At 42.0% G+C, this 121,896-nt stretch overlaps 1 protein-coding gene across 1 annotated transcript; it reads right to left on the reverse strand.

Moving 5' to 3' along the window:
- Window positions 1-45,134: 45,134 nt before the first annotated feature.
- LOC126355273 (arylsulfatase B-like) lies at window positions 45,135-121,571 on the reverse strand. Its single transcript, XM_050005561.1, has 10 exons — window positions 121,485-121,571; window positions 111,013-111,126; window positions 98,124-98,283; window positions 95,053-95,276; window positions 89,297-89,317; window positions 80,979-81,228; window positions 69,978-70,135; window positions 67,802-67,937; window positions 55,942-56,100; window positions 45,135-45,598 (listed from the first exon to the last, which is right to left on the reverse strand). Exons 2-10 carry the CDS (start codon window positions 111,118-111,120, stop codon window positions 45,135-45,137), a joined length of 1,680 nt encoding a protein of 559 aa, XP_049861518.1. The 5' UTR covers window positions 111,121-111,126; window positions 121,485-121,571.
- Between the last annotated feature and the right edge of the window lie 325 nt (window positions 121,572-121,896).

Below are 121,896 nucleotides of genomic sequence, written 5' to 3' on the forward strand. Positions count from 1 at the left end.
GTGGTACAAATTAGCAACCTGGTTTCGTAATTTGTACCAGTTGGTGCATAAATTTTACCAACCTTGAATGCTATGACCTTGAGCTGAAAGAAATGCCCTACAAGATTTTTAACAATATGTTTGTGTCTTACATCACTATTTGCAAGCACTATAGTACTGTGAGTTGAAAAAAGTCATGGAATACCTCCTAAGATCGTAGTGGACGCCTTTTGGCCCTGCATAACCCAGAAAATCGACGTGACATTAAGAAGTAGTTGGAAGTCCCCTGCAGAAATAGTAGGCCCTACTGCCTGTAGAGCCGTCTATAGTAAGAGAAAGTGTTTCCGGTGCCGGATTTAGGGCTCAACTCATGTCTCGAGTATGTCACGCAAATTTTCTATGGGATCATGTCTGGCGATGTGGCTGACTCAAACATAAGCTTGAAAGGGCAGGATGTTATTCAAACGAAACGCTAACACGTGTGTGCCAAGGACACGGAGCATAGCTGTTTCGGAACATGAAGTCCATTAACGGTTGCAAATGGTCCCAAGTAGCAGAACATAACCATTTAGGATGATGAAAAGTAGACTAGCACTGGTGAAAAGGGCATTCCCGGCCAAGAGAAATCTACTAAAATCAAACACAGGCCTTCGTTTGAGGGAGAAATTTCTGAGAATGTACGTTTGGAGAACAGCACTGTATGGCAGTGAATAATGGACTGTGTAAATACCAGAAAAAATAGAATCAGAGTTTGAGATACGGTGTCACGGAAGAATGTTGGAAATTAGGTGTACTGTTAAGATAACGAACAATGAGGGTCTCCAGAGAATCGACAAGCAAAGGATTATATGTAAAACGCCAACAAGAAGAGCGGACAGTATGATAGGAAATCTGTTAAGACGTGAGGGAATATCTTCCATGACACGATAGGGAGGTGCAGAAGGTAGGAACAGTAGAGGAAGGCAGAGATCTGAATACATCCAGCAGATAATTGCTATTCTGAGATGAAGAAGTTGGCACAGGGGAGGATTTCTTACCGCGTGAAACAAGTTAGAAGATTCCTTTCCACACCCCTGACAGTTTCCACGAATCTACATTTTTGAGTCATCCATCTAATCGTTTCTACCATTCGATCATCCTCGTACAACTTGCAATACGATTCCTCTTCGTTACGAAAGAGATGCTGAGGTGGCTTACCCGCAGCCTCAAATACACTTGCTTGTAACAGGTGAAGCTGTGGTTCCAGATTCCTTCTCCTTTACTTTAGTTACGTTTTTATTATTATTTTCATTAATTTATCGTTGTAGGATACTTCTCTAATCCTCAGTTGGCAGGTTCCTTGTACAGGCCTTGGAGTTTAGCTGTTCGTTCCCTTGGATTCGATGACACTTTCTGGTCGGACATCCTTAGGCCACATGTTCCCGGACGTGGTTTCTTACGCACTGAAATTACAGGGCAATCAATTCCTTTCTGTAATGTCATACGGCTATTTCGTTACGCCTGACCTTAAACGGAACATCTTCTCTGTAGATGTAAGAGCAGACGCTTGTAAATCATTTTCAGCTTCATTGGAAAAAACCTCACTCCTGCCAAATGCTTTTTAATGTCCGTTTGCGGTTTTGGTTTTATTTTCAGCGTGTCCCTTGATTGTTAACTTAGGCACATTGTTTTTAGACGCAAATATTGATTTATTTCATGGTCCCCGTTTAGATATACTGTTAGTATTAAATACAGTTCATCTGCGCTCCACTTCCCATGACACCTTTCTTTTGCCATACTGTGATACAAATTAAGCATAAAGAACGCATTAGCAAATTCACCACGTCATTTATAATCATTGTGCTGCTCTGAAAATGCTAAACGCATATCTTAAAGTTCATTATACGAGCAAATGTCTTACATTGTACAGTATCTGAAATTTACGGTATCGGAAAGTTACAGCGGTAGATTATAGGCAACGTCACCAATTTCTCTTTGTCAGTTCGAAACAAGCTAACCACAACGAATATAGATTCTTCAGTGAGGTTATTCAACCATAAATAATGCATCATGTTATCATTTACCTTCTAAGAGCAATTCTCTTCGTAATGTACGCAACACGTTATATGAAAACTACAACAAAGTCAACGCTGTCTTCAGACGATCTGATCCTCGACACACCAAACTGACAGTATGGTGCCAGTGTGCACATTGTTCATGTGGACCTCAGTAAATGTCGTACAGTGCGACAGGTACAAATTTTATGATAGTAGTGTAAATTAAGAGGCGTTACAGTATAGACAACTTTCACCTACTTATCTCTTCCTGGCCACCAGTATACATCCGGCTGTACCTTATTTACGTCCACATTTAGTGAAACATTAGCAGAAAGTTTTTCATTAAATATATTTGATATCCGAACTTATTCGAGTCTATTGGTAATGAAGCATGGCCGCGGTGGTCTCGCTGTTCTAGGCGCGCAGTCCGGAACCGTGCGACTGCTACGGTTGCAGGTTCGAATCCTGCCTCGGGCATGGATGTGTGTGATGTCCTTAGGTTAGTTAGGTTTAAGTAGTTCTTAGTTCTAGGGGACTAATGACCACAGCAGTTGAGTCCCATAGTGCTCAGATCCATTTGAGCCAATGAAGAATGTTGGGAGTTGTTGTTGTTGTTGTGGTCTTCGGTCGAGAGATTGGTTTGAAGCTTCTTCATCTCAGTACCTACTGCAACCTATATCCTTCTGAATCTGTTTAATATATTCATCTCTTGGTCTCCCTCTACGATTTTTACCCTCCACGTTGCCCTCCAATACTAAATTGGTGATCCCTTCATACCTCAGAATGTGTCCTACCAAGCGGTCTCTTCTTCTAGTCAAGTTGTGCCACAAATTTCTCTTCTCCCCAATTCTGTTCAATACCTCCTCGTTAGTTATGTGGTCTACCCATCTAGTCTTCAGCTATCTTCTGTAGCACCACATTTCGAAAGCTTCTATTTTCTTCTTGTCTAAACTATTTATCGTCCACGTTTCACTTCCATACATGGCTACACTCCATACAAATACTTTCAGAAACAACTTTCTGACACTTAAATGTATACTCGATGTCAACAAATTTCTGTTCTTCAGAAACGCTTTCCTTGCCATTGCCAGTCCAGATTTTATATCCTCTCTACTTCGACCATCACCAGTTATTTTGCTCCGCAAATAGCAAAACTCATTTACTACTTCAAGCGTCTCATTTCCTATTCTAATTCCCTCGGCATCACCCGATTTAATTCGATTACAGTCCGTTATCCTCGTTTTGCTTTTGTTGATGTTCATCTTACATCCTCCTTTCAACTCACTGTCCATTCCGTTCAGCTGCTCTTCCAGGGCGTTGGCTGTCTCTGACAGAATTACAATGTCATCGGCGAACCTCCTAGATTTTATTTCTTCTCCATGGAGTTTAATTCCTACTCCGAATTTTTCTTTTGTTTCATTTACTGCTTGCATGTTGGAAATAAATCCACGAAAACATTATTTTTATTGGTCTTCACTGTAAGAGTCTACAATTAGAATGGTCTTCATGATTTTCTGTGATTCTTTCTAGCGAGTCACGATCACAAGGAATTATTCCCTTCTCTGTGGAACCTTTGTAGCAAAACGCAGCGTGGCCGGCAGGTAAAGATGTTCTCTGTGGGCATCTAAAGCCTCTTTAATACCCCGACTCATCCCTGTAATGACCTTGTCAATGGATCGGATCGTTCGTTCACAAGAAGCGTCCCTGAACGACTTGAATTAACACGGGAACCGCTAATACCTCCGAGGTTTTGTACCCAAAAGGAATTATAGCAGGAGGAAGAAAATTGCGTTCCTAGAGAGGAGAGATATAAGGCTTTGACTAAACGAATGTTCTCATTCACCAATTTGCTGGACGGCCGGCAGAGATCCATCAATACAGTATCTGGATTACTGCCGGCAGAACGTAATAGAGCTCTCCTTTGATTATTATACACAACGCGGTCTTTATATCATTGCAGATAACAATGTACTGAATGCTATCTTCAGTGAAAGAAGAAAAATGTCAATATTCGTTGAGTAGAATGAATAGCCTAATGAATATGGTGTATGGATGGAAATAAAACTGAAGAAATATGAAAGTTATGTGGAATAGTTGGAATAAGAATAGCGATAAACTTACCAACACAATCTGGGGACCACGAATCCAACCGAATGATGTATGCTATCTTGGAAGCAAAATAAGACATATCAAACTACGATGATGTAAAGGTCAGACTGGCACAGACAAAGATCTTACCAAAAGAAGGCTGCTATTATAAAATGTCGTTAATTTAAATAAGAAATTTCTGAGAATCTACGTTTGGTGCCAAATTTTGTATAGAACTGCTCCGTCGGCTGTGGGAAACTATGTAGGAAACGAATCGATACGTTTGAAATGTGGTGCTAGAGGATTATGTTGAAAAATAGAAGAGTTTCTCCGGAGAATCGGCGAGGAAACTACTATGTGGGAAACACTGATAAGAAGGAGAGAAAGATAGGAAATATGTAAATAAATCAGGGAACAACTTTCATGGCAGTAGAGGGGGCGGTAGAGGGTAAGAACGATAGGGAGAGACAGAGTTTTGAAATTATCCCACAAATGACTGAGAAGGTGTAGTGGTTCTCGGAGGTAAGGCGAAACAGTCCTGGCGAACCGCATTAATTGTATCAGAAAATTGATCTCACACTCTTTTTTGGTGCTACTTACGTACCACAAAACACGTAACTAATTTTTTCGGGATATCCACTCATCTTCAGGTACTTGGAGTATGAGATTTTACACCTAGATTGTCCCAAAGGTGTAGGTTCAAGATGACATACATCGTGTTGGATGAAAAAAACTGTATTAGCATGTAGTAGCATTTTTATTTTTCTTATTGCCTACCAGTTTCGGTACCAAGTATCATTGTCAAGCCATCTTATGATAAAAAAAAATCACAGTACAAGATTAAAAAACTCTTTAAGTAATATTTACAGAGTATTTTCATTCCAAGACAGAACACTCGTGGTACAGAGTGCAACCTTAAAATACAGGCACCCCTTACTGTTTCTGAGCAGTCCTCAAACTTCATTCCGAAGTAGATGCGCCATATACTAATAATGAAGGTCAGTTATAAGAGTTAAACAGATACGGATTGCGGCAGGAGGTGTTAAAGGTGTCCCCTATGCACTGCGTTTTCTATTTCTACTTGAAATCCTTAAAAAAGACCAACAATGTAAAAGATATCTAAAAATAGAAACATCATAGAATATAAAGTATTATAAGGTAAAGAGCAAAAAAAAAAAAAAAAAAAAAAAAACAGGGCTCCGCTGTAACAAAACGCTCAGTACAAAATACCAAATCAATGTTGATATGATTATATTTTCGTATTTCCAGCTACCACCCTCTTTTATTTGTTTTATGTTTAATTTGACATATAGCAACGCTTTTGGAGCATTTTCTGCCCATAGTCAGGCGTTTATGTATGTGCAAATTTGTTACTTAAAAATAAATGATTAAGAACTAGATTAACGTATAACTTTGTATTTACCGTTCGCTGCTAGAGGGGTTGTTGTGGAGAGGAGTAGTGGTTGGCCAAAAATACACTACCGGCCATTAAAATTGCTACATCACGAAGGTGACGTGTTGTTGTTATTGGGTCTTCAGTCCTGAGACTGGTTTGATGCAGCTCTCATGCTAAAGACGTGGAATTTAACCGACAGGAAGAAGGTGCTGTGATATGCAAATTATTACCTTTTCAGAGCATTCACACAAGTTTGTGGCCGCTGACGACACCAACAACGTGCTGAGATGAGGAAAGGTTCCAACCGATTTCTCATACACAAACAGCAGTTAACCGGCGTTTCCTGGTGAAACTTTGTTGTGATGCCTCGTGTAAGGAGGAAAAATGCGCGCCATCACGTATCCGACTTAGAAAAAGGTCGGATTGTTGCCAATCGCGATTGCGGTTTATCGTATCGCGATATTGCTGCTCGCGTTGGACGAGATCCAATGACTGTTAGCAGAATTTGGAATCGGCGGGTTCAGGAGGGTAATACGAACGCCCAACGGCCTATTATCACTAGCTGTCGAGATGACAGGCATCTTATCCGCATGGCTGTAACGGATCGTGCAGCCACATCTCTATTCCTGAGTCAACAGATGGGGACGTTTGCAAGGCAACAACCATCTACACGAACAGTTCGACGGCGTTTGCAGCGGCATGGACTATCAGCTCGGAAACGAGGGATGCGGTTATCCTTAAGGCTGCATCACACACAGGGGAGCCTGCGATGGTGTACTCAATGACGAAACAGGGTGCATGCATAGCAAAACGCAATTTTTTCGGTTGAATCCAGGTTCTGTTTACAGCATCCTGATGGTCGCATTCGTATTTGGCGACATCGCGGTGAACGCACATTGGAAGTGTGTATTCGTCATCGCCATACTGGCGTATCACCCAGCGTGATGATATGGGGTGCCATTGGTTACACGTCTCGGTCACCTCTTGTTCACATTGACCGCACTTTGAACAGTGGCCGTTACATTTCAGATTTCTTACGACCCGTGGCTCTACCCTTCATTCGATGAATGCGAAACCCTACATTTCAGCAGGATGTTGCACGACCGCATGTTGCAGGTGCTGTACAGGCCTTTCTGGATACAGAATATGTTTGGTTGCTGTCCTGGCCAGCACATTCTCCAGATCTCTCACCAACTGAAAACGTCTGGTCAATGGTGGCCGCGCAACTGGATCCTCACAATACGCCAGTCACTACTCTTGATGAACTGTGGTATCGTGTTGAAGCTGGATGGGCAGCTGTACCTGTACACGCCATCCAAGCTCTGTTTAACTCAATGCCCACGCTTATCAACGCCGTTATTACGTCCAGAGATGGTTTTTCTGGCTACTGATTTCTCAGGATCTATGCACCAAAATTGCATGAAAATATAACCACATGTCAGTTCTAGTATAATATATTTATCCAATGAATACCAGTTTATCATCTTCATTTCTTCTTTGTGTAGCAATTTTAATAGCCAGTAGTGTAGATGACCAGTGGTGGCGTCCGCTAGTGTGGAACTGTGTCTCGTTGTTCATTATGGCTCATACCACAATCTACACTCCTGGAAATTGAAATAAGAACACCGTGAATTCATTGTCCCAGGAAGTGGAAACTTTATTGACACATTCCTGGGGTCAGATACATCACATGATCACACTGATAGAACCACAGGCACATAGACACAGGCAACAGAGCATGCACAATGTCGGCACTAGTACAGTGTATACCCATCTTTCGCAGCAATGCAGGCTGCTATTCTCCCATGGAGACGATCGTAGAGATGCTGGATGTAGTCCTGTGGAACGGCTTGCCATGCCATTTCCACCTGGCGCCTCAGTTGGACCAGCGTTCGTGCTGGACGTGCAGACAGCGTGAGACGACGCTTCATCCAGAGATCTTGCTGGCCAGGGTAGTTGACTTACACCTTCTAGAGCACGTTGGGTGGCACGGGATTCATGCGGACGTGCATTGTCCTGTTGGAACAGCAAGTTCCCTTGCCGGTCTAGGAATGGTAGAACGATGGGTTCGATGACGGTTTGGATGTACCGTGCACTATTCAGTGTCCCCTCGACGATCACCAGAGGTGTACGGCCAGTGTAGGAGATCGCTCCCCACACCATGATGCCGGGTGTTGGCCCTGTGTGCCTCGGTCGTATGCAGTCCTGATTGTGGCGCTCACCTGCACGGCACCAAACACGCATACGACCATCATTGGCACCAAGGCAGAAGCGACTCTCATCGCTGAAGACGTCACATCTCCATTCGTCCCTCCATTCACGCCTGTCGCGACACCACTCGAGGCGGACTGCACGATGTTGGGGCGTGAGCGGAAGACGGCCTAACGGTGTGCGGGACTGTAGCCCAGCTTCATGGAGACGGTTGCGAATGGTCCTCGCCGATACCCCAGGAGCAACAGTGTCCGTAATTTGCTTGGAGGTGGCGGTGCGGTCCCCTAAGGCACTGCATAGGATCCTACGGTCTTGGCGTGCATCCGTGGGTCGCTGCGGTCCGGTCCCAGGTCGACGGGCACGTGCACCTTCCGCCGACCACTGGCGACAACATCGATGTACTGTGGAGACCTCACGCCCCACGTGTTGAGCAATTAGGCGGTAGGTCCACCCGGCCTCCCGCATGCCCACTATACGCCCTCGCTCAAAGTCCGTCAACTGCACATACGGTTCACGTCCACGCTGTCGTGGCATGCTACCAGTGTTAAAGACTGCGATGGAGCTCCATATGCCACGGCAAACTGGCTCACACTGACGGCGGTGGTGCACAAATGCTGCGCAGCTAGCGCCATTCGTCGGTCAACACCGCGGTTCCTGGTGTGTCCGCTGTGCCATGCGTGTGATCATTGCTTGTACAGCCCTCTCGAAGTGTCCGGAGCAAGTATGGCGGGTCTGACACACCGGTGTCAATATGTTCTTTTTTCCATTTCCAGGAGTGTATGTGCGATGCACACAGTTCTGCAGCAGTTATTATGCTACGAATTTAGTGTGGTGCACTTTCTATATGGCAGTTATTACGGTTTTTGCGTATCAAAGCTTCGTTTTTCATCCTTGGAACAATGGCGGAGCTGTTGAGTAACATTATACTAGCTACTGTTAATATTTTGTCACTCTTCTTTGACTTACTCCACTGCACAAATCTTTTCTACATATATGTTAACACCGTACACTTAAAACATTGTGGCAGTCGTGAGTGATTACCGGTTATCGGATTTTACTGCGATATCACGGTACTGACAGGCTGGTCGTCGTTTGTTTGCATAGACACATCTTAAATCTATTGCATTATAACTGGATTAACAACACTGAAAAATTTTGAGTTTTTAAAATCAATTTCTGACCATCCAGCGAACCCAGCAACGCCTCTAGCAGCAAACAGTATGTTGATCTGGTTTAAAAAATGGTTCAAATGGCTCTGAGCACAATGGGACTAAACAGCTGTGGTCATCAGTCCCCTAGAACTTAGAACTACTTAAACCTAAGTAACCTAAGGACATCACACACATCCATGCCCGAGGCAGGATTCGAACCTGCGACCGTAGCAAACTCGCGGTTCTGGACTGGGCGCCTAGAACCGCTCGGCCACCACGTACGGCGATCTGGTTTAACACAATTTATTGTTAAGTAACAACTATTTGTATGCGCAAACGCCTAAAGATGGACAGAACATGTTCGTTACTGGTAGCAGCAAACGCAAATAAATGATTACTCCATTCAGTCACGATTCCCAAACGTAGCCGGTAAGGCCACAATTAATCAGGTTGATATGTTTCCATTCACCGTTTGTATGTGGTATATACTACTATGAAAGGGCTATCTGATCGCGAATCTTCTAATTACGAGTGCGTTAATTATAATAACAGTGTTATATGTTAAAAACGAAAATCATTTGGACAGCAACGACATTCAGTGGTCAGAGCGGGTATTACAACAGTTTGGTAGGTATCACTCTGCAACTGTCAGTAAACAATTTTTGCCGTATTTTCAGTTTCCTGTGCAACCCAGAAGAGCCCACGTGTTCGATGGAATTCTCATCGGCGCCGCATCGTGCTACGTTCAGTCTGTCAGCTCATTATTGCTTCCATTTGAGACGGTCTATAATCGATCCCAGAAGCTGTTTTGCTTCTCTCGCGGGTTGTTTCGTTCACCGCTAGGTGGCGGAGGTTTGAGCGCCGAAAGCACGAAGTAGACGGTGCGGTGCTCAAGCGTGCCCTAATGATTGTAGCAGACAGAAATCGAGGTGGAGCAATGTGTATTGATGCATTGTAACGACAACTGGGTTGGTAATACGATTTCTGGAATGATTACCAGCGGATGTGTACTTTCCTCAGGAGCAAGTGTTATTTACCCATCTTACATGAGCTTCTATTGGGATACGTCGTCCAAATTTGCATCGAGTTGAGCCGACCGTTGTACCTGCACTGGGCGATGGCGCAGTGCTTGCTCCCAAAATGTGGCGTACTGTGGAAACCACAAACCTTTCCTTAGCTTCGCTCGAAGAAGGTATTTTGCCTGGTGGGAAGATGTAGTATGAGGATCACTATAGGAAAACTTCACTATGAAATTATAACGAGATTATATGTACCACACTGTCAGCATACTGTTAATGTTACTGCAGGCGGCAGCTATCGGCATAATGTAGTGCCTAGATGCTTGTTGTGCCGTCTCTCTTAAGAGCCGGTTGAACAGTCTTGTAATTAATGATACTCGCAGATACAGCTGTTCAGTTAATCTAATGACTTTGTAATAAAGTTTTGTGAATTTAAAATTTTGTTGCCTCTGTGACACGTCTCCATTACTCCCAAGTTTGAATGTAACCTGCGGTTCCTCTTGTGTTCATTATTACCCTTATGCTGTGTTTTGCTTGTTTGAAGTATAATGCTCAATTGACAGGGATACACAGCTTACTTTCAAGGAAGTCTTAAAAATTATTCAATTGGAGGGGGGGGGGGAAGTTCGCAATTTTTAAACATTTCTAGGAATTTCTTTTCCCTAAACTCTTTTTCTCCACTCAATAACTTGTGCGCCCTTCGTTCCATGTGACTAGACTTTCACTTCTTCTGAGATGTTATCCTGCTGAAACTGAGGTTGGGAATGAGCACTTCCTTTAATTGTTTACAAAATGAATATAAGAATGTCGATTGCCACAGTCTCTTTTATCTGTAGTTTGTTGTAGTTGTTAGTAATCCTCCCGCCAGATTTTTATCTTTCAGTGTCTGTTGCCCCTAAGCTTCTTACTCTGCACATTCTTTCCTCCCTCTCCCCTTCCCTTCCTTCCTGCTCAAGACATAATGTACAGAATATTTGATATTCAAATGTATATAACTTGTTGTAGCATATGCCACCGTCTACTGTGTTTCAAATGACTAACTTAATGATTGACTTTAAGGTGAAAGGTGTCCGATTACCAGCATGGTTTAAATTCATTTCACTTATTGTTTTAGGTTGCAGATGGACAGGGGATCTACGGACGTACAGTCATACAGCGCATCAGGATTTGGACGTAGGTACTGGATTTGAACGCCACAAGATGATATCGTTCATATGAAGACACGCACGTATGAGCTAGCGCTGTGGTTTTCTCCGTATTGTAAAGCTTATCAATGCAGCCTCTGACGAATGCACATTTCATGTGAACTGTGACTATCAGGGTTGTGACAGGGCTGTGAAATAGGACACGACATTGAGGAACTGCGATGTGGTGCCACCTAGAAAACCATTGTGCACATGGAGATTGTTGGATTAAACATGAGACCGGAAATACGACCAGAGCTCGTCAACTGATAGTTGGAGAGTAGTAAGCGGCCACACTGTGTCGTTATTCCCTATGGAAGTTGGACGTCATATCTTAATGAACAATTTCGGTTTTGAGCACATACTGCAACTGCACTGCATATTTTACATATGTGTGATGGCTGCCCTGTTGGCCATGACCGACAGAACAGACATCAGACTGATTTTTGATACAATTGCAGTAAATACCACATTTCCAAGAAGAGACCAAGTGCATCTGCAATTGAGCGTCGAAATAGTTCGATTGTGAAAGTTGAAAATTTGTGGCTGACTGGAACTCTAACCTAGATCTCAAGTTCAAGGTTAGCGGTTGCCATAACCGCCTGTGCCATATGAACATGCTTCTGTCCGACCCAAATTCTTACCTTTACACTCGCTGGTGGCGCTCACTAATCGTTCACCTACTTGCTTCCAGTGGGTCCCGTATTTCAGCAAGATGCTCTGACCCCCTTGTGCATCTGTACTGGAGTTATAGCGGCTATGTATACAATGGAGTGATAAAAGTTATTGCAGTTTCGCAGTTCATGGTCTAGTGGTTGCCGGCACGGTAGCTCAGCGTGTTCGGTCAGAGAGCTGGATGCTCTCTGTAATAAAAATAAATAAATAAAATGAGTAAAAGAATCGACAACGAACTTCAATGTCATGTGACGACAGCTATGAGCAAATGCAACGAACCATAACGAACTATATCGACAACCACGTGGGGGGGGGGGGGGGGAGGGGCCGGTTCGATTCCCGGCAGGAGACTGGGTGTTGTGTCTCCTTCATAATCATCTAGCGGCACGGTAGCTCAGCGTGTTCTGTCAGAGGATTTAGCTACCCCCTGCAATAAAAAAAACTGAGTGAACGGATAAATAAACAACCTGAACGGATGTCATCAGACGTCCGCCACAAGCAAATTCAGATAACAATATTGAACAAAATGAGAGTAAAAAAAAATGTGGTTAGTGTTGCTGCCTCGAAATCACGGGGTCCTGTGTTCGATACCTGGCCTGGGCGGGGATTTTCTCCACACGGGGACTGGGTGTTAGTGGTGTCCGCATCGTTTAATCATCATCTGTGAAAGTGAAGAGTTTGGACAGTGTAAAGATTGGGAAATTCTACGGGGGCTGATAGACGCGCAGTTGAGCGCTCCACAAACCAAATAAGCTGATGACTTGGATGTTGAGCGCCCATAAGCCCCAACACGCACACAAACAAAATATCATCACCTTATTTATCAACAGTCATTGGATACCACGTAATATCGTGTTGGATCTCGTTTTGCACAGAGTATTACAGCAAGTGTTCATGGTATGAACTCAACAAATCAGTGGTAGTCCCCAGCATTAATACTGAGCCACGCTGGCTCTATAGCTACCCATAACTGCCAAAAAGTTGCTGGTGCCCGATTTAGTGCACGAACAGATCTCTCGATGGAATTCACGTTGGGTGATCTGGGTCGGAAATCATTCGCTCAAATTGTCGAAAATGTTTTTCAAAACGTTCGTCCAGAATTGCGACAAGGTGACATGGCCAGTTGTCATCCATAAAAATTCAGTGATTCCTTCGTTGTTTGAGAACATGAAGTACTTCAATAGCTGCAGCCAAACATAGCCATTTCTAGCCAAAGATAGGTTCAATTGGACTAGGGAACTCAGTCCATTCCACGTAAACACAGGTACCCATCATTATCGAACCACAACCAGCCAGCAAAGTACCTTGTTGACGATGTGAGTCCATGGCTTCGTGGGATCTGGGCCACACTAGAACTCTACCATCAGCGGGATTAGCCGAGCGGTCTCAGGCGCTGCAGTCATGGTCTGTGCGGCTGGCCCCGCTAGAGGCTCGAGACTCCCTCGGACTTGGGTGTGTGCATGTTTGTCCTTAGGACAATTTAGGTTAAGTAGTGTGTAAGGTTAGGGACTGATGAACTTAGCAGTTAAGTCCCATAAAGTTTCACGCACATTTGAATTTGAATTCGAGCTGTTACCAAGTGAAATCGGGATTAATCAGACCAGTCTATTGTTTTACAGTCGTCTAGGGTCTAGGCTACTCATATAACTTCTGGCTGTAGTTTACATCTACTTACAGCATATCACTGACTTTTGCTTTCAGTATACGCTACCTCTACATGGGAATGGAGCTTGACTACTGCACAGTAGGGATAAGGGCATACCTATATTTTCATGCTGCGCTGTATACCGTGCGTTTCCTATCACAGAGGAAAAATATTTCGTAATCTGAGTTACAGAATTTTTTACACTATGGACCGTGATATTTTTTATTATAGAATGACATGATGATGATACTTGGCACCAAAACCGGTATCAAGGAGGCCAAACAAAAGTCAGCGTAAGGAGTAAAGGAAATATTTTTTTTCTTATCGTGTTGGTCTCTGTTGTAACCCCCACATGTCAGGAATATGATACATAGTATCCTTAACAAAGTATATTGAGATTACCTGCTAATGACTGGAAATAAATATTCAGCTTCTTATTCACATCCGTTGCCATATTATTATGCATATTCAACTCCTTATTCACATCCAAAACTTCTAACTTGTAGCAAAAGCTTAAGGTCATAGCAACTGTCGGCCGACTTTCTCAGTTCTTGCCGTATGAAGACGTACAAGATTTTACAGTACCCTTCCAAACAATTCTGGCGCCTCTTGTACATTTATCTGGGATACTACCGGTCAGTTCATCTTAAGACATTAGTGGGGTTCAATGTAACTACATAGCATGTGAGATATGGCGACCATGTTTGCCGTGGGGCAGCACCTGTGCTTCCACCCTTAAGACGTAGGTCTATGTTGATGTTATCCACGTAGCATCATGCATTATCTTGTTGAAACCACATACTCATTCGGAAGTTTCTGCAACTGTTGATTGCGTCTCGACTGAAGATCAGACCACGCACAGCACTAAACAGCACGACCAAAATCTTATGAAATTTTGTCGCAATTGTAATTATTTTGGACATCAGCTGTATAGGCGTGGTAAACATACCTATTGATGACACATTAAAATTATGCAGCACCAGGACTCTAAACGGGATTTCCTGTTTATCGCAAGGGGTTGCCTTCAACATTTTGGCTATGTGTGCATGCTTTCAGGAACGATTCAAACCTACATACTCCACAGTTTCCACGTCCCCATTGCTTGCAGCTTACCAGGATTCCCGCAAGAAGATCAATGAGACGAAAATAGTGAACGTTAATGTTATCATCATTTTGCCAATAACTTGTAATTCTTATTGTTATTAGAACGTTTGTCCTTTCAGACATCCATGCATGACTGACATTGTAACAACAAATAAGGTGTGGTCGAGTGGTTCTAGGCGCTTCAGTCTACAACTTCGCTGCTGCTGCGGTCGCAGGTTCGAGTCCTGCCTCGAGCATGAATGTGTGTGATGTCCTTAGGTTTAGGTAGTTCTAAGTCTAGGGGACTGATGACCTCAGATGTTAAGTCCCATAGTCCTTAGAGCCAATTTTTAACAAATAAGATCTTAGTAATTGAGGTTGTACAGTTCATTTCATGATTTCAGACTTGGCAATTGGGGCACTTGGAAAAGACCATCACGATAGTAGGAGTCCTGACTTGTGAATGAGACGATGTGTAAGAAAACCTTAAATGTTGATGTACTGCACTGTATAATTCATTACCACTGCTGTGGGTACGAATTGGATTGCTCAAGTTTTCTATGCTAAGAATATACTTTCTGTACAGTTTGTACGCTCCATGCTGCAGTATTTGATAATAACCTTTGGCTACAGATTTGACAGGTTATTGTTTATTACTATTCTTCCATACAATCCTACAATTTTTAGTGAACATTTTTTAGTCAAGAATCCTTACATGTAACACGTGATTTCTCGTAATTGTTTTGCTTAACATTATGCCTGCTCTAAAAGCTATTCTCTATACAGACGTTCGGGTATTTTGGTGCGTTACAGAATAAATTCTGGTTACCAATACCTTGTAAGGAGTGACGCCTCACCTTTGAGGGTCATTCATAAACTGTAAGCAGTGGCAATCTCCATTGTGCACCAACCACACTTAGCCATGTATGATTTAGCCAGACAGTGTTATAAGGCACCACAGTCGGCGTGACACAGAACATCAAACAACACGATATTTCAAGCAAGACCTTACCTGATTTTAGTTCACTCCTCCTACAGTAGATATTTGTGAACTTACGTAAAATGTTAAATGTATGGCACATGACATGGTTTTTCATTGTATGGGTGTTAAGAGGCACTCGCACAGAAGCCTGTTACGGTTATACCTCATACTCTGTGACCTGCTGAACAAGACTGTAAGGAAAATGAAAACCTGTTATTGGATTACAAAATCGATAGCTCTATTACTATTAGTCTGATCCTATATTTATCTTCGTCGCTTCGAATATACGAATACACTGAAGATTAAGAAAGAATGTCACTGAGACCCATAGTGAATGGGATTAACCCTCCAACGTGTTTGTCAGTTATAAAGGAAACTTAATCATCTTTTCAGAAAAATTGACACTGTTGTGAAATATTGATAACATTTTATGGAAATGCAACACACCTTGAAGGTATCCGCAACTAATGTATTAGTGAACTATCATGCCAATAACGTGTATTATAGAGATTACTGGCGATAAAATTGCCCCAAATATGTCTGACCTGCTGCAATCACACTTGTCGTAGAGCTACTTTAAATACAACGGAGAATTTATCAAACATTGTGACAGGGCTGGTACGAGTTCACCTTTGTCTCCAGTTGTAGCTGAGTCATACATCATCTCTCCGAAAACCTGCTTTACCATGAAGATGGAGAATTAAGTCTGGCTCCCATTCTGAGATGTGTACATCTACAAAAAATGCGACATCACTCTAGAGGCAGCGCCTCCGTGAAGCCCATGATCATAAACAGGTATTTAGATGTTGTTTCGAACCACCGCCCAGTCAAAAGCAAGCCCCTTCTAATATTCTGTGTATTCCGCATGGGTGACAGTAAGAGCTTGCGATCAGACCTAGATTCCCTTCCAAAAACATTCGCCATTGGCTACGACGTTACAACCAGTAGGTCCTTCAAACAAAGCGGTAGTAATAATTGCGCAAACGAGAAGAATTAGGAACCTCCTGCACATTCTGTAAGTCTACCATATGACACTATAGTAACCAACGTCAGTACCGGAAATCTGAATAATGCTTTAACGACCACATTTTGTTGTGAACACAATATAAAAAACATCTTCCGACCCCTAACGGACGTGCAGGTCCTCCTCCACACTGCGGGAGTGCAGAAAGGGAATTGCGCATAATAAACAGTAACCCAGTGATGTTGTTAGAGTTTGAGTGTTTGTCGAATTGCAAGTCGAAAAATAAGAACAACATTTGACAGTCAATGTGAAATTCCAACTTCCAAGAAGACCCCTCGAGTAATACACAGAGTGTATTGAAAGATATACAAGAAGCTGCTAGACAAACATGACATGAGAAACGTCTGGGGTACAAGGTGAGTACCTTAGCAATTGGAGTAATGATCAGATATATGCATGACTTCCCAAACATTGTGGACCTTGTAGTATAACGACGTAAGTTTTGTATAAATGATTTTCTTTTGACATATGACCATGTGCAGACTTCATCAGCTACAAAACACTTCAAAATTATTTAAATTCTTTTTAAAATTGTCTCTGAATGGTTCTTGAACGAAACTGTAATTAAAACATCATCATTTGAGTCGTACGCTCAGAATTACGTCACTCAGTCCTATTGGTTTGCGCAAACTTTTTTTCAATTTATATGTCGTTTGTTCCTTCTCAGAAATTATATTAATGCAAGTTATCTCCTTTAATAAATATTAGAACCACACTGAATAAACTTTCAAGAGTCAAACTCGCGATGAACGTTGTCAAAAATTAATAATCTTCTCAAATAAATTAGTAATACCTCTTCCTTAACATAATTCTTCATAATTAAATTCTCAGAACACGTATTTTAACTTTTGTAGTATGCACTAGTTTATTATCTTCCTATATACTACGTATAGACGTGAACTTGAGCCTTGACGAGTAGGACTGAACATTTACAACATGAGTAAACTTTCTATGACGTCATTGTTGTAGAAACATTACAAATTCTCATTTTTTCAGTTTTTAGATGCACGACGCAACAACTCGGTTTCAGGATCTTCTGTTGCTCTTTGGCTGTCGACCCGCGACGTATAGTGGCCAGCAATTTTCTCTGTGGTCCCGGCAGCGAAGATGCTGTCTCCGTTCGTTGCGCCGCCCTCTCCGTACATGAAACATAAAAATAAATACAAAACTTCAGATAATTCACAACAATTACAAATATTACAAAATACATAAACAAAACACTAAATTAAACTTATATTCACCTGAAAACTGGGCTGACACTGGTGGATGGGTGACGCTTCAATTTCACGTACCACTACAACCTGTAGAAAGCGTGCGTAAAGGTTATGTGGAGCAAGTGAGACCAATAGAACTTGAAATCCCAAGAAAAAGCTATATGGATACGCCTCCGTCCTCTTACGAGCATTAATAAATGTTAACCATTATTTCTAGAGTCCGGCCTACTTTCCCCACGCCACAAGGGCTGATCATGGATCCATCTCGACACTCACACAAAATTCCTATCCCAGTGCGAAAGTACGTACAAGATTTCTTTCTTGGGTGCTACAGTAGCGCAGATCCAGTCATTATCATATTTTCATTCACTAAGCCCGGTATTTTGCCTCCTTGTGCTGATCGGTATTCAGAAACCAGTTAACACGAAACGGTAAAAGACACATTCCCAAAGAGCGAATGCAGTTAGCAAACGCAAACAAATTATCGTGAGAAGAAATTGAAGTATATTTTACATTTTTAAACTACCGGCAACTGGATAGATCACAATTATTATTTTCCTTGTATATAAGTCACAGTGCACAGCCTGATTCCCAGTCTTAATCACACTTATTCATTTACAATATGAACGATTTATGGTTCAGATACACGGTGCATTCATTCCCTTATTCGCTCAGACAACAAAGCAAATGAAAATTATACGTTCCAGTAGAAATATTAACAGCAACCTGGTATTGAAATTATTATGTAAACTTTTAATGTTTTCATCAAAATGTTGATTACTCCATTATTGAAATACTAGACATTTACCTAACATCGTTCACTGACTCGTACACATAACATATTAATATGCCAGGAAGTTATTTCTCGAAGAAAGTCGTAAGTTCTGCGTTGTTGGTTATTTTTAATATATCAAAAGCTACTTTAGATAAACAGCCATAATTTATACTATTTTTAACTACTTTCTTTAAAAAAAGTTTCACAGCGATTGGATTATTAGAAAAATCTTTAACGATTCATAGCAACGTATGTAATATTTCCAGAATGAGATTTTCACTCTGCAGCGGAGTGTGCGCTGATATGAAACTTCCGTGCAGATTAAAACTGTGTGCCCAACCGAGACTCGAACTCGGGACGTTGGCCTTTCGCGGGCAAGTGCTCTACCATCTGAGCTACCGAAGCACGCCTCACACGCGGTACTCACAGCCTTACTTCTCCCAGTATCTCGTCTCCTACCTTCCAAACTTTACAGAAGCTCTCCTGCGAACCTTGCAGAACTAGCACTCCTGAAAGAAAGGACATTGTGGAGACATGGCTTAGCCACAGCCTGAGGGATGTTTCCAGAATGGGATTTTCACTCAACAGCGGAGTGTGCGCCGATATGAAACTTCCTGCCAGATTAAAACTGTGTGCCCGACCGAGACTCGAACTCGGGACCTTTGCCTTTCGCGGACAAGTGCTCTACCATCTGTAATATTTGATCATTGTTCCCTTGATATGCATACCTTGTAGACTTGCTTACTCAAGTGCGAACATAAGGGTGTTTTCTTAGATAAAAGTCATTGGATATAGTAAAAAAGCTTCTGTGAGATTCACTATGGGCAACACTATTGCCTCACTTCAGCGCCTGATGGGCAGCAAGTGTTATCATCGGCAGTGTGCTGAGACAGCGGTGTCCAGCAGGTGGCAGTGATGCTACCAATGCAAGTAGCCTTGTCAGCTTGATGACTTACGGCCGGTTCAGGCTATGGTTCGAAACCGCCGGCACTCTGAGACTGTGGCAGGAGTGCCGAGCGATGGCAGCTTGTGGGCGACTGGGCAGATCCAATTAATTGACTGGGACTATCATGGCTATCTGAGAGCTCGCACATCAGCAGCTGCGCGCAGTTAGTGAAGTCACTCGATGACGCCGGCGCGAGGACTGCTCCTGTCAAATTCACGGCGCCGGAGGATTGATGACACTGGCTGAGCTGCAAGCATTTGTGCATCCTGTGGCAGGGTGCGTTGTGACAGCAGGTGGGCTCCCGTCACGTACCCAGCTGCGGAAAAGCCGCGTTGTGAATCAATATTTTGGGAACACATTGTACCATCGACAGTAGAACACCACACTGCCGGATGCTAGAGAGCCCACCTGCAGAGCTATTTCAGTGCTTGGCCCGCATATCACATGGCTGGTTGTGATGGCCTGCCTCGGACTCAGTCCACAACAGACGGTGTGCAGACCACATGCCCCTCCATATCCGTATCCAGTGACGCCTGTGGGCTGAGAAAGATTCGGCGGCCGGTCGGTATCGTTGGGCGTACATGGCCTGATCGGGCGGAGTTTAGTTTTATCGGAAATGTGTGTAGAGCGTAGACCAAGAAGGAAAAGCAGTGGAAAAAATGCTAACCACTATCCAAGTCTAACATTTAAGTTGAATACATCTGTACAGAAACAACACAACGCTTCTATACAGATTGGAAGTAAGGATAAACGAACTGTACTAGAGTAACCACAACAAATTAGTCATAAGTGTTCAACTGGACATTTGCTGCAACTTTCCATGTGACCTGTCATAGAACCTGTATACTTTAAAAGAGAGGTTACAACTTGATAATGCAACAACGTCATGTAAAGGAAAGATGATTTCTATGAACATTTAGCAGCTATCTCAATGAAAGAATAGGAAACACCTGTAAGAAAAATAGAACATATGTTCTCCTTCTTTAATGACTGAACGGTTATTACCTTCCTGCAGAGATTTTGGACGTTCAACGGTTCTAAATCCTTGATTACAGAAATTGTTTGTTAGGTCAAGAACGATTCATCCGTTGGATTTCTACCCAATAATGTTTCCCATATGTTTCCTCTTCTTCTAATTACAGTTTCCCCGTTGTTACCTTATGTGTGCTAATATGATGTGTCAATCGGGATCCTGTGCTAAATTTCATCTCTGTTGCGTAATTTCTTCATTCTCGTACGTTGAAAAGTGCCCTGATTTCACTTTCGTACATGAGAAAATCTATATCTAGAAATTTGCGTAATTTCACTGTATTTTGTTTTCTGGCATTTTCTCTTAATAGCTCTATAAATACCACCCGCTGAATCATGCGTAATATATATTTTAGATGCTCAATGCTTGTCACATTATCGTATTACTTACTCTGTATCTTTGATGTGAGTGAATATTTTCCTCTGAAAATCACGACTTTAAATTTTAAAATTACTACTTTTGAACTGTAGTGTTGTGTTGTTTTGTGTGAAAATTAGGAAGGTTTTCTGCGAAGATTACTTGGTCTTCACTGGACAAGTTATTATGCAAACTATTACGTCGCTGTAGACGCAAAATAACGCATACTTTTCTAACCGTTATATCAATATTTTTCATAGCAGATCATATCAGTATATATTGTTCTTCTTTCAAATTTTTTTCATCGTTACTGTTAGGTGTTTGGTCATCTTTTCCTTTCATTTTACTTCCTAGCGTGTCTGTGCACTGTCGAAGTCGCCTGCAGCTGCTTTTACCTCGCTTCTCCGCAAGCCACTGTAGGGTGCGTAGCGGAGCGTACCCTGTACCACTACATGCCAATTCCTTTCCTTTTCCACTCACAAATGTAGTGAGGGAAGAACATATGTCAGTATGCATCCGCATGAGTCCAAATTTCTTGTATGTTATCTTCGTGGTCCTTACGTGAAATGTCTATTAGCGACAGTAAGAATCATTCTGCAGTCAGTTTCAAATGGCAGTCTACATATTTTCTCAATCGTGTCGTTCTAAAATTACGTTGTCTTCTCTCCACGGAATCCTATTTGAGTTCTAAAAACATCTCCGTAACACATGTTGTTCGAACCTACCGATAACACTATGCACTCATTCATAAAAGAAATGAGCGAAACTGCGCCTCCAGAAGCTCTTTCACGTGAATTCAGTTCGGTTCCCATCGGCAAGTAAATAAATAATGACCTCAGTTTACAAGAGCCTTCAGTTATGAGCTTATAGCCGCGAACGCTCGAAGTTTTTGCGACTGTTCATGAATAATGAGAGAGAAAGTCCCGAGTGACTTATTCACGCGTATTACACTCCCAAGCAGCTCTGTAGGTGCCGCTCCTTCAGGTGCAGAAGTACCACAAGTTCATGGTAAATAAGAGGCAACAGGAATACTACTTAACTCTTCACAATAATCTAATCTCGTACACGATAACCCATCGAGGTCATTTGATATTACACGTGAGTTCATTCGTCGGACCTAACAAGCGTTTAGCGACATTTCCTGCTCTCATTATCATTAGCTCACGGCCACGTCTTTGTCCCCAACAGGTTTCTCTGTCTCTCCTTTTAACTGCTAACATACTTATCACTCTGTAATTAATGAGACGACAATGCGATAAGTTTAAACAGAACTTGTTGAGAAATTCGGTGGAAACTTTCGACAATGACTAATTCAAATAGGGGAAGGAAGTACAATAAATCATATGTTGAAAGTTTTATGAGGTGTCGTAACTGAAGGCAGCAGGAGGGGAAACTAGGTAAACGGACGAGGTTCATCATAAATCCTTGAAAACATATAGGTATTAAGTTTATTGATGAAATCAGAGAATATAAGAGGCTGAGATGTAGCAATCAGAAGGCGTTACAATCACTTGAAAGATTAATTTTATCGTACCATGTGGATACAGCCGGAGGAAAAATACCAACGTGTAGATATATGCATAACTATTGGGAAAAATATGAATCGTAGACAGGAAAAGCGTAGAACTCTTTTGAGAAAGAGAAGCTGTTGCGAAAACATGAAGAACTCGATGACAAGTTAGTACCAAACAAAGAGAAAAGGATAGGTAGTGGACGGATTTGTGAAGGGTCAAAGAATCTAACCAGACGATAATTTCATCACATTTTATAGATTATCTTCACCAATTAATGACTGTCTTATAATAACCTCCAACACTGAAGTTTAACCATTGCAGCCGAGTTAAGTTTCGGACTGTTTTTTTCTCCCGGAGGCATGTAGTAATCACACAGTAACTGTATAACAATTCAGAGAGAATCTGGATTTTTCCCGCTGTTCTCCAGATTTTATGTTGTCGTTGATTACAGAACACAGAGCTGAAATAATATGATTACGTAACGTCACATTCTTCATAGGGGGCTTATGTAATTTATTTTCATCTTATCAGGTCTTTATAAAGTAAGACAGTCAACTCAGTCAATTAGGAACAAGCTCCAAAACATCAAGATATCACAGATCACAGTAAGTGACACTTCAGTTAAATTCAGGTAGCTTATCGCGGCGACGCAGACGCGTCGACAGCATTCTGTGATAAATGGTATCTACAGGCACTTGAGATGGAGAGATTTTAGCCATACAGGAGGTAATAAGTACTTACATAACCGACCTTATTCTGGTGTACTGTGAAACATTGCCTGTCACACATTTTCTAACATCAGAATCAGTGTCACACGTAACGAACGAATGGTCAAGTGAGCTATCCCAACAAACCATAGGGACGGATTCGACGATACACCTGTTTCTGGTCCTCACTACTCTTACCTACAAGTATTTCATATTAACCAATAATTTGAGTGCGGTTAAACAATATTCGAATATATCTATCTCCCCTACGAAGGGCTGTGATGTTATTCTGTTCAAAACTGCGCTATTTTTGTAGCACCAACTATAGACTCCAGCTGTACATCTGATCTGTTTTTCCTGGCTTCATCAGTCTGAACATTCAGGTAATAAAAACTGTGTACATTACGATAGACACTTTCGATTAGAAGACAAACTTGCTTCCGGAATGAATTTTCACTCCGCCAGGGAAGCTACAGCGTTGTTTAGAATTAACCCATCTGCTTCACACAAGCTTTACCCTATCAGGTCAGATCATGTAATTTGAGCTTTTGGTTTAGAAATTTTGTCAATTATTATCAATATTTATTGAAAGTCAGAACGATTTCGTAAAGGCAGTGATAGAGAGTGTTATGTGGTGAAGTAACTTCCTTGAGCTAGTTCCACCAAACCTAGTACGAGCGTACTTATTGCTGCCTTTTTTTTAACTATCTTTAAAAAGCATTTTAAGCCATAGAGACGAAGATCAGTCGAAGCAAAAGGTCCAATTACGTTATTTCGGATACTTACTATCAGCTAAAACATGATGTTTTAATCACTAGTAATTAAGAATCCACCGAAATACATCGATAACTTTAAAACCACATTGACTTGGAAAATCTGAAGACGGAATCGCCTCGAATGGGGACAAGGCGAACAATATCCGCCACGCTGGCGAAGACTAATATCTGCTGGCAGCTTGAATAGTATACAACATCTTGCAACCCGAACCAACAAAAGTAGTGAGCCTTATGGCCTAGAAATCGATAGTAGTAAAAAAAAAAAGGTTATCGGCAGAAAAGACCTACCAGACTGCCATTTGAACAAGTAAGCAAAGGGAAATATATGGGAAATAATAGTAGCATGCAATAGGTTTACTCGTAAGTAATTAAAGACCGTATTCAGGAATCCAGAGACCTCTTTTATATTGTGTCTGACGCGCTCAAGATCTACAACCAGTCGATCGAAACAAAGTGAAAACTTTAACTCTCTTATATATTTCCAACCCTTTACTATGGAGCTGAGACGTGGTCGTTGATCAATACAGAGAGCAAATGTCGTCAGGCATTTGAAATTTGGCTGTACAGGACAATGCTAAGACTGGAATGGACAAATAAAGCTACTGACATCGACATTCTCCCCTAAATGAAGAATAAAAAAGAAAAGACAGAAACCTAGAAAACTGCAATATCTCGACTATGTATAACGGAAACGGTGTAAACTGCTGCAGAATATTCTTCAAGAAAATATACTTGGTAAAGGAGGACGAGGAAAAAGAGTACCATCACTTACGTCACAAACAAGCAAGGGAGTTTTTAGTATAAGCAAGTGTGATATAGCTATTGTAAGGTGTCTGTTGAGCGTATAGGAACACCCCTGAGACTCTAAATGAGACTGCACCTAGTGATGTGTACAATGAACAGATCGCTCCTCATGAACCATGTGAAATGAACAAGCAAATTCACGAAATAGAGAATTAATTAAATATGTCCATCAAAATAGAGGTGGCCCAATTAAACATGTAATATGTGGGTACCATGGATATAATGTTAAGACTTTCCATCAAGCTACTACATGAAACTAAAGGTCACTGTAACAAACTGATATGTTGCTAGATGCATTAGTGTGATTCTACCTGATGAATAAACAATACAGGGTACAAGTGTGAGGGTATAAAGATATTTATGAAAGGCCTTGGCACACGTGGATGAATTTGAAATAGGAATAATACAAAACCTGATGATTGTTGAATAAGCTGATAGGTTAAAGAAAAGACCGAGAAAGGTAAGTGCAAGTACCACATCCCTCACCAAAGTGCATACTGATTTCAACTAGCTGGCTTATGGATTAATTCAGAAGAACGAAGCTTTGTGGTCCCCTCGATACGACATGCGCAAATACGGTCGATTGTAACCTCTCTGGTGATATGCAGGTCCATAGGATGCCTGCACTAGTAGCTGAGAATTCTTAGTCCAGCTTCGGTGATGAGATCTAAAGCGAAGACATCCCCCTTTACAGTACTGAAGAGTCCTCCTTCTGTAGTCCCAAGACGAAGTCTTCTTCCCGTGGAGATCTGAGATGAAGTCTGTACTCTATCGTGTCCTGAGACCAAGTGCCTTGTTTCTCTCCTGCACAAAATCCAACCGATTCCGCCAGCACCGGAGTATCGGGAGGCCATAGAAGTATACTATTCCTGTTTTGACCAATGAAAATCTGATAACAACTGGAATAATTTTCCTTCTGCTAACAAAACTGCTGCGATTAACCAATACTCTCTGTTGAGTAGGGCAGAAGACAGAAATTCCTCTCACTGTGTGTGCTGGGCGCTCTAGGTCTGCCACTCCCGTGATGACCACATGGGGATTTGAATCTGACTGTGTTGAGTTCGCAACACATACATCAGTGGAAACCTGGCCTTTAGCAGGTGCATTTTTATGGGCTGCACACCGTTCCCCTCTGAGCTAATATTCATTCTCACAGCTGGTCATCCACCAGAAACACACTGTAAGGTTCTGTCACTGCATAGAAATAAAAAGAAACAGAAGTACTTAGTTTTGCAGTAATTGGTACTAGATTAAATTGTGAACATACTGTTATGTAGTATTAATGATTGAAATTAAATCCATTGGGTTTCTTCACCTGAGTAATGGTTTATTAAAAAGGTCAGGGATCAATTTTGGAAAAGTTGTTCCATAACTCTATGATGGTCGCCATTGAAGAAGATGATGAAAAAGAAGAATTCAAATGGAACTATTTCCTACATTTAATAAAATCGTTCTGTACAAATTTTATTTTGGGATGTTTATAGTCTTTTATATTTATTTATTTATTTTCTGCATTGTTAGGTCCTCTGTACCTACCTCTCTCTGCTTCTGTCAGCATATAATAAAGGCATCTGAAAAGAACTGGCAATCTTTTACAGTACACAATATTTACTTTGATGCCCTGCATCTCTTTTAAGTATCGACGTGTGCTCTGGTAGACGATATAACAAGGGCGTCACAAGCCACCATAACAACACAGGCTACTGAGACTAAGGTGAGAGAAATGGAGGCAGAGTGTCATAGTAACGGAGGAGTGTTGCGGTGACTGGTGGACCTTTTGCCTGACTGCAAGTGTGTCACGTCATTTGCCACTACCCTTTCGCTTCAATAAATGCCATGGAGCAAGCGCTGATGACAGGCACAACAGGCACATTGGAGCGATTCAGATATATATTTTGGTGGTGCGGGAAGTCGACAGTAAGCAACCATTTCGAAAAGTTATAATAGTCGAGGGGCATGAAAGTGAAACAGTGGCTGGGAAGGGAATGAGACAGGGATGTAGCCTATTCCCGATGTTATTCAGCAAGCAGTAAAGGAAACAAAAGAGAAATTCGGAGTAGGATTTAAAATCCATGGAGAAGAAATAAAAAGTTTGAGGTTCGCCGATGACATTGTAATTCTGTCAGAGACAGCAAAGGACCTGGAAGAACAGCTGAACGGACGGGACAGTGTCTTGAAAGGAGGATATAAGATGAACATCAACAAAAACAAAACGAGGATAATGGATTGAAGTCGAATTAAATCGGGTGATGCTGCGGGAATTAGATTAGGAAATGAGACTCTTAAAGTAGTGAATGAGTATTGCTATTTGGGGAACAAAATAACTGATGTTGGTCGAAGTAGAGAGGATATAAAATGTAGACTGACAATGGCAAGGAAAGAATAACTGGAGAAGAGAAATTTTTTAACATCGAGTGTAGATTTAACTGTCAGGAAGTCATTTCTGAAAGTATTTGTATGTAGCATAGCGTGAAACGTGGATGATAAATAGTTTAGACATAGTTTAGTTCATGGAGCACGGGCAACATATGAGTGGCCATGTAAGTGGTCCTGACAACCAGTATACCAGTTACTTCGGAATATGGCCGGGCATCTCGGACATATTGTGAGTCGTGGTCACCTTCGTCCTCAGACGGCAAAGACTACCAAACCCACCAATTAGTCCCTCAGCCGTTAGGTGTAAAACTCAAAAGGACACGGGGTAAGTAAGGCTAGCAACCAGATCCCTGGTACTTTAAATATGATGCTGGCAACAATCAGAGCAATATGCCTCGGACCTTTGGAGGTGACGGAGTCGCACCTCTAATTGACAAACCAGGTACTCCTAAGATATGACTCGACACACGAACAGTAACGAGATGGGGAGCTATTAATATCAGTGGGGGCTACTCTGGGAAGAAGGTAGAGCTGGCAGAGGCTGCAAGTAAGTTGGGCTGGACGTTTTAGCTGTCAGTGACATTCGGGTAAGGGGTGAGAAAGAAGAGGAAGTGGGAGAATACAAAATCTACCTGTCAGGAGTCTAAGCAGGAATAGCACAATGGGATGTAGGGCTTTACATCAGGAAAGAAATGAAACCCAGCGTAGTTGCAGTAAGGTATGTAATCGAACGACTGATGTGGATAGATTTGATAGTGTCTAGCAAGACAATTAGGATTGTGCCAGTCTATTCGCATTGTGAAGGAGAGGTCAATATAAGATGGATAGTTTTATGACGCACTCAGTGATGTGGTTGTTAGAGTAAAGGACAAGGACAGTGTTCTGCTCATGGGTGATTTTAATGCCAGGATTGGAAATCGAACAGAAGGGTATGAAAAAGTTATGGGTAAATTTGGAGAGGATATGGAGGCCAACAGGAACGGGAGACAGCTCTTGGATTTCTGTGCCAGTATGGGATTAGTAAACACAATCTCCTCTTTTAAACATAAGAACATTCATCGGTATACTTGGGAAGGCAGGGGAGCCAGTTCTGTCATTGACTATATAATAACAGATCAGGAATTCAGGAAGACTGTGAGGGACACACGTGTATTCAAGGGATTCTTTGATGACACTGATCACTATTTAATCTGCAGTGAAATTGGTACTGTGAGACGGAAAGTGTGGGAGGTCAGGTCCGTATATAGGAGGATAAGGGTGGAGAAACTTCAGCATAAGGAAATCAGGCACAAGTACATAACAGTGAGATCAGAAAGGTACCGGTTAGAAGAATGTAGTGAATTACAGTCATTCGAAAAGGAATGGGCAAGATACAGGGACATAGTACCAGAAGTGTCTAAAGAATGTCTCGGAACAGTTGTGTAAAGGTAGGATGAAGCAATCAGCTTGGTGGAATGAAATAGTCAAGACAGCCTGTGAAAGGAAAAAGAAGGCGTATCAAAAATGGCTATGTACCAGAACTCAGGTAGACGGAGAAAGTTATGTTGAAGAAAGAAACAAAGCCAAACAGATAATTGCAGCATCCAAGAAGAAATCTTGGGAAGACTTTGGAAACAGGTTGAGATTTTAGGTCAAGCTGCTGGAAAACCATTCTGGAGCGTAATTAGCAATCTTCGAAAGGGAGGTAAGAAGGAAATGACAAGTATTTTGGACAGGTCAGGAAAACTGCTGATGAATCCTGTTGATGCCTTGGCCAGATGGAGGGATTTCGATGTACAGTGGTATTGGAATGATGATGGAAATAGGATCACATTTGAGGAAGTGGAGAAAATGGTCAATAGATTAAAGTGAAATAATGTGGCTAGGGTGGATGAAATTAAGTCTGAACTCATCAAATACAGTGGAATGTCAGGTCTTAAATGTTTACACAGGATAATTGAAATGGCGTGGGCGTTGGGACGGGATCCATCAGACTGGACGAAAGCAGTAATGACACCAATCTTTAAACATGGAAACAGAAAAGATTGTAACAACTACAGAGGTATCTCTTTAATCAGCGTTGTGGGTAAAATCTTCTCAGGTATTGTTGAAAGGAAACTGTGAGTATTAGTTGAGGACAAATTGGATGAAAATCATTGTGGTGTTAGGCCTCTTAGAGGTGGAACAGGGAATTGTATCTATGCTTTATAGATCTAGAAAAGGCATATGACTGGGTTCCTAGGAGGAAGTTATTGTCTGTTCTACGAGATTGTGGAATAGGAGGTAAAGTTTTGCAAGCAATTAAAGATTTTTACATGGATAGTCAGGCAGCAGTTAGAGTTGATGGTAGATTGAGTTGACGGTTCAGAGTAGTTTCAGGAGTAAGACGAGGCAGCAACCTGTCTCCACTGTTGTTCATATTATTTATGGATCATATATTGAAAACAATAGACTAGCTGGGTAAGATTAAGATATGTGAACACAAAATAAGCAGTCTCACATATGCGGATGGCTTAGCTGTGGTGGCAGATTCTTCGAAAGTTTGCAAAGTAATATTTCAGAGCTAGATCAGAAATATAAGGGGAAAGAGATATAAACGGATTGAGTGCCAAATAGGAGGAAGAGAGTTAGAACAGGTGGACGGTTTCAAGTACTTAGGATGCATATTCTCACAGGATTGCAACATAGTGAAAAAATTGGAAGCGAGGTGCAGCAAAGCTAATGCAGTGAGCGCTCAGCTACGATATACTCTCTTCTGCAAGACTTAGTTATCGGTGCGCCGTTCAATCTTTCGACCAACTTAGTTGTATGGGAGCAAAAGCTGGGTGGATTCAGGTTACCTTATCAATAAGGTTGAGGTTACGGATATGAAAGTAGCTACGATGATTGCAGGTTCTAGTAGATGTGAACAATGGCAGGAGGGTGTCCACAATGAGGAAATCAAAGAAATACTGGGAATGAACTCTATAGATGTAGCAGTCAGGTCGAACAGGCTTAGATGGTGGGGTCATGTTACACGCATGGGAGAAGTAAGGTTACCCAAGAGACTCATGGGTTTAGCAGTAGACGGTAGGAGGAGTCGGGGTAGATCAAGGATAAGGTACCTGGATTCGGTTAAGAATGATTTTGAAGTTATAAACCTAACATCCGAAGAGGCACCAATGTTAGCACTGAATGGGGGATCATGGAGGAATTTTATAAGGGGGGTCTCTGCTCCAGACTGAACGCTGGAAGGCATAATCAGTCTGAAATGGTGATGATCATGAAGAGAATAGAATCTTCCGAAATGTGGTGCTACGTAAGAATACTGAAAATTAGATGGGTAGATCACACAAGTAGCGAGGAGGTATTGAATGTTATTGGAGAGAAGAGAAATTTGTGGCACAACTTGACTAAAAGAAGGGATCGGCTGGTAGAGCATATTCTGTGGCATAAAGGGATCACCAATTTAACATTGGAGGCAGCGTGGAGGGTAAAAGTCTTAGAGCGAGACCAAGAGATTGAATACAATAAACAGATTGAGTCGGACGTAGGTTGCAGTAGGTACTGGGAGATGAAGAAGCTTGTACAGAATAATAGGTTGCAGTAGGTACTGGGAGATGAAGAAGGTTGTACAGAATAGAGTAGCATGGAGAGCTACATTTAACCAGTTTCTGGATTGAAGACCACAACAACGACATTTTTTGCTGTTGCAACGTCAACATCGTCTGGAATATCAAAAATTATCCAGGTACTTGTTGCTTGATATTCTTATGAAATGGTTCCTGTCTTCGCATTTACAACCGTTTTAACTTTTCTGGAAACACTTTCAATGAGGTGTCTGAATGTTTGTGAAGGGAAGGCAGCCCATTCTTCCTCAAGATGCGAAACTAGAAGTGTAGTGGTGGTCTGGAGCGAATTAGACGTTCTACCTCATCCCAAACGTGTTCCGTTGGGTGATGGTCTTGTCTGTGGAAGGGCTAGAGCCCTTGAGGAATATCTTTGTCCACAGCCCATGCCTCACAGATGCTGCTTGTTGAGATGGTGCCTGTCTTTCGGATGTAAACAATTATCGCCTCAGTAAGTGGCCTCACCCTAACCACAGAAAACACCTCCATATCTTCACCGCACTTCACTGTTGCCACTACACATGACAGGTAACGTCCTCCAGGTATTAAACAGAGCCAAACCTTTCCACTGCAGTTGCCATAGGGGAAACCACGATATATATTTTTGAAACCACTCATTTCCAGTCATCCACTGTCCGTGGTTCCGTTCTTTACACCACCTTCAGCTATACTTCGTTCCGACTGCAGAAATATGTGGCTTATGAGGATCTAATCGACCACTGTACTGATTCTTTTTAACTCCCTGCACGCAGTCATCGTGTTAGCTGGAGTGTAGTGGTAGTGTTTGAGAACCCATAAGTAATTCCTTCCGCTAACTTCATGCGATTTTTTCAACCATCCTGAATATGGCGTGGTATCATTAGGGCTAAGGCAACTTCGATATTGTTTTCGTGTAATCTGCCTCCAAATCTGCAATACGTGGCACAGCCAGGGGGACGTCTCCACCATCGTGGTTTCGGTGGAGCTGCCCAGTAAGTGACCAGAAGCGGAACATTGACATAAAAGGTGCACTGATATCTGGAATAAACAGCCTTGTTCACTAAGTCTGCATTCAGACCACTGTGTAGTGGGCCTGGTCGGCTCATTCCAGCAGCAGCCAGTCTCGTGCCCAGTGGCAGCGGGTCGCACGCCATTCAGAGCAGCCACCATCGCACAATGAGACTGGGGCGCCCACACACTGCAAGCTTTGGTCGCCAAGACTCAGCCAATGATTTCGGAGTTTGTTACCAGTGCAAGATTCCTGCCCATCTCCATGTGACGCTAATTCTGGGTATTTGGCCCATACTGTAGGCACCAGGTGGCAGTCACCTGGCCAGCTACTGGCCCACATTTCTGTGGGGTGGTGCTATGCTAGTCTCCCCATATCGACGCAGTGCTGTTTTACAAGAAAATTGTAAAATACTGATTTGAACAGCTGCTTTCCTCTGAGCCTTCATCAACCAGGAACTCTCAGCCATTCTACATCCTGCTCCTCCTAGAATCTGTCATAATTCGGAGTCAGAACTGGTGGCGTCGTCTATAGTAGGCAGCAGAGGGTGCTTCGTCCATGCAGCGCGTTGTCTCGATCGCAACTTGCAGTGCCAACACAATGCGGTAAGTGCGTGGCAGGCTTCGAGTCAAAGGAGAGAGTATCATTGTCACTTGAGTGTTACTTTGTTTATGACAGACGAACTGGGTTTTACTTCTGCGTTTCATGGCAACGTAAAGAAGTAGTATTAGGAACCTGTTCGATGTTCGCAGTGTAACCTGCTTTGGGCATTCTGTGCCATGTGCTGAATCAGTATGTGCAACTTGTTTTATGTGCAACCATTTAGGTCATCCTGCAAATCAGTGTAGAAATCTAGATAATTATGATCAGATGTAAATTCGCTATTCATTTTATTAGTTGAGTCATATTTATATTTTGTATGAATGAAGAGGAGACCTGTTGCAATGGTAGAGTTAGAGACTCGGGGAGGCAGTTCAAGTGTTTGTTATTGAAGCAGCACAACGGAGAGCAGATAGTACGGATTTGCAGAACACGTTTGCGGATGAGAAAGAGGAAACATCGCTGCTCCAGGCATCAAACCTTGTATTAGATCCATCTGCCACAAGCCTAGTCAGTCCCTCTTCTGGAAGGTCCTCTGAGTATGTCACGGTGTTCGTGGAGGAACTGAGGACGTCGGTGATTTTTATTGTTTGGTAGGATAGCCAAATGTTGTAGATAGGAAACTAATGTCTGTATCAGAGGCACCCGTGTCCAACTGAAATTTCACAGGTTTTCCTCCGATATGCAAATGAACAAAAAGTTTGTTGGAGTGGTATAACATTGAAGAAACTATTTGTTTGCTAGTGTTGCTAATGCCTTCAGCAGGCCTTGAATACGTTTCACTTTTTTCACGGGTATTGCAAACATATGGATTGTATGTGACCTTTCTTGCCACAAGCATAAAACTGTGCCTTTCTGGGCCGGCAGTCTTGGCGTTTGTGTCATGAATATCACCGAGGGCATGACTTAATTCTGTTAGCCTGTTTAGATAACAGTTTTTGAGGCGTGGTGCTTCCATATCGTTGCTACCTACTGGGCTGGTCGTGAGGAAAGGACAACTTTGGGCGCTGATGACCACGCTGGTTAGCGCCCGTAAACCTCAAACACACACACACACACACACGGGACAACTTAACCTGTCATATTGGTGACGGATGAAATTTATCGGCAGCTACGGCACCTGAATCATACTGATCAGGAACTTGCGCTACGTATTGAAATGGTTGATCTGGCTATTTCAAAATCTGGTCTCTAATTTTGTCAACAGTTACATTGTACACGATCGCATCAAGCAACATAACATCTGAATGTAAAGCACCACAAGCACATTTGAATTAGCATTTCCTCGTCATACCCTGCTAATCTGTTATCCACTTGCGATACGTTTGTTATTAACTTTTATTGCAACGAAAGAATTGGTACCTAGCTGTCAGCACATTCAATTGTTGGTCATAACATTTAGTTAGAGAATCAACGACCTCATCATAAGAAACTTTACTTGGATTGGTGTTACGGAATAATTTCTGAATGAGGCGAGAAACTGCACTTCCTATCGTTGACAAAAAGTAACGTCGTTTCACGGTAACTGACACGTTGTGAGCAATGACGTGGCCTTCATACTGTTGCAACCACTTATGCCATTCCTCATCTTTTTCGTTAAACTAGCGAAAAGACGGTGTGGCACTCGGGACTACAGTTGTTGTATTTTACACTGCGTTCGTCGCATGATTGGTTAGTAGCTGTTGTACCATGTTAGAAGAGTGGCAATATGCTGCGTCTGAAATTGAAACATCTGTATGAGGCGCACTGCATCCATCGCTTGCAGCTGTAATGGCTGAGCAGGAGGTGGGAAAGGTGGCTTGCTCATTTTGCAGTATTCAAATGCAATAAACAGACTACGCACGCAATAAAAATAAGCACACAAGGAAATAAAATTTCTGCGACCACCGCTTGAAAACACTATAAGAGACACTGTTAAAACATTAAACACACCCCTGCAAAGAAAAGACAAGGGAGAATTTAGGTGCCAGCAAAACACGAAAGCCCACAACAACAGAAAACTGTGGCAGCTAGGCTCTGGGTCTCAGCTGTGGTATTCGTCCAACTCGCCGCCAAATATGTAGTGTCTTGGAAGCCCGCATTTTCGGTTCGCTAGACAAACAATTAAATAGCTGTATTAATGAGTTTCAGTACAATATGAAATTTACAATACTTATGCAATTATACAGATATGTTTTAAGCAAAATGCGACATAGGAAATACTCGATCTTCTTGAGTACAGACAATACAAGTCTGTGCTACTTAGAGAGTACAAGCGAAGTGTCAAGCATTGGCGCTGATATCGAAGTCACTGATGTTAAAGTTGCTGTTGAATTGGGCCGTCAGCAGTTGGTTGCAGCGCTTATGTCCTCTTCACATAGGGACCACCGCTGTAGCGTTGTCGTCCTGGAGGGAGGTGTGGGCAGTGTGTAAATGGTTGATATCTTCCTCTCTGCTTTGTCGTTCCCGACTGACGTGCCGGCGCTCAACTTTATTCTTAAACAGTTGTGTAATCTCATCAGAAGGAAATTAGCACCAACTTAACTTTTTACTAAAGATCTTCTTCTAAACGAAAAATTCAAGTACTGAGAGCATGTGCGATGCAATCCTGAATCAAGGGCAACACAAATATGACAAACATACCGTACCATGAAAGTATGTAAGAATTGTAATATAGAGGCAAATTAATGTGATGGTCATTGGTAATTCCAGATAGACTGTGTGAATTAATAACTTTGTGAAGTTCAAGTGTAGCAGTGAAAAACTTCGTCGTGGTGGGGCTGAATAAGAATTGAATCGCTCTATTCTGCATCCACACCAGATCTGATCAACACAAAAGGTATAATGTTAGAAATCCGAAATCCCCTGAACACTTTGATTGGGAAACGCTATTTTGATTTTAACATGCCTAGAAAAGAGTTGTAGTCATAGCACCACTTGCTGTGAATCAAATGAAAATGTGAATAAAGACATGATATTCTGCGTATAAAATATGGATATGTAAGGCGCTGGAAAACGATACAACTTTCATTCAGGGGTAGGAACGCCTCGCCCTCTCGACAGTAAGAACTGCCTGGACTGCTCTTGGAGTTACAACTCCGATAGGGCCAAGTTCCCAACTGTCCAAGCACTATGGGACTTAACATATAAGATCATCAGTCCCATAGACTTAGAACTACTTAAACCTAACTAACCTAAGGACATCACACATATCCATGCCCGAGGCAGTATTCGAACCTGCGACCGTAGCAGCAGTGCGGCAGGACTGATGTGCCTACAATCGCTTGGCCACAGCGGCCGACTGCTGTCAAGGATCATACCACAACAACTATCATCTGTACTCCTCGTTGTCCTGCTGCCACCGTCACTGCATGGAGCACGTCTTCTCACTCAAGCCCCTACACCTGTCTGTCCTTACCTACAGCTTCCTCTCCAACCACAGCACTAACCCATGTATGTCTGCCCTCAGCTGCCCCTATATATTCCCTTTCAGCCACGACTCATCAGCCACCACATCCACCACTGGCACACCGCATAAGAGGCCACTGAGTTACTTGAGATCTCAAGCATCGCCTAATCAGTCCTCCTGTAGCCACCAATGCATACTGTGCTGAAGGACGTGGGACACTTAAAGGTGGCCCCTAACACTGACACCCCCCCCCCCCCCCATCCCACAACTGCTCTAAAAAATCCACCGAAATTAAAAAACACCGATATCCGCCCTACTCCCACACAAAAAATAAACTAATAACTGATCCTAACAACACCCAGCATATGGACAAAAGTCCTGCCCCTTCCTCCAACATCCTTCGCTACCATCTACACCTTTGTCTTCCCCAAACTAGATCCGAAAAGCCTCAAATCCAAATCCCACATCCTTGAAATCAATAAATATTTACCAAGCTTCCACATACAATAAATCATCCGTAAAAGAGACTCTGCATCACCCCAGAGTATACGGTGGAACTCTCTCCAAATTTCCTTGCGTTACTTTCAGTCCAAAAGAATCCCTAACACACCTTACCATAGTACCATATGGCACACAACAATAATCTTCCACTGTCCTCCCACCCATGAGATCATAGTTGCTGAAGTAGAATATGAAGTGTTCTCCAACCTGGATTTAGAATTTCGAAAAGTACACTGCAAAGCCTCACATTTCCTTAAACAGTGCCCTACCCTAGCTTCTCCTCCTACTTGCAACACCTGCAATGACTCCCACAACACCTGCTCCACGAAATGCAAAGCCAAGACATAACATACTGAATCAAAACTCACTGGCCCAGTCAGTCCCATAAATACACCTATTCGTCTCTAAAATTCCCTCTGTCTAACTCCTCCTACAGAGGACATCATCAAATTCATGACAATTGTCCTCCAAACCATGAACACATTCCAAGACCCAGACACCCTTAAACAAACTTCGCTTGCTCATCGCTCCATTTTCCATTTCAGTACCCAAGCCATTTACTTCCACAAACATGTCCACTTCCTCTTCATCTGCCTCAACACCCTAGTGTACCGTCAATCCAGTCCTAGCCCAAACACATTACAATTCATTTCACTGTCATGGCGTAACAGTGCAACAAAACCTTGTACCACAATAGCCGCTTCATACGCTCCAATAAACATCTTCTAGTGCATACCGTGTCGCAACATGACATCAATATCCTTATTATTAATGAAATGTTCCTCTAACCGTATCACACCACCCGATCCTCTCCTTATTCCCTCACCACACTGATAAATTCTTCACCTGGCCAAAGGTGGAGTCGTAATTCGCCAACATAACAATATCCATTTTCGACCACAACCCTTTTACAAGACTCCCAACAAGAAATTTATCCTTATCCTCTTTTTCCGCACTTTATCTGTTACCATCTAAATATAACCTAATCACCCCATCCCCTATGAGTTCCTCAACCACATAGACTACACATTTTCCAGCTGTATTATTGCACTGACTTCAACATACATAGTAGATCCCCTCCAAAACTGCAGTGGTGTTGTCACTGTGCAAGCTGCCTGCAAGGGAAAGGCTATAACCGTCTATGGCATTCCAGTGTCCTTTTCAAACTCCAGAAATATGCACTTCCATTTAACTATATCTGTCTTATTACATCCTTCCTATCTGATCACCCACACCTTGTCACTGTTAACAATACCAGTTCACGAACCTTCCATCCCACTATAAATGTGTCCAAAGGCTCCAACCTCCCGCCCTTTCTTTATCTCCTCTACGCGGCTGACATGCCCAAACCTCCCGACCAGTCCACCTCCTGCAGTATGCTGGTGACACCGCCCATATGGGGTGTGGGAGATGAAATAACTATAGAGAAAAACAAAGATACAAATTCCCCTAACCTAACAAACATCACTGTTCCCAGTCATATGAAAACTGACGGCCGGAGTGGCCGTGCGGTTCTAGGCCCTACAGTCTGGAGCCGAGCGACCGCTACGGACGCAGGTTCGAATCCTGCCTCGGGCATGGATGTGTGTGATGTCCTTAGGTTAGTTAGGTTTAATTAGTTCTAAGTTCTAGGCGACTGATGACCTCAGAAGTTAAGTCGCATAGTGCTCAGAGCCATTTGAACCATATGAAAACTGTTGCAGTGCTTGCAGTTTGCTGCAGTCTCTCCACCATCTACATCTACATCCATACTCCGCAAGCCACCTGACGGTGTGTGGCGGAGGGTACCCTGAGTACCTCTATCGGTTCTTCCTTCTATTCCAGTCTCGTATTGTTCGTGGAAAGAAGGATTGTCGATATGATTCTGTGTGGGCTCTAATCTCTCTGATTTTATCCTCATGGTCTCTTCGGGAGATATACGTAGCAAGGAGCAGTATTGAAGCAGTGGGCGAACAAGCGTACTGTAACCTACTTCCTTTGTTTTCGGATTGCATTTCCTTAGGATTCTTCCAATGAATCTCAATCTGGCATCTGCTTTACCGACGATCAATTTTATGTGATCATTCCATTTTAAATCACTCCTAATGCCTACTCCCAGATAATTTATGGAATTAATTGCTTCCAGTTTCTGACCAGCTACTTTGTAGCTAAATGATAAGGGATCTATCTTTCTATGTATTCGCAGCACATTACACTTGTCTACATTGAGATTCAATTGCCATTCCCTGCGCCATACGTCAATTCGCTGCAGCTCCTTCTGCATTTCAGTACAATTTTCATTGTTACAACATCTCGATACACCACAGCATCATCCGCAAAAAGCCTCAGTGAACTTCCGATGTCATCAACCAGGTCATTTATGTATGTTGTGAATAGCATCGGTCCTATGACACTCCCCTGCTGCACACCTGAAATCACTCTTACTTCGGAAGACTTTTCTCCATTGAGAATGACATGCTGCGTCTGTTATCTAGGAACTCCTCAGTCCAATCACACGATAGTCCATATGCTCTTACTTTGTTCATTAAACGACTGTGGAGAACTGTGCCGAACGCCTAGCGGAAGTCGAGAAACACGGCATCTACCTGTGAACCCGTGTCTATGGCCCTCTGGGTCTCGTGGACGAATAGCGCGAGCTGGGTTTCACACGACCGTCTTTTACGAAACCCATGCTGATTCCTCCAGAAAAGTCATTATATTCGAACATAATACGTGTTACAAAATTCCACAACTGATCGACGTTAGAGACATAGGTCTATAGTTCTGCACATCTGTTCGACGTCCCTTCTTGAAAACGGGGATGACCTGTGTCCTTTTCCAATCATTTGGAACGCTACACTCTTCTAGAGACCTACGGTACACCACTGCAAGAAGGGAGGCAAGTTACTTCGCGTACTCTGTGTAAAATCGAACTAGTATCCCATGAGGTCCAGCGGCCTTTCCTCTTTTGAGCGATTTTAATTGTTTCTCTATCCCTCTGTCGATATCTGCCATTTTGTCATCTGTGCTACAATCTAGAGAAGGAAGAACAGTGCAGTCTTCCTCTGTGAAACAGCTTTGGAAACAGACATTTAGTATTTCGGCCGTTAGTCTTTCGTCCTCTGTTTCAGTACCATTTTGGTCACAGAGTGCCTGTACATTTTGTTTTGATCCACCTACCGCTTTGACATCAGACCAAAATTTCTTACGATTTTCTGCCAAGTCAGTACATAGAATTTTACTTTCGAATTCATTGAACGCCTCTCGCATAGCCCTTCTCACTCTACATTTCTCTTCCCGTAATTTTTTTTGTCTGCAAGGCTTTGGCTATAATTATGTTTGCTGTGAAGTTCCCTTTGCTTCCGAAGCAGTTTTCTAACTCGGTTGTTATACCACGGTGACTCTTTTCCATCTCTTACGATCTTGCTTGGCACATACTCATCTAACGTATATTGTACGATGATTTTGAACTTTCTCCACTGATCCTCAACACTATCTGTCCTTGAGACAAAACGTTTGTGTGAGCCGTCAGGTACTCTGTAATCTGCTTATTGTCACTTTTGCTAAACAGAAAAATCTTCCTACCTTTTTTAATATTTCTAGTTACGGCTGAAATCATCGATACAGTAACCACTTTATGATCGCTGATTCCCGGTTCTTCATTAACTGTTTCAAATAGTTCGGGTCTGTTTGTCACCAGAAGGTCTAATATGTTATCGTCACGAGTCGGTTCTCTGTTTAATTGCTCAAGGTAGCTTTCAGATAAAGCACTTAAAAAAATTTCACTGGATTCTTTGTCTCTGGTACCCGTTATGAACGTTTGACTCTCCCAGTCTGTATCCGGCAAATTAAAATCTCCACCCAGAACTATAACATGGTGGGGAAATCTACTCAAATTTTCCAAATTATTCATCAGGTGCTCAGCCACAAAAGCTGCTAATTTTGTGTCAGAATGAAACACCAACAAGTAGTTGCCACAAAATAGAGAGACGTTTTAGTACAAAATCATCAAGCAAATACTATTCAGGAAAAGTAGAACCTGAAAAGAGCTTAACGCTTCTCCGATCTACACAGAATCGTGACAAGTGGACGCGGCTGTGTGCTCTGTAATGTTGATATTCTCACGTAAAAAATTTAATACTTTTTGAAAATTTTAAAAGCTTAGTAATTTAGCAAACTGATGTATATCTCAGGGTTGTTATGCCTTCTAGACTTGATTGTTATAAAGATGTTCACCTGAAAATGTGGCTTTCAGTGTCACAAAACCTGTAGTTATCCAATAACAAAGAATTAAATACGGCTGAGGCAGTTATTAAGACCCAAGATGGCTTCTCTTAATTGTGGTTGCCCTAACTACAAGGTAGTCTGCAGTTTCCTATGAAGATTAACCCTATGAATAGCAACATGTTTTCCATAATGGGCATTATCAAAAGGGGAGGGAATGGAAGGGTGGGGGGTAATTGGTGCAGGAGTAGTTTGTGCCCACAACTAAAAACAAAGATAAAAAACAAAGTTCATTAATTCTCATCAACTTTTATTAATAACATGTTTTTGAGGAGCTACTGATCTATAAGTTATGTTTACAACCTGAAAGTATCCTTTAGAACAATTTTAGCTAAACCAACGCATTTTGTGAATTGTTTACATCGTTGGGAGAACTGCTTCGTGACCACCACAAAAAACTGAAGAACGGCAGCTTCTATTGACTGTGTTTGGTTAATGGTATATAGATGTGAAAGACAGGTCCTGAACCAGAAAATGTGTATATGACATTTGTCTTGAAAAGTCAAGTTCACTACTAAGATCTAAATAATTAGGTTAAGTTTAACTTTAAAATTTAAAACAAACTTGGAATCTAATACAAGAAATCACTAACAACAATAAATATCCTTAAAAATTTTAACATTAATCACATGACTAGATTACAATGTTTTTGAAGGGGTTGTATAAATATCCCCCAGCACTGCATTGATACTAAAATGGTTAAAACATGCAATTGTAAAACATTTAAAACAGGTGACAAGAAAACCCAAAAATAATGTTTTTCTTGATGCAGTAATTTTCTAACAGTCGTATGTGTTATAGAAATTTATTTAATGAACTTCTTATGTGCAACCAGTTTTGGCATGACATTGATGCCATCTTCAGGCCCCGAAACGTCATAGTCGTAAAATCGCAATACAAGGAAGGAGCCATATACTTAGATCCGTGAATCAAATCGCTATCCAACAGCTCTTGGTGGCCAGAGGACACAGACTGGTGCGGTTTGTAAACATCGATGAAGATGGCATCAATGTAATGCTGAAACTGGTAGCATATAACAAGTTCATATAATAAATTTCTACAATACATACGGCTGCTAGTAAATTATTGCATCAACAAATACATGTCAGCCGTTGTCCCACAGTCCATAATGGACAACAAAGATTAAAGAATGCTGCTGTCCAGTCTGCTTAGTGACATCTGTTTGTAAAATATCATAAAGGTCTTCTTACATTTAAGTACATACAATTTAGTTATCGTATCACACTTTCGATTCCATAAGGATTGCTGAACTGAGAATGCCGTTTACACATTCACTCACCAAATATTACAAGCCTTAAAAAATAAAATATCAGCAGTTCGAATTTTTTGTGGTGTTTGATTGTGTAGCTCCTGTTATACTCCCAGAAAAATTCAAGTCTTAGGGATCTAAAAGCTATGTAAGAAATTGTTTTGAATCATTCAGAACAATGAGAATGAAAAGGGAGTCTCACAGGGTTCAATTCCTTCTATATGAGAATGAGCTTCTGTTTAAGATTCAGCATTTAGAATGGTACATTTGCATGCGATACTACTGTTATAATGCATACATAGAAAGCCACAAAAGAGATACTTAACAATTATGAATTATTAAGTGATTCTCTGTAAATGGACTAAAATCTTGGGAAAACACGCTATATTCAGTTGTGTTCAACAATTACAGTTATACCAACGGTTGATGTAGCACACAGACAGGAGACAGTAAATGTGGTAGAATACTCCCAATTTTTGGTTGTACATTTTCATGAGAACTTGAACTAGAAGATGTCTCTTGTGTATCTTCTCAAACAACAGAATAACTGAGTACAGGAAATGTTGCATGCACAACTTACATAAGCATTCATAGCTACATATTGTCGGCCACAGTTCACACTGTTTGGCAGGACTAAGGAATGGCCTCATGTTTGTTTGAATTGAAGTTCACATGTTCTTCTAAACTTCTGGATCGTAAATTGACAGAAGAGGCGTTTCCTGCATGCTGGGTTTGATAGTTCTTCCCATTTAATGTGCTGATCGAATATTTTGCTGTGGTCTTTTACAGTTTCTTTGTTTTTTTAAATAGATTAATGGGATGCCATTAGGTAGTGCAGTAAAAGATGGGAAATCTGACACATTATAGATAGGTCAATGATAAGACACATCTGTATTTTGGTCGCTGTTGGTATTTAATCTTTACTCAGAATATATCTTCAAAGAATCCTTTGAAACAGTATGGGTAGGTATCGTGAATGGATAGAGATTCAACAATATCCGCTATGCTGATATTTCCTGGCAGCTTAAATAGTCTACATCTTTTATCCAAACTCAATGAAAATAATTAGCGTTATGACCTAGAAACCAACGTGAGTAATGCAAATTTTTTTATTATCAGAGTGAAATACCAAACTGTTAACAAAATTCTTCATTCGTGTCGCCATATTCACTGTAGCTACTTTAACATTCATGAGGGTATCTATGTTCCATTGTTACAACCAAGCAATATTAGGAACGACATGACCATCGTAAGAATCGGTGGTAACAGACACCCCCTCCCTTTCTAAGAAAATTTCCATACACACAAAACATTAACATAAAATAAGCAGTTTCTCAGTAGGCAAACAAATACTGATAACCAGACACCATACAAAATGATTGAAAAACCACAGACAAGAGCCTTTTCCATTCTTCACCCTCTCCCACCCATTCTCTCTCTCCCCCCTCCCTCCCCCCCCCCCCCAGTTTCATTTCACGTCTTGCTCCTCGCCTTTTTCTCCAGCACACTGTCCATCACACTACTATCGACTTTTGTCATTATGTGTCTATCTCCCACACCTGTTCACTACAAAAACCCACTCCATTACTATCCCATCATTATTCTTACGCATGATTTAAGTATACAGCAACATAATGAAATAGAATAATAAATATATAATTTACTACAAAAATTGTATACGTCAAAGACAAACTAGTGGCAATGTTGACAACATTACAAAGCGCAATACATGCTTAGAAATATACCGATACAGAGTAAAGAATGGTGTACGAAAAAGTGTGCTATGTAAAACGCAAAAATGCATAGTTCTGCAAAGCAGACGGAAAATCAGACTGCAAGTATCAGTGTTCAATGAAAGAAGAAACGGAAGACCTTCCATTCGAAGGCTTTGCCTGATGTAGGCGAGATAACAAGCAGAAATTATCGTAAGTGAAAACCAAGAAATTGTTAATGAACTGTTTTTCGATCTTAAAAACAAGTGAAATTGAAAATATTTCTAATTACAGGCCACTGCTTATGCTTTACCTCAATACAGTGAAACTCGTGTGATGAGAAAAAAAGGCATTTCCTTGTAGTCATAATGACGGAATAAAGACGCTCTCAGAAATTTTTATCCAAATATTCATGGTAGACTAACTGAACAAGTAAGCAAACGCACATATCGAGGAACTGACGTTGACAGTCAATGAGATAACCCGCAAGAAAATAAAGTTTGTACCGTGAAAGCGAGAACCATATTTTTCAAAATGTGTTCAGCAACCATTATCTCTGAATCGATACAGAATTAAGATTGCCACCTTGCAACATTTTTCTCACCCTTTTGTAACGAGCCGACAACTGGACCTTCACCGAGACAACGGACAAACCGCTTGACGCATTTGAGATGCACAGGAGAGCTGTAGAGGAGGATGCTGAGAGTATCACGGACTAATAAAATTCTTAATAATGACGTTCTCGACAAAATGGAAAGAGAAAATGTAGTCGTGGCCACGGTAAATGCAGAAAACTGCCGTATCTGAACTATGTAATGGGAAATGGAAACACTTATAAACCACTGCAGAACATTCTTCAAGGAAAAATGCTCGCTGAAAGACGACGAGAAAACAAAAGAACTAGGCTCGGGAACTTTAGCACATAGACTTGACACCCGAGCGAGAAACATTTTGAAATAAGCAAAAATGGTGTAGATATGATGTTAACCAAAATCCGAAACGGAAAGGCACTAGAAGAAGTAGAAGAGAAGGAAAGGCGGTTTCACGGAAATGAGGGTAGGTCAACTTTCGATGCGATACGAGGACAACCTGTGACCTTTTAGGGTATTGTTTAAGATACAGGTTCTGTGCCCATAATGGTGACGAATAAAGGTATCTTAAGCAATATTACAGGATAACATCTTTAGCGGAAACGTAGCGACTTTGAATCGAATATACAGAGTGTCCCAGAAGGAATGGTCAGTATTCAAAAAGTCTAGTAAGCACGGGCTTTATAATCAATACATTAAGAGCTATGAGCTCTTCTTCATATTTTATAATGTGCACTAATGTCTTCTACTGCATGCTCCTTGCTTTCTATATTCTGGGAGGAGCTAGCAACCAAACAAAGAAAAATTGTTTAATAGATATAGGCTTTAAAATGTATACGTCAAGAGTTACGGGCACCTGTTTAGTACAAAATACGTGTTTCAAAATAGTGAATATGAACAAGCCCTCATAGCTGTTACTGTATTTATTTCCGGAAGTTTTTCTTGTTCTAATCCATACTACACCCCCTCAAAATATGAAAACCGTAGAGCTTATGATAGAACAGGCCTGTTTCACAATATCAAGTATGAATGTATAGAGCTCTTAAGATATGCATTTTAGTGCCCATGTTTACTAGACTTTTTTGCTTCGAATGATCGTTCCTGCCATTTCCTTGAATATTCGCCATTCCTCCTAGGACGCCCTGTATGGATACTGAAGTTGGTGACATTACGCAAAACATCGTATAAATATTTGAAATAGGAAGAGCACCACCTTACAGTCTGAAAGTAAGTACAGTAATTGCTGAAGTTATCCCGTGCCCGTCAGACGACATTGCAAGCCTCGTCCGTCTGGTCGACGAGGCAGTCTGTCCAGGGCACCCAGGTGCCGTTCCAGCGCCTGGGGTCAGCCAGGTCGGGCTCCGTCTCGCCCTCCTGCTGGGGCTCCAGCGGTTGCGACAGAGCCTCCAGGCGGTGCAGCAGCGTGGCGAGGACGTCTTCAGGAGGTACACCGTCGCCGGATTCGCAGGGGTCCTCCAGGATGTTGAAGACGCAGAAGTCGGTGTTGTTCTGGAGGGAGCACAGCGGCTCCAAGGGACGGTCTGGACAGGAGACGGTTGCCTCCGCGCGCAGCCTCAGCACCTCCTCGGCTGGAGTGCGGCTGCCGAGCGCGCTGGATAGGGCGTGGCCAGCCGGGCTGGACAACACCTGCTCGGCGTCGTAAGGGGGCGTGTACGCCGCATCTTCCGAGCCGCTCGCTCCTTCGTACACCTCTGCCCTCTGCGTTCCTGTTAGGCAGGCAGATATTTAAATGTGGGCATCAGTTCTTCTTATCAAAACTAAATCCTGTTATCGGCAACTACTCACTGGGAATAAAGCAATCCTTCAGCATACGACTACAAAGAACCGCCTATGATTAATACGATGTAATAAAGGAACACCTGCAAGAACGTGCTGGAACTGAAAAGTATGTATTTCAAGAATGTTGTTGGTCTTCGTCCCTACTATACGAGTATGACAAAAAAAGGAAAATTAGTTGCAAACTACTGTGTGTACAGACTTAATTCAACAAGTAAACGTCACTACAGATATTGACATTTAGGTTATGACATGACCGATATGCCTGGCATCATTGGCGATGATGTGGTGCAGATGAATAGCGAAATTCTGCATGACCCGCTGAAGTGTCGAAGCATCGATACCGTCGATGACTTCCTGAATGTCAGTTTTCAGCTCAGCTGTGGTTTTGGGGTGTCTACTGTGGCGGAATGGTTCTAGGCGCTTCAGTCCGGAACCGCGCTGCTTCTACGGTCGCAGGTTCGAATCTTTTCTCGGATGTCCTTAGGTTAGTTAGTGGTTGTATGTCTAGGGGACTGATGACCTCAAATGTTAAGTCCCATAGTGCTTGGAAGCATTTGAATTTTCTGGTTATTGCTGTATAACTTGTTTTCATTATAACCCCACAAAAAGGAGGCGTTTGTATTCGGATCCGGAGAATATGGCGGCCACCCCAGGACCATGCCAGTGGTTATCCAAAGTGTTCCTCCAGGACATCAAACACTCCCCTGGTTCGATGAGGTCTAGCCTCGTATTGCATGAACCACGTCTTAGCGAAATCATGGTCACTTTGGATAATAGGGATGAAATCATCTACCAAACCCTTCACGTAGCATTCGATAGCGTTCCATCAAGGAATATCGCACCGATCATTCCGTGACTGGACATTGCACACCACACAGTCACCCATTGAGGATGAAGAGACATCTCGACCGCGAAATGCGGATTCCCAGTCACCGAAATGCACCAGCTTTGCTTACTGACGAAGCTGTCACGTTCAAATGGCTTATCAATGATAAGATTCGCTGATGACGTTAGTATTCGTAGGGCAAGAGTGGAAGAACTGCGGGAGCTGTGGAATTGAATTTAAAGTTTAATGAGAATACATCATGGTCTGAGAGTAAATCCAAGGATGACAAACGTAATGAGGACCATCAGGAAAATAGGACAAAGTAGAATGATAGTAAGAGAAGAAATTCCGCAATGTTGAGGCAAAACTATACATGACGGACAGAGCAGGGAGGACAATAAAAGGTACTAGCGGTGGTAGAGATGGCTTTCTTTGTGGAAATCAGATTACTAGTATCAAATATCAGCATTAATTTAAGGAAGAAATTTCGGAAAATGTCCGTTTGCAGCACAGGAAAAGAGTAGAATCCTAGCGTCTGATATGTAGTGCTATAGAAAGAAGGTGAAAATTTTATGGACGAATAAGAGATGATAAGCTTCTCTGTAGAGTCGGCGAGGAAAGGAATATATGCAGAACATTGAGCAGAAGGTACATAATGATAAGACGTGGTGAAATATTAGTGATGTAGGGCAAGACAGATATTGGAATATATCCAACAAATAATTTAGGACGCTGGACGCTTGTGCTACTCTCAGATGCAGAGGTTGATACAGGGAGAAAATTTTGGCGAATTGCCTCAAACCAATCAGGCGATGAAGACACAAAAACTAAGAAAAGAAAACACCTCCCCAATTCCATTTCCTGGAAGATCCACACTTCTCATTATCTGTTATAGGTGTTAAGCCCGGCGCGAGAATGGGGAACTTAAATTTTTAAACGAATCTAAGGAAACCCTTATTAGTTGTAACTGTAACTTCTTGATAATTCTGTGGGAACCTTGGTCCACCATTACGTTATAACTTCCAGATTTAGAATTAGAAAAAAACATTTAGTGTTTCTCAGTTGTTTAATTTTTAAAACAGTAGCAAATCTACTAGGAATGTACTGACGTACAACATACCACCTCTTGAAAGAATAAAAGAGATCACTGAGGAAACAGCCTCACTAAATGACACTGATGTAAACAAAGTTCATTCACTAAAGGATGCAGAGGGGATATATAGTGGTATAGACACCAATACGAAAACCATCGCGACCAAGAAAACTTAACTAAGATAAATATCAGTCTAGAGAAAAGAGACAGTATGTGCTGCAGGGCTCGAAATGATTTCTGTGTTCGTTTCGTGGTCTTCAATGGGTCCTTTTATGTCGTGAAGAGAGGGGTAGCTGTTAGTCTCAATGCACCAACTGTAGCTCACCCTGTCTACTGGATATCGCAGTCATTATTCAAATAATGGGTCTCCCTTTTCCAAGACTAGAGAAACTCAATCTAAGAGATGGAAAAGGCAGAGGATACGTCTAAGAGTAATGGAGATGAAACTATTACCTTAGCCATGTATAAACTTAAAGTGGACACACACAGCACGTACGGAAGCGAGCCAGAATGCCCTTTCCGAAAACAGGTTACAAAGAGAGACGGAGAGAGATAGAGATAGAGAGAGAGAGAGAGAGAGAGAGAGAGAGAGAGAGAGAGATAGAGAGAGAGAATGTGTAATAAAATTAGTCCAGGAAATAAGATTGGAGATTCATAGGACTCACGAGATGACGATCTTGGTACGAAACACGGACCTGTCAACTGCGTCATTGAAAACCTCACTAATTTGATCGATTAATTTGAGTGTCAAAACTAATTTTCACCAGCCAAGGAACTGTACTGATGGCTTCCCTACATGGCAGACCATCGGATGGAAAGGGCTAAATGTTTTTTTCCGATCACCGCTATATTAATATTAAAATGGATCAACGTGTCCGGTAACCTGTAGGTCAAAGTCCCTCTTATCTGGAGTCAGATAAACTGTTAGAGCTTCCTCCCCAAGTGAGGTACGTTGGCATCGGCCCTTCCGTGGGTACTGTGCAGTGGTACCTCAAGTAGCAAACGCCCGGATGCCCCGTCTTTTTACCTCAGCCGTGTGAAGTCACTTGAAGTATCGGGCACTTCTCTCTGTCAATAGTCACAGCGTCTAAATTACCGCCATTGTAGAACGCGGTTATCTCTCCACCACCCTGTAAGCAGTAATATGTATCCAGCAGCTAGCAGTCACTTAACATGATAGGCGACTGGGCAATTGTAGCACTACGGTAGCTGCTACCGTGCCCGCAGTACTGAAGGCAAGGCTAGTATCTGGCACCACGGGAATGTCTGCCGTAAAGCTGTAAACTTCATCGTGCCGCCTCTGTACTGCGATTCCCATGGATTTGTATTTCTCATTTTCAAGGCTCAACTCTTGTCATTATAGGTAATGGTTATCGATTTCACTGAACTTTTGATGTGTTTCCCACGGGCACTGCCTTATCTACGGCAGGAGGGAGTTAACAAAATCATGGGTAAATGCTAGCAGACAAGAAAAGTTATGAGACAATGTTCTCTTGACTACACAATACACATTCATATCTAACTTTATTGATGAAATTATGCTTACTGCGTCTCTCCTCTCTGCCTTTTTATTTATTATATCATCGACTAGATAAGCATCCTCCGTATGTAGGAGATGAAAGGTGTCGGCGCATTCATGGGACAGCAGATCAACATGAACATGACTCTCTCGCCATCTGATCGAGAACAGACTGTAATGCTTTTATATCACGCCTGGATAGGCGGCGTGTGGTTCTGCTCCAGAGGACTGCTTCTGTAATATAGGCGGTGAGTGAAGGAAGCGAGTAGGAGCAGGAGAGGTAAAGCACTTTGGTACTGCATGTAAAAATGTCTCTGAGCAGTATGGGACTTAACATCTGAGGTCATCAGTCTCCTAGAACTTAGAACTACTTAAACCTAGCTAAAGACGTCACACACATCCATGCCCGAGGCAGGATTCGAACCTGACACCGTAGCGGTCGCGCGGTTCCAGACTGAAGCGCCTAGAACCGCTCGGCCACCGCGGCCGGCTAGTGCATGTAACTTTAGCACTTTTTATAGATTCAAGAACACAAGTAAATATCAAATGCATTCATAGCTTCGGCTAGCATGAGCACGCTGGTGTGAAGCCGTAGTCAATGTCTAATCCTGTGAAGTTAGGATGACTGTTCTGCATAATCTCAAAGCTATGAAATACTCGTTGCTGTTCAAACCTTAACTGTACGTAACTAACACACAGTCTCATTAGCAAGCTAGCCCACTCGGTGGCAGATGCGATATTTCCAGGCCGTCTGCTCTCGATGAAAGAGGCCCAGGTGAACGTTTCCTTGATGCAGTGTGACAGCACATGACAGAGTATGACTGACTTCTGCAGCTACCGCTGTTAGCGATCTCTACAGTGACGGTGTGACAGGTCTGGCCGCATTCAGTGTCATCCGAGGTTCACATTGCTGTCAGGCGCAATGCTTGATGTTCTGCCTGCATGCATTAGCGCATGAAGTCGTGCCTGCTACTGGAGGTAAGGCCTACCATCAGTCGCCGGAGCCTGAAACGTCACTGGATAATATCTCTAGACGTGGGTTTGTATCCCAATTTTGTTCTTCAAGACACCTTCCACATCTATTCAAACTTTGTTGAAACACTAATTTGTGTGTGTGTGTGTGTGTGTGTGTGTGTGTGTGTGTGTGTATGTGCGTATGTGTGTGTGTTTGTATGCGTGTGTGGTACCATGTGTGGGTGTGTGTGGGGATGTGAGGGTGTGTACTGGGGGAGCTAGTTTGTCCTAACTTTTGTGTGTATAAATTATTGTTTCACTATGATACAGTGATGGTTGCTCTAGGGTGAATACATTGCACACATTATGTGGTACTACGCTTGTAGTGTCCAAATGGGTCGTTATTTATCTAGTACGTGTTTTCTTAGTTCAAAAAATGTTTGTTTGCTAATGTTTGGTAATTTATAATGTCTTCTTTACTATTACTGTTTTTGGATTTAGAAGTTTTCATGTACGGCTAGGAAATGCTTCTTCTTCGTGAATGTTTCTTTTGAGGTACGGTGGTAGTTTTCTTGTCGGAGGGGTTCCGCAAATGTTAAATGACTTTTTCTGTATTTTCATGCTCTTTTATGATTTTTACACCTTCTTTCAAGTGTTCTGTTAGTCTAGTCTAAGTATGGAGTATCACAACCCTTACACAGTAGATTCTAGATCTTTGATATATGTCAGAATCATCCTCCTTCTTTAAACGTTTCTGTATTGAGCTATTATTGTATCCTGAGTATGACAAGATCCTGAACGTGGCCTGTCTACGGCAGTTTACTGTTTGTCTGGAGACCTAGAAATTTTAGATGTTAAATTTCACTAATCACATGGAAATTCTGTGAAATTATATATATTACGTGGCGTGTTGATTCTTTACTATTCTGTCATATTGTATCAGTGTTTCTTTGGCATCATCCGTGGCTGTCGTTGGTAAAGTTCTCCTCCCATCAGCCGCAGACGACCCAATGGCGCAGTCGGATCTCCAGCAGCCGCTGAAGGTTGAGCCCGGTCTCCCATTGGCCGCAGATGCACCATATGTCCAGTCGTGTCTCAGGTCGCCATCGGTGTTTGGATCTGGCCATGAAGACCCTCCCACCATGGCCCGCCGCATGAAGGCAGTGCCTCCTCTCTTCAGATGCAGCGTCGCCTGACTAAACCATCTCTTATTAAGGATGGATTGGTATACATTCCAGGGAGTCATCTATGCTACAACCAACCGTACAGACATGGACAGTGGGTTGCTGCACCTAAGAGCCATTGGCAACACTTCATCTGAATATCATAGACAAGCAGACTGAATGTAACATAAATACCCCAGGTTTCTTTTGATGGATGTTCACGACACCATCATTGCATCGGCTGGTGGTGTGTTTGTCACGACATGCAGCGCTGTGATCGCCGACAAATCATCCATGGTATTACGTGACAGCTGTAACAAACACCATATTCTAATCAACAGGCTAACAGCGAGTGTTTCCGGCATGGTGCTCGCTGAAATCTGCCACAAAGCTGTCCTCTAGCTCGCCACTGACCGTCCTGGCTCTTACCTTGCTGGACGTTCACTATGACTGTCCAAGACTTGTGTCCCACTGGACTCCACGTCTGACCGTTCATAGCTCCTGTCTCACTGGACGCTCTCTGTGATGGTCGAGGACTGTCGTCTCGCTGTTCACTACCACCATATGTCAAGGATCGCCCTCACGGTGGACTTTCACTGACACTCGTCCACGAGTGACCTACAGTTCTCAGACCATCACGACCGCTGGTGATATACATCTCTGTTATTGTATTTCTGTTCCTTATGGAGTCCTCTCCAGTTCATTATCTTTTGCACTAGAACATCGCGTCAATACACTGTGTTAAAGTGCGAGGCCTAGAAAGGTACAGTATTACTGCGCAATATTTATGCATGGAACGTGTGTGAGTTAGAACTCGGTCTTCTTAGCGAATATGTTGACAATCGAAGTTGTAGAACTCGCACGTACAGTATTGACACTGTATTCGCTATGTGCTGCGAAACGAAAAGCAACAGGAACTCGCGATGGCGAAAAATTGTCTTCGAATGCGTTCTAAACACATGATCGAATGAGATATTGATATGTGGAAGGATTTTTTGATTGTAGGGCGCAGAAGGCATTTTTCTTAATTCTCGCTTCGCTCACTCATCCGTTATGAGAAAACTGAAGTTTACTGATGTCTATTGTAGGAAATTTAATGTGTTTCCATGTGGTATAGGGTTTTTAGAGGATACCATGCATATTCTTAGATTTTTAGGGGGTGGAACTGTTTTTCTTGTTTTTTTCCTTGATGTTTAAGCAGAAGAACCTAAAATCTATCCTTCTCAGCGCAGTCTAGTGTCGACATTATTCACCAGAAAATCAAACCTGAATAGCGAAATTTACATGAAATTTTGTCTACTTTGCATAGAGTAGTTACCTTCGAAAAAGCCATAGCCTCCGGTATATAGGCGAGAAACTGAAAGAACTGCAAAATTTTGACGTTTTTTGCGTTTTTCGTCTAGCTCCCACAAAGCAGCAGACACGAAACTCGTATTCAGCACCTCAAGAAATCCACAGGAGCCCTCACAAGAAAACTTGCGTAATTTTGTCACGGAAAAATCACCCTGAGATGACGACGAGGCTATTGGACACCTTGTACATTATATGTTGTACAACAGTAATTATAAGACATAGAAACTAGGCGACTGGTTCAGTAATGACTATTTCTTGTGAATGCTACGAAAGAAGTTGCAATTCAGTCTTTACTTCCAGGGATTTGTGCAAAGAGGTAAAATATTCCGGAGGTAAAATAGTCCCCCATTCGGATCTGCGGGCGGGGACTACTCAGGAGGATGTCATTATCAGAAGAAAGAAAACTGGCGTTCTACGGATCGGAGCGTGGAATGTCAGATCCCTTAATCGGGCAGGTAGGTTAGAAAATTTAAAAAGGGAAATGGATAGATTAAAGTTAGATATAATGAGAATTAGTGAAGTTCGGTGGCAGGAGGAACAAGACTTCCGGTCAGGTGACTACAGGGTAATAAACACAAAGTCAAATAGGGCTAATGCAGGAGTAGGTTTAATAATGAATAGGAAAATAGGAATGCGGGTAAGCTACTACAAACAGCACAGTGAACGCATTATTGTGGCCAAGATAGATACGAAGCCCACACCTACTACAGTAGTACAAGTTTATATGCCAACTAGCTCTGCAGATGAGGAAGAAATTGAAGAAATGTATGATCAAATAAAAGAAATTATTCAGATAGTGAAGGGAGACGAAAATTTAAGAGTCATGGGTGACTGGAATTCGGTAGTAGGAAAAGGGAGAGAAGGAAATGTAGTAGGTGAATATGGACTGGGGCAAAGAAATGAAAGAGGAAGCCGCCTGGTAGAATTTTGCACAGAGCACAACTTAATCATAGGTAACACTTGGTTCAAGAATCATAAAAGAAGGCTGTATACATGGAAGAAGCCTGGAGATACTGACAGGTATCAGATAGATTATATAATGATAAGACAGAGATTTAGGAACCAGGTTTTAAATTGTAAGACATTGTCAGCAACAGATGTGGACGCTGACCACAATGTATTGGTTATGAGGTGTAAATTAAAACAGAAGAAACCGCAAAAAGGTGGGAATTTAATGAGATGGGACCTGGATAAACTGACTAAACCAGAGGTTGTAAGGAGTTTCAGGGAGAGCATAAGGGAACAATTGACGAGAATGGGGGAAAGAAATACAGTAGAAGAAGAATGGGTAGCTTTGAGGGATAAAGTAGTGAAGGCAGCAGAGGATCAAGTAGGTAAAAAGACGAGGGCTAGTAGAAATACTTGGGTAACTGAAGAAATATTAAATTTAATTGATAGACGCAGAAAATATAAAAATGCATTAAACGAAGCAGGCAAAAAAGAAATACAGACGTCTCAAAAATGAGATCGACAGGAAGTGGAAAATGGCTAAGCAGGGATGGCTAGAGGACAAATGTAAGGATATAGAGGCTTATCTAACTAGGGGTAAGATAGATACTGCCTACAGGAAAATTAAAGAGACCTTTGGAGATAAGAGAATCACTTGTATGAACATCAAGAGCTCAGATGGAAACCCAGTTCTAAGCAAAGAAGGGAAAGCAGAAAGGTGGAAGGAGTATTTAGAGGGTCTATACAAGGGCGATGTACTTGAGGACAATAGTATGGAAATGGAAGAGGATGTAGATGAAGACGAAATGGGAGACACAATACTGCGTGAAGAGTTTGACAGAGCACTGAAAGACCTGAGTCGAAACAAGGACCCCGGAGTAGACAACATTCCATTGGAACTACTGACGGCCTTGGGAGAGACAGTCCTGACAAAACTCTACCATCTGGTGAGCAAGATGTAGGAGACAGGCGAAATACCCTCAGACTTCAAGAAGAATATAATAATTCCAATCCCAAAGAAAGGAGGTGTTGACAGATGTAAAAATTACCGAACTATCAGTTTAATAAGTCACGGTTGCAAAATACTAACACGAATTCTTTACAGGCGAATGGTAAAACTAGTAGAAGCCGACCTCGGGGAAGATCAGTTTGGATTCCGTAGAAATCTTGGAACAGGTGAGGCAATACTGACCTTACGACTTATCTTAGAAGCTAAATTAAGGAAGGGCAAACCTACGTTTCTAGCATTTGTAGACTTAGGGAAAGCTTTTGACAATGTTGACTGGAATACTCTATTGCAAATTCTGAAGGTGGCCGGGGTAAAATATAGGGAGCGAAAGGCTATTTACAATTTGTACAGAAACCAGATGGCAGTTATAACAGTCGAGGGACATGAAAGGGAAGCAGTGGTTGGGAAGGGAGTGAGACAGGTTTGTAGTCTATCCCAGATGTTATTCAATCTGTATATTGAGCAAGCAGTAAAGGAAACAAAAGAAAATTCGGAGTAGGTATTAAAATCCATGGAGAAGAAATAAAAATTTTGCGGTTCGCCGATGACATCGTAATTCTGACAGAGAGAGCAAAGGACTTGGAAGAGCAGTGGAACGAAATGGATAGTGTCTTGAAAGAAGGATATAAGATGAACATCAACAAAAGCAAAACGAGAATAATGGAATGTAGTCGAATTAAGTCGGGTGATGCTGAGGGAATTAGATTAGGATATGAGACACTTAAAGAAGTAAAGGAGTTTTGCTATTTGGGGAGCAAAATAACTGATGACGGTCGAAGTAGAGAGGATATAAAATGTAGACTGGCAATGGCAAGGAAAGCGTTTCTGAAGAAGAGAGATTTTTTAACATCGAGTATAGATTTAAATGTCAGGAAGTCATTTCTGAAAGTATTTGTATGGAGTGTAGCCATGTATGGAAGTGAAACATGGACGAGAAATAGTTAGGACAAGAAGAGAATAGAAGCTTTCGAAATGTGGTGCTACAGAAGAACGCTGAAGATCAAATGGGTAGAACACATAACTAATGAGGAAGTATTGAATAGGATTGGGGAGAAGAGAAGTTTGTGGCACAACTTTACCAGAAGAAGGGATCGGTTGGTAGGACATGTTCTGAGGCATCAAGGGATCACAAATTTAGTATTGGTGGGCAGCGTAAAGGGTAAAAATCGTAGAGGGAGACCAAGACATGACTACACTAAGCAGATTCAGAAGGATGTGGGTTGCAGTGGCTTCTGGGAGATGAAGAAGCATGCACAGGATAGAGTAGCATGTAGAGCTGCATCAAACCAGTCTCTGGACTGAAGACCACAACAACAAGAACAACAACAACAACAACGTGCAAAGAGACGACCATTTCGTCTGCCTGCCTATAACGCCCCACCGTGTCTGTGTGTCTCGCCTTTACCTCTGATGAGCTTCCAATGTCCGACCCGCACGGCTGCGTTGCCGGCCTTTTCGTCGATGTTGACGAGCAGCTCGGTCCGCGGGTGTGGTTCATCGGCCACTAGCTCTGGCCACACGTTGACGCCGTCCAGGTCATCTGGGAGGGAAGATGCGTTTCCTCCTGGAAATAAAAGGAAATTGCAGTATTCGTCGTCCCACACGTTGTAACATTTTATAGCATATCGTCAGGGCGTATATATTGTGAAAATAAATTAGAATGAAGGTGCTTTCCCCCAAATTATAAAGATTACAATGTGTTCCCGAAAGATAGTCCGTGTGTAGATGGTGTTTTGACATACAACAGATCAACACCATACATTCCTGCTTTGGTTTTTCCATCTTTGTGAGTTGAATTTGCCTTTTAAAACCCCGCATCTACAAATTACACTGTTACAGATGCACGACATACGACATACGATTCTTCTGCTTCAGCAACGTGGTGGAGTTTCGCCACTATGCCATCATTTTACTTTAGGCCTAAGTCACATAGACTGACATACCAACGCTTTCAGGGGAGACAGATAACGCGTTCCAGCAATACGTATGCTCAGGCACAACTGACACCAATGGGTAGGAATGCGTCAGTCTAGTCGAGATTGAAACAGTGCAATGAAAAGCTAAATTAAAAAACGTATCAGAACACGACAATTACGGCAAAGTAAAATCTTGGTAATTAATAATAAACATATTCAAATGATAAGCTGACCTTCCCAGAAGCCATTGTCATACTATTATTTCGCCTTTCTAAAGATATTGTTAAAACGATAACATTAGGAACGTAGTATGATGAATGAGAGTAATGTAACGAACGTGCCGTTAATAGAATAGAGGTGATCTAGCAGGAAGCCTCAAGACTGTTCGCAGACGATATGGTTGTCTATAAGAAAGCACTTACGTTAGAAGGCAGTATCAATCTGCAGAGCAATCTACACAGGATTAATTAATAGTGTGAGCTCTGGCAGTTCACCCTGAATGTAAACAAATGTAACACATTGTGCATACATAGGAAAAGAAATCCACTATTGTACAATTACACAATTGACGATAAAACGCTGGAAACAATATCAACCGTAAAATATCTAGGAGTAGCTTTCCAGAGCGACCTTAAGTGGAATGATCACGTAAAACAAACAGTTGGAAAAGCAGCTTCATTGGAAGAATCTGAAGGGTATGAGGGGTAGGACGTTAAAAATAAAAAAAATCGATTTTTCAAAAATATGACTATGCAGCAGTAGGTTTAATAATGAATAAACAATAGGAATGCTGGTAGGCTACTACGAACAGCATATTGACTGCTCAACTGTAGCCAAGATGGACACCAAGGCCTCTCCTACCGCAGCAGTACAAGTTTATATGCCTACAAGCTCCGCAGACAATGAAGATATTGAAGAAACCTACGATGTGTTAAAAGAAATTATTCAGATAGTTAAGGCAGGCGGTCATGAGGGACCGGAATCCGATAGTAGGAAAACGAAGAGAAGGATGAGTAGTAGGTGAATAAGGACTGAGGCTAAGGAATAAAAGAGGAAGCCGCCTGGTAGAATTCTGCGCAGAGCATTACTTAATCACAGCTAACACTTGATTTAAGTATCATGAATGAAGGTTGTACCCGTGAAAGAAGCTTGGACACATTGGAATATTTCAGGTACATTATTTAATGGTAAGACAGAGATTTAGGAACCAAGTTTCAAATTGTTAGACTTTCCAGTCTTGTGGACTCTGACCATAATTTATTGGTTACCAACTGTAAATTAAAACTGAAGAAACAGCAAAAAGGTAGGAATTTAACGAGATGGGACATGGATGACCTGAAAGAACCAGAGGTTGTAGAGAGTTTCAGAGAGGGCATTAGGGAACGATTAACAGGAACAGGCGAAAGAAATACAGTAGAAGAAGAATGCGTAGCTTTGAGATATGGAATAGTGAAGCCAGGAGAGGATTGGGTAAGTAAAAAGGCGAGGACTAGTAGGAATCCTTGGGTAAAAGATGAGATATTGACTTTAATTGATGAAAGGAGAAAATATAAAAATACATTTAATAAAGCAACCGAAAAGGAGAAAAAAGCGTCTCAAAAATGAGATCGACAGGAAGTGCGAAATGACTAAGCAGAGAGGGCTGGAGGACAAATGCAAGGCTGTAGCGGCACATTTTACTAGGGGTACGATAGATAAAACCTAGAGGAAAATTAAAGAAACCCTTGGAGAAAAGAGAACGACGTGTATGAATATCAAGAGCTCAGATGGAAAATCATTCCTAAACAAAGAAGGGAAGGAGTGTATAGAAGGAGTGTATAGAGGGGCTATGTATCTGAGGACAGTATTACGAAACTGGAAGAGGACGTAGATGAAGGTGAGGTGGGAGATACGATACTGCGTGAAGAATTTGATAGAGCACTGAAGGACCTAAATCAAAAAAAGTTCCCGAGAGTAGACAACATACCATCAGAAATTCTGATAGCCTTGCGAGAGCCAGCCATGACAAAACTCTTCCATCTCGAGAGCAAGATGTACGAGACAGGCGAAATACCCTCAGACTCCAAGAAGAACATAATAATACCAATTCCAAAGAAAGCAGGTGTTGAAACAGGTGTGAAAATTACCAAAGTCACAGTTGCAAAATACTAACACATATTCTGCGTGCAAGGGACGCAGTGGTTGAGAAGGGAGTAAGGGTTGCAGCCTATACTGTATGTTGTTCAATCTGTATATTGGGCAAGCAGTAAAGGAAACTAAAGAAAAATTTGAAGTAGGAACTAAAACCCATGGAGAAGAAATAAAAAGCCTTGAGGTTTACCGACGACATTGTAATTCTGTCAGAAAAGGACCTGGAAGAGCAGTTAAAGGGAATGGACAGTTTCTTGAAAGGAGGATATAAGATGAACATCAACAAGAGCTAAACGATTGTAACGGAATGTAGTAGAATTAAATCAGGTGACGCTGAGGGATTTAGATTAGAAAATCAGAGACTTTAAGTAGTAGATGAGTTTTACTATTTGGAGAGCAAAATAACTGATGATAGTCGAAGTAGTGAGGATATAAAATAAAGACTTGCTATGCAAGGAAAGCGTTTCTGAAGAAGAGAAATTTGTTAACATCGTGTACAGATGCAACTCTCAGGAATCCTTTTCTGAAAGCATGTATATGGAGTGTAGCCATATATAGAAATGAAACATGGATGATAAATAATTTAGACAAGAAGAGAGTAGAAGTTTTCGAAATGTGGTGCTACAGAAGTATGCTGAAAATTAGATGGGTAGGTAGCGTTACTAATGAGGAGGTACTGAATAGAATTGGGGGGAAGAGGTATTTGTGGAACAACCTGACCAAAAGAAGGGATCGATTGGTAATACAGATTTTGGGGCATCAAGGGATCACCAGCTTAGTACTGGAGGGAAGCGGGGAGGGTAAAAATCGTACAGAGAGACCAAGAGATGAATACACTAAGCTGATTCATCTGGATGCAGCAGTTACTCAAGAGATGAAGAGGCTTACACAGGATAGGGTAGCATGGAGAGCTGCATCAAACCTGTCTCTGGACTGAACAACAACAACGTGCCTGTTTTGTAGCACACATCTTCCTGAATAGTTTGATGGATAAAACACTTATATTTGAGAGATTATAAGCTACATTATTTGGTATTACGTGTACGAAGATGCTCTTGATGGTGATGAAAAGCTTTTCTTGAAGTAGAAAACTGGGCTCCATGTGGAGCTAAGACTATTGTGCAAAAATTAGAATGTGTGGGAGACGTACAGAAAAGACCTGGTGCCAGACCTAGAAGGCTGAGACAAGATTTGTCACGAGATAAATTGTGTGATGGGAAGGGAATAAAAGGGACAGGGTGACTGACGTATGCAGAAATTGACAGGCAACAGACATATTATGGTTTGGTAATAAGGGGATTTAAACAATATGAAGCAAGCAGTTTAGTCCTTATACTTCCACAAAATGTCCTAAGACAGTAACCCTAACCCCAACTTGTGCCCAAAGGGAAGTGAATCATGATGTGGCTATTAAATGCCAATTGCTGGTAGTGAAGAACATCATCGCAGATATTCTCTACCAACTGCTGTAATGGAAGCCATCAAACCTGTATTAAGGGACCTCGTGTATGAAAACTTATTGAAGAAATGTCTTCATGGTGGTACCCAAAACCCAAATGAAAGTATGAACCCGAGTGTATGGGAAAGATTGACAAAAACCATTTTTGTTGGAAGAAATGCAGTTGCTATTGGTGTTTATGATGCATTTAGGTGTTTTAATGATGGCGCGAAAAGCAGGAAATATATTTTAGAGTGAACTGCATGAAAGCTTTGTATCCGATCGACAGAGAGCGTGTAGTGAAAGCAGACAAATCACTTTCGGAGGTGAATAAATGAAGAAGAGTGCATCACAGAAATGTGAAAAGGAAGGAAACATATTTAGAAAATGAAAAAGCACCTTCTAATTGTGCTAGACAATCCCAAAAGAATGCCAAATACTTACTGTATGCGCTTAGGCACATCTAACACCCAAAATAAATATCCTATTAGTTTCAAACTTGGCATGCTTATTAAACACAAACCCCTTAATGCAAAACCCTATAAAACTGTGGTAGAAACTTAGATAATTAACTAAAAAACTTGACTTTTTTGTAAACATGTAGTTTAAAATGTAACATTTCATTCATTTTTTCATAAACTAAGTAAATTCTAGAGTTTAATACACCTGTAAGAAATGTTTGTATGATGTGCAAAATTCGTCGAAGGATCTCTCTTAGTTATGGAGAAAAGTGTACCTATATCAACAAATGCAATCAATAGTAAGTGGAAAAAATGATGAAATTTCACATGCAAAAACAATTTATTTTGTTATGTTTTTCCACTTCAACTGCTACGAGTGTGAATTCTGAATCCTACCGGATCATGTTGACGAGGTATTATGAATTTATTTGCGAAAGTATAGACAGTGGAAATTAAAATTTCCTGTTGTGCCTCTCCTGCTCCAAGTCGACCCGTGTGACTTCCTACCCACCCTTAAGGAAACGTAACTCATCCACAAAGGGAGCGGCCCACAAGTCGTTTATTCCACCGATTCTTGAATATTGTTCATCCGTTTGGGATCCTTACTCAGTAGCACTGATATAAGAGATAGAGAAAATCCAACGAAGAGTGGCACATTTCGTCACAGGATCATTCAGTTGGCCAGAGGGTGTTACCGAGATGTAGACGTTACAAGGGAGGCACTGTGCACCGGGAAGAGGTTTACTACGGAAATTTCGAGAGGGCACTTCCTCCTACATCATTTTACCATTTTAAAATCACTGTAACGGAACTCATTCATTAAACAGTAACCGACTGGTTAGAAACTCTTGCTACATGCAACTGCGTTTCTTCCGAAACCGACGAAAATAATGAAAATAAGACGTACAGAACGCAGAAATTCACGACCTGTATTTGCGTCCTTCACGATTTTCATATTTTGGGAATTGGGCTGTGGTAAAAGGCCAATTTCTCTGCCTAACGTCTCGTTTCCCAGTGTTGGAGACGTCATCAGAGACCATAACATCTTAGAAAGCAGTTACAATTTCAAACAAGACCAGGCAGCCGAAGCGTCTATATGTATCAACGCAAGCGTCACTTCGTGTCTCCTAAAATTGTAGAGTCGCCTCGACATATTTTACGGAGCTTGTAATGCGGAAGAGATGGCGCTGTATACTTGATTTAATTCTAAGGCACGCAGCTTGTCTAATTTTAATCCTCCTCCTTCCCTATTAAAGTTATTCGTAGTGCTCAGAGCCATTTGAACCATCTTCGAACGGTTCCCCGGTGTCCGACCGTTATCTGCTACACCCGATTTATCCCTTTTGTGCAGGCAATATGCTGTCGTATGCACGTACGAACGACAAAAACGACACCCTTCTCAAGGAACACAAGAGAAATTGTCGTCTGGAAAACAGTGAAAATCGGCAGTAGCATTGGCACCAGGGAACCGCCTAATTTATTTCTGCGATGCTATTGTTCCGGCGAGATCTAATCATTATTACGTCAGGATGTGCAGAGAGGCCACAGCAATTGAAAAGCACAAGAACAGCTCTAAGAGAAAAGAAAAACTAAACTAGGGTTGTGGACTTTAGTGCTATATCAACAAACGCCGCCAAATCTTCCCCACTATAAGCTACATAACATATGTCGGCGTGACTCTGCGATATACACACGGATCCGATGACGACACGAACCGATCATTGCATTGAAACCTGTAAATAATTCTGGTTGTTGAGTTATTCGACACTGAGGATGGAATCATTATAGGAAGCCGAAACATTAGGCAGTCAAGCATGCCTCGTGCCACGGCACCGTGCACAACAAACAAAATTAACCAAGACGTACTATCATACCCAAAAGCAACCAAACGACCTGAATTTCTTTTCACTTGACTTGCATTCAGCGCCCATAAAGTAACTGTTTTGCGAGTCCTCTAATCTCTTTGGAGCACAGTCGTTCGACTAGAACACTGCTCTTTAAGGTAATCAGTCGAGATGTAAGTCAACATCACAATATTGCAAATAATATGAAATGCTTTATTAGAGATGAGACAGCCCATAACGTTCGTAGACTTAATCTTATTACTGTAAGTCACGTTTCAAAATCACTGCAACACTCATTATATTTTTGAGTTAACCAACTCCGTCACGTAAGTGCTTCCAGCAACCTTTACGGAAAATTAAATATATGGACAAGAGATTTCGAGTAAGTATCTGGACTTCTAAAATTCTATGAAATTTCGAAGTGTTTTTACTCTTTAAAAGGTTTCCCAACACCTGTGAAATGTCGTTCCTGATACGAGTCGATAGTCATAAACTGGATTTTGAAGTAAGCAGTTAAAAGAAACGAGATTAACAGCGGCAAGTGCTCTAAGTAAACCACAAAATTAATATGGTATCACGAGAAATTTCTCTGTAGTAATGACTGAGCAATTATTTATGCATATTTTAGAACTTTCAACGACATGGCGGACCATTTTGTTCTGTATCTGTATTGAAACCAAGCACCTACAGCCACGGAAACTACGTAAAAGCTTTCGTACCTGACCGAGTTTCGATTACAGTAACATTCGTCATCGGTGACCGGGGGTAACGTTTTCACCAATATCAGTTAAAAAATCTGAACTTCAAAACTTCGTGCACTGCCTCGAATCACGTCAACACCCTTATTTCCTCGTTAACTAACTGCCAGAAACATTTGATATAATTTAATGAAGCAGAATTTGCACACACTCAAAACGATATGCCATGATGTAAATATTTGTGACGCAGACTCAAACCTAGCACGTAATCCGTTCGTTAACTGAGTAAAATTACATTCTGGGAATTCTGTCCTTACTCTGAAGAGACATAGAGAAATACGAATATTCTGTATGGTGATCATCCAATTATTCCAATTATTACAGTTCCTTTATTCGAAAAATTGTGCAAACAAGAGACAGAGAAGTACCTATAAAGTAACACATATTAGTCAGTGAAATTGGGCATACCCCATCAGTGATCTGATTATTATGGGAAACTCCTCTCTGGCTTAGCCAATACTCCAGTACAAACTTGAGGGTTTCATAGTAATCTGTTACTTAGATTCTTTGCTTTCTTTATCAAGTACAATAGAGGAGCAGAAAACGTCTGACTTAAAATACACTGTTCCAGTGGGAGAAGAGCCCTGTGGCTGCAGGTTTAGTTACAATCAGTTACTGCAGAATCAATAATGCGTTCATTCTCTCAATAGTGTAGTACATACTAAGGCAGAGAGAAGCGATTTAATTATATATTTTATGTTTAGCTTAACATATTGCAACGCATTTCAGACATGTTTTGCTCATTACCAAGGGCTTATGCATACAAAAAACTTTTATCTAAATTATCTTAATTTTGCTTAACATATAACTGCTGGAGTGGCTGTTGGAATATTTTGGGAGAGGGTGTTAGCGGCTGGCCAGGAATCATCGTTCAGTTGTGTCCTCTACTGACGTAGAGCTTTGTGTCGTAGTGACTGACATCAGAGCCTGTATCAGAAACCTATAGTTTTGCGGCCTTAATTGTGGTGCGGTACCGGTACTGTGTGATACACTTTAATATGGGTAACAATCAAGCGTTGATTTATAGCAGCGCTCTGGCATGAAAATTAATGCAACAGCAAGTTTTGAAATTAATTTTTACTCAACCTATTTCCTGTACATGACGTTAATTGGATTCTTGACGGATGCATTACTTCTATAATATGTTGCACATAAAAAGAGACTGGCGACAAGCGCAGCGGTAAACACTGCACGTTGTATTTATTGTGGTTTACTTTCGTACAGTCTTGAAACTGAAAATAAGTACATAAATAAATAAATCTTCCTGACAAAGAATCCAATACCCACTAGACAAATAAATAAAGCACTTCTTGGAAAAGATTTTTTTTATTGTTCTTTTCTTCCCTATTGTGGCTTCTGCCGAAACGTGAGCTCTCCTGAGGCACAATGACTTGTCAAAAACACAGATTTTTGTACTAAATTAATTAAAATGATGCACACTTCGTAGCAGCTCCCTTAACTGAAATATGCACACCAAAAATTACCCCTCCTTTACGGTAAAATGTGAAGTAAAAATTTTGAACCAAAGCTTTGTATTTCGGTATCTTTTTCAGATTATGGTAGTCATACATCATGTAATGTATACACTCGTCTACATTAGCATTTTTGGTCGAAGTTTCAAAATATACAAAGTGGCTTTGTGCACGAGCGATTGTCACGTGAGATGCCTCACACGTACCGTCGTCATCAGTACCTCGAAATTTAGTCACACTTGCGCTAGTAGCTGTTAGCTTCTCACACTATCCGGCACACGCTACAATCAAAACAAGTAGATCTGGTAAAACATTACAGAATACTTACTGTGGCTCTTCCAATGCGCTGATGTTGCTCATAACTCCTCTCATGCAATTCAAAGTCAGATTGACGCTCTTTATTTCCGTTAAAGACGCAATACGCCGCTTTTTCATGGGAAATGTGTGACATCACAGAGCACATCATACCGTTTCGCAAGTCTACTTTGCGTGACTGGTAGAACGGCACATTGGTTAAGGTGACCAGTTTCTAGTCTGCAGTTAAAGGGATTGGATTCGTATTACTCGACTTCACGTCTACATCACCAGTATTGCACCACTTTTTCTCTTTATGTGTCATGATTTCTGCGTAGTATTTGCTTTGTGATTTCATCGTTATTGGTGTCTTGTTTGCATGTATATAAAAACAAAGCACTCCGTCTTCAGGCCACGAGTGGCCTACCGGGACCATCCGACCGCCGTGTCATCCGCAGAGTAAGATACAGATAGGAAGGGCGTGGGGTCAGCGCACCGCTCTCCCGGTCGTTATGATGGTATTCTTGACCGAACCCGCTAATATTCGGTCGAGTAGCTCCTCAATTGGCATCACGAGGCTGAGTGCACCCCGAAAATGGCAACAGCGCATGGCGGCCCGGATGGTCACCCATCCAAGTGCCGACCACGCCCGACAGCGCTTAAACTTCGATGATCTTATGGGAACCGGTGTAACCAATGCGGCAAGGCCGTTGCCTTTTGCATGTATATAAAGAGATCACACATTAATATGATGCTTTTTTCTTGAAGCAAAAAAGTAATACTTTATCTTTGATGCCTTCATCAGCATTGAAGTCATGCTCCTGTGGAAAACAAATTTTATGTTTGCCTGAGCTCTTTTTGATCAGTGGTGGTAAAATAATCTAACATCAAGAGCCTATCGAACGACTGAAAAGACTGAAACAGGCAGCCTATTTTTTGTGTATAACCTGCTCCTCTTTTTCATTCTGACAACAACAAAACTCAGTGCCTTGTCCAGTCCCTGTCGTCCCCTACAACTGCATTAACCCGTCGCGGAACAGAATGAATCTGTTATTCTGTGACAATTCTCCCCTTGGGTTATGAACAGCTTTGGACAGCGATGGTTTGGTTGTCGGAGCTGGTCTTCCACACCTCATAATTTTCTCCATCTCTGCCCACACGTGGTGGGTGCCATGGGAGGCCAGTCCAACATCTCAACGTCTCCGTTTATTTGAAACCAGTGTTTCACACAGTTCTCTTTGTGGACAGTAGAACGGTCATTTCTAGAATTATTCAACCTACTGAAAATCTCTGACGTTCAGAAGCAAGCATTACGTTCTCCATTATTATGCAGAAGTAATAAATACGAAACGGACGGCCCAGTTGCCGCAGAACGCCGCAACCATTTACTAATATTCATCCCCAAACTATGATAGCAGTTCAGCCACACCTTTGACTCTGATGGACATATTCGCTACCTAATCTCGCTCCACTTGCTCGTAATATCTGGAGCGAAGAATTTGGTCCAATAGAAAACATTTCCTCTTCTGTAAATATAGCTTGACTCCCGTACAAAAGCGGATCCCTTCTTTACGCCAGTGCGAAATATAATCTGGCAGCCTTATGTTGTTCCTTCAACGTTTGCTTAACCGCTGATTTTCGTCCATACCTTCTTTTCCCGTTGAGACGACGAAGAAGGTATGATCTGCTCACCTTTAGCTGGAGTATCTTTCCAATTTCTGTCAAGTCCTGAAATGGTTTTCATAACTGCACTAAACTATACTATTGCCTTGGTCACTGGTGGTAGTCCGTGGACGTCCAGGGCGAAGAAGACGGTTGACATGATCTTCCTCCGTCTTCCTCTTCACCCAGAGATGTATAGTAAGTTTGATGTATCCTGGGGCACGGCGCTGATACAGTATCCATCTTCATAAAATGCAGGAATACGACCTTTATCATATTCCTTGAGCTGTGACATTTTGAATGTGAGATCCTACTGTCAAGGCAGAAGCAAACGAAGTACAATATGATGTGCAGAGCACATCCTTCTCCTCTGGAGTCAAATTCTTTCCCGATTAGACGGTTAGGAAAAATATTTAACAAATTAGTTACCTCTGGGTATTTTGTCTCTAAATATCACACGTAGTAATAATATTGAGGCCCTTAGATTCACTTTGTGATGCTGGGCATCCATCTCCTGCCATAATATTAAGTCACCTGTGTTAATCCACACATCACACCACAGAAGTCTGTAAGAGCTCTTCATGCCATTGGTAGAACATCGGGGTGGGGAAAGGGAAGAGTTTTTTACTTCTGTGCTATCGAAGTGGAATTCTGCAGCTTCTACAAAATCTAGCTCGTTTTAAACAAAGAATTTTTAGTTTAGGAGGGTAACGTTAACTGTGACGTCCGAAGTACTTGCAGTGTCGTAAACATTTGTGTGAATGGCATCCAGTACTTGTTGGAGGAAGCAAGGACAAGCCGTCTCTCGCGGTTTCCCTATTGTGAACAGATCTGGGCTGGTGGATGAACTCAACCTTTGGGGTGTTAATCATTTTGCATTTTTAGCAGTACCACACTCTTAGATTTTAAGCTCGTTTTAAACCAGTGATTTCCACAGCTACAGAAACCCAGGACCACAGGATTTATTTCCTAGTAATAGACGGAACGTCATCGAGTAAAACAGAAGTAATATCCGGTGTTCCCCAAGGAAGTGTTATAGGCTCTCTATTGTTCCTGGTCTACATTAACCACATAGGAGACAATCTGAGTAGCCGTCTTAGATTGTTTTGAGATAATACTGTCATTTACCGTCTTGTTAAGTCATCGGATGATCAAAAATACTTGCAAAATGATTGAGATAAGATATCTGTATGGTACCGGCTGCCCAGCCATCGACTTTTTATTCTTCCCTCGGTCTTTATCTTCACTCGCAATGTTGGTTCCCCACACTCGCTGGTAGCTGTCACGTACCTGCCGCGGCGAACAGCGTGGGCAGCCAGTCGGTGACGTGCATCAGCTGGTTGGACACCCTGGGCGTGTTCTGCAGCAGCGGACTCCACACGGCGGCCACGCCCCGCACGCCACCCTCCCAGAGGGTGCCCTTCATCTGGAACACATAATCTCCTCCGTACTGGCGTCTGAGAGCTGGATCCGACACTGACGGAAGTAGCGTCATCGATGTACCTTGAATCTCAAATTATTACTGGCACTACAGAGAGCTGTCAGCTAGTTTCACAGCACTGTCTGAGTGGTGAAAAAGACGATTAATATCACTTCCTTTTACAACAGGAGGATCGTCTCAAGGTACTGAACCCCCTTCTAAAGGACTGTATAAATAGGAAAAGGTCACCATGTTGGTAAATTTGCCCTTCATATTATCTCACTCGCCTACCTCATACTATTTGACTCAAACTTTCGGTTTATCTAGCTGGTTTTGATTTCCAGTGGTGGTTCCAAATCTATGTATCACCCTGTATAATTTATAGCATGTACAATATTATCTTAGAAAGATGATTCTCAATTTTCAACAGCTTCCCAAAGCTTCTTAGTTAAAAATGATACAGAATTGTTCAGACTATTGTATAAGTTCGCTAATCCATGAAGGCATCATACTATTCGTACCTAAGCTATAGATTTAACAAAACGTGTGCTGTGCGTTCGACATTTGTGCTACGTTAAAAGGAGGCCCGAAATGTTCCTTTCTGTAATTTTAGATTTAGGTTGGCTAAAATTCCGTGTCTAACGTACACTATAATGGAAAGCAATGCGAAGAGAGAATTTTATCCATTTAAGTTTTTCTGCCAGCGAGACGCGCTGCTTATCGTAGGCCATGTTCTTCGTGTTGTCTATATGTCAAATGTTGTAAGTGAAATACGTCTTAAATATCTTTTGTTCTCTCTGCCTAACTTGCCAGTAACGTAACATTAACGATTTCAGATTTGGGCACACGAATATTTCTTCATCCTAATTATACAGGGTGTCCCATTTATCTTGACAACCATAAATAACTGTTTGCTTACGTGGTATCAACGCAATGGATGTTCAGGACACAATACCTTGCTTGCACATCGTGTTCTGACCTGAAGGTATCCTGCCAGATGGATTGGTCAAGATGGAACAGTTACTTGGCCTGCTAGGTGTCCTGATTTAAAAGCTCTTGACGTTTTTCTTTGGGAATGCATTAAAGACGAAGTCTATTTCGATATTCCAACAGCTCCATAGGGCATGCTGGAACGTATCGTGCTTGCTTGTAATTCTCTTCAGCAGGCAACACTGGAAGCAGCGGTAGGACTTTTTTAATGGCACTCTGTATTTTTTATCCGGTAACTCATTTCCTCTCCTAAAGACCTGTTCAAAAATGTATCACAGTGTACCATTCACTGAAACACAACGTTATTAATTACATAACACAACACTGAGCCTGCGATCACAACCTCGTCCACTTGCTGGGGTTGTCAAATGAAAACCAAGTAAAAAATAACACAAAAATTAACTTCGGCTCTACTGTACGATTGCCCAGGAGTAGAATATTCAAATGTGCTCAAAGTGGTGACCTTGGACACCAATACACTGGTGCACTCATTGAATAAAGGAATTACTTACTGAGTGCACGATGTGCAGGCAAGGTAATGTGTGCTGAACATCCATCGTGTTAATACCACGTAAGCTTTCTGGTTCTTAGCGGCACTTGATCCAGAAGAGGGGGAAAAATTCATCTGAGGAAGTTGGCATATGCTGTGCCGCTTAGACTACCACTGATGAAATAAGGGCCAATAATTGTAGTACCAAGAATCCCACACGTGACATTAACTCTCCACTGACGCTGATGTGCCACCCGTCTATGCCATCGTCGCTGGACCAATAATGCATGTTCCTTGTATTTAACTGTCCTCTGTTTGAGAAGGAACATTCATGGGTAAATAGGACAATAGAGAGGAAGTTCGAGTTGGCTAGGATTTGCTTCTGTGCCCACTGACAGAACTGTACAAGATTCTGGAAATCATTCCGACGCAATTCTTAATATGGGTGTACATGGTAAGGATGGAATCGATGACGTGTAAGAATTCCATGCAGACTGGTTTCACTCCCAATAAAGGAGGAACAAGATGGCATATCGTTGCTACAATGCAAAGTCTGACTTACTCACCCCTCTGAGAGGGTAGTTGGAACCCCAGTTCGGAAGGATTCCGCTTGTAGGAGCGCCGTTGTCGGCCGCGAACACTATGATGGAGTTGTTCAGCATGTCACGTTTTTCCAGGGCGGCCACAACTCGTCCCACAGATTCATCCATCTTCGAGACGACGGCTGTCAGAAGAAAAATTGTGCACTGTCTAGTTTCGAACTGCAGCTCATACACTGATAACAAGATACGTGTATGTGTTGGAATCAAGAAATTATTTTCTCTTTTAAGCCATAGAACACAGTTCTAATATCTTTTTATTATAGATTAACGTCATTCCATTTTCCATTTTTGTAAGGATAAGGTATCTGATAGACCAAATTCGACGATCGATTGACGAACAAAATTTTTAATCGAACTGCATTTTAAAGAAGAAAATATTGTCCAAAGGTTCTACACCACAACTAACCCTAGGCAAGTAGGATATGATGAAGGCTTATATTCAAAAGTGAGGCCAAGAAGAGAACGTCTAAAACTGAATAATAATGATTTTAACATATGGGTATTTTATCAGCTCTCACGATACTTTCTCTGTACTAGCCTGTGTTTATGTACAGTCAATATTTATTCCAAGACATCCTAGTGTAAAATTTAAGATACTATGGAATCGTAGGCACGGCAGATTCATGTTTTTATCATATCTTAACGACTATAAGCACAGTGTATCAGATCTATGTCTTCCACATACCAATAAGTACTCAGAATCTCAGCCACAAGATGCTATTTTAGTTCACTTATTGCTTTTTGCAGCAGATGTAAGTATAGAAATATAAAGAAATATTAGTTACCTCACTTACAAACAATTGGTGAAATATTCGAAAACATCATCAAGTTGTTCACCAATTTACCATTGAATGTTGGAAAGCCACAATACATGCAGTTAGTGTTTCCCATGCAACACCACACTGTATGTACAGCGCTAACTAAATACAAAAATACAAGAAGTAGAAACTGTTTATGTTTTCTGACAACACTCTGATCACAACCTTAAATGGGGAACTTACTGCATAGCATTAATAAAAAAAATTGTTCAAATAGCTCTGAGCACTATGCGACTAAACTTTTGAGGTCATCAGTCGCCTAGAACGTAGAACTAATTAAACCTAAATAACCTAAGGACATCACACACATCCATGCACGAGGCAGGATTCGAACCTGCAACCGTAGGGGTCGCTCGGCTCCAGACTGTAGCGCCTAGAACCGCACGGCCACTACGGCCGGCCCTAGCATTAATAAAGCAACGCAGTCAACTATACTTTCAGAGTGCGTGACTGCTACTATGGGTGGTTTAAACTTAAGAAACAAGTTCATTTTACAAGTTTACGTTCACTAATGAGGTATGAAATACATGTCCGCAATGAGTTTTATTAACCAAGACAGAAACTTACAGAGAATCGAACCAGATTCGGGACTGGATGCAGTACTTCGTTGCAAATAGAACTCAACATTCCGTTCTTAGCGGAAGAAACGTGCTAGGTGTAAAGATAACTTCTCGAGTAATCCCAGGCTATGGTAAGGGAATTTTTTAAAATGTTTGTATAGTGTTTCGAAAGTGTCACCTTCCTTGAAGTTGGAATTCTGGGGAGAATAGTTTTAGTAGATTAAGGTAAATTTTATGGAAGCGTAGGTAGGAACTAGGGCTCGCGGTCCTTGTGCCTTGCTGAGGTGGTGGTTGCAACAGTTTGGTAGTCACTGGGTGCCTCCGAATCTCACGCGGTATCTTTCTGCGATGCAACCGTAGAGGGACTACCGAGCCATTGTGGTTGAGGTGGTGAGTTGTATGGCGTGGCGCATCAAATTTTACTAATAATTTCCACTTCGTCTCCATGATTTATTCTCCGATCATCGGCAGTTGAGCTTCAACATGTAAGTCCAATCTGGGCCCATTGAGGAGCAAACAAGACAAAACATAAACACTGATTTTGAATTAGCTGTAGGGGCCTCACATTTGAGATGCTGGTAATACCAAACATTGGCAACCGTACAACATTGCAGGCAGTATCATAACTTTCTAAGGCTAGAGTTTTGTCGAGACATTCATTTGCCCACTGGCCAGAATAGGATACAGTTAGTGCAATATATGAACAACACTCTTGACCTGGATATGTGGTTTAAAGAGTAACTTACGATCGAGTACTTTACTCTGGTGGACGATGAGAATTCATTGTTCTGGAGTAGAAGTCTGTTCCGCAAGTTAGTAGGCCTTCGGATAATGAAGAGGACTGCCATGGTGTTGTCAGCAGAAATGTGGTTCGCTGTGTCCCATTGTTCCGTTAGCACTAGTTGTCGCTGCAGTCGACCGACTGCTGCAGTAATTCGTCTGCTGCTAGTTAACAGAGCGGTGTCGTATGCAAACTGGGCCAAGGTGATGTGAGGTAGCACAAGTAAATCATGAAGTTTTTAGAGCAGCTTATTCCTCCCGTCAGTTTGTGTTGTAACAATTTTCAATGTCCAGAAACACGGCAGCCGTAGAGCTGGAGACGCTGATTTTGTGTGCTATGTATTCCGCGACTTGTAAGAGCAGGAGTTCCGCCGTCAGGGAAGGTTGAAAACCAAACAGATCCGTTCTGATAACATCATGGTCCATGACGATAGGTTGTAAGCATACCCAGACGAGTCTTTAAAATTTTTTTGATAATGTCGGTAAGAGGCTAATCGGCCGCGTAACTGGCGGTTTAGCTTGGGTCTTTCACGATTATAGGCAGCGGAAGTACACGGGCCACCTTCCAAGAGTCCAGTCAGTAGTCAATTCTCATACAACAGTTATAGAGCCTAGTGATCAGCACAAGCGGTTTCCGTGGGATGTGCGTGAGTGTAATTCCGCCTGGCCCACAAGCGGAATGAGATCCCAAGTGTCTGATGATCTTAAAGGCTTCTGCAGGCATTGTAATATCCGCGTCAATACGCTGGTCCGCTTCCCTGATGTCTTGAGCTCTCTGACTAAACTGTTCAGGATCCGCACCGATTCTCGCCTAGTCCGTCTTGAGCTTCAAAGACGGAAGCAAAAACGTCTACTTTTACTAACAGACAAAGGCTCTTGGACCTTGAGAGCTCTCGAAGGTGGTTTAGGGTTTCACCTAGCTCCAAAGATAGTGCGTCTGAAGCTCAAGGACAGCTATGTTACCTTCCAATAGTTTGCCTATCTGTGCAGTTCCCTTGAAACACTTCGTATTTCTCTGGTCTGCCTCATTTCGAATCGTTGCCAGCATCTCCTCTCTCTATTCATGAGGGTTCTATTAGCAACAGTGGCTAATAGGTGTAGTGGCATGGTGTTTATCGTTCCGCTGTGAGAGAGGTGAATTGGGAAGCGCAACCAATTTTCCTTGAGAGAGTAGAGATGACATGATCTTTCTGTTCAGTTGTAGATATGGGGTTACATTTTTAATTATCTATTTTGTTTAACCTGATCTTTTAGCACCATCTGACATTCTCTTAGATCGGACAAGATCATCGTACTTTTTCTTACATCATATTATTCTAAAAAAATAAGAACTTCAATATGACAAATACGGTGATTCGAGTGTCTAAAATGGCGATGTGAGTAAATAACCGTCACTGTGAACTAATAAAGTTAAATAGCAGTACTTGTACTACTGTAGCTGCGGTCACTAATAGAGATAATCTAAAAAGTAATAATAATGTTAATAGTGATGACAGTAATAATAATTATGACAGTGGCAGATATAAAAAGAATTAGTTGGTGTACAAGACAAATGTTTTGTGAAGTAGAGAGATGTAAGTTGATTGTACCAGCTAAGAGTAATGGGAAAAGAGGAGGATCTGGTTGGGAAGAAGGGTGAGAAAGGGTTACGAGTGCATACAGGGACAATGGTAATCGTTACTTTCCTTTGGTAGATACGTCACCCATTGTCTTGTGAGGCTGGAGATGGTATTCAGTTCTATAATATGCGGTGGAGAGTCGGGTTCCTGCTGCTGAGAAGGACTTCAAGAAAGTGATCAGCGATGGAGTAGAACAGAGAGGATTTTGCTCTGATGGGAACGAGTGTTCTGATACGTTGTTAAGGTAAGAACATTAAAGTCGATGAGTGTTATGAGAGACAGTGCTCATTAACAACACAGTAGAGAAGGTAGACGGTACGGAAATCTCTGCGCTTGTCTACTCGCAGTCAGAAAAGCTGTGAACATGACGGTGAAATGCACTCATGTTCAGGGAAAAAAAATCGGAATACTTTGAACGACTAGAGATAGGATGGTCATATTCACAGAATATGTTCATTAGCATATTCTGCAGAAATGATTAGCATTTCAACCAAGTCGACCCATGGGTTCAAGGTCAACATATCGTGGCGCAAAGTTCAAATGGCTCTGAGCACTATGGGACTTAACTTCTGAGGTCATCAGTGTATAGAACAACTACTTAAACATAATTAGCCTAAGGACATCACACACACCCATGCCCGAGCAGAATTCGAACCTGTGACCGTAGCGGTCGCCCGGTTCCCGACTGTACCGCCTAGAACCGCTCGGCCACCCCGGCCGGCTATAGTGGCGCAACATCACCCACCGGTATGTACTTGGCCATAAGCTCAGGATCCTCGCAGACGTATGTGCGAACCATAATGCCAAACCAGTCAGTCTAAAAGAGGGCGCGTTATTGGCCCGAGAGAATGTGATGAATGCATCCGGGAAATCTACATCTACTTGGATACTCTGCACATCACACTTAAATGCCTGGCTGAGGGTTTATCAAGTCACCATCACAATAATTTTCTATTATTTCATTCTCGAACAGCACCCGGAAAATCTGACACCTATACCTTCCCGTGTTAACTCTGATTTCCCTTATTTTATTATGACGATCGTTCCTCCCTTCGTAAGTCGTCGTCAATAAAATATTTTCGCATTCGAGGAAGAAGTTGGTAATTGAAATTTCGTGAGAGAATTCCGCCGCAATGAGAGAGGCATTTATTTTAATGGTGTCCATCCCAAAACCAATATCATGTCAGTGACACTATCTGCAATATTTCGCGATAATGCAAAACGCGCTGCTCTTCTTTAAACGTACTCGATGTACTCCGTTAATCCTAAATGATAAGGACTCCAGACCGCGTAGCAGTACTCCACAAGAGGACGGTCAAGTTTAGTGTAGGCAGTCTCTTTAGTAGATCTTTTACATTTTCTGTTCTGCAAATAAAACGCAGTCCTTACTTTTTCCTTCCCCGCAACATTTTCTGTGAGTCCTTTCAAATTTAAGCAGTTCGTAATTGCAATTTCTAGGTATTTAGTTGAATTTACGGCCTTTAGATTAGACTGATTTATCGTGTACCCGAAGTGTAGCGGATTCTTTTTAGCACTCATGTGGTTAACATCTTGCAATCCGTAGACTCTTTCTGCACAACATGCAGACACCATTTTTCAGGAAGACAAAGCGCGACCACATGTTGCTTCACGAACACGTGTCTTTTTGATGTCCTATGATGTCAGGGTTTGTCCTGGCCCGACAGATCGCCAGACTTGTCGTCTATGGGGAAACAGTTACAAAATTGTAATGGTACGTGTTAATTCCAAGACTACGTAACTTATTCCACAACCTAACAAAGGACTTTAAATCTCAAGTGGATAATGTGGTATGCTTTAAAACTGAATTAAAGAAAAAGTCAACGGAAGAATGCTCCTATGGAAGCACAAAAGGCGAATACGCTCCTGTTTATTAAACGACTCTGACTGAAAAATGGGGTACCAGCTGCGTTATTCTACTTTCCTCAGAACAGTAAAAAAAATTCCTAAAATTCTGGCATCCGTTCTTGTTCACCATCCTTTTAACATGCAGCTCAACTCTCACTCTCACAAGTACACACCCACTCACCCACTAGGACCAGTCAATCGATGTAAGTCGTTCGTACCCAACCACTTCCACTTGCCCATCTCACTCACTCATTCAGCCCAACTCATTGTCATTATCTTTTTGTGTCTCTCTAACTGTCATCGCCTTCTTCCTCACTGTCACAGTCTCGTTCGTTCTGTCCTCCATCTATTATCTCCTCTCACTGTCACTATCTCCCTCCTGATCTCTCTCACTGCTGCTCTCTCGTTCATTCCATCCCTTTGCGCTGTTTCTTCTCACTATCACTATCTCTTTCTTCTTCGATGTCATTCTCACAGACTCTCTCTCACTATCTGCCTCTCACCTACTTACTTTCTCTTTCTCTTTATTCCTCTCCCACTTTCATTGTACCCTCCACGCTTTTCCTATCACTGCTCTGTCACTGTCAACTATGTTCCACTGTCACTGTGTCTGTCTTCCTACCAAACTGCCATTGCCACCTTCATCCTGTCTATACTACAGTCACTGTCTACTATCTTCCACTACTTATTACTTTTCCACTTCTTTCTCAGTGCCGCTGTTATCTTCCTCTCACCACAAAGAGTCTGGCAAACATTCGCATGCCAAAGCTGTTGGGGAAAATATTAAAGGTGCTGATAAAGTAGAATGAGGCAGATGGTCGCCCACTACTGAACCACACTATTAATAAACAGGAGGATATTCGCCTGCTTTGTGCTGCGATATTAGCATTTCCCCCCTGGTTCCCATCTTCTTTGTAACACAGCAGTGCATGTCACTCATATGAAAAGAACTTTGTGGGTCAGTGAAATTTTGATACATTACTTATGGGAAACTGAAATAACGCAAAACTATATAATTTCACACCTCAGACCAGATGTTACGGGCAAAAATATTTTGCATGTACATCGGTACTACAACGGCATGGGGTTCCCAGAATGGATGATAACAGAGACAGAGTGTTTCTCCGTGCTACGTCACTTTATTAGCTGTGCTTTCGCCTCACACCACATTTGCCGAATGCATTTTAGACTTACAATTAGGATCACTTTAAGCTTCTGTATCTTTTGAACGGATAACGATGCCAAGAAAATTTTCAACGTTGTTTGAAATCTAGATCGTAGAAATAAACCGTAAAAAGTTCAGCCATCTCAGTTCATGGCCATCTTAGAAGCTCCGTGTCAGGTTTTGTATCTACAATCATGTTTTTCAGATTTTCTTAGGAACAACCATGAACTAAATAATGCCTCCACAAGCCCCTTGAGACGTACAGTAGACCACATCCAATGCAAAAAGAACCAACCGATATGCTCCATTTCCCTAATCTGGAAGACGTATGTGGCATTCGAATTTTGATCCTGTAGTCTAGAATAGACGATCGTTCTGTTGCATATACAAACGCTCCTTTGCCGAAGGGCTATACAAAACACTTGATCTCACGTTTCTATCACGAAGAGAACGAACGATTTGAACTCCTGAAATATTCTGTTCTTATGCACGGCGTATTGGAACATGTTAGGTGGTGACGGTGTCGCATAAGTACGAAATTTTTGTATGATAACTTCTGCTAATTTGATGAGTATATTCCCAGTAATCCTTAAAGGTATTGTTTTAGGGTATTTTATAAGAAATATTAGCATTATAATACAACAGTCGTCCGTAATGACAAGGATATTTCATAGCACTGCACTTAAAGTAAATTAACGATGACTCACTGCAGGGTCCCTGAGGATATGCTTAATTGAAAGTAATTTAATGAAGACTGGCCCATCTAAGGACTACAGAATAACACATCATTAAAAGAAACGTTACTGTATTGTGTAACAGACAATATTACGCCATCAGATTCATAGGAAGTGTAAATCTCGTATTACATCAAAATAATTGAACATTTGATTGAATCGGTATGTTATATATATTCTTTCCAAGATATTCCTACAGTTGACTATTAACTTGTTATATTTACATCTCGATCATCTCATTTCGGCAGTTTTTGGCACAGTCAAGAGATCTTGCAATAATGCATTCCCTTTTTTCATATTAAATAATAAAACTTTATTTTTTACATTTGTGTTTGTAGTTGTTTGTTCTACACTGTAAGTCACGCTATGTTATGCAACATCATGAGTGTGTCTATATCAAAACAAGTTTTGCAGCACTTCGGTGCCGATAGTAACGGAACCTGTACATAAAATTCGAATAGAGATAAATATAAACATCATTTCCCCCCTTTTTTTTCTCATAAAAACCACACATTGCAAGCTGTACCGCCATACAGCGAGACCTTAAGAGGTGGTGTTTCAGATTTCTGTACACACCGGTACCTCTAATACACAGTAGCATGTCCTCTGTCATTGATGCATGCCTGTATTCGTCGTGGCATACTATCCACACCTTTGTCAAAGCACTGTCGGTCCAGATTTCCTATTCCTCAACGGCGATCCCTCAGAGTGGTTGGTGGATCCATAAACAACCCTTTTGAATCTATCCCAGGCAGTTTCGATAGGGTTCATATCTGGAGAACATGCTGGCCACTCTAGCGATTTCGTTATCCTGAAGGAAGCCACTCACAAGATATGCACGATGGCGGCGCGAATTTTCGTGCGTGAAGACGAATGCGTCGCCAGTATGCTGACGATGGTTGCACTATCGGTCAGATGATGGCATTCACGTATTGTACAGCCGTTACGGCACCTTTCATGACCACCAGTGACCTACGTCGGCCCCAAAAAATGCCACCCCAAACCAAGAGGGAACCTCCAATTTGCTACACTCGCTGGACAGTGTGTCTAAGGCGTTCAACCTGACCGGGTTGCCTCCAAACACGTCTGTGACGATTGTCCGGTTGAGGGCATATGCGACACTCATCGGTGAAGAGAGCGTGATGTCAATTCTGAGCGGTCCATTCGGCATGTTGTTGGGCTCATCTGAGCCGTTATGCGCCTTTTCTGCTACACCAGCTCTTTGCACGACCATCGATTACCCGGCTGTACTACGATCTTTGCCCCTGTTGCGATCTGGCGGCAGGTATCTGCGGTCGGAGAGTGGGTCGTCGGACTCGCTACGAGGCGCTTTTACGTGCTTGAGGGGACGAAGGAACAAAACACCCGGGCTTGGCCAGCAGTGGCCGTTCTACCTTGCAGGACGGTCGCGGGTTTGTGTTGGGTTGGGTTGTTTGGAGGAATAGACCAAACATCGAGGTTATCTGTCTCATCGGGTGAGGGAAGAAGGGGGAAGGAAGTCGGCCGTGCCCTTTCAGAGGAGCCATCCCGGCATTTGCCTGGAGCGATTTAGGGAAATCACGGAAAACCTAATTCAGGATGGCCAGACGCGGGATTGAATCGTCGTCCTCCCGAATGTGGGTCCAGTGTGGGAGTTTGTGGTGCACCCGCCTGATGACAACTCCTGGCGCTGGTATCTGTTTTCTCGGATAAGACATTTTCCTCCAAACCATCTGGAACATCGGAGGTGTAAGGGGTTTTGGTGCCTTCGTTTCGTGGAACCATTTGCGTTGTAGCGACAGTCACTTGTTGGTTTGTTGGTTGCCTTAATGTGTGTTGTTGAAGTATGAGCAGCCGGCAAAGCGTGTGATCGCAAGGAGACCAGTAGTCAATACTTCCTTGAAGAAAATCAACGTCGCCAAAAGATGTAGTAATTGTTAGCTACTGAAGATATTAGGTCATAATCTAGTTGTAAAATTCTACATACCAAGCTTACACTATTGTCAGTAAATTGCAGACCTATGCAAGGAAATTAAAGAGTACAAAACCTAGTTTGTGCTGCAGTTGTGCATTTGAATAACGTAATATTATCTTGAAATTACTTCAATTTCATCTTTGTGCACATTGTCGGCCTTAATGATATGTGCAAATATTTTTTACCTATGAGAGTGTAAAAATCTGATAATTTAGATGTCTTATTGAAATTGCTTATTGCTTTTCTTAAAATTATTGTTTATTTGTTCTTAACTTATATTAATTGTTGTTTGATTGGTGTTTGCCGTGTTCCCCGCGGTCTGTTTGTGTTCCAGTTTTTCTGCGAGCTGGGATTCGTGGGGGCGGCGCCACGTCCCGCTTCGGCGCACGGAAGCTGTGACGTGACATCTAATGGGAAGTGACTCCCGGCTGGGCCTCGACGTTTAGGTGTTGTTTGGACGGCTGGTCTGCTGCTTCCGGCATTTTAAGTTAAGTCACCTTTTGCCCTGGTCACCCTGGCGTCACTGCCAGTCTGACAAACTCGCATGTATAATTAAAAAAAAAAATTGAAATTTACTTGCCAATGAGTTACATTAATTGTAATATCTTACTTGTGTTATTGCTCTGTATATATGGTGCCACATTCCACATTTCATTGAATCACTTCTGATGTAATTTACTGTTCGTAAAGTAACTGTAATTCCGTGCTTGCTCAAGAAGGAAGCTGCCTTTTTTCGATATTGTCTAAATGATGGCCACATGTTGGTAGTATATTTGCTGTTTTTATAAATGTGGTATTGAATAAATTATTGATGTACTAGTTGTTGTCTTTAAGGAGTGACATTATAGGGGCCTGGATCAAATCCCGACATCCTAAGTCACAATCTCGTCCTCATTCACGTGCGTGTCGCCGAAATGGCGTCACGTAAAAAGACTTGCACCAGGCGATCAGGTCTATCCACCGTGAGTCCCTCGAAACATGGCATTTAATTTCATTTCATCTTAAACCAATGCCGTAAATAAGGTAGTATGAAAGTATACAAATAAAATAATATTTAGAAAACAAACAGTACAAATGCAATAATTTTATACAGTGTTTTGTAACTATGCTATTTTCTGCAGATGTAGAAGACCCACTGATGATGGCGATATTTGCCGTTGAAACTAATGTGGGAATAAATCACATAAAGAGTTTTGCTTTAAGGCGGACTCACAATGCCCATACTGTTGTTTTTCATGGAAAGACGCACCAGTTGGACGATTTCCAAGATTTGACCCTTGGAACCTTTGATATTTCCACTCTTCATGTACATCTCCACACGTTAAAATCAATAACATCCTGTTTTAGCCGTTACGGCTGCAGTAGTTCAATTCTAAGCGTTGCTAAAAGTTAAAGAATAGTGACTATACAAAATGACATTTGTACAGCGAGAAGTAACGTGTGTTAGAGGTAATTGCAGCATAATGTACCTGCTAGGAGGCGGCGGTTCGGGTCGGAGATGTAATTGAATCTGTTGACGACCTCCTGAGGAGCATCCAGCAGCTTGGCTTCATTCCCACAGTGGCAGGCGAGGTGGGCAAAGTAGAGGAAGAGCGGCCTCTGCGTGTCGTGCTGGCCGATGAGCCTCTCCGCCTCCTCCGTGAACACGTCCGTCACGTACTGGCCCGAATACTGCCATGCGGTCGTCATGTTGTCGCGCATGTCGTAGCCGTTCATATCCTGCAGGTCCCAGTGAACGCCGTGTAAAATATACCGATAAAAGCAAAGCCGACACGTCAAGTAATCCTACACCGCTACACTCAGCAACGACGAGAACACAGTTTCTTTCATGAAAAGGTATTATTTTGACGTGGAACTGACTTGCTGTTCTCATATCGTAAATTTAAACAAATGAACGTGACTTCCTAGAGTTTTAACTTAAAAGAGGAGGCCACTACGCTGGGATCACGTATTTACTTCAAACTTTCTACCCCTGTAGTAGGCCAATAAAAAAGCTTAATGTGCAAGAACTAAGCTGCACTACTCTGGCAATTCCGAGAAAATAGCAAGAAAAGTTCTACACGTCTCTTATGCACCTGATGTATTTGTGCAAAGGTGCAGGCAGTTTCAAGGGCCGAGCGGTCTCAGGCGCTGCAGTCATGGACTGTGCGGCTGGTCCCGGCGGAGGTTCGAGTAATCTCTCGGGCATAGGTGTCTGTGTTTGTCCTCAGAATACTTCAGGTTAAATAGTATATAAGATTAGGGACTGATGAACTTAGCAGTTAAGTCCCATATGATTTCACACAGATTTGAACATGTTTTGAACGAAGCGACGGCTCGATTTCCGCCAACTCTTAGTTTTTAATCTATATTCCTTTCATCACTAGTCATACTGTGTAATTTATATGATATTTGACAGATAAGAAAATGACAAAAAAACACGTTCGTTTTCATGAACTTGCACTGAATGTCAGAGGTTGTTTGACTGTTTACTATTTGTAATTCAATTTTCTAGGACAAGCTTGGAAAGTCCAAAAAATGGTTCAAATGGCTCTGAGCACTATGCGACTTAACTTCTGAGGTCATCAGTCGCCTAGAACTTAGAACTAATTAAACCTAACCAACCTAAGAACGTCACACACATCTATGCCCGAGGCAGGATTCGAACCTACGACCGTAGCAGTCGCTCGGTTCCAGACTGTAGCGCCTAGAACCGCACGGTCACTCCGGCCGGCGGAAAGTCTAAGTTAAACCTCGGTAAATAATGACATGAATGAAACTATTCACAATAAGTAATACACGGTGTCTCAAAAGGAATCATGCGATTTACAGAAATCACGACTGTTATGCTATTTTAGATACGTGCGTGAACAATGTAGTGTTGGAAAGAGCGAAGTCTCGAGTTTTACATGGTTCCTGCAAGGTATCATCAGTGTGCACCTAGTTAAGTTCTAGTAAAGATGGTGTCGGAACAACAGAAAGCGTTTTGCGTTCTACGTTTTGCACAGTGCGGGTCAGTAATAACTGTTTAGCGTGACTCTCACACTAGCTACGGTGTGGATCCTCCTACAGCACAGAGCAATTTCGAGAAGGAGGTTCTTTGTGTAAAGGCAACTCGCCGCGCTGTCCCCGACTGTCTGACAAGGACGTCGAACGCATCCACAGTAGTTTCACATGGCGTCCGCAGAAATCCCTTCGCCCTGCAGCTCGACAGCTCAACGTGCCCGATGTCCGTTTAGCGTGTATTTCGTCGACGTTTTTACACGAAACCACTCAAAATTCAGCTACTGCAAGCTCTTCGTGAAGGTGGCAAACAACAACGTGTGGAGGTATGTAATTTCGTCCCTGGCAAGACGAAGGATGACACTTTTTTCTGCTGGTTGTTGTGACCGAGAGTTTATAGGCGCTTCAGTATGGAACCACGAGACTGCTGCTGTCGCAGGTTCGAATCCTGCCTCGGGCATAGATGTGTGTGGTGTCTTTAGGATAGTTAGGTTTAAGTAGTTCTACGTTGTAGGGCACTGATGACCTCAGATGTTAAGTCCGATGGTGCTCAGAGCCATTTGAACCATTTGAACTTTTCTTCCACACTTAGTGACGAGCCAACATTCCATTTCAACTGAAAAATGAAACGTCATAACGTGAGAATATCGGGAACGGAACAACCATCTGAAGCTTAGCAACATGTCAGAGATTCTCAAAAATTTAATGTGTTTTTCAAAGTTTCACTGGAAAATTGTGTGGTCCAGTTTTCTTTGGCGAGATCACTGTTACAGGCAGCACATATCTCGATACGCTTGCGAACTTTATTTCCCCATAGTTGGAGACTAATTGGAACGACTTCACTTACCAACAGGATGGGGAACCGCCACGCTGGCATCTGGATGTACAGGAATTTTTAAACAAAATAATTACTGAACGATGGATCGGTCGCAGTGGACCAAATGATTCAGCCTTACATTACTGGCCTGCAAGGTCACTGGACCTGACTTTATGCGATTATTTCTTGTACGGGTGTATAAAATACTCTGTTTATGTTCCTCCACTACCAAAAACAATGCATGAACTGAGACATGAAATAACAGCAGCTGTGGAAGCTGTAACTCAGGACATACTCGATGCAGTGTGGGAACAATTTGAATACCGCATTGGTATATGCATCGCAAGAGTGGCATATTGAAAAGGTATGAAACAAAACCTTTTTGAGTTTCCAATCGAAATTTATTGTATATATTTATTAGTTTCAGAAATATATGCCTGCCAAATCAGAGATTCTTTTCGATACACCCTGTGTAGTAAGTCACAGTTTGCCAGACCACAGGAGTAATGTACAATTTGTCGTCGGATGTCCTCTCCACATCATACGTGGAAGGATGATGTTTGTCATACAGACATTGAAAACATAAATTGTAACTTTGTGCAAATACTTCAAGCAAACAAAAATGTTTTTTTCATTATACTACCTCTCAAATGGTGTATCAATTAAATAATATGACTAGTGATGCTGAAAATTATTAGGTATGAGTGGGAGTCGAAACTTCGCCTCATACGCGTTCGTCTTGTGGAGTTTAGACGCTACCCACTTGACCACCATGGACAGATACACAAGCCACATAATATACCCGTAAAACTTCTTTTGCGATTTTCTCGGAAATGCCAGAGTAGTACACATTATGTTGTTTTAATGACCTACTAATGGTGTACAATGTTTGAAGGAAATCTGTGATACTCATCTCGTGAAGAGAATAAATGATAAATGGAAACTAATCTGACTTAAACTAGACATTATCTGAACGCGCTCAGCATATTGCTTTCTGAGAATATTTAATATGACTTTTCTGTGACAGTATTATGCCTTGAAAGAAAAAGCGTATTCGCTGAACCTGTCATTATGCGCAAAGAACTGTTGGTGCTCTGTCTGTCCTACATCTTGTAGCCTAGCACAGGGGTGAAATTAGCTGGAACTCTGAAAGGAAATCCATTTATATGTTGGCTCTATGCTCGTGTAGCGGCAGCTGTTTCAAACATGCGTAATTACAAACTTGGGAATCCGATGTAGGAAAAATGTCGAAAGTTATTGGCTTGATTTGGAGAAACCGTTAAACAGTCGGTAAATAATAATGGAAGCCAAATTAGCAAAGTTAGTGGGAATTCGAACTGCGGTATACATACAGATTGTGTAAGGGGTATACGTGTAGATTTTTGTATATGTTCACACATCAGTGAGTCGGTTGTTAAATCTCTGCGACGAATAGTTCCTCTGTTCTGTACGACTTCTTGGACACTGGGGTCGTTCGTAGTAACACCGTTAATTAGAACAGTCTGAATAAGTAACAGTTTATTAATTTCCACAAAACGTATCTTTGCTCACCAGGCTCGGCTGCTGCTATGAAAGTGCTAACGTGGACTCGCGATTTAGAACACACTATATCAGCCACGATTACTGAGTGGCGAAACGACACGATTTCAGAATGAAATGTGGCTTCACTTCTGCGCTAGAAAACACAAGTTCGTAGACACTTCTTGGCACTGTTCTGACGGCATTGGCGTGTAGGCGCATCTCACAGCAGACGTAAGTCTCTTCACTCACCGCGGTTGACACGGGCTGTGTTACGGCGAGTAGGCAGCGCAAAGGCGTTACGCCGACAGGAACAACCTGAAGTGGGTAGGATCGGTTCTCGAACACAACTGCCATCCAGGCCTCTAAGGACGCTATATCAGAGTGAGGCGTGGCGGTGTCACCTCAGAACCACGGGAGGCATTGCTCCTTCCTGTCACATCACTGGCACCTCGTGATACTGCTTTACTGTACAGTATCTCCGAGGTGGTCGATAATTCTTGAGCAGCTATCGGTTCTCGACGACACTGCGTTTTCCACAGTCAGTATATACTAACAATTTGGTGTCCATGCATCCACACTTCAACTCCTAACCTAGTCCCCAGAAGAAAATATGCATTAATTGCTTATTCTTGCCAAGTATACTTGGAGATACTAAAGAAATCAAAAACATACGACTTGTAATGGCTATAACTGTTAGTCCGCAAATGAGGTAAATACTGGTGTAACGTTATTCAGTGCACCGTCCTCAGATACCAACAGAAACAACTGCACTTACAGACATTACGTTCTTTATAGCTACCCTTCTACGAACGCAATACTTAAACATACATCAATTACTGTTAGAAAAACCCTGATAAAACACACTTGTGCGGCAACTAATTGCAATGCCACAACCATAAAATGCCCAAAGTATGACTTCATTTACAGTCGCTAGTTAATACAAGGAGTAGGCATGGCTACGAAAAATACACACCCACGGAAAATTTTACTTGTGCTTCGATATAAGACCAAGTGCTTGTCGTGAAGTACCCGCAATGTGGTTTCGAGGAACAGGTGATGGTGTCGCGAGAAAATGTACTATTAACATCCTCTTACACGAGAGGCAGTCTGGGTGCTAAATCACTGAGATTGTTGTTACCAATTCCACAGCGTGTAGCACGGCATCGGTCTCGAACAGGTCTTTCCTGTGTCTCGGTTATCAACAAAGTGGTCAACCACGCAGAAGCTTCTACTTAGATTTCCGGCAACGGAAGTTGACATTACATTATGTGAACATACACATACCGAATAAATGTAAAGTCTTAAGCCATGTTTCCAAAGTCATGAATTACTTACACGTACATGCCCTGACTATCACTCGCCTTAGTCACTTTGCATGTGAAAACAGTTGTGGCAACCTGTGCTTAAGTTACGAAATTTAAAAAAACGTTTAACTTTCCTCCACGAAGTCGCTTTCCACATAATTACCTACGAGCTTCTGCAGCTGTCGCTAACTGGAACAAAGCTCTGTCTACTAAATAATTTTCCCCTGATTAAGAACTTGTAATATGTCACAAAATAGGTTACTTCCCTGTTGCTGCGTCTGTCTCGGCCGACTGCTGCTGCCTGACTGAGCTCGAATGCAATGTTGCGATACTACTTCACACCTCTGCGGAAAGTGGAGACATGAGATGCCATTTGATCTGACACTTCTGTGAAAGATTTTGCGTGTTTATATTCAAAAATTGGGGATGTATTTGTGGTTCTTCCTTTTCTTGACGTGGTTATTATTATATCTGGAACGTCTTTCGTCGTCAGATACATTCCATTTTGCTATAACTGCATCCATAACAATTCCCCTTCTTGCATAGTATTTGTCGACGTACAGGACGCGGCCGGCTTTAAACAATGGATCCATCAACACTAGAGAACATGTCATGAGCTGGTGTGGCAATCTCCTTTCAACCATCAATTTAACATTCCACGTCTAGCCTCGATGCATATACGTGCCAATAGCTTCGACGATATTTCTGACGTTTCCCAGGAATATACTGGCCAAATCCAAGCCTTCCTCTAAACGGCACCATATCCACATTAATGCACACTTTCTTACCAGGACCATACACTTCGTGAAATTTATCGTTTAGTAGATCAATTAATGGTGAAATTTTGTAAAATTTGCCATTATTTGTACCAGAATATGCCCAAAATAATGTAACATACTAAAAAGTGCTTGAAACTTCTTACGTGGTAAAGCTTTATTCATTTTTCTATAGCATATTCATTGAACAATACCTCTGCAGTATAGGTTTTTGATGCAAACCAGTCCACAGAACAAATCCAAAATACGCAGGATTTCTTCGTTATTCGTGTCTTCTATCTATTGCTGTAGTCTACTGAGTTCTGTAAACTTTTCGTTGACAAGACTGTCAAGAGTTCGTTGCTCGGCATAACGATTCGTCTCGGTGACTATCATTTCCAACACCTGGACATCAAAAAGCAATCGGTAAAACTCCAGTTCATCGCATCTTCCAGTCTTTTTCGTCTTCACATGATCAGCATTTCCCTCATTACGGTTTGTGGTAAAATCATTCATATTTCCAGGTACATCGAGTGTAATAGTTCGGGAGAGAGGTAATGTGTATTGTTCAGGTCTGAAGTACTTATGCTATTGCAAGTTTAGCCGTACCTGGTCTCCCCAACCATGTGATACAATGAGGGCGTGTCTGCGGCGGCTATTCTCTCTTCGTGGGTGCATCTAATCCGAAAAGCTGCATTTAAAAATTCAAGTCCTCGTTGCATCGGGAGAAGGAAATTAGCTGGGCAGCAGAATGAAAACTTGCGGCTTTATAACTTTCACTTAACACAAAACTGAGACAACGCAATTATATATGCCTTTCTTTCACCAGCTTAACAGTGCGACAGACAGCGAAATCGGTGAAAAAAATCAGGTACATAAAATAAAACTGATAGTTTTTTAATTACAAAGAAATGAAAGCCCTTAGCTGCTTACAGGTGTTTACATACGTCAACGGGGACGGGGACAGATGAAAATGTGTGCCCCGACCAGGAGCCGAACCCGAGGTCTCCTGCTTACATGGGAGGTGCTCTATCGATTTCTTTTGTCTTCACATGACATTCGTTAAAGTTCGTTTGCTGATCCTTCCACTCAGTTTTTTTTTATTACAGAGGCCAACCAGCTGTCTGACCGAACACCTGAGTTACCGCGCCGGCGTCCATCTGAGCCACCGAGGACACAGAGGATAGTGCGACTGCAGGGACTTACCTCTGGCACCCCTCACATTCTCAACGTATTGTCCCGCGCTACATTCGTAGTGCCCCGCCCATTATACCCATTACTGGCGGGGCGTTGCCGATTGCCGTAAGAGTTCAGGCACTGTTCGTGTATTCGCACAGAAGAAGAAGATGGTCAAGTGGCCGGTGAGCCTTACATACATACATATAAAGATGCTATCTGTTCTTTCGGATCTGTCCGAAACAACAGGTATCATCTTAGTATAGGATAGTTTTGTTTTTCAATTTTCTGTCAGCGTAAATGCAATCATACCTCCCTACGATATCTTTGCCGCACTGTGACGCCGCGAACATTTATTTCTGTGTCCTTGAGGAACAGTTGCTGATTCCCGACTGGGTTCCTTCTTTCTTTTTATCCTGGATCGGAATCGTCGGAATGACGATAGGCACTCTGGAGATAGTGTTGACGATCATCGCCAAACAAACTGGCCGCGCTCTCACCGAGTTCGCTTTTCTCGTCCAATCTACTCGTAGTTAATTCTGTGTTCACCATTGTGACAAACTCAGCAGAAACCAAGCTCACATTTTCAGGAAAACACGACTTCAAACATAAATAACCTCTAGCAACCTTGCCGCTCTATCTATCGTGAGTGTAACCAGAGATTGTAAACTTAAGAGAACAGATCACTGCGGGGCTAACTACAAGAGTTGACTGTCAGGCTATTCTTCAACGAAATTCGGAACCAAAGGTACACGGCCTCTTCTGGAGATCAGGAGAGCTATGTATCCATTTGAGATCATTTTAGCTTGAAACCTCCCCTTAGAAAAATTTACGTTATTTGATTTTCAAACAGCTGAGGAGAACTGAACGTACTCAGACATTTCGCTCTTTACTTATCCTGATCATCAATAAAGTGACACACAATATTTTTAGCGCAACGCAATCTGACTTTCAATAATCCCTACAAAAGAATGGCCCTGACCAACAGTAACCTATACCTTTCATGAATCACTTACCTCACAAAAATTTTCGTTACTCGAGCTACTGCAATACAGCGAGCGCTAATACTGCCAGCTAATTAAAAGATTCTAACTACTGAAGGCACTAACTACTGATAGGAATATTTAGCAAATGAAAGATTTTGATACACAACAAACAATGTATTTACCTTAATAGTGTTCAAAAGTCATAATATATGTCTCAGTTAATGACATCCAGTCGTACAAATTTACTCTCTGTGACGGGCACACGTCCTGATTATCCCATCTCAAAACTCCCCCATCTCACTCCCCACTGCTGGCGGCTCACCTCCAACTGCGCAACGCTACGCGCTGTTCACATCCGACTGCCCTACACTACAATAGCGATTATTCCAACAATTCCAACCAGCCACAGACTGCACACAGCACAGCCAGTGATTTTTATACAGACTGCTACGTGGCGTTAGCAACATAAAAACCTAAACAGCCTACTTACAGGCTGTTTATACGATTTATATATAATCCCTATAAGGTGTGTATCAAGATGATGCACATAGCCTGCAATTTGATACACACGGCAGCCAAACCTTTAATATGGTGTGACCACACTTTCTCTTTATAGTGGCTTGAAATATCATGGGGGCACTTCCAATTACACGTCTGAACGTTTGTGGAGCAATAGCAGCTCATCCTTCCGCAGGAGCCGAAGCCAGAGAAAGTAGTGCCGTAGGATGCTGGGCTCTGGACTGAAGCCGCGTTCTAACTCACGACAAATGTTTTCGATTAGGTTCACGCCAGGACTCTGGACAGGCCATTCTATTTCAGTAACTTCCTTATCTAAAATACATTGCCTCAGAGACACAACTTTATGACAAAGTGTATTGTGATACCGATACAAGTGATCATCGTCTCCAAACTTTTCTTGTACTTTACGCATCATACAAGGCTCAAAAATTGTTCATATCCTTCCACATTTAACTTAAGCACAATAAGAGAACCAATGCTGCCAGTTATAACACATCCGCACTTTAACATCGTTTCCTCCATGCGTCACTATTGACATTACACATGAAGGCAGATAATGTCCTTCACACATCCACCAAAGCCAAAACCAAACCCCTTCGTCGAATTTCTGCAGAGTACAGAGCGAGTCATCACCCGATCACTCGTGTCTAGTCATTAACTGTGCAGTGGTGTCTCTATATCACTTCATGCTTTCTTTAGCACTTCCTGGAGAAAAGCGTGCCTCGTGATAAACTACACAACCATTGTACCACATTCTTTTCAACTCTCAGATCACAGTCACTGCGCTAGCTGGATTGCTGGTAGAGATCTGGAACTCACGAGTGATTTTCGCTGGTGATTTTATGTAACTTTTAGCAACCTCCTTTCGCAATGATGGACGGTTGTTCTCCAGCAGTACATCAAGTCTTCCTGGACTTGTTGGTTTGACTGTGACTGCTCTTTGGCGTTTGTGCTTCACGATCACACCGCCGACAGTCGACCAGAGCAGCTTTAGAAAGGGTACGGCAAGAAAGGAAGAATGAATTGATTGTTGGTGTTAATAACGATCATCCTCCTTTACCTCCTCCGCATTACTGCAGATGACGTGTCACTGAGCACATTTGTTCTGTGCATGCAGTACACGTGAGGCCCCTAGTTGTTTCCACTGCACTGTGTGGAATAGGAAGGCTCTGTTATAGTTCACTAACCTGCTGCCTTCAAGTTTATCTCCCCAGCGCAGAAAACAGCACGCAGGTCGTGGGTTCTGTATCTTGATGTTGAAACTGACTTCTAGCGAGGTGCTCTTCTGAAATAATGTATCACTTCTTTGAGATGCCACTCGAAAACTTTAATATAGCCACACGAGAAGACTACATCATCTTAATACAACGCCTTCTGATACAGCAAAGTACACGATCAAACACAATGTTTACGAAAATGTATTTTTACACTATTTGCGGCAAGTGTCTGTGCCTCATGACTACCGGAGTCAGTTTTTTAATATTGAATACTGGCAAACACATTCTGCTACAGACAACATGGCTGTACATCTCGACTGCCTAATCCAGAGTGACGAACAGCCCGAAACACTTCGCGTGCCATACCATAGAAGGCGTGAGCCTGGAATTTCTTCAGTCTTTTGATTTTGATTCACATTGTTTTTAATAATTCTAAAATGACTGATTAAAAGTCAGCTGTTGAGAGATATTTATATTAAAAAGTAAAGTCGTTCCAATAAGTAGTTTAACTAATAATAATAACTATATATTAAAGTTTTGGCGTCCTTGCTCCGAACACAGTAGCCAATCACAGATCAGTAGCAATATGAAGGTGGTCTTTCTCACGGGAAAGGTGTCGAATCTAACATCTGTCACAGATACCTCACACCACATTTCGTCGTCTATATACTTCTCCACTGCTCTGGGAACAGCTTCTTGGAGCCTATTATGATCGCTGACTAAAGCAGAAATATTACAAGGGTGAAGTGGCCCTGAAGGATTTGTCACTCACCTTACCTCCAATGAGTAACCCACGTTCGAGGTCACTGACGTAGCCTGACCGACACATTCTCGTGTTACCGCTGCTCTGCTAACAGCGCAATTCTCCCCACCCAGTTTTATTTCCTGTCGAAACCATCGATTGTGACATCCGGTAGTCAACCCCGCATTACCTTGGGGTCTCCGGATATGTTGATCTAAATGTATATACTGACATAAAAAATTTGTTCTTATTGTATAATTGTATTACTTTTCATTCTACTGCTTCACTAAGTCACTATATCAGAATGAGGGCACATTCCATTAAACTGTGTGTAATACAGAAAAAAGACTGTGGTCAAATATGTCATTGCCAACAAAAAGTAATTAATAATTACGTTAGGAATATGTTTGTCAGTTATACGTCATCTTACCTCACCATATTTTATATTTTTAATTTTTTACATCCAGAGTTGAATCTATACCTCTATTTACAAAGATTACGTTGACGTTTTTTGGGTAGTTACGTCTCCTTCACTTTATCATCTACATTTAGTTATGAAGTTGTTTTCATCAATGTCGATGAAAAATTTCCACATTTGTATTTAAATCTTCAAATAAAGTAATGTCAATGTAATTTTTGAAAATTAAGCTGTAGCTGCGAAAAGCCTTGGACTAAAACAATAAAGTAAGATGTAAGGCGTAGTCATCTGACAAGGAGACAGACGGAATAAAAGTAATTTCCACATGTGCCAATAAATTTATCCCAGAATGACACTGTCAATGTCTTCATGGAAAAATGTTTGTGGTTGGCTATGGAGTCATGATTGTAACCAGGCTTGCACCTCTTCGCCCGAAGCAAATTTACGGCCACGAATAGCTGTCTTCAGGGCTCCAAAAACTTCTGCAGTGCACTCAAAAAAGAGCCTTTCAACCAATTGGGCCCGTCTGGAAAGCCACCCACGCGGGCTAATATTGCGAGCTACCCGATACCACCGCCCATCACAGCATCGTTCTGTTATGAGCCCTTTGGTGCATCGTACGGAAGCCACTTCAAGAGCCATAAAACCTGTCAAAGGATTGAGCCATTTGCGAAGAGTGATATAAAACGTCTACAATGAATCCCGCCACCCATTTCACCAAAGAGTTCAACGAATCTTCCGTGTTTACGGTTTGTGACTGAGTAGTCGGAAATATTAGCCGACCCCTAAGGGGGGCGTAAAATCGATTCGGTTTCAGGTCTCCTATAAGAACTTATGAGATCTGTGAAAGATCACGTAGGCCTCAACACGCAGGAACATACAAAATCACGCACTCGTGTGGAGACTCATACGCCTAGCAAATTACACCCACAATTCAACAGTGCCGTAATTGGTACGGGATATATTACCACCTAAGACTCTCATTCGGGAGAACGACGGTTGAAACACAGTTCCAAACACCCTGATTTAGGTTTTCAGTGATTTCCCTAAATCAATTCACGGAAATGCCGGGATGGTTCCTTCACAAGGACACGGCCGACTTCCTTCCCCATCCTTCCCTAATCCGATGCGACCGACGACCTCGCTGTTTGGTTCCATTCCCCAAATCAATCAACCGGCAAACCACGGACGGTATCCTAAGAAATCAGCGGCAGCAGAACATGATTTAAAAACAGGCAGCTAATTATAATCCAAGAAACCTCTGCGCGAAGAAAACTGATGTAAATTCCGATGAACAGTGAACTGTAGTGCGAAGCCTACGCTCACAAAAGACAAGCTAGCGGCCAGAACTGCGAAAGGCTACTGAGACATGGAACGGGAAAGTCCGCTGTCCGAGTTATCTCGTCATCAGCACTCAGGTAGCGGCGCGCGTATATTCATCATGAGCGCTCAGGGGCCGGCAAGCGGGTGCGACTTAACAGCGCTCAGGGGAAAACCGGCGGCCGCGACTATACTCGGCATTAGCACTCAGGGAGTGGCACGCAACATGAAGAGTAAAGTCGTCAACAACAGTCAAAGTGTTGAATGGGCAAATAGATTATGGGACACGTAACCCAGAGAGCTCTCCAGATATTAAATAACCTCATTTCAATAGGTCATAAAAGATTCCATCTCCCACCACACCAGATTAAACCCTGCCACAATAGCATCCTAACCTCTGTTGTGGGTTACGGCTCGGGAGTCTGGGCGCACAGACTCACGAGGGTCGTGTCCGCCATGACAATGAGAAGGGTCCAGAGGAGCATGATATTAAGATCTGAGGGGGCCTATAGAACATCTTCGGGTGGGGGGGGGGGGGGGGCTATTGGTCATAATGTGGCTCTGCCCTCTGGACATCAAAATAGGGGAACAAGCTGCCTGGTACTGTGCCAATAAGGGAAATTATTAGAAGATTGCAGACATCATGGGTATAAGGGTGGGGCATAAAAGGGAAATAAGGAAAAGAGGGGATGAACTTTGGCAGGAGTCTTGGGAGATAGAAGAGCTGGACATAGAACTTTCCAGCTCATACCTGATGTAAGGGAACGCTTGGAAATGAAATACCTTTAGCCCACACGAGGACTGATCCATTTTCTCATTGGCCATGGAGCCTACCCGACATACTTATGTCGATTTGGGAAGAGGGCTACAGCAGCATGTGACTGTGGCGATTCGGAGGGTACGCCCGACCATGTACTTTACGAATGCCCCCTCTTCAATGATGTTGCGAACACACTTCGAGACAGACTACCAAACTATGACCCATATCAACTACTTAGACGGGAGGACACTTTCCAAATCTTAAACACATTGACTAATGAGGTATCGCGAAAAGTTTTAACTGAATACTTGAGAGAGATAAACTAAATAACCAAGACAACCACCGCTGATTGCGTCCAGAGCCCTATTCTCATACCGTCTGTGCGTGGACTGGACGACTTTTAATCTTATTTGGAATCCGCCACGCGTAGAATTGGGGGAGTAGAGGTCAATACCACCGATAATGACACGCACGTGATATGACGTAGGATAAGTCAGTTTGTAATGCTGAGTTTTTAGGAAACTATGGTAGGGAACTGCAGTGAATTAACATCGTGGCCTGCCCAGTCCAAGGGGCATGCTCTTCGCGATTAGCTCGAAGAGCAAGGCAATTAAAAGTAGGTTTATATCTTTTACTGGCATACATTTTACACTGCAGACGGTAGGAATTAGTTATAAGAATTAGATAAAAACTGTAGATATTAGAAATTAGATACCCATTGTATGTTAAAATTAACTGTAGCTCACTCAAAAACTGTAAGTAGCGGCAAACTAAGTATAAAATGTATAAGTATCATGATCCACAAATGAAATAAGGAAGCAGGTCAACTTTGTACAATTATAATGGTTTTGATAATAAAGAATTTTAATTTTTTAAAGAAATAATGGATTATGGGATAGTCGTAAAATAAGCCATCGAAAGCTGAAACGACTTGACGGTACCGGAACTCGATAGATTTTTATCAGCATATGATAAATATTCATGTCAGAGTTGTAATAGTAATGGTAATAGTAAGATGAATCTTACGCCTGATTGAACTACGAAGTCGTAGTAGCCGACCATGCCGTTCCAGTAGCCGAAGTGTGTGTCGAACCCGCGGTATGCCGGAGTGTAGTTCTTGGCGTGATGGCCCAGGTGCCACTTGCCGATCGCCCTGGTGACGTAGCCGAGGTCACGCAGGTACTGCGGCAGGATCTTGCCTGCCGGCAGGGCACTCAGGTCAGCGGCTCCTATCACGTGGGCCTGCATACCTGTAGGTAAGTAAATAAGATTACTAATGTAACATAGGAGCGGTGACACAAAATATGTGCGTGCTATTTTTGTTTTGTAAAATCATCTTGTCGTATTCAGTTGCATGTGAGCTACAGACATAAATGAACTTAAAGTCCTATATAGGGAAAGTACGGACAACTGGCTGGCGCCGGGAATTTTGCGCTCATCGTGCTGCTGCTAATACGCTGACCTCATCAGTATACACTGATAGCCAAAACATTATCACCACTACCCACCGCGACGCTGGATGCCGTCTGGTGACATTGAGGGAATGTGATGCGGTAACAAATGTTAGTAGGTGTGGCAGACATGGACGGGGATCACCCTAACGCAGATGTGGGCAGCAAATGGGAAATCCATTGAGTTAATCGATTTTGACAAAGGGCAGCTTATTGTTATGGAGCCTCTGAACGAATATCTCGAAAAGTACGAAGCTGGTGAAATGTTCAAATGCTACTGACGTGAGCATTTACGGGAAGACGGAGAAGGACCTTGAAACAAGCACTACGCGTTAAATGGATGAACGTCCAACGACTCTTCACAGAACGTGGGGTCCGGAGGCTTGTCTTCAATGTAAAGTAGGGTAGGTGGTGACCCGCAGAGTCTTCACCGAAAGAGCACAATGCTACTTCACGCACAGGTATTTCCGGAACGCACCGTTCGTCGCACATTGTTGAACATTGACCTCCGCGCAGACCACCCCTATGTGTTCACATGCTGACCCAACGACAGCGTCTGTTACGATTGCAATGAACACGGGACCATCAGGATTCGACCGTCAGTCAATGGGAACGTGTTGGTTCTTCTGGTAAATCACTTTCTTTTCTACACTATGTCGCTGGTCGTCTCCACAAACAGCGTCATTAGGGTGAACGACTTGTCATAACTTGCACCGCGCCACGGCCACACGCTGGTTGTAGCGGTACTATGCTATGGGAGACACTCTCCTGCACTCGTAGGACCTGTGGTAGTAATCCAAGATTAGCCTACAGCTACGAACTACCTGCATCCTTTCATGCTTGATCTCTTCCCCGACGGCGATATTATGTTTCATCAGTGGAACTGTCTGTGTCTCGGAGCCAGAACAGTGCTACAGTGGTTTGAGGAGTACTGTGGTGAACTCGTGCTGATGTCTCGGCGACTACATTAGCCGGATGTAAATCCTAGTGAATCCACCGGGGTTGCTATCGGGCGCCATCATCGCGTACGTCAATCAGCAGTCTGTTATTTCCGCGAATTAATTTAATTGTGCGTAGACATTTAATTACACGTACCTCCACAAACCTACCAACAAACTGTTGGATTCCCGATACGCAGAAGCAGTAGTATATTTCGTTCCAAAGACGAACAAGCAGGCTACTAAGAAGGTAGTCATAATGTTCTGGCTCATCAGTGTATGTTAACCATACCTCTCAGAGAATTGAGCTCACTTTGTAGAGTATTAACTAGAAACTAGTCTCGAATGCTCAGTGATAACAATGTAAGCAAAACGGGTCTTGAAACATACTTTGCGGCGAAGATAAATCCTAGTTTTCATCCTGCTGTAATTTACTGACAGCGACAGTCATAGATTTGGCACCATGTGTTTCTGCATCGAACTCAAATATCTGGTACTGTCACGCGTGTTCTCAAATTAATCATTCGAATCGACACCAAAAGCATCAGAAGAAGGTAACAAGTATTAGGTCGGAAACCATAGGTTTTACAATAAAACAGACAGACTTACAGGAAAGTGATTTTGTAAGGATTCCGCTTTTACCGAATGAGGAAAATTCAAAATTACAGCTGTTGGAGAAGCACCAGAATTCTGGAATAAGTTTCTTTTGCGAAATTTAAAAGACACCATCTAAAACAACCCATTTAACAGTACAGAAACCCTGCTCCTCCAGCAACAACATTTAATTAAGAGATCAGATATTCCAAGTTCTGCTGCAAAGTCTCTTATTACAGATCTTTCATAAACCTTCATTTATTACCAAGAGAGTGTACTGTACTAATGAACGACTGAAATAGTCATCCGGTCAATTCCAGTTGCAGGTGGTCTTTCTAACAGCTTCTAGGGCAACAAAAATATTATTTACAGTATTTCATATCATTATTTAGCGAACCTTAAAATTTAAAATACTATAATAATCTCTTCGTTGAGAGATGTAATCTTACGTTACTGGTTTAACGCCATAAGGACATATTAAAGTTAGAAGGTGTGTATCTATCTCGAGGCATCCCAAGACGGGCAAATTTCCCAAAATGCATACGTACAGTATACCAGGAAAGAGAGCACTTTGTGAGTTCCAACAAACTTCAAACATTTTGTCAAACTTTTTCGAAGGTTTTTCTCGTTAACACCCTCTCCCCCCCCCCCCCCCCCCCTCTCCAACATAATGAAAGGGAAAACCCTTATCGCTGATTACATTTTCACTGGTAACGCAGTAAAACCTCAGCATCAGGCAAGATGTTTTAATTTATTATTTCTTCATTCGCTCCACATTCTTCAGACAGTACCTACATACACAACTGAAAGCACATGCGAAAGATTATCATTGTACGTCACTTATATTCAGGAGATATGACATTATAAACATTTAGATGCTTTAATAACTAGCTTTTCTTAAAAGGGAGTGCAATTGATTGAGACTTTAATCATGAAGCTTGACGTTTTATGCTGTATCATAAATGAGAGTTCCATTATTTAAATAGTTGTTAATAGGGTAGGGGGGGGGGGGGGGAGTGGGGAGGACAACGGTACTTAATAATATATTAGCCGTAGAGATGAGCAAGTTCTCATTGCCACTAAAACATGAGCACCTTGAGATATAATCTCTTACCTGTGCGAATGGGGTACTTCCCAGTCATAAGGGCTGCTCTCGATGGAGTACACACGGGTTGTACGTAGTGGCTGTTGAGGATGACGCCGTGATACGCCAGAGCGTCGATATTTGGCGTCGGGATCTGGTCCGAGCCATGGAAGCTCACGTCGTTCCACCCCTGCAAACAATTTCTATTTATATCCAGGTAGGCCGACGAAATTCAACGCCCTAAGAGCTTTCAAACGTGATACTCAGCCCGTGAATAGGTAGTGAACTGTGTTCAGTACATAAGTCTGAAAAAATGCTTCAGCATGTTCCGATTGAAACTAAAGTTAGCCATAGCATATACTGGGTTTTGCGTCATACTAGTTAACCTTATTTCTGACGATCTGATCAATTTTTATGTTCAACGAACACGATAATTCATCAGCATTTGAAGCTGCTATAATCATTTACTGATGACACATTTAGAGAGACATATTTCATGTCATGAATACTCGGCGCTGTCTGAGACGTTCTTCATGTTGGGCAGTTTAATTCCGAAATTCGCCTGATGGCAGTTTGTTTTTGTTGTTGTGGTCTTCGGTCCGGAGACTGTTTTGATGCAGCTTTCCATGCTACTCTCTTTTGTGATTGCCTGTGCATCTACGAATAACTACTGCAACCTGCATCCTTCAGAATCTGCTTACTGTATTCATCTCTTGGTCTCCCTCTAAGATTATTTCCCCCTCCAGTACTGAACTGGTGATCAGCCTGAAACCTTCCAGTGTCTCGACGTCTCTTTCACGTTTACTACCTTCTTTCATGGTTCGGAAACTGTCAGCTACTACTGCATTATGCTCCGTGCCAAATTCTATGTGGCGACTTACTCTTTCATTCCTTTCCACCAGTCCTTATTCACCTATTATTTTTAGTTCCTGGCTTTTCCTACTATCGTATTCCAGCACCCGTTCAAAATTAGATTTTCGTATCCTTTAACTAGCTAAATAATTTCATTTATCTCATCGAACACTTCTTCAATCTGTTCATCATCTGTGGAGCTAGTTGGCATGTAAACTTGTGCTATTGTGGAAGGCTTCGGCTTTGTGTATCTTGGTTACGACGATGTGTTCTCTATGCTGTATATATTATCCGCATTCTTGTTTTATTATTCCTTATTAAACCCACTGCTACATTACCCCTGTATGACTTTGTATTTATAACCCTGTATATACCTGACCAGAACTCCTTTTCCTCCTGTCATCTAACTTAACTACCACTATATCTAACTTCAACCTTCCCATTTCCCTCTTTACATTTTCTAACCTACATGCACGAGTAAGGGATCCCACATTCCACGTTTCCATCCGTAGAATAACAATTCTGTTTCTCCTGATGACGATCTCCTCCTGGGTAGTCCCCAAACGGAGATCCGAATGGGGTACTATTTTACCTCGGGAATATTTTACCCAAGAAGAGGCCCTCATCATTTAATCATACAGTAGGCATGCATGTGCTCCGGAAAAATTATAACTGTAGTTTCCTCTTGCTTTCAGCCGTTAGCATTACTAGCACAGGAAGGCCGGTTTGGCTAGTGTTGCAAGGCCAGATCAGTCATTTATCCAGACTGTTGCCCCAACAACTACTGAAAAGGCTGCTGCCCATCTTCAGAAACTACCTGTTTATCAGGTCTCTCAACAGATACCCCTCCTTTGTGGTTGCACCTACGGTGCGGCTATTTGTATCGCTGATGCACCCTAGCCACCCAACCAATGGAAACGTCAATGGTTCTTGTGAGTTGGGCACAGCAATTCTTCGTCTCAAATGCACAGTAAAGCTGAAGATCACGATTATGTCATCGGATTCGTGCTTTCATCTCCAGATAACGTGCATATATAAATTATGCGGAAGACGACCAGCAACAGGAATTCTGTATATAGTATACAATACATTTTTATTCGCACTGTATTATGGTATTTCAGCCTGAAAGTGGATGTTTCTCATACGCATATATGACTGACTACACTAGTCAACTACAATCCAGAGTTTTAACCATCTGCCACCATGGTTACTGCAGAGACTCAAAGTAATTTTAGTTTCAGTGCAGTACAGCGGAGTCTGCACTCCTGGATATGTTTCTACACTCCTGGAAATGGAAAAAAGAACACATTGACACCGGTGTGTTAGACCCACCATACTTACTCCGGACACTGCGAGAGGGTTGTACAAGCAATGATCACACGCACGGCACAGCGGACACACCAGGAACCGCGGTGTTGGCCGTCGAATGGCGCTAGCTGCGCAGCATTTGTGCACCGCCGCCGTCAGTGTCAGCCAGTTTGCCGTGGCATACGGAGCTCCATCGCAGTCTTTAACACTGGTAGCATGGCGCGACAGCGTGGACGTGAACCGTATGTGCAGTTGACGGACTTTGAGCGAGGGTGTATAGTGGGCATGCGGGAGGCCGGGTGGACGTACCGCCGAATTGCTCAACACGTGGGGCGTGAGGTCTCCACAGTACATCGATGTTGTCGCCAGTGGTCGCCGGAAGGTGCACGTGCCCGTCGACCTGGCACCGGACCGCAGTGACGCACGGATGCACGCCAAGACCGTAGGATCCTACACAGTGCCGTAGGGGACCGCACCGCACTTCCCAGCAAATTAGGGACACTGTTGCTCCTGGGGTATCGGCGAGGACCATTCGCAACCGTCTCCATGAAGCTGGACTACGGTCCCGCACACCGTTAGGCCGTCTTCCGCTCACGCCCCAACACCGTGCAGCCCACCTCCAGTGGTGTCGTGACAGGCGTGAATGTTGGGACGAATGGAGACGTGTCGTCTTCAGCGATGAGAGTCGCTTCTGCCATGGTGCCAATGATGGTCGTATGGGTGTTTGGCGCCGTGCAGGTGAGCGCCACAATCAGGACTGCATACGACCGAGGCCCACAGGGCCAACACCCGGCATCATGGTGTGGGGAGCGATCTCCTACACTGGCCGTACACCTCTGATGATCGTCGAGGGGACACTGAATAGTGCACGGTACATCCAAACTGTCATCGAACCCATCGTTCTACCATTCCTAGACCGGGAAGGGAACTTGCTGTTCCAACAGGACAATGGACGTCCACATGTATCCCGTGCCACCCAACGTGCTCTAGATGGTGTAAGTCAACTACCCTGGCCAGCAAGATCTCCGGATCTGTCCCCCATTGATCATGTTTGGGACTGGATGAAGCATCGTCTCACGCGGTCTGCACGTCCAGCACGAACGCTGGTCCAACTGAGGCATGCTCTGTTGCCTGCGTCTATGTGCCTGTGGTTCTGTCAGTGTGATCATGTGATGTATCTGACCCCAGGAATGTGTCAATAAACTTTCTCCTTCCTGGGACAATAAATTCACGGTGTTCTTATTTCAATTTCCAGGAGTGTAATAATTGTTCTGTGACATTTTAAATGAGCACCACAACTGTGTAGCTGCGTTTATTGAAGAGTAGAAACAGGAGAACACTGTTGGGTGCTCTGTTGTTTTCCCTGATCGTGTCTTCTACTTCCGTTTGGCTTTCGAGTTTACTGTATTCGACGCGGAAATATACGACATACTGCGGGCACTGGAAAGGATGATACGTGTTGCGTTTGCTACATTCCTTGTCTGTTCCGATTCCCTGAATGCCCTTCCTCTCTACAACGCTTGCACTCAGATGATAATGTAGTCCAAATTATCCAGGACACTCTCCTCCGATCATAAAGGCACGGGAAGGAGGTGTCTTGGCTTTCTGCTGGGTGCACGGGTACATGGGTATAGTGTCGTGCAAACAAATGCGGTGGGAGTTATCGGGTTTTGAGATACGTCGAACTTGTTTCCCAAAATTTTAGGCAGATAATCTTATTGGATTAACAGGGTACTGAATCACTCGCGATTTTTGTAACTGGTCAGCCAGTCGCGTTTCCCTGTGGTGTAGTTTTTAGCTCCCCTGTCGTTTTAGGTATATTTCAGTCCCAAGTATAGCACCTTTCAGCCTTTCTCCATTTTCTTAAGGTGTGTCAGGTATAGTCTCTAGTGAGGTATGAGTTATTGAATGTCATTTTGTACCTTTACTCCTCACTGTCTAGTAACATTTTTGGTCACTCTTCCATCTTTTTATTTTTATTTTTTTAAATATTTGTGATGGGTCTCCCCGTTGAGCGCCCGTAAGCAGCAAAAATACACACACGCACCCTCACTATGTAGCTACAACGAATGTAAACTTATTGTTTGCCAAGTTGTACATGCTGAATTTGAAAATGAAATCAAGTTTTGGCAATCGGGATCAGTTTTCATTTAGACACAGTAGTTTCTATCTATCGAAATCTCTTAAAACGTAGCCGGCCGCGGTGGTCTCGCGGTTCTAGGCGCGCAGTCCGGAACCGTGAGACTGCTACAGTCGCAGGTTCGAATCCTGCCTCGGGCATGGCTGTGTGTGATGTCCTTAGGTTAGTTAGGTTTAAGTAGTTCTAAGTTCTAGGGGACTGATGACCAAAGCAGTTGAGTCCCATAGTGCTAAGAGCCATTTTTTTTCTTAAAACGTAGTATATTGGCTATTCTTTTTTGGCAAAATGTAAATATTGCGGAAACATTATGGCGTTTAAATGGCTGAAAAATTCGTGTTGTTTACATGGAACTGCCAACCATGGGGCAGACTGGTTGAAAAGTTCACTTGACGTACTCTTTGCTGTTCCTAGCACGTGGGAGGAACCAACAGAGGACTCATCTGATTGTTTTTATTTTTTGCTGACTCTAATGAATTAAACCACATCGGAAACGTGAAAAACCGTGCAATACCCTGATTTACCACCTGCTATAACGCCCGAATCTCACAGTAAGGAATTGCCGATACCGGTGTCTCCTAAGAGTGAGATAGTAAAGGCGGGCAAAGCGCGAACACGAAGAACACAGTGTTGTACATATAGGAGCCATCCCAATGTTTCAAGGCCACCGTGTATCAAATGAGACACACTTTTTGTCCTTCGTGATTTAAATTTTTCAAAACAATGGATTCGTGATTGTAACGGTGGAATCTTCAAGTTATGAATCTGACAACAATGCTGTTCTCTGAATAGTCCTCGAAGGTAGGTGGAGACTGTCGGCAATTATTTCCGCGTGAGGACGTGGCGCTTGTTTGCAGATTCCAGCTCAGTGCTTTTTCACAATGGGAACAAATTTTCTTGTTTTCGTATTGTTTACTCAGTTAATCTGAAAGAGACATACGAGAACTTCAATTTGCTGCTCGCACTTATTTAGTGCAAGAAATACTAACAGGGAATATGTGAAAATATGAAGACAAATACAAATCTGCCCAGCATACAGCTCACGTACATAAAACACTCCTGATTTCTACCACGTGTGGGGCGGCAGAGACGTAAAATCCACTGTCACTGGAAAAGGTATTTTCAGTATGCATTACTGCTTGGACAGGACAATGTTGTGAACACTCGTCTTGCTGGTTGAAGAAAAGTGCTTGTATCTGCACTGCGAATTAAAATGTTGCTTTTCTTGAAAACTATGGGCAAAATCTCATGTTGATTTATCTACAGAGAGAGACATTTGCAAGCATCTTGAAAGAAAATTAAAATTAGCAATACCTGAGGAACAGAAAAGTAGGAAATTAAATTCTGATGAACATTATCTGAATGAGTGAAGTTGAACGAATAGCGTGATTGACTTTCAAAAGTGCTCTATAGGTCACCATAGTGCTGGCACCTATCACAATATTGGACAATTGGATATCATGCCTTATGGGACGTCAAATGTCACTTTGGATTTCGTTTGCACTTCTTCCTGGATCACTTGGGAGCTGTTAATTCCATCAAGATATTTTTCAAACGCAATAAGTCTATTTAGGCAAACGGAGTACCGCAGCATCCTCTACTATCTATGTTTCCTTATCGACGTTCTTAATCGAGTATCGCATGGCAGTCGTGAAGTAGACATGATTCCTTATTTCTCTTCACTCCCATATTACTCGTTTGTGTACTGTTAGTCTTTTGGGTATTTCAATTTACAAATGTTGTTGCGAAAGCGAGTGAATTTGCAGGTACGTACGATGCATAGGCTGCTGTAATCATGTAAAAAACCGTTATTACATGTAAACTGAGGCTGGATACATAGAATAATTATCTTCCAGAAGCACTGTATATTATTACTGTAACCGAAAGAAAGATTTTTTTACTACAGTTATTGCAGCACTACGAATGAAACATACAAATTTTGTGAGGCACGCTGGTATTACTTACTTCAAATAAGAAGCCAATTAACAGTACGTTAAAAGAAATTAACACCATCGGTGAGGAACGTGGAATGAAGATAAATTCAAAAACGTAGGCAATTATTTTATAGAGCAATAAAAAGGTAAAAGTGAAAATTTGTGACGGGCTAGAGGAAGAAGATCATAACTTCTGGCACTTCTGCTAAAAAAATTACCAGTAACGTGAAACGTGAACAAGAAATAGAAAAAAGACAGTTATTAACTTTACAGAATGAGGAATGCATTCTGTGATCCATTAGATAAACATTTAAGATAAAAGATAGTGAGGTCTTTTCTACAGAATGTTGCGTTATATCGTGCTGAGACATTGACAGTGTGGCAGAGCGAGGAGAAATGCTTAGAGATTTTTTAGATGTGGATCTGGAAAAAAGTGGATATGAATGAATATTTAAAGGATTGAGTGTGTTACAAGGGATGAATGTGAAATGATAAATAATAGAAATCATTAAGAGGAACAAAGGGAGGACTCTGAATGAGGAGAAAATGTACACTAAATGGAATCGTATCTCAGAAGAGGACCTGAAGTAGAAGAAAGTACTAGACACATGACAACATCAAGACACATTCATCAAATGCAGGAAAAGAGGCAGAAAACTGGGAGGATAGCAGAATGGTAGCTAGCAGTGATCGAGCTGCCTGCTGGGCAGAGAGTGTAGTCATCGTCTTTATTCTCATCGTCATCATGACACTTCAAGCACAATGAAAGCAATTTAACGATTTGAATGTGCCAAAGGCTTTTCTAGAAAATATGGCCTGTGGATAGAGCTTCAGCTCACCATATTGTTCTTGTTGTGGAGGATGCTAGAGTACATTAACTGGATGTATGCGCGGTTGTATATCACACAGATCACAGTGCTATAGTGCCTGGAAATGAAACTGTAGAGTTTCGGAATCGGTAGAGAGCAAACAGAAAATAATAGATACAAAAGAGGTTACGAAATTGTAAGAATTTTTTTTCTGTTTCCGGCACAATTAAAGAAATACCAGGCCAGTTCTCCTCTTCTTTCACTTCTTTTACTGTCCGTCTAGACATTGCCTTTTTCACCATAAACACAAAAGTCTTACAACGGATTGTACGATTGTTTTGTTAATTTGTACTACACTTCCTTCGTAGTGTTGAAAATATTTTATTCAGATTGTAATGAATTTCACACTTGCTCCATTAAGACATACCCGTTCACAGTTAGCCGTGGCCTACACTACATTCATGATGACCATAAAATGTTTTCCCAGTTTAGGGATGTGAAAACGTCGACTAAAGCTCCTGAGATTAGTTTAGTTTTACTGGAAGCTCTTTACCTGAATCGTTTCTCAGTTCTGAACTTTTCACCATCCTGATTACGTCTGCTGGAAGTTCTGGCTATTAGAATGTAGGCAATAGTGAGGCACTACAACAACACAATGAATTAAACTTTCGCCGTTTGGAAGAAATATCAAGGTAGTGTTGTTACACGTTGTGGCATTCCGTCTACATCGTACTATGTAATCGGAGGGATGAGGATAAGCACAGAAGAGTAGGAGGTGGAATACGGTTTTAAACCATTAGCAGAGGTACTGACATGGGAAGAAAGATATATCCATAACTTCATAGACTGGAATCTCATTCAGATCCTATCTCGAACGAGATTTTCACTCTGCAGCGGAGTGAGCGCTGATATGAAACTTCCTGGCAGATTAAAACTGTGTGCCAGACCGAGACTCGAACTCGGGACCTTTACCTTTCGCAGCCAACTGCCTTACCAAATGAACTACCCAAGCACGACTCACGACCAGTTCCCACATCTTCAATTCTGCAAGTATCTCGTCTCCTACCTTCCAAAGTCCGCCCCGGTAGCTGAGTGGTGAGCGCTACAGAATGTCTGTCGTAAGAGACCGCGTTCGAATCCTGGCTGGGTCGATTTTCTCCCCTCAAGAATTGGGTCTTGTGTCGTCCTAATCATCATAATTTCATCATCGACGCGCAAGTTTCCGACATGGCGTGAAATCTAAAGACTTGCACCCAGCGAACGGTCTACCCGACGGGATGCCCTAATCAAACGACATTTGCATTTTACCTTCCAAAGTCCACAGAAGCTCGTCTGCGAACTTTGCAGAACCAGCACTCCAGGAAAAAAGGATATTGCAGAGACATGGCTAAGCCACAGCCTGAGGGATGTTTGCAGAATGATATTTTCAATCTGCAGCGTAGTGTGCGCGTTACAAGTCCACTAGCCTAACACTTCTCCACAACTACCTTCTCGCCCTCACTACTAATTCGCTTTGTCGACGCAACACGAATATACTCTGTCAGCCAAAAAAGGAAAGACGCTGCACAAATGTTTAGAAGCTAACGCTCACCAGCTAGCGCCTGCTGCTACGCAGCTACCTGGCAAGGGTGTCGATCACGATGTTCTTAAAATGTTTACTATTTATAGTACATATTCATGTACGTATACACCATAAAATCCATCGTTCAGTAAATGGTGGATGTTTCCTCATAGCAAAATTGCCTGTTTCAGCTTTCATTTCATCCGTGTACTGAGGGTAAAGTGACTATGTGCCTCATTACGTGCCCTAATCACCCTCTCATCTGTCACCTTATCCTCATGATCCTTACGCGTAATAAGCGATTGTTACATCAGGATTGTCGAACAATTTTCTTCGAATGCAGATCTTCTTTCCAGGGATTACGATTTAACTTCCCACAGAATTTCTGTTACATTTTCGTACAAGACAAATCTACGTGTTACTATCCTTCCAGCGCGTCGTGGAATTCTTCGATCTGTATTGCGCTGCCAATGTAACAAGAACGTTATGACGGTTCTGTTAAGTGTATGAGTACTCACGATATTTATCATTGTGGAATTCTTCTATTTACCAAGAAAAAAATCAGCCATGGAGAAAGTGTAAACTTTTAGTGTCAAACCTGCATTGTTTAAAGACTGGAATGGACTTTGAAGGAGTCATTGTGTGTGTCAAGAGCTATCCGTGCAATTACTAGATTAGATTAGATTAGATTAATACTTGTTCCATAGATCATGAATACGACACTTCGTAATGATGTGGAACGTGACAGGTTAATAAAAGATGTCTGTACAAGAAATTACATTACACAAAATATTGCATGACACTAATGATTAAGTTTTTTTTTTTTTTTTTTTTTACTTACTTTATATCTAAAAATTCAGCCAATGAGTAGAAGGAGTTGTCATCTAGAAATTCTTTTAATTTATTTTTAAATGTTAGTTGGCTATCTGTCAGGCTTTTGGTAGGTGCCCAAAGACTTTTGTGGCAGCATAATTTACCCCTTTCTGTGCCAAAGTCAGATTTAACCCTGCATAGTGAAGATCATCCTTTCTCCTGGTGTTATAGGTATGCACACTGCTATTACTTTTGAATTGGGTTGGATTATTATCAACAAATTTCATAAGGGAATATATATACTGTGAGGTTACTGTGAGGATCCCTAGATCCTTAAATAGATGTCTGCAGGATGACCGTGGGTGGGCTCCAGCAATTATTCTGATTACACGTTTTTGTGCAATGAATACTTTTCTACTCAACGATGAATTACCCCAGAATATGATGCCATACGAAAGCAGTGAATGAAAGTAGGCATAGTAAGCTAATTTACTGAGATTCTTATCACCAAAATTTGCAATAACCCTAATAGCATACGTAGCTGAACTCAGACGTTCTTCTTACTTATTGTTGAAGCATAAACTTGGATCCTGTGTTAGGTAAGTTCAGCAGATTATTGTTGATTCTTAATGGGGATGTACTGTGTTCTACCCTGTAGAAGAATGGTAAAGTTAAATAGCTAGAATGAGTAAATTAGAATGTTAAAATTGGCAAATGGTCATAATAATAGTAACAAAACCCATAACTATTTTAATCTAGTGAGTAGTAGTATAACGTACACTGACTTAAAAAAAAAAAAAGAAGAAAGGAAGACAAGGTTGCAGCATGAAGAAGGAGTTGTGCGACATGAACGAAAGTTAGTAGTCATCTTCTTACATCTGAAAGATGACGTCTACTCACATTCCACGCCAGCCGCATAAAGGTAGCGTGAGTAGTGGCAGTATGAGGATGCAAAGCATGTTCGCTGTAAATACGCTCTGTGAGGATCGTGAGCTTTAGTTACGTTTAAGATTTACCGTCTCGTGATGATGTTACTCAAAAATGCTCTTAAGGCAACAAAGGCGCAATTATCGGCATCTCACTGAGTTTTAACGAGATCGTATAATAGGGCTACGAGAAGCAGGGCTTTCCTTCCGCTATACTCCAGAAAGACTTGGCAGGAATGCAGCCACTGTAAATGACTGCTGCCACGTGATAATGAGAATGTACTCCGCACGGCCAGGTGAGCCAACCGAAGACCATCGTTTTTGGTGTGTGGCTCTACGGCATTGTAATGCATCTGCAGCACCAATTTTAGCAACAGTTGGCACCTCATTGACACAACGACCTGTTACAGATGGTTACTACAAGGACAGCTCCGAGCCAGACACCTTGTAGCGCGCGTTCCACTGACCCCAAACCACTGTCATTTGCAACTTCAGTGGTGTCAAGCGAGAGGTTATTGGAAGGCAGGCTGGAGGCCTATTATGTTTTCTGATGAAAGCTGCTTCTGCCTCGATGACAGTAATGAAAGTGTGTTCGTTAGTGCCTGCAAAAAACCTACCTGCGTGCTAGACACACAGGATCTACATCTGGAGTTACGGCTTGGTGTGCAATTCCGCATGACAACAAGAACACTGTCGTGAATATTCCGAGCACCCAGAGACAATGTACGTAGTCTGATGATTCGAGCTGTTGTGCTGCGATTCATGAACAGCTTTCCAGACGGCGTTTTCGGATAGGATAACGCACGCCCACATACCAATGCTGTCTCCATTCGAGCATATATGGGACGTGAAACTTCCTGGCAGATTAAAACTGTGTGCCGGACCGAGACTCAAACTCGGGACCATTGCCTTTCGCGGCCAAGTGCTCTACCAACTGAGCTACCCAAGCACGAGTCATGCCCCGTCCTCACAGCCTTACTTCTGCCAGCACCTTGTCTCCTACGTTCCAGACTTTAAAGAAGCTCTCCTGCGAACCTTGCGGTTGGTAGAGCACTTGCCCGCGACAGGCAAAGGTCCCGAGTTCGAGTCTCGGTCCGGCACATAGTTCTAATCTGCCAGGAAGTTTCATGTCAGCGTACATTCCGCTGCAGAGTGAAAATCTCATTCTGGATATATGGGACATTATCGAACGCCGACTGCAACGTCATCCACAAAAAGCGTTAGCCGTCCCTGAATTCAACGACCAAGCGTAACAGACATGCAAGCCCATACCACAAACTGACGTCAGGCACCTGTACAACAAAATGCATGCACACATATGCATTCAACGTTTTGTCAGTTACAGTGGTTATTGGTGTCCCAGCATTTCTTAATTTGAATAATTTATCTCTTGCTTACTTTTACCTGTGGCCTTGCAATGTTAAACACTTAAATATCTTCCTTAGACAAATGTATTCCTGAAATTTCATTACACTATATAAATTATATTTCCGTATAACGAACTTTTTTCCGTCAGTGTATATTATTACACGGCTAGGACGGCGAACTCGTCATCCATTACAGCTGCAGCCAACCTCTCTACGACTTCGAGTGGAAAGAAAAATCTGGGTATCAATATTTCGCGTAATTATTGATCACATTTAAAAATTTAAATTGCTGTCCTAGTCTACTCATGAAGAGGTAGATAATATGTCGTCGAAATGTTAACGCAATAAGTATTAAAGGTAGAAACAGTACATGTATTGAGCCAATGAACGTCACAGTGTGTGAATTACCCGGACTAAATTCATCCAGCATTTCACCCAAAATGAGAGCACATAGTGATTTTGCAATCTACAGACTTTACACATAGTTTCAGGACTTCTCTAAACTCTTTCTCGATGAAACGCCCATCAAAATAATGAAAGGAAAGAAGTTTATCGCTCTGTACATTCCTGCTCTTCATGCACTAAAAATTCAGCATCAGGCGTTATGTTTAAATTTATCACTTCTTCTTGTAGCGCTGGTAAGTTCCTATGGGACCAAACTGCCGAGTTCATCGGTCCCTAGGTTTACGCACTACTTAGTCTAACTTAAGTTAACTTACGCTAATGACAACACACACACCCTTGTCCGAGACAGGACTCGAATTTCCCGCGGGAGGGGCCGTGCGAACCGTGGCAAGCCACAAAAGACTGCGCGGCTATCGCTTCTTTCCTGCTACATCTGTCCGCATTATGCAGTACAGACGCCACATATAACACTGAATTAATTTGCAGAATTTTATCAATGTAAATACACAGTTTAAGAGAAACGGCGTCATAAACATTTAGAGGCGTGAAAAGCTCGTTATTTTTATATTGGAGCGCAAATATTTCACACGTTAACTTAATTGTAAAGTAATAGGACGTTTGAAGTTGTTGTATACCAATGAGTTAGATTAATTAAAGAATTGGCGTGATATAAGTTATAATCATATACTAATATAATCGGCAACAAACTGCTTAAAGCGTTTTGTGCTATATTGAACTTAATAGACATTTGTTACGAGAATGAAACGACAGCCCGCTTGCACAAATGTCCGGCGTAGAATCTCTTACCAGGTCATCAGCGAAGACGAAGATGATGTTGGGCTGCTGTGACGCCGCTATAGCACCTTTGGATTCCAAGACGAACAAAACCCACACGGCAGCTAGCAGAAGGCACATCTTATACTGCAATCAATCAAACACAAATTGATTACGAGGTGTAGAGTTCGAGTAGACTTAGCCTTGTTCAGCAGTAACCTAGGCGTGCTGGGAAAATTACGCAAAGTGTTTGGCAGAGATTTATTGGTATGTCTGTATCACATTTTTGCATTGAAACACTTACAAAATAGGGACACCAATGTCGATTTTACCAGAAAGTTAGGATTAATCTTGTGAGTGGTCAGAAGTGAATCAGCAATGCCCTGTAACAATACAACAGCGTAGGGAAAGTACACGGATAGCTAATACTGAATACTATCCCTCTACCTGTTTCCTGGCGGCTTGCGCCAGTAACATCCACAAACGCCAAACAGCACAACAAAACGCCACACAAAACGTCACACTTTACGTTTCCGAGGAATTGAATTGAATTTATTGTGGTCCATAACTAAGCGATCTCTGCCTCTTTCATTAAACACCACTTGTGATAGAGCTGCTTAATCGATTATGGAAGAAAGTCAATCGCGACAAAATCTTTGAATCCAACCGAAAATTTACGTCAGGTGAATTCCATGTTTATACATAAGATATATTTAGAACAACAGTACAATATTGCTGACTGCTTGTTGATTGCACAGATACAAATGATTCTTCCAAAGCCGTATTGTACGTTTCCTATTTCAAATGTCGTTCTCAGTATAATTCAATGAAATGATTGTTTCGGAAAGAAACATTTGTTAATCAGATACTGGAAATTCAAACCTCTTACAACTACGATCTAAACGCATCAGATGAATAAATATCACCAAAATGTAAATGAGATTATTCATTCCTCCATAACTTCTGAAAATTTACAGAATCGGGAAACTTGAGAGCAGTTTCAGACTCAATGCAAGAAAATATTCCAAGACGGGACATTTTATACATACATCCTTAGTACTTTTAAAATTCGTAAAGAAAAGAGCTTAATTTATTTTTCTAAGCTAGCAAACAGTTTTGAGGATGTAATAATCAACTCAGAAATGAAACTTCCTGGCAGATTAAAACTGTGTGCCAGACCGAGACTCGAACTCGGGAACTTTGCCTTTCGCGGTCAAGTGCTCTACCAACTGAACTACCCAAACACGACTGAAGCCCCGTCCTCGCACAGCTTTACTTCCGCCAGTATCTCGTCTCCTATCTTCCAAACTTTTCAGTTCTCCTGCGAACCTTGCAGGACTAGCACTCCTGAAAGAAAGGATATTGCGGAGACATGGCTTAGCCACAGCCTGGGGGATGTTTCCAGAATGATATTTTCTCTCTGCAGCGGAGTGTGCGCTAAAATGAAACTTCCTGGCAGATTAAAACTGTGTGCCGGACTAAGACTCGAACTCGGGAACTTTGCCTTTCGCGGGCAAAGTTTGGAAGGTAGGAGACAAGGTACTGGCGGAAGTAAAGCTGTGAGGACAGAACGTGAGTCGTGCTTGGGTAGCTCAGACGGTAGAGCACTTTCTGGCGAAAGGCAAGGTTCCCGAGTTCGAGTGTCGATCAGGCACACAGTTTTATGTGCCAGGAAATTTCATGTCAGCACACATTCTCGGAACTCAGTAATGGTTGCTACCACTTAAATAGACATTCAAACAAATTTAATATCTCAAAGAGAAACTATTTAACTGCTGTAAATTAAAATAGCACTAACCCATAGGCAGCTGAGTTTTATTATTAAAGAGATCTCTCTGCTTTCTTTGTGATATCTCATTCCTTTAACTGCTTGTGTAAAGTGGTGCAGACTGAAGCGCCGAATGAAAATTTGTATCAATTTGAGGATTGTTACTTGGTTCTCCTGCTCAATATGCAGGTGTGTCAGTCACTTTGCCACCCTGGCACAGTGCCACTCAAGAACTGCATGGACTATACTGGAATACATTTACAATGCTCTGACGCATGTTGTCAGGCGTTGTCGGTGGATCAAGATAAAAAAATCCTTCAACTTTCCCCATAGAAAGGAATCCGGGGACGTCAGATCCGTAAAGGTGCGGGCCATGACATGGTGCTTCGACAACCAATCCACCTGTAATGAAATATGCTATTCAATACCGCTTCAACCGCACGCCAGCTGTGTGCCGGACATTCATCATGTTGGAAGTACATCGCCAATCTGTCATCCAGTGAAACATCTTGTAGTAACATCGGTAGAACATTAAGTAGGAAATCAGTATACATTACACCATTTAGGTTTCCATCGATAAAATGGGGGCCAATTATCCTTCCTCCCACAATGCCGCACCGTACATTAATCTGCCAACGTCGCTGATGTTCCACTTGTCGCAGCCAGCGTGGATTTTTCGTTGCCCAATAGTGCAAATTATATCGGTTTACGTTACCACTGTTGGTGAATGACGCTTCCTCGCTAAATATAACGCGTGCAAAAAATCTGTCATTTTCCCGTAATTCCTCTTGTGCCCAGTGGCAGAACTGTACACGACGTTCAAAGTCGTCGCCATGCAATTCCTGGTGCACAGAAATATATGTTCATGTAGCATTCTCAACACCGACGTTTTTGAGATTCCCGATTCTTGCGCAATTTGTCTGCTACTTACGTATGCTGATTAGCCGCGACAGCAGCTAAAACACCTACTTGTGCATCATCATTTGTTGCAGGTCATGGTTGACGTTTCACATGTGGCTCAACACTTCCTGTTTCCTTAAATAACGTAACTATCCGGCGAACGGTTCGGACACTTGGATGATGTGGTACAGGATACCGAGCAGCATACACAGCACACTCCCGTTGGGCATCTTGATCACAATAGCCATACATCAACACGATATCGACCGTTTCCGCAATTGGTGAACGGTCCATTATAACTTGGGTAATGTATCACGAAGCAGATACCGTCCGCACTGGTGGAATGTTCAGTGATACCACGCACTTATACGTTAGTGACTATTACAGCGCCATCTATCGCAAAGCAAAAAAGGTGGTCAAACTAAATCATTCATATTTCTTTACGTACTACACGAATATGTAATAAAAAATGGGGGTTCCTGTTTAAAAATCGCAGTTGATATCCGTTTGACCTATGGCAGCGCCATCTAGCGAGCCAACTATAGCGCCATCTGGTTTCCACCTTCAAGCTAGACGAGTTTCGTTCTTTGAAATTTTTTCGTTTGATGCTTCTTTCGTGAGATATTTAGCCCGGTCACTATCAATGGACCAGCATGTATATTTCGGATAGGCTATCAAGCATCATTGTAAAATTCAAAGTGGTTCGCGGGCACTCCAGGAGCCACTCTGAGACAACTTTGCGTTCGACAATGGCTGCGCCAACTCACTCGAAATCTGCCGCAGGACCGGGGTCGGTAAACCTCACTAGGGCATGCAGCTACAGAACAGATTGTACAGACCTCAGCAAGAAACATTTCGCTACTAAATGAGCAACAGCTGAGGCTGATGTGGTAGAATGACGATCTGCAAAGACTGTGAATTAGTTATTGAACTCTAATAATGTAAAATATTATTCACAGGTTCCCAACAGCTATCCTGACTTCAAGCCGAGCTGTCTCTTCTCAGCCCCCTGTAGGACGTATCACCCGCAAGTTCCACCTCCAATGACTTCTACCTATCTACAATCGTCCTGTCACATTAACTAACACATTAAAATATGTTGGTCTAACATTTGCTCATCATCTAACGTAGGAACCTCTTCTACTAATCATTCAACAGCAAACCCACTCCACGTATATTTTAAAAATGGTTCAAATGGCTGTGAGCACCATGGGACTTAATATCTGAGATCATCCGTCCCCTATAACTTAGAACCACTTAAACCTAACTAACCTAAGGACATCACACACACCCATGCCCAGAGCAGGTTTCGAACCTACGATCTTAGCGGTCGCGCGGTTCCAGACTGAAGCGCCAAGAACCGCTCGGCCACTACGGCCGGCCCTAAGTTCTACCAGACCCTCCAAATCCAAGAATGGCAGGCACACCACGCTGCTTTCCACATCTCCGTACCTCCCTTCACTTGTATCCTCAACTATCTCATCAAATTCGCACCATTCCTCCACCAATATCTAACACTTTAGAATATTATATTCTATTCACTAACTGCCTCTGAAGAATTTGGTGAACTGTCTCAGGAAATAAAAGAAGAAAGAATTACAAAAAATATCTTTAATCGCCTTGAAAGTAATACCATCAGCTGCAACATTCTTCTAATATAGATTGTACCGCTGTTAGAAATTGTCAGCAGATACCTCTTGTGGAATCACTCAAAGCACAGTTGTCACCCATTGTTGGATATCTGCAAGTCTGCTAATCTTCGTGAACGCTTCTGCTCTCATCCTCAAAGACACCTGTCAAAATTCCGCAAGCATCCATCACACTCGATCGATGTTTTCTCGGATTGTATGTGTTGAGCCTAAAGCAGATTGTTCTCGACACCGTCCTTACCATCTCTGCAGCATTTAAACCACTGAGATGCACACTTCAACACCATACACTTGCAAAAACATTCCACGAATCTCCGTTTTCCTAATTTGAAGCAAAATTTAGTGTTAACGCATTAATCCGTTTTTGCTCTCTGTCTTGCAATGGCATGAATGCGATGGATACTTGCAGAAATCGGTGACTGTCTTTGAAAATGATAGCAGTAGCGTTGAAGATAAGGAAAGAAACTGTAAACAGTACTGTTCACAAGAATTCGGAGACTTTGCATATCCGACAATGCATGGCCATGGCGCTTCGAGTACATCAGCTATAAGTGGTTGCTCACAGTTCCCAATAGCTTTGCAACCTATGTCAGAGGTGTGCTGTAGCTAATGCCGATTATTTTGGGAGTCAGAAAGATATTTTATGTGTAACTATTGTTTCCTTTACTTTCAGAGTTCATTCACCACAAATTTAAGACATTCCTTGTAAATTCCAGTAACCCTACTGTTCCCTCAGTCCTGGTATGCTGCTGCCCGTTTACTAACACATCCCACTCTCCCCACAACTACACACACTCCATACCCTAAACCAGAACAACTACAGCCAACTCGTCTCCCAGGCAAGGAAATATGTCCCGATACTCATCCAAACTATTAACTATAATTCTCTATGTGTCCCCCACCTCGTCATCATCCGATAGTCTGCAGATGGTGTGCACGAAGAGGCAAGTGTGTGCAATTTTTAGCATGTTCTGCAAGATTATTACATGCGGTGAGTATTTCTTGCCGATTTCATGACAATGTTCCTTGCGTGGTTAGGAAAACTGATGTATTTTCTTACTTAATTTTTTTGTTTTTACGTATTTTACAATAAATGCATCTTATAAAGTTAAATAACAGCAGACAATGATTACATTTTCCCTCCATATTAAGACATCCAACACCTGCAAATTGATATAGAAACTTAATTGTTACAAAATATTATTATGCCCTTTTTATTGAGGTTGAATTTCTTGTCGTGGCATTCTTCCAGCCCCTGAGCTCTGGGAGGGATGAGGAGGTAGGGGGCGGGGGGTGAAGTTGGACATCCTCTGGTTGTGGCACTTTGCACTAGGTCAGTCGATCCCTGCATATCAAGTTCAGCATACAGCCAAATGATTCTGGCAACCCGACACCAGTGATCTCCATTAGTGTAGCTATGTAATTAGAACATATTGTAGCTGGACAAGTTTATACTTGCATCTGCCTCTCCATGATCTCAGCACAGACTGAGCATTTGCTACAAATTTGCAAATCAGTAAGGGGAGGGTCATTGATGGACGGCAGGGGCTGTGCTTTCGCTCTCAATTTTCAACAGAGTAACACCCAAAATAAAATAAACTACCCTATATCCTTCCTCTCCAGGAGCTGATCTTAGACTCAGTCTTATTTCTGTCAATTTGCAGATGGAATATGGGAGGGGGATAATGGGGAGGGAAAGGGTTAACAATAAACTTAATGAATTACTCAGTTCATTTGATATCAAAAGTTTATCGCAAGTGGGAGGGGGAAGAGTTGGGGATTTCCCAGAGGAGTGGGGTAGGTGCCATAAATCAATTAACCGAATAATAGGTTATGAGGAGGATGAGGGGAAGATGTGGTGGATTTCTCAGAAGAACAGATTAAGTCCTGGGGTCATATATCAATTAGCAAACAATAGGTTAAGGTGAGGGGGAAGGGAAGAGGTTGCATGAAAAACGACTAAGGGAAATAACAGGTTAAGTTCATAAAGCAATCAGCAGTCACAGTTTAATTATTTTGCATATCGATCTTATATCAAAAGTGCGCCTGAGCGAACTTTGCCCTAATATTCACAGTTGATTGAAAGTCATAGAGTAAGATAAAGTGATTTCTTGCGTTCCGCAAGGTAGTGTTATAGGTCGTCTTCTGATCCTTATCAGCATAAACGATTTAGGAGACAATCTCAGCAGCTGTCTTACGTTGTGTGCAGATGACAATGTCGTTTATCGTCTCGTAAAGTCATCAGACCGTGAAAACAATTGCAAAATGATTTAGATAAGATATTTAAATCTTGCGAAAATTGGCAATCGATCCTAAATAATGAAAAGCGTGAGGTCAACCCTGTGAGTGCTAAGAGAAATCCATTAAACTTCTGTTACACGATAAATCAATCAGATCTAAAGGCCATAAATTTAACTACAAACTTAAGAATTATAATTATTAAGAACATAAATCAGAAAGAACGCATAGAAAATGTGAAAATGTGAGGAAGGCGAAGCAAAGACTGCGTTTTATAAACAGAACTCCTAGGAGACGCAACACATTTGCTAGAGAGACTCCCTACAATACGCTTGTCAGACCTCTTTTAGAATCCTGCTGCGTCGTGTTGTGATCCTGATAGGGATAAAGGAGTAAATCGAAAAACAGGAGAGAGAGTGTCAAGGACATGATACGTGATTTGGGTTGGAAACCATGAAAACAAACACATTTTTCGTTCTGGCGAGATAGTCTCACAAAATCTCAGTCATCAACTTTCTCCTCTAAAGGAGAAAATATTTTGTTGACGGCGACCTACATAGGGAGGAACGATCATCATTATAAAATAGTTGAAATCAGAACCCACACTGTAAAGAATAGGTGTTCTTTTTTGTATTGTGTTCGACAGTGGAATAACAGAGAATTAGTGTTATGGTGGTTCGAGAAACACTCTTCCAGGCACATAAATGTGTTTTGCAGAGTTAGCCATGTAGATGTTGATTTATTTCCATTTCTGAATTTTTGTACATATTTTAGATATTTTTCCACATTTTTAAAAAATTTGTGTTATGACTCGATTCATCTATTTGAGTACTGGCTATTCGCCATAAGCAAACTCCATTTCAGAATCCGGAGGAGGTAGTTGTTAATGGAATATCAGTTAATGGCAAGTGGTAGTACCACACAGCAATACTCAAGTAAAGGAAAACAAGGTGTGACAGAAGTGATGTAGACTTCCTCTCGGTAGAAACCTGTTATGCACACCATTCTGTTGACACAGTGGAGTACTTCCTAATTATCACATGCAAATTGTATTTCAAATTCAAGATGGGTTGTATATGCCTTAGAAGACTATATTTTTAGTGGATGATTTGTTAATAGCGGGAGGCGAGGCAACAGGTAGCAGTACACTACAGAAAAGGGTACAGGCAGTTGTATGGTAGATGATCACTTGGTGGAACACACCTGGTTCTTTTGCTGAGATGGTGCAACGTCAGTAATTTGTAAGCTAGTTGTATTTAAAAATCAGGATAGGTCTCTATATGTCATAGAAGGCTGTGCTGAGTGTATACGAAAGAGAACATTCTACTCCACTGCATAGCAATTATCAAGACCTGGAAAACGTTGTAAGTTGTGTGCTCTCTACCTATAGTTTTAACTGTATACCCATAAGCTAGGAGGAGATTGTTTCGATGGACCTTGTTAAAGTGATATAACACACACCAAAATTCGGAATGTGCAAATGTGTCAAGTGGAGTTAAACCATTCCCTGTAAAAAATTTTGTATATGAAGAATATATTGGCACTGCCGTTGCTCTCCAGTTTGTCTACTGGTGATTTCTCTCTTGTAAATACGTATCACTGAAGTAGGAGGACACTGATAACAATTACAACACAGTTACTATACATTTGTGCTATATTAATGCTGCAGAAGCCCAATTTGTGTTATGAAATTTTTTTCGTTTCACCTAGTAGTATTTACAAAACTATATAAAATGCAGTAAATAAAGCGGGCGAAAAGGAATACAAGTGTCTCAAAAATGATATCGACAGGAAGTGCAAAATGGCTAAGCAGGCTTGGCTAGAGGACAAATGTAAGGACGTAGAGTCTTATCTCACTAGGGATAAGATAGATACTACCTACAGGAAAATTAAAGAAACCTTTTCAGAAAGGAGAACCACTTGCATGAATATCAAGAGCTTTGATGGAAACCCAGTTCTAAGCAAAGAAGGGAAAGCAGAAAGGTGGAAGGAGTATAGAGACGGTCTATACAAGGGCAATGTACTTGAGGATAATATTATGGAAACGGAAGAGGATGTAGGTGAAGATGAAATGGGAGACATGATACTGCGTGAAGAGTTTGACAGAGAAATGAAAGACCTTAGTCGAAACAAGGCCCTGGAGTAGACAACATACCATTAGAACTACTGACAACCTTGGGAGAGCCAGTCCTGACAAAACTCTACCATCTGGTGAGCAAGATGTATGAGACAGGCGAAATACCCTCAGACTTCCAGAAGAATATAATAATTTCAATCCCAAAGAAAGCAGGTGTTGACAGATGTGAAATTTACCGAACTACCAATTTAATAAGACACAGCTGCAAAATACTAACGCGAATTCTTTACGGACGAATGGAAAAACTGATAGAAGCCGACCTCGGGAAAGATCAGTTTGTATTCCATAGAAATGTTGGAACACGCGAAGCAATACAGACTCTACGACTTATCTAAGAAGAAAGTTTAAGGAAAAGCAAACCTACGTTTCTAGCATTTGTAGAGATAGAGAAAGCTTTTCACAATGTTGATTGGAATACTGTCTTTCAAATTCTGAAGGTGGCAGGGGTAAAATACAGGGAGCGAAAGGCTATATATAACTTGCACAGAAACCAGATGGCAGTTATAAGAGTCGAGGGGTATGAAAGGGAAGCAGTGGTTGGAAAGGGAGTGAGACAGGGTTGTAGCCTATCCCCGATGTTATTCATTCTGTATATTGAGCAAGCAGTGAAGGAAACAAAAGAAAAGATCGGATTAGGTATTAAAATCCAGAGAGAAGAAATGAAAACTGTGAGGTTCGCCGATGACACTGTAATTTTGTCAGAGACAGCAAAGGACCTGGAAGAGCAGTTGAACGGAATGGGCAGTGTCTTGAAAGGAGGATATAAGATGAACATTAACAAAAGCAAAACTAGGATAATGAAATGTAGTTGAATTATGTCGGGTGATGCTGTGTGCATTAGATTGGGAAATGAGACTCTTAAAGTAGTAAAGGGGTTTTGCTATTTGGGAAGCAAAATAACTTATGATGGTCAAAGTAGAGAGGATATAAAGTGTAGACTGGCAGTGCCGAGGAAAGCGTTTCTGAAGAAGAAAAATTTGTTAACATCGAGTATTTGTATGCAGTGTAGCCATGTATGTAAGTGAAACGTGGACGATAAATAACTTAGACAAGAAGAGAATAGAAGCTTTCTAAATGTGGTGCTAGAAAAGAATGCTGAAGATTAGATGGGTAGATCACATAACTAATGAGGAGGTATAGAATAGAATTGGGGAGAAGAGGAGTTTGTGGCACAACTTGACTAGAAGAAGGGATCGGTTGGTAGGACATGTTCTGAGACGTCGAGGCATCACCAATTTAGTATAAGAGGGCAGTGTGGAGGGTAAAAATCGTAGAGGGAGACCAAGACATGACTACACTAAGCAGATTCAGAAGGATGTTGGCTGCAGTAGGTACTGGGAGATGAAGAAGCTTGCACAGGAAAGAGTAGCATGGAGAGCTGCATCAAACCAGGACTGAAGTCCAAATCAAAAACAACAACAACATTTACAAATCCTTACTTGCAGTATCACTCTGTAGCGGAGTAGACTGATCTACTGGTATAGCATCTATTTCGTTTGCTAAAGCTCTATTAATTTTTTGTAACACAGATTTGCTGATGCATATTCGACACACTCTATAGTTTTCCTAATGCAACGCCTGTAGAATAAGAGAACCATGAAATGACCCTTTTTCTTAAAATCTATGGAATAGCACGATCCATATTTAGATACATCACTACTGTCTAGTCCTGTTGCATCCTTCCTATATCGTGAACAGCCAAAATAGACGTGTGCAGGCCAATGAATATCATAACAGAATTATCACTTTCCCTTCAGTGAACTCTCACAAGATAGTCAATTAAAAATGTTTATCTAGATGCTTCTGTACATACCCGATAATATCAGATATACTTTTTTATGGCGAGAATGTAGTCACTGGTAGCTCTGTAGTTCTCCAGAGCAATGATCACAGATCATCAGCTCGCCGCTTTACCTCACAGGATGTCTCCCGCAGTCGGAGACGAAACGTCAGGAGAGAGTATTACACAACGACCACAGCCTATCAGCCCGGACGTTTTAAGTGATACCTTGCTACAGCACCTCTAGTCATTCAGTGCTTAGTGTAGTATCTGTATGATATCAGATTTAGATCAGAGCAGAGCATATCTTCCACCAACCCCCCACCCCTCCCTCCCCCACACATAGACGTAGTGAAAATTCGCTCCCTTTAGTTGACTGATAGTGCACTGTGTGATCTAGGTACGTATATGTGGAACTTAAATAGTGTTATCAAATACAACAGCT

The sequence above is a fragment of the Schistocerca gregaria genome, chromosome 3, assembly GCF_023897955.1.
Source record: "Schistocerca gregaria isolate iqSchGreg1 chromosome 3, iqSchGreg1.2, whole genome shotgun sequence".
NCBI classification, from domain to species: Eukaryota; Metazoa; Arthropoda; class Insecta; order Orthoptera; family Acrididae; genus Schistocerca; species Schistocerca gregaria.

Bases quoted from the DNA above. Each gene is read 5' to 3' on its own strand.
- LOC126355273 (XM_050005561.1), bottom strand. From the start codon at position 111,120: ATGTGCCTTCTGCTAGCTGCCGTGTGGGTTTTGTTCGTCTTGGAATCC. The intron at 95,277-98,123 runs GTAAGAGATTAT...ACTTACCTACAG, and splicing joins GAAGTACCCCATTCGCACAG to GTATGCAGGCCCACGTGATA. The intron at 81,229-89,296 runs GTAAATTTGTAC...TGGGACCTGCAG, and splicing joins ACGTGTGCCCGTCACAGAGA to GATATGAACGGCTACGACAT.